A 144,179-nucleotide genomic window follows, 5' to 3' on the forward strand; every position below is an offset into this window, starting at 1 on the left:
AAATGGAAGCCATCGATACTACATGAAGGAATCACTATTATTTTGACGGGTAAGTTGAAATCAAAACTAGATTGTTTAGAAAGAAAAATATCTAAAACTGCTGGTTTGGAAAAGACACTGTATGTGTGGGTAAACTGTCGGGTGATTTTAAGGCGTAATTTGGATGTAGAGAAAGGTTTAATTAATGGTGCAATGGGCAAAGTGGTGGATTTTGTGAATTATCAGAAAAAAGAAGGAATTGAATTTTTAAAAATTAAATTTGATCAGATTGATGAAGTTAAAGAAATTGGTCGTAGTTCAGTTCGTTTTTTGCTTGTTAAAGATTTATATGTCCGTAGGAAACAATTTCCATTTTCTTTGGCAAATGCAGTGACTATTCATAAATCTCAAGGATTAAGTGTAGACAGTGCATTGGTGAACATTGGATCTACTGTATTTAAAGAGGGTATGGCATATGTTGCTTTGTCGCGAGTCAGAACATTATCTGGTTTGTTTTTGATTGATTTTGATGAGAAAAAGGTTACTGCAGATGCAAACTGTGTAAAAGAGTATAATAGGTTAAGAAGGGTGTATGCTCCAAATTTAGGTCAATATCCTGTATTTGAAAAGCTTATGGTTGGTCGAAAAAGAAGGTTAGAGAATATCTGTTCTGAAGGAAACAAGAAAAGAAAAGAAGAAGATAATGTTATGATTGCAGGTAAAAAGAAATTGGACACTGTTGAAGAGATTGTTGGTTATCAGTTTGAAAATAGTTCTGGTGTCAACTGCTATGCTAATGTAGTGGTTAATGTTGTTTTTTATCTGGAACGTTTGCAAGCACAAATTATGCAGAGTCGGCAAAAAAGATTTTGTTCTCTGTTGCATTCTGTTTATGAAAAATTGACAGCAGATAGAAGTAAAATACAATCTGTAACAGCTGTTCGTAATCTTTTGGATGTGTGTTCTAGTTCTACGCAATTTACACAAAATATCCAACAAGATGCTCAGGAATTTTTAATGTATATGCTTACAATTTTTGAAAATGAAGGTGTAGAAATAGAAAATATTTTGTATACATGTAGCACCAATGTAGACACTGAGAGATTTCTGTATTTAACATTACCAGACTGTAAATCAGTGTCTTTCAATAAATTAGTGAAAGGTGCAATTCAAAACATGGAGTCTAGCCAATGTAAATCAGAAATGTTATCCACATTATTTTTAAGAAAATATGGAGAATACATAATTTTAATAATGCCACGTTGTACAGCTGACGGAAGAAAATTGGATACTTTAATAAAACAATTTGTAGCAGCACAACTATCAATATCAGGGAGGACGTTTGTAGCAATTGCAATAATTTTCCATGATGGTCACATCTGGACATTACACTACCTATCTAAAATGTGACAAAGGCTGGACACTTTGTAATGATGCCCAGTTGGTTTTCAAACAACGTTTGCCTAGGGAATTACAAAATTCCTACCTAATATTTTTAAAGCCAAAGTTTAAGGAAGATAATTCACTCTCTGAGGAATTTATTATCATAATTTAATAGGACTACCATTGGACAATTTACATAAAGAAGTGCTAAAATACCATTTGGCCTCAAGGAAAGGTATTTTTTTGAATAATGGACTTTTTGGTGGTCATTTGTTCGGTGATTATTTTAATGCGGCAACATATACAGTTTTTATAAATTAAAGCTATAAAATTTTGTAATCTGTAAGCGTTTCATATATGTATGATTTGTATTTTCTGGTATTTTACTGAGAATAGTATGTTGTTTTTTTTTTAACAATCTTTCCGATTGTATTTTTTTTGCCCGCTGTTAAGTGATGAGTACTATTGAAATCACTATTTCTAGTGAAATTCAATATATTCTGAGAACAGCAAAATAGGCAAATAAATTACTTTGTGGACATTATGGTGCCGATTCCGATCCTGGAAAAACCGGGTACGAATCGTCGGACGGAGCGTTTTCTCCGTCCGACTCGTACCCGGGAAAAATACCTTACAAACATGCAAGTACGATTCGTACAGAAACACCATTTCCGTACGAATCGTAAAAAACACCGACCGGCTAATATATACCCACAATTCCGATCCGGGACATCGCGTACGCGACATTCGCACGGAGTCAGGCAGCGTCTTACGGACCAGCAAGTACGATTCGTACCCACAGCACTTCACACGGCAATATTTTTACGGGACCCAAAAACTGCCGGAAAAGCTAAGTGCGCCACGATGCACGGCGAAAAGGGGGCCCGGTACGCACCATACCCCCATCCCTACACGTCCGCACCGTACCCCCAGCCCCCCCATGTCCGCACTGTACCCCCAGCCCCCCCATGTCCGCACCGTACCCAGCACCCATACCTGTATGCACCGTACCCCCACCCCCGTATGTACGGTGCATACCCCCACCCCGTGTAGGTCCGGTGCATACCCCCACCCCCATATGTATGGTGCGTACCCCCACCCCCGTATGTGCGGTGCGTACCTCCACCCCCGTATGTACGGTGCGTGCCCCTTCCCCATGTAGGTATGGTGCATACCCCCACCCCGTATGTACAGTGCGTACCCCCAGCGCGTAGCGCTGGGGGTACGCACCGTACATACGGGGGTGGGGGTGGGGTACGCACCATACCTACATGGGGTGGGGGTACGCACCATACCTACATGGGGTGGGGGTACGCACCGTACATATGGGGTGGGGGTATGCACCATACCTACACAGGGTGGGGGTACGCACCGTACATACGGGGGTGGGGGTACGGTGCGTACAGGTATGGGTGCTGGGGTACAGCGCGTACATGGGTGGGCAGGGGGTACAGTGCGGACATGGGGGTCTGGGGGTATGGTGCGGACATGGGGGGGCTGGGGGTACGGCGCGTATATGGGGGGGCTGGGGTACGGCGCGTACATGGGGGGTTGGGGGTACGGCGCGTACTTGGGGGGGTGGGCTGGGGGGGTGTTCGGCGCGTATGCGGGCACATGTTTGGACGTCTCCATGGTTGGTATGGGAGGTCGCTCCATACGGTGTTTTTTCCATACGGTTGTGCATTCGGACGGACGGGACGGATCGTACTTGCGCGCTCGGACTTCAGTTTCCCGATTCGTACGTGAAACTGTCCGGGGACGTGTCGGACACTTTTTCCGACCCGAGGACGTGTCGGGGAATTTTCCCAATGTGATTCGTATGGATTTTTTAATATACGAATCGTACTTGCCAGTTTGTACGGGACTTGTACGATTCGTACGGAAAAAAATTCGGATACGATTCGTACGGGGAATATTTCTAACGGATCCGAATCGGCACCTATGTTGTGTTGTAAAAAATTTATTATTATATGTTATAATTTTTTTTTTCTTTTCTTTCACAGATCCAAAATTTAAAATAAGCAATTTTTAACAATTTATATTAGATTGAAAAGCAGCAAAAAATGAATACCATTTTTTATTCGTATTACTGTAAAGGTAAGTTTAACTAAGTCTGAATATGCAGAATGAAGAGGCCTGCAAGTAGCTACAAAGTTGAAACACGTTTCTAAGAACACTCTGTTTATGTATTTTTGAAATCTGACCATAATCAGATATCATGTGACCTGCAAAAAAAGAGATTTGAGGGGTTCATAATATTTCACCTTTGCAGCTATTGAAGCACTGTAATCATTTCAATCATTCTTCTTTGAACATCTTTATATACAAAACTCTGTGCTTACTTTTAACATTTACTAGGAATTTTAAAAACGGAAATATGACAGTTTGTGTAAAATAGTTATTGTTTCTGTTTCATATTTAGAAAGAGAGGAAAAAGCACTCTGTGCACTTTTTATACTCCATGTAAATACAACCTCATCATGCAGACCACTTTGCGTTGATAGGGTGTTCTATAAGTGTTGTTGTGCATAATTGCACTAAATCCTCATAGAACAAGACATATGTCTAGATTTATCATAAATCATAAATCTCGATATGTGTGTGAATGCTGTACCATTCTAAAATTGGTGTAGGAAGGCACAACAAGGAGAATTGTTTTCATTTATCCACATTTTTATTTCTTCAATGCATGCTGAAATGTTCAGCATACATTGAAGGAGAAAAATGCATTTTCTCATTGTTTTTGCGCAGGAAGGTGTGACTTCCTGCAGAAAAACAAACAGCACATGACACAGATATCCTTGCACTATGGTGCAAGGGTGCCTGTGTCACTACGTGGCTGCAGTTTAAGCAGCCGTGCAGAGAGAAGCATAGACTTGCAACATATTTATGTACATATGTTGCATCCCTGTGCTTCGGAAGTACTACAGCACACTGCAGTTAAATAGGTTACAGTGTGATGCTGCAGCACTTCCTCATAGTTCTGCACTTATACATTCACCATACGCAACTAATGCATTCATTCAGTCAATTACGTATGACACATACATTCATCTAAACTTTCACACACTAACAAAGAAATTTAGCTCTTTTTTTAAACCAGGAAAGTTAGTTCTTACAAGAACTGTTTTTTTTCTTCTTTCTTCTTTTATTTTTTTTTTTGGTTTTTCTAACAATTTTGTGATTTTTTTGTTTTTTCTGAAAAAAAACAAAAACAAATCAGGAGAAACCAAATAATGAACTTCAGGGAACAATTAAAAAAAACAAAAAAAAACCTAGCAAATATGACTTTCTTGGCGGCGGCAGATCAGATCGATCGACTGCTCGCCATAGCACAAAGTCTTATGGCACTTAGTGCAGAGCACTTTTAAAAATTGAAATTGAGGACGGATGTCCAAGGTTTGGTCTGATGGATGCACTCTTGATGTGCTCGGCTGCGATGAGGTGGATGGCGCAGGAGCAGGAGCGTTTCTCATCCGTCGGCACTCTTCTTTTGCAAGATTGTTTGGATTAAGGGTCCTCATGTGCTTCATCATACTTGCCGTGCTGCAAGAGTATTTCTTGTTAGGATCCCCTCTCGATAGGACTCTTTTGCAAATCTTGCATGTGACCAAGGTGGCATTGGTTTTATTCTGCCCCTCGGGAAAAGTAAAAAATGTCCATCCTCAGAAGTATGAGGTGATGCAGGTGATGCCTGCTGCCCTGAAGCCATTTTTGGTTGAAAAAAGTTAGAGCTAAGTGTAAACTTAGTCTAAAAAATCTTCTTCTCTCCAAAGAGGTTGTTCTCCAAAGAAGCTCAAAGAAGAATGATTGAAATTGGTGGGGTACTTTCAGTAGTTAGAACAGGAAGTGTAATGAACCAATCAAATCTCTTTTTTTGCAGGTCACATGGGATCCGCGCACCGTGCGCTTACGCAGCACGCACCCAGCGCGCATCCCCGAAATTGATTTTAAAAGGCATATAGGCTAGATGTATATATATATTACTTTTAAGAGTAGTTTAGAGTTTCTCTTCAATTAATGTTCACATGAAATACATATATATTTTTTTTTAAATGTTAAATACTTTGCAGGATCCGCGCACCTACCGCGTCATAGATGCAGATGACGCGTCGCGGAAGCGCATAAACTTCGTGTTACGTACATCAAACGTGTTGCGTATAGGCTGGGAGTCGTGTACCGGTCGCATTGGGATTGCGCACTAACCACGTACCCGACGCATACCATGCACGGACGCTACCGCGTAGGAATCGGGAACGGTGCGCTTAGGGTGCGCGGATCCAAAAACATTGAAAAAAATATATAAAATAAAGTTTTGCACATATAGTTCAAAAAATATTTTGAAAAATATAAAAAAATATGTTTGAAAAACCCATTAAGTTCAAATAATATTTAATTTTTAAAAGAATTAATTGAAAAAATAAGTTTAAAAAATGGTGACAAAAAAGTATTTAAAAAAACATGTAATTAATGAAATTGACACACTGAATTTGAAAAATATACAAATCCAATCAAAATCATTAAACATGATATCTTCAGAGATAAGTTATAGATAGGAATTAGCATTTACAAAACCTTTGAAATTCACTTAAAAAACCATAGATTTCATGCAAGTTATAGTTAGGAATTGGCATTTAAAAAACCTTTGAAATTCACTGAAAAAAACAAAGGTTTCAGGGGCATTATAGTTAGGAATTGGCATTTAAAAAACCTTAGAAATTCACTGAAAAAACCATAGGTTTCAGGGGTGTTATAGTTAGCCCGACATTTCCCTCGTACAAAACCCTAGAAATTCCCCTGTTATAGTTAGTTCAGCTAACTATAACTCGCGCCCCCGCAATGCACTGCTGATGACGTCACATATTACATCACTCATGACATGGTCAGTGACATCACCGATTACATCATTGATGACATCTCAAATGACATCACTGATGACATCACTGATGACATCATCCATGAGATAAATTACTGCATCTTCTCACACCCTGATTTAACCGTTGATACACCAACTCAAAATTTCACGTCCATTCTCAAAACCATAGATACTCCAATACCAATAACTACATACCCACTCATTAACTCTTAGGTCTACATACACCTCCACTCACTCACCTGTACAGTCACTCATACTTACAGTCACTCCGTACAAGACTATCATATGCATTTATACACCTACAAAGACACTCACACACCACCAATCATCCATAGAGGCACTCTCATACCTAGTCAGTCATGCAAATAATTAATCACACTCCCATTTACTCACCTATGCAGTTATACATACTCAAGTTCACTCACTCATAAAAATAGTACCACATTCTTACGCTCTTATACAATCATTGATACAAGCACACACTCATCCATACAGATACTCTCACAAACACACACTCTCACATATACCCACTTATATACTCTTACACACATATATACTGCCTTTTACATATGTAGTTAGTCACAAATGTGCCACTGAGATATACATTCAATCCCTAACACACCCATACATACACTCACTCAACCATACAGTTCATCACAGATGCACTCTTAAAACTATGGACCCAAAGAATCAACCACTCATACATCTATGCACAGAGTCACACACAGCCTACGCACACAAACACTCAGGCACCCATACAGATACTCAGACAACCAATCAATAACCCATATGGACACTCATATAGCTATTCACAAAACCATGCAGTCACTTACACACCAACAGACAGAAACATACAGACATTCACACAGTTTAGTCACTAGTCTGCAGTAAGATACATTTAATGACTCACTTATAGAGTCAGTTACGTACCTTGAAAAACATCCATTCACACACTTGTACAGCCACTCAATCTTCCACAGGCCTTTCACTATAAATATATAAAACATATTTAAACTTTACAGAAACACACAGTCACTGGATGATGTCATCAGTGATGTCATCAGTGATGTCATTTGAGATGTCATCAGTGATGTCACTGACCATGTCATGAGTGATTTAATATGTGACGTCATCAGCAGTGCATTGTGGGGGCGCGAGTTATAGTTAGCTGAACTAACTATAACAGGGGAATTTCTAGGGTTTTGTACGAGGGAAATGTCCAGCTAACTATAACACCCCTGAAACCTATGGTTTTTTCAGTCAATTTCTAAGGTTTTTTAAATGCCAATTCCTAACTATAACACCCCTGAAACCTTTGGTTTTTTTTAGTGAATATATATATATATATATATATATATATATATATATATATATATATATATATACTCCTTTTCTTTATTCTCCAAAGAAAAACAGAACGGACACCACTTCCTCTGTGCCTCAGTATTTTATTTGTGCATTGGCCGCCATGACGCGTTTCGGGCTTCAACGAGCCCTTGATCACATGACATGCCGAGTGGTGTCTCCCATTTTTAAAGTGACATAGTGCTTCAAAATTTAGGGTCCAGTCTTTTTAGTTAGGCTAGCGTCCTGTGATAATAAACACAACATGTTAGGGTAACCCTGTATCTATTTTATCCTTCACACTCACTGCACTACCTAGCCCACACATCTGCACTCACCCTTCAGCTTCATCATCAAAAGATCACTGCTTAAGAGCCCCTTTGCGGGTGCCCATCGGGCATTGCAGCGCCGGCCCGATGAAGAGCACGCCCAATGATGAAGCATGACATCCTTCAGGGTGTGTGAGGGCATCATTGAAGACATCTCAGATCACTTTACAGATGACATCATCCAGTGATTGTGAGTGTTTTCTAAAAGTTTCTAAGTGTTAGACATATATACTAAGGTACTGTAAAGGTTAAATTAGTATACTTTGTGCACTACTGAGTGATACTATTTCAAACATATATTATGTGAGTAGCTTTGTGACTGTGCATATATGTGAGTGAGTGGCTGTCTAAGTGACTGTATAGGTGTGTGAGTAGGTGTGTGAGTGACTGTATGGGTGAATAAGTGGGTTTGTGAGTACCTGTGTAGGTGAATAACTGTGTGTGTGTGAGTAACTGTATGGGTGTGGGAGAAGCTGTGTGACTAGTTGCATTGATGAGTGAGTAGGTGTGAGTGGCTCTGTGGGTCTCAGAGTAGATATGTGATTGGCTGTATGGGTGACCAAGTGGCCTTCTGAGTGCCTGTATGGTTGTGTGACTGTGTGTGTGTAAGTGTCTGCATGGGTGACTGAGTGGCTTTTGAGTGGGTGTTTGGTTCAGTGAGTTGGTGTGTGAGGAGGTTTATCGGAGAGTGATTGCCTGTGTGAATGGCTGTTTAGATGAGTGCGCAGATGAGTGAGTGCTTATATTGATGCATGAATTGGGATTTAACTAGTTGTGTGGGGGTGTGATTGAGTGTATGAGTGAGTAGTTGTATGAGTGAGTAAGTGGCTGTGCTGAGAGACTGTATGGGTGAGTGAGTGGGTATATGAGTAGCTGTATGGGTGAGTGTAGAGCTTTTTAAGTGGCTCTATGTTTAAGTGAGTGGTTGTGTGAGTAATTGTATGGGTCTGTGAATGGGTATGTGAGTGGTTGTGTGGGTGTATACATAGGTGTATCAGAGATTGTATAGTGGTGTGAGTGGGTGTGTGAGTACTTCCTTGGATGATGTCATCAGTGATATCATTTAACATGTCATCAGTGATGTCATGAGTAATGACACTGACCATGTTATTAGTAATATAATATGTGAGGTCATAAGCAGTACATTGCGGGAGCATAATTTATAGTTAGTTGGGGTAACTGTAACTGTTGAATTTCACTGGTTTGTATGAGTGAAATATGAGCTTAACTATAATGTCCCTGCAACCTTTGTTTTTTTAGGTAATTTCTGAATTTAAAACAATTCTAAATCCTAACTATAATGTCCCTGTGACTTTTGTTTTGAGTGAATGTCTATGTTTTAAACATTTTATTCTGTAAGTGTAGCCTGCAACGTTTGAGAGTGAATGTGCAAGTAAGTACATGCGTGTCTCAATGAATGTGAGAGTGAGTGCATGAATATTTCAATGGGTGATTGAGTGGGTGTGTGAGAGTGTGTGTGTGGGTTTAAGAGTGGCTGCATAAGCGAATGGGTAAATGAGTGGGTGCATGAGTGTCTGAGTGGGTCCATGAGTGAGTGAATGAGTTTCTTAGTGGTCTGCAGATTAGTACATGTATCTCTGAGTGGGTCTGTGAACGGGTGTGAAAGTCTGAGTGGGTTTGTGAGTGGGTGTGTTACTCTCTGAGTGGGTCTGCAAGTGCATGCATAAGTCTCTAAGTTCGGTCTGTGAGTAGGTGCATGAGTATCTGAATAGATCTGTGAGTGGGAGCAGGTGTCTCTGAGTGGGTGTTTGAGTCTCTGACTAGGTCTGTGGTTGGGAGCATGAGTGTCTGAGTCAGTTTGTGAGTGGCTGACTGAGTTTCTACGTTGGGTTTGTGAGTGTCTGCGTGGGTCTGTGAATGGGTGCATAAGTTTGTGAGCACATCTGTGAGTAGGTACATTAGTCTCTTAATGGATGTATTAGTGGGTATATGAGTGTCTGAGTTGGTTTGTGAAGCAAAATGTTGTTAAATAAAAAAAATGAAAAAGAAGAAAAAATTAGGAATTGCTCACCCGTCATGCAGGGTACACAACTCTCGCATAGTTCTATGGTAGCAATACACATATTTTAACACTTATAAGGTTTACTTTTTGGTTAGAGGTTTAGCAACATGGTAAAGATAGTAGTGCAATAACAAATCAAAAACTGTTTTATGGTCTTTTTAATAGATTTTGGAGAGCCACTATGCTGTCACGCACCAATGTGGCATGTATTTACGGAGTTGCACTGGGGACGTAATTCTGCTGTTTTTTTTTACAAGAGTAAAAGATACATATAGCCACTTTTGTGCTTTACTCTGAGGAAAGAGGTTCACTAATAGTATAAGAAAAATAGTATTGTTTGAAAGAAAATGTATTATAAATTCCATTTTAATACATTTTACTGAGTCACCACCTAGGCGTGATGGAACAGGCTATCGAGCATTCCATATGACATAGAAACAAAGGGATTTGATAGGTTAAACACCTTTCTATCATGAATACAGAAAGGTCCCACCCCTTTTCTCTATGTTTTCAGAGTGGCTGTGTTTTTTCACAGTTTTTTTCAGGCAGTCACCATTTTGAATTTTCATTGCGGTTTTTTGTGTGAAATCCTTGCTTTTCATGATGGCATTGAGGAAGAAGAACAGCATCTGCAGGAGGAAGAGAAAGAGCCACTGAAGAATAAGAAAGAGAGTATTGTATGGGAGTTGTTTGACATACCAGAGGGGCCGAAAAAGTTAATGCTCAGAAGGTTACCTGCACAATATGCCAGAAAGTCCTGTCACGTGGGAGTAACAAGAAGTATTCATGCGGTACATCTAGCAAGTACAATCACTTTAGGACAATTCATGGCACTTTTTTGAAGCAGGAACATCTGCTGCTGAAGGACGTCTTTCAGATGTTCCAACCACTTTTCCTGACATTGCAAAGTTGGCATCTTCTGTTCCAAATGCAGCACCATCCTTATTGTGGGAGAACAAGTTATGGCTACACTTCTCCAAACTAATAATTAACATAATTGTTATTTATTTTTAGTTGAAACACAGTTTCTGTTTTTTCGTCTTTGTCATTCTGTAGTTTTTGGGAAAAAACTAAAATAATTAAAAATCAAAAATGTTTTAAAAAATGGTCCCTACCTATTCCAGTTTCATAAAGAAAATGTATATGTTAAATGTATGTTTTTAAGAGTGTGAATCTATAGTTATCTCTATTAGTATGTTAGTGAATGTTTAAAAAAGTATATGGTTGTTTAAGTCATTCAATATGTGAATGAGTGCATGTACGAGAGGCTATATGATTGAGTGAGTACAATTCTAATGATTGCATACATGAATGACTGGATGTGTGAAGACTATATGGGTGAGTGAGTAGGTGTGTGAGCAGCTGCATCAGTGAATGAGTGTGGTCATGGGTGACCGTTTACGTTGCTATATGGAGAACTGATTGGGTATTTGAGTGAGTTCATGGATGAGTGGGAGAGTGTAGGATTGACTGTATTGGAAAGTGTGTGGGGGTTGAGTGACTGTATGGGTGAGATAGTGGGTGTGAGAGTAGCAGTATCAATGAGTTAGTGGGTGTGTGAGTGAGGATATGAGTGAGTGAGAGATTGTATGAGTGTCTATATGAGTGAGTGCGAGGGTAGATACCTGGGTGTATTCGTGAATGAGTAGGTGTGTTAGTGTATGTGTACAAAAGAGAGTATGACTGGCTGTATGGGTGAGTGAGTGACTGCGTAACTGGCTACATGTGTGAGTGTGAGTATGCATGAGTGCCTGTTTTGGTGAGTGTATGGGTGTTGAGAGCTGTATGTGTGAGTGAGTAGGTATTTGAGTAGCTGTATGGGCTAATAAGTGGGTAGGTGCATGTCTATACAGATGTGTGAAAGGGTATATAACTGCCTGTATGGTTGAGAGAGTGACTGCAAAACTGGCTATATGTGTGATTGGGAGTGTGCATGGGTGGCTGTATGGGTGAGTGTGTGGATGTTGAGTGGCTGTATGGGTAAGTGAGTGGCTGTGAGTGGCTGTATAAATGAGTTAGTGGATGTCTGAGTGAGTGTAAAAGTGAGAGGTTGTTTGAGTAGCCATATAGGTGAGTAAGAGGGTGGATGAATGGCTGTATGGGTGATTTAGTGGGTGTGTAAGTGTGTGTATGGATATATGAAAGGGTGTATAACTGCCTGTATAGATGAATGAGTGACTGTTTAACTATCTATGTGTGTGTGTCAGACTGTGCATGAGTGGCAGTATGGATGAGTGCATAGATGTTGAGTGTCTGTATAGATCTGTATATGGCTCTTTGAGTGTCTATGAATGTGTGAATGGTTGTGTGCGTGAGTCTATGAGTGAGTGAGAGGTTGTACAAGTAGCTATATTGAGAGGGTGCAGCATCATGCAGCAAATTATAGAGTCAGCATTATGGAGTCTTTGGAACAGCTCTGGATCGGGTGAACTTTTGGGGACTTTGAAGTGCCAACTCTGTGGGATGTGGTCATTGTACAGAGCCCATATCCGCATTTGCCTGATTAATTCAATGGCATTTAAGTGTTCCATTTGATGCTGACTCTATAATTCGCTGCATGATGTCTGAAAAGTCCTGAATTTTGTATGGATGTAGATACTCCTACACCTGCTCTATGCGATTTGTTTGACTTTGCATCAATATCTTCAAGAAGTAGGTTAGACAATTCTTTAATCAGCTTAGCTCCATCATTTCTTGCATATCATGCTCATTGGATCTATTATATTCCATTTAGACCATCCGAATTTTGAGTCTTCCATATTGGGGATTCCATATGTTTGGGTTACTTACAGTTGGATCAACCTTATGAATAGATGTTTTTAATGAATTAACTTGGATGCTCCTATAATTGTGGTTCTATCCTGATGATGACCATTTAATTATACTATGGTCGAAACGCCGTTGATGCATACATGTGGCCCAAATTAAAGAGGACACATTTTTGCTTTGTGTTGTGTTTTATCTTGTTCTGAACTTCCCATTGTGTATAATTATTCTCTTAGCCACTTTGTGATTACACTTTGTGTTGTTCAATTTTTGTTTGTGTACAATGTTGAGCACCAATATTTTTGTATGTCTTTAAATCTAATTATGTATCTATTAATACATTTTTGATTAATTGAATTTAAACATGTGCTTTATGTAATTTGCTTTTCGTATTGTACAAATGTATATTCATTTTTCCTTTTTTGATTCTTTCCTTTTGAATAGTATAACTGTTCTTCTTTGATGTATGTTTTGTATATAAGTGTTAGACTTGAACCCTTGTTAGGATTCTACCAGATAACTTCTGGCATTCTCGTTTATTGTCATGTTCAACAGGTAGCATAAGTAGTTGATCTAAAGTAATTCCTTTATTGGTATGTGCTGCTAATCCAGTTGGTGCTGTTACTACACAGGATACATTTTATTCTGTAGTTCACTGTAGATAAGCAGTGAAAACTTTATTTAAAAAACTTTTTCCTGTGCCTGCTTGATGACTGATGTATAGCAGGATAGCCATTCTTTCTTCTCATGGAGGAATCCATGCTCTATTTTCTCTCTTACTTTCATATTGATCTCATTCTGTTCGGTGTTTAGTTGTCCTCCTAACTGTTCAAAATCAATATTTTCAAGTCTAATTTGTTGTCCAAGAGGATCTTGACTAAATGGTCCCAGCACTTTGGCTGCTTTGCAAACTTTCCCTAAATATATCAGTTGTGATTGTTTCTACTGGTTCAATCTCATAATTTAACATTTTTAAATAGATTGGAAAGACTCAACACTGAATACTGTCTTTTATAATGTTGAAAGAATCATTATAGAAATCTTAGTTTCCAAGTAATAATGATTCAGCTCATCAAGGCTTGAATTGTTGCAGAAGTGCTCAATAGAAAAACTCTCTCTTGTCTAAAGTTTGGCAACTGTGTTTTTATTGTTAAATTTCCTTTTGCATGTCTCACCAAACATCGGTCACATCCAACTACTGCATGCATTTCTTCTTCTATGTCTTCTGTTATATTCCTTTTATATCTGTAGTGTTGAAAAATTTCATTGATGCACATACTTTCTAGATGTGGACTCCTTCTTGGATATTTGTTTTGACAAAATCAGTACTTTCTGGGTTAAACTATGCTAAGTGCTGGATTTCTGCGAATGACTTCAACACTCTGCTTTGCATGCTAGCTAGGCCTAGGCCTAGGCTTACCCAAGCAATTCCCCCTTGACTTTGAGAACAAACTGGCTGATGTCAACCTATCCGAGCACTCACAGAATCCTATCTCTGTATGGGAATGCATCTTCAAGCTGTAGCTGTACAATTTCTTATTAAGACTCTTTTCTGCAGAAATATCCTCCCACATCTCCTTCATCTCTGACTTTTCTGATTTTGTAATATATGATATGAAATAATGAGCAATAGCAATTAAGTTATCTGCATCAAACTGTATATCCATGTTTGCACTCCACATTTTTAGAATGAATGGATTATGATCATTAATATACTTTGAAGCTTCTGTTCTTCTTAGGTTGTATGAATTGTTTGGAGATTACCACCTTAGTACATGTCTTACTGCTGACAAAACACTATTTACTCTTCCTTGTAAAATAACAGGACATGGGAATCAAAAACAACATCTTGTACAACATGTAGCTTTTCTTCTGTTTTTGACATCAGTACTTCCCACATCTATGATTTTGAAAGTGCAGAGCTTATTGGTTCAAGCTGTTTTCACCACCATCTTTTAGGATGGCACATATAACATACTGTTCGATGAAAGACAAGGAAGACTCATCACTATTTGTCACAAAATTAGGTTCATCTTTTTATCCATAACAACATGTGAATATTAGGAGCTCCTTTTGCTTGGTACTCTATTCACCAGAAGAAATCAGTTACTTTGCCTAGAGGAGGATTTATTTTGTTGCAGATGAAAGAAACCATAGCTTGAAATCTGTGGTTAAAATATCTGCAAACATTATCGGGATCCAAGGTGCAAATTTCTTTGGCTATCATCACTGCGATGCCTTTAATGTTAGAGTTTGCTTCTCTAAAAAATTCAAGCAGGTTATCCCAGGCATACGGAGCACAGCTGAGTGTCTAAACCAAGTATATACACCTAGACTTCTCTACATACATTTAAGTTCTCCATGTCGGTGATACCAATACTTGTTGGTGCTATATTGTACGCCATCAAATTAATTAAACTGCATTCTGAATTTCCTCCTTCATATGAACTTTGTCAATAATTCTCTTGCAGAGAGATTTTGTGGATGAGCTCCTGTCTTTAGTATCTGGTTAACAGAAAGTTCAGACAAGTCACTCTCAAACACAAGATGAAATATGTAGGTGATACATTGCTGAAATCGTGAATCCTCTAAGTATAATCTGGTTGACCAGTATTCAACTGCTGTTATCTGTACAGGGTGGTCATCAAAATGGCCACCTTCTCTGATGGGAAAGAGTTGTGGAAAAAAGTGAGCTTCTAAACTTTTCTCCCACACACTCATTGGTGCCCCTTTTGCTTGCTTCATTGAAACCGTTCAATAGCATCACCGATCACTTCTTTAGAATGCAGAGCATGGGTGTTGTAGTATTCATAAATCTCTTCTGATCTGGATCAATCCACTTTTTCAATCTGTCCAGTTGATGATAATGTTTCATCCTCTACATTTGTCACATCTTGAACAACATCAATTGTTTTATAAAAAACATTATTTTGTAGCAGGCATAATGTTGCTTTTCCAACTTTACTAATATCCACTAACTCTTGCCATTTTTTAAATTTTTTCGTGGGTAAACCATTTGCTAGAATGACAAGTGCTTTATGATCCTCTCTGTGTAAACCAACAGTTTCAATATTCTGTTAAAAATCGAAAAGTAAGTAGACAACTCTTCCTTTAAGACCTTTCTGAAGGTCAGTTGTTAGCAGCTCCCTAGTCTTAGACTCCATATGAACTATAGCCTGGAATGGGTTTACACATTGTATGAGAATGGACTCACAAAAATGTAAGACTCATAATTCTTTTGGAATAGATACTAATTCTAATTTATTATGGGCTGCTTTAGCTGGCATTTTGTTTTCCTCTAACTTATCGTAGCAGTAATTACATATAACTTACCGAATGGACAAGTCAAAGCATTCCTCTACAAGTAAATAAACAGCAAATTCTTGCCACTTATCTCTATTCTCCTGTTCAGTTTTTCGGAATACAGCTACACTGTGAGTTTGGCTTTTGTAGTGAGTACATTGACAACAACTACAAACACAGTTTGGTTTTTCAGAAGAAACTGTGTTAAACCTTGCAGCCATTTGTGTAAAGTTATCACTACTAATACTTGTGTCATGTTCTTGTATGCCTGCACATCATTTTCCCTAAACTTTTTTTCAGGATCAAAGAAACTAAACTGAACATTGTCAAACTTTTTCTACGTCTGCTACTGTACCCTGCAAAAGAGCTGTATTCATTTCTCCTAAACATAGTGCATGAGTTTTCATATAGTAAAGTCTCTTAACTAAATTACGCATTTTTGAATGGTGAATAGCTAACATTCTAAAATGATGAAAGGTGCCTCGGAACACTTTCCTTGATAGACATGCTGGTGAATGTCTCTGTAATTTACTGAACATTTTACTTTCCATGGATCTAATCCTTTCAAAATTGCAATTTTCTGTTTGGTACTTCTATCTGGAATTTGACGTAAACATTTTGTAATATGTCAATTGATTCTTGCCGAACACTACAAATACTGCTACTGCTCAACTTGAATACAGGGGCCTGTCTACGCCTTCCCTGTACTTATTCAGATATCACTTCTTCCATATTCCTGGGAATCTTCTCTTCTTTTGGAATAGTAGTACCTTTCTTCACCTCATAACGTCGACTAATTGTTTCAACTGCATGCACTGATATGTTCACTTGGAATTAGCTTTCTGAATTTAAGAAAGGCTCCATACTGTAAGTATGTTTCCATTTACCACTGAGGATTGAACAAAAGTTACGTCTATTAACACACCTTTTTTCTTGGCTTTTTCTCTTCACAGAGAGCACTGTTTTATCTAGTTTTCCCATTCTGTTTACTATTAAGATGGCTTATGCTTCAAGTCTAATGCTTTATATACTACACTGTCTATGTGTTGTTTTCCTTATACGCTGCTGAACTTCTCTTATACTGCTTTATGTTTCTTACCAAATTTTGTATTTCCCTACTTCTAAACTTTCTTCTTCTTATCTCTTTGTACTGTTTCTGCCTTGCTCTTGGATGAGTTGTTTCTTACAATGAATTCCAATTTGAACACGAGTTACTGCTTTTAGTTTCTGAGTTGTTGGTAAAATTTTGTTTTTGTTGATATCATTTTCCACATATTTCAGTTTTCTAACTACTGTTTTAATAAACTGCTTAGGTCTCTTACCAGCACATTTTTTTCTGCAGAACATTCTGTCCGTTATGTTCTTTTTGTTCTGATTTTATTCCAAATAGTACTGTTTTTTGTGCTTTGCTCCTATTTTCCTATTTGTCCCTTAAGTTCTTCTCTTTGAACTCAAGTAGATATCGGAAAACAAAATAGAGTAAAAATGTTAAGTTCTATAACTTAAACATCTAAAATTGTACATATATGAATATTTTTTTTATTTTATACCATTCTAGATCTATAAAACTTAATAACTGTACTCACGTTCAAAGTAGATGTGTTACTTCTAGGTACACAGCACTGTGTCATATGAACTAGCTACAGAATCCCTTACTAGTCACTTAAATGTACTTGATAGAAAATCTTAGGTGTACAAGGAGATTTAAATGTCAAGTATGTCTAGAGGTAAAACTGTACACACAAGTATATTACTATATGACTACCTCTGTTAGTGACTCTATGAGCCTCTAAAATTTTATTTAAGGGGCTGCATCAATTGGTTACTGCCTATGTTACACAGTATTGGGGTGTATAATATTTATGAAATTGCCTCCATTAGGCCTAATTATATAAGATCAGTGTATATAAGTGAGGGAATGTTGAGGTGCCTCTGTGAATGTGACTGGGTATGTGACTAGCTGTATCTTTTTTAGATAGGTATGTGAGTTTTAGTGTGACTGTGATACTTGATGTATAACTGGACATATGGGTCTACAAGTGCACATGTGAGTCACTGAAGACTGAAAGTATACCTGTAATGTTTTAAGTAAACACCTTCCTGCCCATGGCTTTTGTACATCCTACCTTAGGAGTGATGTTTAAGACTTGTGAACATGTTTTAAATGTCAAGTATGGTAGCAGGTATGACATGTGTAGTATTAAGAAGATTTACAGTTCGGTAAAGAAGTTTTACATATGTAGTTGGTGTGACATTAAAACTGCACACAGATGCTATGCACTAGCTATGATTAAAGGGCCACTTCTCTTGATCGGTAACTTGGTACTAGTATTTACTATTTGATTATTTACTGTGCGTGCAACCACCTCCATTAGTGCTAGATACATAATAGCTATGTCTGTGTGTGTGGGTGACGTTTTAGATGCTTCTGACACTGACTGAGGTGGCTCTATCCTTTTGTATGTCGTTATGTGAGATTCAAATCAGGGTAAAAGACTGGATGTATAACTGAACATATGGCCCTGTAAGTGCTCATGTAGCTCACCAAACTTCTAACTACATGTGTTAGCTGTTAAGCACATAGGAATGTGCCCCATGGCCTAGCTACAGCCGACCTTAGGGGTGAGTTATATGTGATAGATGAGCATTGTAAGACTTGGCAAGGGGTTTTAAATGGCAAGTCAGCCTAGCAGTACAACTGCATGCACAGGCTGAAGTGTAGCAGGCCTGAGCCATGTTTAAAGGACTACTTCTCTGGATGGGTGAATTAGTAGTGCCAATTCTTTAGTAGATATCTGAATCGGTGTCTCAGTCCCTATGTGGGGCTGTGTTCCCATTAGTAAGTACATTTGTTGGTATCTCACTGGTTCTCTTTGTAACTCTGTTAGTCTGTAAATGTGTAGGTAAGGTACAGCATGGTCTGCCCCCTGGGTATCTTATTTACTACTGGGATATTTAACTATGTGTTTAACCTCTTTCATTAGGGCTAATTGCATAGGAGTTGTGTCCGTGTGTGACTGAATGTCTAAACGCCTCTGACACTGTCCGAGGGGTGTATTGGTGGCTCTATCCTTTTGTATGCAGTTATATGAAATTTGAATCAGGGTGGCAGACTGGATGTATAACTAAGCATATTGGCCTGTAAGTACACCTGTAGCTCACTGAAACTTGTAACTATATGTGTTAGCTTTAAAGCACATAAGAGCGAGTACTATGGCCTAGCTACAGCCTACCTTAGGGATGAGTTCTATATGGTATACAAGCATGTTAAGGCTTGGAAAGGGTTTTAAATGCTAATTCGACCTGGCAGTAAGATGCATGGACAAGCTCAAGTGTACCGGGCCTGATACATATTTGAGAGACTACTTCTCTGGTAGTGTCAGTTCTTTAGTAGATATCTGAATGAGGGTCTCAGTCGCTATGTGGGGGCGTGTTCCCATTTTTAAATAAGTTTATTGGCATATCACTGGTTCTATTTGTAACTCTACGGGTCTCTAAATGTGTTTGTAAGGGATGGCATGTGTTGCCTCTTGGATGTCATAGTTAATATTGGGTTTTTTAACTGTTTGTGCAACCGCCTCCATTAGTGCTAGATACATGAGCGTGAGTGAATGTTTAGATGCTTCTGAGACTGCCTGAGGGGGTGTATTAGTGTTTGTCTCATTTTCTATGTAGTTATCTGTGAATCAAATCAGGGTGGCAGACTGGTGGTAAAAAAGAGCATATGGGCTTGTAGATGTGCATGTAGCTCATTGAGACTTTTAACTATGGGACATATTTACAAGCCCCTATTGCCACAGGAATATCACTTTTAGTGATGTTCCTGTGGTGATATGGGCTTTGCTTTATTTACAAGCCAGCGTCAAGCCACTTACTGTGGATTACACTGCCTTGTAAATAAGACCCCATTTCATGCTATACTTAGTGTGAAATCGGCAGGCAATGGGTGTTGTGATGGGTGTTTAACCACACCTATTGATTTTGACACTGTCTCATATTTACAAGGGCAGCGTAAATATGAGGCAACGCCAAAATTAAAACAAGGGAAAACATGGTATTAAACAAGCGCAACAAGGAGAAATGTTTAATTTCTCCTAGTATTTTCTGTTTCTATGTGTGCTGCATTGTGCAGCACACATAGAAATAGCAAAAGGCCATTGTCTGTTTATGTGCAGGAATGTGTCCCTTCCTGCACATAAACAATCAATTAAAATTATCAGGTTTGTAATTTCTATTTTTGCTGCATTTAGCAGCACACATAGAAGTTACAAAATGCCATTGAAAGATTGTTTATGTGCAGGAAGGGACACCTTCCTGCAGATAAATAATCTTCCCCTACAACACAGGCATCCTTGCCCCATGGTGCAAGGGTGTCTGCATTGCTGCTAGGCAGCAGGGAAATGCAGTGCTGAACCATATACTTGTAAATATGGTTCAGCTCTGTGTTCCTAAAGTGACGGAGCGTGTCGTTAGCCTTCTTGTCTTAAAGAATATACTTCGCCACTTTACTAGTAAATATGCCCCTACATGTGTTAGCTTTTCTGCATATAGCAGCGTGTCCTGTGGCCTACCAACATACTTAGGGTGAGTTATATCTGGTTAATGGGCAAGTTAAGGCTTGGCGAGGGGCTTTAAATGCCAGATCAGCCTAGCAGTACAATTGCATGCACATTCTCAAGTATAGCAGGCCAGAGACATCTGATTCTCTGGATGGGTGACTTAGTAGTGACATTTCTTTAGTAGTTATCTGAATGAGTGTCTCAGTTCCTATGTATGGGTGTATTTCCACATGTAAATAAGTTTGTTGAAACATCACTGGCTCTAGAGACGGCATTAATTGCCTCCTGGGTGTCTTAGTTACTACTGGTTTTTTTAACTGTGTGTTCAACCACTTCTATTAGAACTGGATACATAGGAGTTGTATCTGTGTGTGTGACTGAATGTTTAGTTGCTTCTGAGAGGGTATATTAGTGGTTTTATCCTTTTGTATGTAGGTATGCGAGATTCGAATCAAAGTGGTAGACGTGTAACTTAGCAGATGGGCCTGTAAGTGCGCATGTTGCTCACTTAAACGTATAACTACATTTGTTAGCTTTTAAACACAAAGGAAAGTGCATTATGGTCTAGCTGCATTCTACCTTAGGGATAAGTTCTATCTGGTAGATGAACAGGTGAAGACTTGGCAAGGCGTTTTAAATGCAAGTCGGCCCGGCAATAAATCTGCATGCACAAGTGTACCAGGCCTGAGACATGCTTAAAGGACTCCCTTTCTGGATGGGTAGTCCCAGTTCTTTAGTAGATTTCTAAACGAGTATCACGGTCCCTATGTGGAGGTGTATTTTCATATGTACATAGGTTTGTTGGCATATCACTTGCTCTCTTTGTAGCTCTATGAGAGCTGTTTCTGTGTATGTGAGTGAATGCTTAGATTTTTAGATTTGTTTAGATCTTCTAACATGGTCTGAGGGGTGTATTAGTGGCTTTATCTATTTGTATGTAGTTATGTGAGATTCAAATCAGGGTGGCAAATTGGATGTATAACTGAGCATATGGGCCTGTAAGTGCGCATATAGATCACTGAAACTTGTAACTGCATGTGTTCACTTATTTTTTTGATAAATGTATTATTATTGTTTTCAGTACTTTTACAGCAAGTCACATTGCAGTCAGTTCAGAACCCCTGAGGGGTAAAAACATTGTATGATATGTCAGAAACTCCCACAGAGGATATGTATCCCACAGTGGTGGAGAATACACATTAGTTGTTAAAATACCCCTCACACACCAAAAGGGCCCTTGGTGTCATGCTTCATCTTAGGGGTCTTCCCGCCCCTCTACGGGACGGGGCGTGCTACGACCTAAGTTTGCGTGGGAGCACTGATATTAATGAGACAACTATGTGTGATGCGAGGGTGTGAGAGGAAGGATCAGGAGTGAATGGAAAAGTGAATTAAAAAATACCTGGCTCTGTGGTCTAGAGAAATTTATTATACCGTTTGAGCTGGTATTAGTAAAAAGGTGAAGGGGAGGAGGAATGGATGCCTCAATGAGCTGTGCCTTCTAAGTGTGTCAACATGTTTCGAAGCTTCCCCATGCTTCTTCTTCAGGACCTTAAGGATCCCTTCCTAAAACTCACTGTGATGTGTAAAAAAGGAAAAAATGTACCAGGAAGTATGTAACCTCCTAGGGTAGGTAATGCCTAAATAGGTCTTGTATGGACCATTAACTTGCCGTAAAGAGAATAAATAACCTCATGAGCTCGTGGACCGAGTAGTAGAAGTGCCAATTAGGCTATGACTCCCAGGAACAATGTCCAGCCACGATATCCGCCCCGGTTCCTGGGAGTTATATCCTAATTGGCACTTCTACCACTGGGTCCACGAGCTCATGAGGTTATTTATTCTCTTTACAGCAAGTTAATGGTCCATACAAGACCTATTTAGGCATTACCTACCCTAGGAGGTTACTTACTTCCTGGTACATTTTTTCCTTTTTTACACATCACAGTGAGTTTTAGGAAGGGATCCTTAAGGTCCTGAAGAAGAAGCATGGGGAAGCTTCGAAACATGTCGACACACTTAGGAGGCACAGCTCATTGAGGCATCCATTCCTCCTCCCCTTCACCTTTTTACTAATACCAGCTCAAACGGTATAATAAATTTCTCTAGACCACAGAGCCAGGTATTTTTTCATTCACTTTTCCATTCTCTCCTGACCCTTCCTCTCACACCCTTGCATCACACATAGTTGTCTCATTAATATCAGTGCTCCCACGCAAACGTAGGTCGTAGCACGCCCCGTCCCGTAGAGGGGCGGGAAGACCCCTATGATGAAGCATGACACCAAGGGCCCTTTTGGTGTGTGAGGGGTATTTTAACAACTAATGTGTATTCTCCACCACTGTGGGATACATGTCCTCTGTGGGAGTTTCTGACATATCATACCTATCTGTGGGTGGATCACCATGTTTATGAACTTATGACTGGGAGGAAGTATCCACCTCCACCACTCCTGTGAGTGGTACCTCTCTACTCCCCACTTTGTTCCTTTTCGTAAAAACATTGTAGGCATGACAATGACATTATAAATAGCCCCATACAATGATGTAAACACATTTTTCCTGGGAGCATTGTCAAAATATATCTGCATCCCACCTTCCAACCCCTTGTTCTATATTTTGGCATGCTTAGCTGGGGAACCCCGTGCTTCGTAGCCCAGCTTCTCTTGTTAAGCACACCAGCAGTCCACCCCACCTCCTGCAGATTACCAGTGTCGGGGGCCTGGAGTATTTCCATTAGGATGGAATGTCCCGCTTGGCCACCAGCAAGGCTGTTCCCAATAACAGCCAGTCTGCCTGGTTTCCACCAACTCCATCCAGCATCCCCAGCAGTACCACCAATGGAGAGAGTCGAGCTCTAGTCCCACAACCCTGGAAAACTTGGCAGTTACTCTCCTCCAGTATCTCTGTTTGAGAACCCAGGACCATGTCAAGTAAAAAAAAATCAGTGCGTGCTTGGGAGAAACTAAAGCATGAGGGATGGGTAGCAAGTTCTCTTGGTAGAGTCTGTCTGGGGACAGATGAGCACAGTGCAAATAGTAATTCTGCACCAAGCGCAGGCATGACGACATAGTCAGCATCCTAGGGGCCAGCAATGCATCGCTCCAGTCTGCTTCTTCCAGTGGCCGGAGCCACCATCCCAGCGTGCACTGAGTGTCGCTAAAGTGTCTGGAGCAATAATGATTAGTGTGTGGAATATCTGGGATACTCCTCTTCCAGTGATCTCATCATGGCAATGGCTACAAATGGGCTAAATTATGGGATCTGCATATCTAGGGGCACAAGCACCCGAAGTGCATGCCGTAACTGTAGATACTTGTGGAATTATGATCCGGAGAGAGAGTAAGTTTGCTGAAGGTCTTGAAAAGAGGTTGTTTGGGGGCCCTTCCAGACATCCCCCAAAAATGTGATGCTGATGGCACCCCAGCGGGAGAACTCCTCCAGAGACGCTGTATTTTTCAACCATGTGCCTTGCCATAATGGAGTTTGTAGTGTGAGCTTGGACCACCAACCCGTTTGGGGGCTGCCCTCCAACCTCCAAGTACCAACTGGGCTATCTATGGGAAGCCTAGAGGGAACCGTGTCTACATATAGCATTGCAAGGATTCGAGGGGAGTCCATTCCACTCAGCTCTAGTTTGTAGGCCGGAACTAACCAGTCTCCCACATCCACTCACTGACCACTAATAAGTGTGATACCAGGTAACAGAGGTAGAGATTGGATGCCCCTAAGCCACTGTCATGGGGGGCAGGTTGACACGTCTGAAATGCCAGCCTTGGTTGTGTATTAGGCCATAGAAATGCTATTGTCACTGAATAAATCTCGCGAAACCAGCGGCGAGGAATCAAATGGGGAAAATTAATAAGAGATAGAGGAAACATGATAATATCATCATTTTATACAACGCTTTCCTCCCTATAACATTCGATGGGAGCATCTGCCACCTCTAAAGATCTTCCTTACTCATGAAAACAAGCGGGTCAATGTTTAGGGACTACATTAATTGGGGAATCAGAGCCACCATGATGCCCAGGCACTTACAGTTGAGGCGGCGGATAGGAATGTTCACCTGCCAGTCCACACAATCATGTGAGGGTGCCAGTGGGACCAGCACCGATTTGGCTGGATTAATGGTTAATCCTGAGGTTTCCACAAAGAGATGCAGGCCCTGGAGAAATGGAGGGCCACTGGAAGCCGGGCCAGCCAAGTAAAGTAAAACAACGTCCACGTATAGGGCAATGCTATCCTCGTGTCTTTAGCACCACTCCCATGCCCAAATCTGTGCATTGCATCGAATGAGTCTCGCCAGAGGTTCAATTGCTAGTGCAAAGAGGAGGGGGCAGGGGGGCAACCCTGCTGGGTTCATTGCTGTATGGGAACTCCTCAGAGACCACTCTTGCAGTGGGATTGGAATAAAGGATCTCTACCAGAGTACAGAATCAGGGTCCAAAACCCGCTCTTTCGAGCACCTTTTCCCAATACCCCCAGTCAACAGTATCAAAAGCTTTTCGCATTCAAATAGGAGCAGAGCCAGGGCACATAAAAGGAGGTGGCAGTATGCAAGTGCCACCTGAAGATGCCAGAGACAGTGCATCACACTCCTCCTGGGGATAAAGCCACATCGATCAGGATGAATAAAGCACCAAAGGACCTTTTGAAGGTGTGCCTCAAGAACTGCGGTAAAGATATTCACTTCCCCCTTGATAAGAGAGATGGGGTGGTAGTCAGTGCAGGACACCGAAGGAGGGTGAGATTTGGGTATGACTACAATCATGGCCAGGTCTAGCTCCTTGGGAAAGGAACCGATCTCCATTGCCTCATTGTCCAGTAGGCGAGGAGCAAGGACATCCTGATGTTTGCCGTAAAATTCAGTAGGGTACCCATCTGGACCAAGTGTTTTGCCCGCAGACATCAAGAATATTGCATCACCCACCTCTGCCAGTGTGATAAGCTCATCCAAAAGCTCGGCATTCAGCCTGTGAAATGCAAGGCAGCCTCACTTAGTCAAGGAGAGGCACCCCCGTTTCGCCTGTCGAGCATGGGGTAGCTGCATAAAAGGATCAATACTAGTCCACAAATGGTTGGACAATGTTAGGGGAAGCATGATGGTTGCAGCCCACACCATCAACGTGTTCCAACAGAATGCTAACCAGTAGAGTATTTTTGCGTTTTTGTCTCCCCATCCGTAGACCCAGGCAGTGGCCGCACGTCAAAGGTGTTTTGCTGCTTCTGGAGATAGGAGTCTAATCTCTTCACAAATCAGCTCCAGTTGTTTACTGGTGTCATCAGCAGGACCTCTTGCAAGCTGCTCCTCCAGGCAAAGCTCCTCGATCTCCAGTCAGGCCACTTCAAGATGGAGCTTTCGCTCGGCTTGTCTAAATATATTCTTGGCTTGACCTTAAACAGTGTCTTTGCATACCTCCCAAAGGATACCTAGCGATCGCACTGACCCAGCGCTGAGCTGAAAATATTGTCTATTTTCCTTACCTACCACTTGGGCATATGTCTTATCCTGGAGATTCCAGGCATTAAGCCGCCACATTGGGTGGCAGTGGAAAGCAGGGTCTCCGATCTGAAGAAGTAATGGTGCACAGTTGGAAATCCCATGATTGAGTATCTGGATGTGTGAAATTAGGAGCGTATCTGGAGCAGGCATAAAAATCATATCAAAACAAGCATGCATATTTTGTCCTGCTGACGTTTGCGTATAGTGTTATTGTCAGAGGTCCCAGACCCTCCATACATTGCACAGACCCAGAGTATTTGCTCATTTGTGCAATGACAGGGCTCAGGTATTTCGGTGCTCCAAAATTGTGCCCTTGGAATCCGTTGAAGGATCAAGGACTGCGTTAAAGTCCTCATCTACGACAATCAGGCACGGTTGGAGCGCAGCCACCATGTTGAGGAGAAAGGTTAGCAAGGAATTCAGTGCCACTGTCGCAGCATAGACGCATACAATTCAGTGAATGGCTCTCTAAAGAACCTGTAAGAGCAAGATTTCGACCCTGAGGGTCAGAATGGATTCAGGACACCATCATGGGAACGGAGTGTCTTAGAAGGATGGCCACACCTTGAGATCCCCTGGTAAACCCAGCATGATACTCCCTGTCATATCCCGACCACAGGATTTTTTTCCACAGGAGATGGGTCTCTTTAAGACCATTGATGTTCCTCGACATAATACTATACAAGGTCATGGTAGGGGCTTAGGTGACAATATGAGTGCAAGCCGGGAGCCTACAGGTCACATGCACAGGCCGCATGCACCACAGCATACATAGCGTTGCAGGTGTGCAAAGGATTTTTGTCCAGTTGGGCACTGAGTCGCCGAGACCCCAACTGCAGAGAAAGTGATCTAGTCTCAGCTGCACATTGTCACGGACATGAGCGGGTATGAGTTTGATTTTGACGGCGGGCCTCCTACCATCCATTGGGCAGTGAATGGCTGGGGGATGAGTGTGAGGATAGCCATTGGTCATTTAGCACTTTTTCTTCTGCGAGCCAGTCCCAGGCACATTCAGGTGTTTTGAAAAAGTCGCATGTACCATCATGCAGAATGATGAGGCATGTTGGGAATAAGAGCATATAGTACAAATTAAGTTCCCCGAGTTGCTATTTAACAGCCTCAAATGATCGACGTTTTGCTTGGACTTCCCGCGTATTATCTGGAAAGAGCAAAAATTTAGAATTCTAGTAATGGAGGTCTTTGTGGGCCCTAGCCTCCCTCAGGATACTTTCTCTATCCTTAAAGTTGAGCAATCACACGGTTATGGGGCTTCTCTGTGCACCCAGCTTTAGGTGTTACCGATCTGTGTGCCCATTCTATGACAAAACAGGATGAAAGTGTTTCCTTGGGCTTCTAGGATTGAAGTCAATCCTCCAGGAATTTAGCTGGGTCAGGCCCCTCGATGTCTTCATGGAATCCGACGAAGCGCAGATTGTTGCATCTAGATCAGATCTCTGCATCTTCAACGCGATGATGAAGCTCCCCTGTGCGGGTAGGGAGATGGGCCACTTTAGCTTTAAGGTTGGTGACTTTATCTTCCACAGCGGATATGCGCTCCTCAGCTTCTGTAATATGGCCGTTGACATTGCGTAGATCTTGGTGAAGGAGTGCCACATCCATTCGGACCTTTCCAATCTTGCTCTCAACAACAGCCTGCAAGGTGTTAATGGCATGTAGAATCTTGTCTAGCCCCCCTTCAATTGTAGTGCATTTGTCTGCTGCTTCTCCCCCGACTGAGGGTACATGGGGTTGTATACTGATCAATATGTGGCTGAGAGGGGAGCAGTTTCGCTGGCTTGTCTTTCCCCATTTATCACAGGGAGTATAGCTTTTATCAAGGCTGGCACTCCCATGGCTTCCCAGTGATGGTGGGTCTGACAGCCCTCCAGCCATCTATTGCAGGCAAATAGGGGGTGACAGCAGATTTTATTCTCTGCAGCCGAAGAGGCTCACAGTCACCAGGTCACCACACCGCAGGTCCATGAGCAGGTAAATTATGCGGAGCCTGATCAATGAGCCCAAGATACCCCTAAGCAGGAAGATAGCATCGCCGTGTGAGAGTGACTAGCCCCAACTGATGGCCTCCCCAAGTAAAAGAGAGGAAAGAGTGCCTTAACATCTAGTGGGATTGCAGATCATCAGGGCCACAGCACCAAATGACCCTTGGTCAGCTTGCCCAATTGAGGGTCTTGAAACGTATAAATGGGGGGAGGTAGGGAGTCCACTTGCCAACCTTCAGGAATTGCCTTGCCTCAGATGGTTTGGGGCCCTGCTGGGTGAGGGGCACTACTGGAGAAGCCCACCACAGTCCTCAGCAGTGCAGTGGCATCAGGAACTACATCTTTTTGTTTGCAAGCTGAGAGGGAAGCAGTTATATTTGCCCACCAGTAGAATCTTGGACAGAGGGTGGCTCACAGTCTCTTTCAGTGCTGGGACTTTAGCCCAAGTACCATGCTCAGTGGGACATATGGGCGTGAAAACATTCAAGTCTGTGTGTGCATCACAGCATGAGAGGAACAGGAGGCCACAAACAGGGCCGGACCGACCTATTCTGCTTCCCCACGTGGGAGCCAGAATCTGTGAGCTGCGTCGCAGAGGGTGCCTTGGTGAGCAGCAGCGGTCTGTCATTCACTGCAGGATGAGGTGGGAGGAGGGTTCAATGGGTGACGCCTGTCCTCCTGCTGGTAGCGGTAGCCCGTAAGGTGCGGCCTGCACCTTGACCTTGGGCCTGCACGTGCTCCTTTCCAAGGCCGCAGCACTCACCTGCAGCAGTCGGGCGGCAGATCCGCGTTTCAGGCACCTTCCACAGGAGAGGTGGTTTTTGCCCTCACTTCGCCCCTCTCAGTCACTTCCTCCGCCGCTCACTCTCTGCTGGTCTACGGCTAGCCGAACCTTCACTGCCAGGTGGGGCCCGCCATCGTGAGAGCAGCCACCCTCCTTCAGCCCACTAAACGGCGTCACTGCACAAATCGCCCCACTGATGGTCCCCAAGCAGATGGCAGCCGTTAGAGTAGGTCGTCGCAGACCCTTGTCGGCCCGGATGGTGCCAGGGATCGCTGTTGATGGAGGTAGATGATGGAGGGGTCCGGAGCACTCTTAGATTGCGACCGCCATCTTGACACCCCAGGCCATGCCCCATATGAGTTCACTTTTAAGCGCAAAGGAGCATGTGGTATGGCCTAGCTGCAACCTACTTTGTGGATGGGTTCTATGTGGTAGATCAGCAGGTAAATGCTTGGCAAAGGGTTTCAAATGCCAAGTCGGCACAGGAGTAAAACTGCATACACAAGTTCAAGTATATCAGGCCTGAGATAGCTTAAAGGACTACTTCTCTGGATGGATGACTTGGTAGTGTCAGTTTTTTAGTAGATATCTGAATGAGTGTCTCAGTCCCTATGTAGGGGTGTGTTTCCATATGTAAGTAAGATTGTCATCATATCACTGGCACTCTTTGTGACTCTATGGGTCTCTAAATGTGTATGTAGGTGATGGTAAGGATTGCCTCCTGGGTGTGTTGGTTTCAATTGGGTTATTTAAAAGTCTGTGCAACCACCTCAATTAGTGCCTCATACATTCGAGTTCTATCTGGGTGTGTGATTGAATATTTGAATGCTTCTTAGACTGTCTGAGGGGATGCATCAGTGTCTCTATCCTTTTGTATGTAGTTATGTGAGATTCGAATCAGGGTGGAAGACTGGACATATAACTGAGCATATGGGCCTGTAAGTACACATGTAGCTCAATTAAACTTCTAACTACATGTGCTAGCTTTTATGGACATAGGATTGTGCACTATGACCTAGCTACAGCCTACTTACAAATTAGTTCTAAGTGACAGATGAGCCGGTTGAGGCTTGGCAGTTGGTTTTAAATGCCAAGCCAGCCTAGCAGTACCACTTTATGCACAAGATCTAGTGTAGCAGGTCTGAGACATTTTTAAAGGACTACTTCTCTGGATGAATGACGTGGTAGTGTCAGCTCTTTAGTCCATCTCTGAATGAATGTCTCAGTCCCTATGTGGGGGTGTGTTTCCATAAATAAGTAAGTTTGTTGGGAAATCATTTGCTCTCTTTGTCACTCTACATTCTCTAAATGTGCATGTAAGGAATGGCATGGATCGCCTAATGGGTGTCTTTGCTTCCATTGGGTTATTATCTGTGTGTGTATCCTCCTTCATTAGCGCTAGATACATATGTGTGAGTGAATGCTTACATGCTTCTGACACTGTCTGAGGGGGTGATTTAGTGGCTTAATTGTTTTGTATGTAGGTATGTAGGATTTGAATCAGGGGGTCAGACTGGACGTATAACTGAGCATATGGGTCTGTAAGAGCGCATGTGGCTCACTGAGACTTCTAACTATAATTTTTGCTTTTTTGCACATAGGAGTGCGCCCTAAGGCCTAGCTTCAATCTATCTAAGGGGTGAGTTATATGTGGTAAATGAAATGCTAAGTAGGCCTAGCAGTGCAACTGCATGCAGAGGCTCAACTGTAGCAGGCCTGAGACATGTTTAAACGACTACTTCTCTGGGTGGGTGACTTGGCAGTGTCAGTTCTTTTGTAGATATCTGAGTGAGTGTCTTAGTCTCTATGTGGGGACGTGTTTCCATATGTAAGAAAGTTCATTGGTAAAGCACTGGCTCTCTTTTTTACTTTTAGGTTTCAGAACGTGCATTTAAGGTACGTGCATTTAAGGGACGGCACAGATTGCCTCCTGGGTGCCTTAGTTGATATTCTGTTATTTAACTGTGTGAGCAACTGCCTTCATTAATGCTAGATACGTGAGTGAGTGAATGTTTAGATGCTTCTGATACTGTCTGAGAGGGTGTATTAGTGGCTCTATTCTTCAGCATGTAGTTATGTGAGATTCGAATCAGGGTGGCAGACTGGACGTATAACTGAGCATATGGGATAGTAAGTGTGCATGTAGCTCACTGAGACTTCTAACTACATGTGTTAGCCTTTAAGCATGTAGGAGCGTGCTCTATGGCCTAGCTGCACCCTACTTTAGGGATTGAGTTCTTAAGGCTAAGGCTTGGGAAGGGGTTTTAAATGCTAAATTGGCCTAGTAGTAAAACTGCATGCACATGCTCAATTGTACCAGGCCGGACACATGTTTAAACGTCTACCTCTGTGTATAGGTGACTTGATAGTATCACTTCTTTAATAGATATGTGAATGAGAAATTATCTCAGTGAGCGAATATATAGATAAGTGGATGTGACATTTCAACATAGTACTGTAAAATGCAGTCAGTAGTTCTAGGGTAGAATGCCTTACACATGTTTAAATTATTTTTTCTCTGTGTTTTATAATCAGAAATAGATTATTTCTGCTAGTGTATAATTCACAACTCTTACCATAGCTATTGCATTGAACTACAACCTTACAAATACATTAAAATATAGTGGATAAGGTAACAATTCTATGTGTAAGAGATACAAATATTCACTTAACCTCTGACAAAGTTTTTAATCACCTAATTCCAACTACATGACTCAGTACATAACTGTATTTGCTAGTGACTGTTTCATTATCCAAAACGATACCAAAGGGGATGATGGATGGAGCGTTTGAGCAAATCAAACACTCACCCCCAGTCAACTGATCTGGGTTTAATCCATCATCATTCTTTAGCTCACTCCAACACCCCAGTTCAGACATGGCCATATGCAAATCAGTCTGACCCTGTACCTCATGGGAACAGTTCAGCCCGAACTGCCAAGCCATGTCTTCCCTGGACCGGAAACAAGCATCCTGGGACCGGTTTCGGGTTCATAACCCTCTTCAGCCAGGCTATCTTGAATCCAGTGGCAAAGTGAGCAAGGGCCCCACGTCTGGGCATACCCTGCCAACTTAGGGCGAACAAAGCGATACCAAAGGGGATGAGTGATGGAGCGTTTGAGCAAATCAAACACTCACCCCCAGTCAACTGATCTGGGTTCAATCCATCATCATTCTTTAGCTCACTCCACCACCCCAGTTCAGACAAGGCCATATGCAAATCAGTCTGACCCTGTGCTTCATGGGAACAGTCCAGCCCGAACTGCCAAGCCATGTCTTCCCTGGACCGGAAACAAGCATCCTGGGACCGGTTTCGGGTTCATAACCCTCTTCAGCCAGGCTATCTTGAATCCAGTGGCAAATTGAGCAAGGGACTCATGTCTGGGCATACACTGCCAACTTAGGGCGAACAAAGGATACCAAAGGGGATGATGGATGGAGCGTTTGAGCAAATCAAACACTCACCCCCAGTCAACTGATCTGGGTTTAATCCATCATCATTCTTTAGCTCACTCCACCACCCCAGTTCAGACATGGCCATATGCAAATCAGTCTGACCCTGTGCCTCATGGGAACAGTCCAGCCCGAACTGCCAAGCCATGTCTTCCCTGGACCGGAAACAAGCATCCTGGGACCGCATTTGGGTTCATAACCCTCTTCAGCCAGGCTATCTTGAATCCAGTGGCAAAGTGAGCAAGGAACCCACGTCTGGGCATACCCTGCTAACTTAGGGCGAACAAAGCGATACCAAAGGGGATGATGGATGGAGCGTTTGAGCAAATCAAACACTCACCCCCAGTCAACTGATCTGGGTTTTATCCATCATCATTCTTTAGCTCACTCCACCACCCCAGTTCAGACATGGCCATATGCAAATCAGTCTGACGCTGTGCCTCATAGGAACAGTCCAGCCCGAACTGCCAAGCCAAGTCTTCCCTGGACCGGAAACAAGCATCCTGGGACTGGTTTTGGGTTCATAACTCTCTTCAGCCAGGCTATCTTGAATCCAGTGGCAAAGTGAGCAAGGGACCCATGTCTGGGCATACACTGCCAACTTAGGGCGAACAAAGCGATACCAAAGGGGATGATGGATGGAGCGTTTGAGCAAATCAAACACTCACCCCCAGTCAACTGATCTGGGTTTAATCCATCATCATTCTTTAGCTCACTCCACCACCCCAGTTCAGACATGGCCATATGCAAATCAGTCTGACCCTGTGCCTCATGGGAACAGTCCAGCCCGAACTGCCAAGCCATGTCTTCCCTGGACCGGAAACAAGCATCCTGGGACCGGTTTCAGGTTCATAACCCTCTTCAGCCAGGCTATCTTGAATCCAGTGGCAAAGTGAGCAAGGGACCCACGTCTGGGCATACCCTGCCAACTGAGGGGCGAACAAAGCGATACCAAAGGGGATGATGGATGGAGCGTTTGAGCAAATCAAACACTCACCCCCAGTCAACTGATCTGGGTTTTATCCATCATCATTCTTTAGCTCACTCCACCACCCCAGTTCAGACATGGCCATATGCAAATCAGTCTGAGGCTGTGCCTCATAGGAACAGTCCAACCCGAACTGCCAAGCCATGTCTTCCCTGGACCAGAAACAAGCATCCTGGGACTGGTTTTGGGTTCATAACTCTCTTCAGCCAGGCTATCTTGAATCCAGTCGCAAAGTGAGCAAGGGACCCACGTCTGGGCATACCCTGCCAACTTAGGGCGAACAAAGCGATACCAAAGGGGATGATGGATGGAGCGTTTGAGCAAATCAAACACTCACCCCCAGTCAACTGATCTGGGTTCAATCCATCATCATTCTTTAGCTCACTCCACCACCCCAGTTCAGACATGGCCATATGCAAATCAGTCTGACGCTGTGCCTTATGGGAAGCATGCTGTTTGCAAGTGCACTTAGCACGGCACTTAGCACGGCCCACTGGGGGCCATGAATAAATTATTGTGTGCATAAAAGGAAGTCTGTGTGGCGCCATGTTTTGAAGAAATTAGCCCCTGATGAAAAGGCAGAAAAGCCTTGAAACACGTAGGGCATTGTTAATAATTATCGTGATGCCGAGGCTCTAGGTGAACTGATCGAGTGCCTCCTGGGAAGCTTGGAACTTTGGAGAACAATATGATTACAAGTCATTCCTGCCATGCAGGAGAGCACCATCTTGGGATTTGGAGAGGCTGAGGCTCGGAATTACCGAAAGCAGTAACAGCACAGTGAGCCTTTTCTACTAAAAGAAAATTGCTCGACATACGCGTTTCCTACTAAGGGCAATAGTAATCTTCCAATTTCTGGTGCCTGGAACCCACTGTGTGTAATAATTTTTCCTTAAAGGACCACATGTCCCAGCATGCTGTTTGCAAGTGTACTTAGCACGGCCCACTGGGGGCCATGAATAAATTATTGTGTGCATAAAAGGAAGTCCGTGTGGCACCATGTTTTGAAGAAATTAGCCCCTGATGAAAAGGCAGAAAGGCCTTGAAACGCGTAGGGCATTGTTAATAATTATCGTGATGCCGAGGCTCTAGGTGAACTGATCGAGTGCCTCCTGGGAAGCTTGGAACTTTGGAGAACAATATGATTACAAGTCATTCCTGCCATGCAGGAGAGCACCATCTTGGGATTTGGAGAGGCTGAGGCTCGGAATTACCGAAAGCAGTAACAGCACAGTGAGCCTTTTCTACTAAAAGAAAATTGCTCGACATACACGTTCCTACTAAGGACAATAGTAATCTTCCAATTTCTGGCGCCTGGAACCCACTGTGCGTAATAATCTTTCCTTAAAGGACCACATGTCCCAGCATGTTGTTTGCAAGTGCACTTAGCACGGCCCACTGGGGGCCATGAATAAATTATTGTGTGCATAAAAGGAAGTCCGTGTGTCGCCATGTTTTGCAGAAATTAGCCCCTGATGAAAAGGCAGAAAAGCCTTGAAACGCGTAGGGCATTGTTAATAATTATCATGATGCCGAGGCACTGGGTGAACTGATCGAGTGCCTCCCGGGAAGCTTGGGACTTTGGAGAACAATATATATATATATATATATATACACACACATATATACACATTAATAATATCCCTATTAATAACATACATGTAAATTCACTTTGCTGATCATCAAATGTAACCACACTTTCACTTCAAATTTCTTCTCACGTTTAAGATAAATACAACTCTCTGTAACAAAGAACAGTATTGGCAAATTTTCCCTCACTTCTTCCAGTAATACTGACCTAGTTAGCAAATCAAAAAAAAACTTTTCCTACATTTTTTCCTTTTCTTACAGCAGTTATCATTGTTAATTTTTTAACCCTTTATTAGTCCCCTTATAAGAAGCTTAATCTAGTGGTGTCTGTGAGTGGATTGCTACCCCGTCACGGCACCCAGCGCGCCCCCCTCCATGTGTAACTTTCTGATGGGGTCACAACTCCATACGGGCGTAGGTTAAAGTATTTACTATGATAGTGCTATGTTTATTTTACTACATTTCAGATGCAATGACAGTAATAAATTAGGAAATTCATATTTCGCAATATTTGCTATTTCTCAACTACTATGCGTCACAGACTCAAAGTAAAGCTTATTTGAAACCCCTCCCCCACACTGCTTTACATCACTTGCCATAGCAACCTTCTTGGAAACACTCTAATGTACCAATAAGTCAAAAGTTCACATACTTTCGAACCCGATCATACGAGCTTCAAGTTCAACTACTGCAGGTGTGGTTGACTGCTTGAAAATGTAAGCATAAACACAATAGTGCAAATTGTGTAAGTTTATCCACAGCCAATCACAGATCAAGTTACTTTACTCAATAAATCAATAAATCACTACCTATTTTTTGGTATCACATTATTTATACCACCCAATCAAATATGTCCTTTTATGAAACAAAGTCCAGTCCTCCATTTTCACTGTCTTTTATTCTACCAACTGGCACATTCATCTGCTGTCTTCACCTGTGTGCTGCCGCTCCTTCCTTCAAAATGGTTGGAGTGTGGATTGTTGTTCACAGCTATGTCTTCTGGGCCAGAGAGTCTGCTTTAAAGAGTGGCATTGAGAGGAACTTGGGTTTGCCGAATGTGGACATTAAATGGATTGGCCAATCATGATTGTGCACTGCGGTGGCAATGACCTAGGCACACTGACTGGGGTAGGTTTAGAAATAGCAATAAAGGAGACCGTTGGCATATTAATGGCACTTTTCCCTCGCACTGCCTTAAAATACACTAACATTTGACAAAGACAGAAATGGAACTGGTCAGACAAATTCTGTCCACAAACAGACAAAGCCTAGAAATATGTTAATAAAACTTTGTTTGAATTTCTTAGAGACCGCAGCATGATTCTCGGAGTCCAGAAAGGTTTGTGAGGTTTCCTTATAAAGTCTTGTCAACTCTCTTGCCACACTATATCAATTATAGCACACACCTTCTTCATGCGTTACCTATATCCTTGGATTTAACCTAAGTCATAGTCTATATATGTATTCCAATAAATAAAACACTTATGACATGATAAAAGATATTATTACCCAGAACACAGAGCATGGTAGAATGGCGAGCTATAGTTTATATACTGTACAGAAGTGTGCGAGTAATAATAATTGAAAGATGGTGCGTAAGTATAAATGTGAATGAAAAGTATGACTCTTAGTAATAAGAAAGCAGTGCATAAATGATAATTTCAACAGATAAGTCTAAGATATGAATTTGTTATGGTTTTGAAGTGCAAGGTGTGTGGTCTCCCTCTTTGAGCCTTATTAGGCCCTGGGGACCCCATCCCAAGGGCCTTTTTTTAGCAAACGGGAGAAGGGCCACGTTGCCCCCTCATTGAGCCTTAATAGGCCTTGGTGACTTCTTCCCTCAGAGCCACTACTAAAAACAAGCATTGGCATAGCCAATAGGTCTCGCTTTTGGGACCTTCTAAGTATTTAGTTATGCATCACAATATCCTTGGTGCAACCACATCAACTGTTGCGTGGCTAAACACTTATAATGTCGTAGTTAAGGCAAGCGTGGGTCGACTTGTGGGGAAACGGCACATGTGGCTGCGCTAGAATTTTTGAGGCCGTTTCCAAGACTGAGCACATGATTGAAATACCATGGACGCTTCACTATCTGCTGCTATGGAGAAGCAATCAAATCTGGGACTTTTTAGCCCATTTCTCTGAAAAAATGAATGCTGCATTTTAACATCTACACAATTTGTTTTCAAAATTTCCTTGGGGAATACCCCTTAATCCACCCTAACTCACCCTACATAACCTAAAATGTTGGCCTCTCTTGAGTGCGCCGTCATTACCTTTGAAACATAAGACTTAATAATAAATTGCTTCAGAATGTGAGCTTCAAAATGCACAACTTGGACGCATCTGAAGAACACTTCGTGGGGCAGACCCCACCAAAGACTCAGAAATCAGGGCAGGGAGGAGATCTCTCTCCACTGGCTTACTGAAAAGGACATAAGCCACATTTCTTATACAGTTTAGCCGCCACCACCAGTTAACTTTTGGCTTAACCTGAGACGGTGCAGTAGGCCTGGCGCCATAGACTCTAATGCCAACTGGGCACCATAGACTCTAGTGCCAGCAAAGAGTTAGTACCTCCTCCCACACCCCCAAGCTATTCGGAAAGAATTATACTACAATAATAGGAATTCGGTGGGCCTGGGCCCCTCAGGTCTCTGGGTCTTGGTGCCATTGCACCTGCTGCACAATTTATAGCTGTTCCTCTGATCTGACAGCCTCGTGCCTAACACAGATAGCAGCTAAAAATCTGCTTATAACCCAGACTTTAGTAAACGAGGCATGCACTGAGTTCAAAGTAGCTGCTGGGGGCTTGATGGCCAGACCTCTCTGGCAATGCGGATGGATGGGTGAATGGATGGATGGGAAGAGGAGAGAAGGGTGGATTGAACGGGTAGGAGAGGTGAGGAGGGATGCGCTGAGCATAGAAATGTGCGAGGGCAAATAAAAGAGAAAAGATGAATGAAACACACGATTAAGCAGCCTTGTCACGAAGCCATTTTGGAGTAAGTAAAGTATTACTCCTGCAGTGTTACGTCACGTACTCCTACATGTTTCTGTGAACCGGCCATCAAGTGACAGGTAGGAGAATCAGAAGATAAGGGTGATGAAGAAGAGCAATAAAATGAGCCGCCCGCTAGAGGGGGAGTTAGGAATAGAACCGAAACAAGGGGAGTGATGGATCGGGCGGGGATTGAATGAATAGGGTGTGAAAATAAAGAAGAGGAGGGGGCGGGGCAGAAAGTGACAGTAAAACATCGAAAGCCGAGGTGGGCCTACTAATCCCGGCCTTCTCCCTGCAGATAATCCTAACAGATTACCGGTGGACCACGAAATTAGCTGTAATAATTCGGATCATTTCTGCTGGTCAAGAGCAGCCAGCTCAAAAGACTGTGCCTGGGAAGGGGCTGCTCTGAGGAGGTGTTTAGGCAGAGTGCACGTGGAGGCATCTGGAGGGAGCCTACCCGCAGAGCAGGTGGGAGGGAGGGCAGGGTTTCACACTGTCTCTAACCTCGGCTGAACGTAGGATCCTTGATCAGGGTGACGTCTATGACAAGGGAGAAGCAGCAGTGAATGGTGTATTCGCTCAGGTGTTGCTACCAGGGCCTGTGCTCTCAGTGACGTCACAAGCGTGCTCTGGGCCCTATGTAAGGAGAACAAAAATGCCCCTCCCTTCCCAGGCCAGTATTAACAAGCGATGGGAGAATAGAGGCAGGAAGGAGATATGGAGGTGAAAGTCGTAAATTTGGTGTAGACAGAGAACGGGAAGCAGAAAGAAGAAAACATGAGCTGGAGGTAAGATAGAAAGAGGGAGTAAGAAACGGGAGCCGGGTATAAGGGGAATTGAGGATGGATGAAAGAAAAGGAGAGTGACTATTAGCAAGTAGAAGACAAGCCCTGCAACCGCGAAAGTGATCGCGACTAAACTTCAAAGAGGCCGTGCGGCCACGAAAGTGAAAGTAATCACGGTCAAACGCGGCGCGCGCGCCCGCGCACATGCACTGTGGCTCTAGGCTGGCCTGGTAGCACTTTTTGGAGCCCTCTCAATAAGTCTTGCCAGACCAGCGCATGCGCTGGGTCAGGCGAGACCTAAACAAAGGGAAGGGGTCCCCTGCACAGCCGCCCTTCCTGAACCTTGTTAGACCCTGGGGACCTCACCTCCCAGGGCCACTACTACAATTAATGGGGAGGGGCTACCTGCGTCCCCTTCCAGAGCTCTGTTAAGCACTGGAGACCCAATCCCCATTACATTAAGGGAGGGGCACATGGCCCCCCTCTCCAAGCCCAAATGGGCCTAGTGACCTCATACCCTGGCTCCACATTTCTATTATAGGGGAGAAGGGCACATGGCACCCTTCCCTGAGCCTTAAGAGGCCCCAGGCACCCCATCCGGGGGCTATATTTTAATTATTGGGGACACATGGACCTCCTTCCTGAGCCATAGGAGGCCCCGGAAACATCATATCCTGGGTCCAAATACCTTACTACTTAGGGAGAGGAGAATATGGCCCCCTCCCCAAGCCCAAATGAACCCCACCCCCTGCGGCCATACTTTAAACAAAGGGAAGGGGATGCTAGGCTCCCCTCCCTGAGCTGTAAAAAGCCCCAGGTACACCAGACAATTATCATAACTAAGCAGAAGGGGGACGCACGCTCCCCTCCCTGAACCCCTTGGGCCAAATGTCAAAAAATAGAAAAAAGGGCTGCGCAACCCCTTGTCGGATCCTTAATGGGCCTTAAAGATCCCTTTCCCCCAGGATGACTTCTTAAACTTATCAGGCCCCAGGGACTCCAACCTGTGCTGCCGAAAGCAATAAAAAAAAGGGAGGGGGCTGCACAGCTCCCCTTGCTCCTCTTGCTGTGCCTTATCAGGCCCTGAGGAACTCCATTTTCCCAGGCTGAATTGCATAAAAAAGGGGAGGGTCACTTAGCCCCCCTCCTTGAGGCTTATCTGGAACCAGGGACCAAATCCCCAGGGCTTTCTCTTATTTTAAAGAGCAGGGGGCTACACAGGCCATCTCTCTGAGACTTGTTAGATCCTGGGGACTCCATTTCCTTAATTAATTTTTGGTGGGTGCTACAGTGGTCACCAAGGGCACTGAACAACACCACATGGGGGCCACAAGAAAACTCCAGGGCCACCTCGGCCCCTGCCAGCTCCCCACATGTTACAAAAGTTAGCATTGCTCCTGCCTGGAGGGAGAGGCTGTTTTATGCATACTCCCTCCGGGCAGGAGTAATATGTATTTTGGTTTCCCTGCCCATAGGTGTGTGAGCAGGGAAACAGCATACAAGTCTACTCCTAGCCGGTGGGAGCATGTTCAAATCTCCTGCCGGCAGGGTGCAGACTTAACATGATTGTTCCTGTGTGGCAGGAAACCTAAAAATGCTCTCGCCATAAAGGAGCAAGCAGTATGGGCAGTGAATCTACTGTGTCCCTGGGTGGGCTCTTTGAGGACTTCAGAGGCTGGGGGGGGTTAGTGGCCTATCCCCCTTACTTTATAAAAATCAGCCCCAGTGCATGGGGTCCCTGGGTCCGTAAATTGCCTAGGGAGAATGGGTATGCCTACTCTCCCTTTTTATCATTTTTTTCCAACAGATGTGATGAGTACCAGGAAAATGTTTCTCATGTTGCTGACAGCCAATAAGAGTGCTTGCTTCCGCAAGAGTCTGACTCACTTGAGAACGAATTGGCCCAAGGGAAAAAAGACTACTTCAGTCAATCAGAATTATCTATTTTTTAAAACTGGGTTTGAAGGGCTCTCGTGAAAGTCCTTTGAACCCAATCGTCCACATGTACCAATATTTTTTCACCTCAATTTCTTGAAAACCACTGAATAGATTTACACCAAATCACAAAAAACACAATCTTTAGACCAAGATCTAGCATCCTGCCATATATAGTGCAATTCTGTTGCTTTTTGGGACCTCCCCTTTTACTCGCCTATGATTGATGGATTAGACCGAAACATTTTCACACAAACTAGGCAAAAAAAGTACTTTTTGGGACGGTTTTGTGAAGATTTGTGAAACAGTGCCAAAGTTATAAGGCAAACAAAACAAGCCTTTCCTATGAAGACACTGACCTAACACATATATATATTAACTGAACAAACCATAGGTTTCAGGAACGTTATAGTTAGTTAGACATTTCACTCGTACAAAACCATTGAAATTCCGGCGTTATAGTTAGTTCAGCTAATAATAACTCACGCCCCTGCAATGCACTGCCGATGACGTCACATATTACATCATTCATGACTCTCACTGATGACATCACTGATGACATCTCAAATGACATCTCTGATGACATCACTGATGACATCATCTAGTGACTGTGTGTTTCTGTAAAGTTACATTTTGTTTTATATAAATGGCAAGCTGTATTGTGGAATGAGTGGGTGTATAAGTGTCTGTATGGAGGATTTAGTAGTTACGTGACTGACTGTATAAGTGAGTGATTAAATGTGTCTTACTGAATGCATGGGTTAGTGACTAAACTGTGTGAAAGTCTGTATCAGTCTGTCTGTTGTTATGTAAGCTGCTGCATGGGTTGGTGAGTAGCTGCATGAGTGTCTATACGAGTTATTGATTGTTTGCCTGAGTATTTGTATGGCTGCCTGAGTGTGTGTGTGGGTGGGAGGTGTGTGACTCTGTGCATAGATGTGTGAGTGATTGATTCACAGGGTCTATGAGTTCAAGAGTGCATTTGGAAACAGCTGTATGGGTGGGTGAGTGTGTGTGTGGGTGTGTTGGTGAGTGAATGGATGTCTCAGTGGTACATGTGCAAGTAACTACCTATGTAAAAGGCAGTATATGTGAGTGATGGTGTATATAAATAACTATATGTGAGAGTCAGTAATTGTGAGAGTGGCTGCATGGATGAGTGTGTATTTGTATAAGTGATTCTATAAGAGAGTAATTATGTGTTAGTATCTGTCTGAATATGTGAGGTTGTGTCTGTATAACTGTATAGGTGAGTAAATGGAAGTATGATTGATTCTTTGCATGACTGACTAAGTGTGTGAGTAACTCTGGATATCTGGCAGTGTTTGAGTGTCTGTATAGGTGTATGAGTGCATATGATAGTGTTGTATTGATGAGTGACTGCATGTATGAGTGACTGTATGGGTGAACGAGTGGATGTGTGTATAGACCTAGGAATCAGTCAGTGTGTATTTAGTAACTGATATTGATGTGTCTATTTTTCGAAAATGGTTGTATTTTAGAGCTGGGTTTATAAAAGGTTGTATTCAGGTGTGAGGAAGTGCATCAGATTTTCACGTGGATGATGTAATCAGTGATGTAACAGTGATGTAATTTGAGATGTCATCAGTGATGTCACTGACCATGTCATGAATGATGTAATATGTGACATCATCAGCAGTGCATTGCGGGGGCGTGAGTTATAGTTAGCTGAACTAACTGTAACGCCGGAATTTCTTTGGTTTTGTACGAGTGAAATGTCCAACTAACTATAACGTTCTTATCAGTTAATTTCTATGGTTTTTTAAATGCTAATTTCTATCTATAAAGTGCCTGAAACCTATGTTTTTTTCAGTGAATATCTATGGTTTTTTAAATGCTAATTTCTAACTATAACGTGCCTGAAACCTATGGTTTTTCCAGTGAATTTCAAAGGTTTTTTAAATGAAAATTTGTAAGTCTAATGTACCCGAATCCTTTGTTTTTTTATTATATATATATATATATATATATATATATATATATATATATATATATATTCACTGAAAAAACCATAGGTTTCACACACGTTATAGTTAGGAATCAGCATTTAAAAAACCTTGCAAATTCACTGAAAAAACCATAGGTTTCACACATGTTATAGTTAGCAGGACATTTCACTCGTGAAAACCAATGAAATTCCCCCGTTATAGTTAGTGCAGGCAACTATAACTCACGCGACCGCAATCCTCTGCTGATGATGTCAAATATTACATCACTGTATTTAGACACTTATTTACCCATGTCTTCTTCCATTAATTTTCAGCTATACATATGTTACACATTTTTTTTTCTTCAGAAAGACACATATGTCATCAGTGATGTAATATTTGACATCATCAGCAGAGGATTGCGGTCGCGTGAGTTATAGTTGCCTGCACTAACTATAACGGGGGAATTTCATTGGTTTTTCACGAGTGAAATGTCCTGCTAACTATAACATGTGTGAAACCTATGGTTTTTTCAGTGAATTTGCAAGGTTTTTTAAATGCTAATTCCTAACTATAACGTGTGTGAAACCTATGGTTTTTTCAGTGAATTTCAAAGGTTTTTTAAATGCAATTTTTTTTTTGAGATTTTTGGTAAAAAATAATATCCAACCTATGTATAAAATAATATATGTACTATATCCTGCATTATGGAATGGTTAATTTTTTAAAAATTAATGTTTACATACAGTTGTACATCACAGTTATTATCTTCTACAACTCTTGAAACTTGTATTTTTTTTTTATGCATTTGCTACGCGCTCCGTACGTCATAAGTACGGTGCGCTTACGTGATACGATGTGCGTACGGTAAGCTGACGCTACGCGCTCCGTACGTCATAAGTACAGTGCGCTTACGTGATACGTACGTGACGTATGCGTAAACGCATGCGCGTTGCGCGGAAGCAACGTCACGGTTACGCAGGGGCGTGTAATGCGCATGCGCGAGTGCGTCTTACGTACGCGCTCCGTAAGCGCTCCGTAAGCGTCACGTTTGCGCATGCGTACTTGTTTACGAGCGCGTACCGTAAGCTTACGGAGCGCGCACGGTAGGTCATGTGATCCACAAAGAACACTTTTCATTGGTTGAAACTACTTTCAGTTCCAGAAACTTCCCACACCACACCCATTCCCCTCATTACTGCTTGAGATCCCCTAGGAGAAGGAGCTGAATTGACATTGAGATACAATGGCAGAGCAGCAGACCTCTTCTGAGAGTGAGCCTAGCAGCACCATCATCAGACAGAGAAGGAGGAAACAAAAGGATTCTTTTGTGTGGGAGTATTTTACTTTTCCAGAGGGGCAGAAAAAGGTCAATGCTCCATTGGTCACTTGCACACTTTGTGACCGTGTTTTATCTAGAGGAGATCCAAGGAAGAATTATTCCTTTGGAAATCACTCTATGATGAGACACCTTAGGGATAAACATCCCAGGACCTTTGCTCGACATACTGAAGAAAACTCTTCAGTAAGTCACCGGAGCCCAACCTCAGAAGCTCAGCCGAGTACATCATCGGCAGCTCAGCTGAGCCCTTCCTCTGAGGTGGGAGCATCACCTTCTTCTGCTCCTCTGGACATTAACCCTCGATTTCGGAGGGTTTCAATGAGGTGTACAACGTGTTGTGGTCTTATTGTTTTTGGGGAGACCAGTGTTTCCCTTATTAACAATAAGATAGACCAGCACGTTGGTAGACGCTCATAATATTCCCATTCTTTCTTTCCTCTATCCCTGTATTAACCCAACGGCTCTTTTAAGAGCCAACCTTACCTCACAATTTTTTTGATTTTTTTTTAAGCTTTCCTTTTTGAAATTTTTTTTTTGCCGTACGCGTACGGTACGCGTAATAGTTATGCGAAGTTCGCGGAATTTTTCTCGCAGAATTTTTCCGTTTATGCCGTGAGCGTACGCTACGCGCATTCGGTGATTTTTCGAAAAAAAATTTAAATTAATTTTTGCCCTTGGGGGTCCTTCTGGGACCCCCTGACAAAGGCTAGGGGGTCAGGAACTGTCCACCCTGCCCCCTTTTCACGTTCTCCACCTTTGTTTTTCACCCCCTCAGACTGCGAGAGACAAAATGGCGGCCGACACTTCCTGGTTTCGACCGATTCGAATGTTTACTGAGATCTAACAACCAATCAGAATCGCGCTCGTGCACGGCGGCGTGCACGTACGGTAAGCTTACGGGACGCGCTCGGAGCGCGCCTATATATATATATATATTGATTTAAATGCTATTTTCTCAGGAAATACTGAACAGATTTACACAAGACCTTCAAAAGGCACATCCCTGACCTAAGGGCTACCTCTCTGCCAAATTTCAAGTAATTCTGTTCAGCCGTTCGGGCTGTAGCTCGGACTAAAGGTCCTGTGGAAAAATGCATGGGGAAAACGCGTTTTGGGACCCCCCCTTTTTCTCAGCCCCCGCTTGACAAATCCCCCCGAGACTTTCAGGGAAGGAGCGGAACGGAGCGCCCCACCTATTTTGAGAATTTCGCGAGGATTCGTCAATCGGCGCCAACGTTATTCCAAATAGAATGTTGCGGATTTCCTATGGAAACACGGTCCTAACTATAACTATCTACTGGCGACCGCCAGTAGATAATATATATATATATATATATATATATATATATATATATATATATATAAAAAAAATAATTTTTAGTTAGGAAAACTATATTCATTCTTTTACAAAAAAAAATATTATACAAAAGTCGCGCACCCTACACGCTGGCTGCAAGCATTCTGGTAGCCATTTTGAAAAGTCGCGCTGGGGTCGCGACTTTGGCGTAATTTGTAAAGTATAAAGTATCTTTAAATTAATTATAAATAAAAGTTTTCCTTTAAGTGTTTGTCTAAGTGTATTAATAAAAGTATTTTTTGAAGTATTATTTTCAATATAATTTTGACTAAAAATTATTCAATTAATATTGGATTCAGAGGTTAGGAGGGATGGCCATTGTGCTCGATCTGTTTTGCAAGATTTTTTGGTCTAGTAAGGTGGACACCCTCCTCCGGGTGATGTACGGCTTGTGGATTCTATTCAAAAGGTGAGGAATCAGCAGGCAGAAGTATCCATCAGAAGAGCAAGTTACTTACCTTCAGTAACGATTTTTCTGGTGGATACAGTATCTGCATGTGGATTCCTCACTGTCCCACCCGCCTCCCCGTTTTCCACCTGTTTCTACCAAAAAAATGCTTTCATTGTTTGGCATGAATGTTTTTAATATGTCTTAATCATGCTTATGTTAATCATGCTTATGTTTTAATAGTGAGAAATGCTTGATCTGTTGCTATTCTTTATGCCTTTATTGGTTATGCATTTGTATATATATATATATTCACTGAAAAAACCATAGGTTTCAGGGGCGATATAGTTAGCTGGACTTTTCACTCGCACAAAACCATAGAAATTCCCCCGTTATAGTTAGTTCAGCTAACTATAACTCGCGCGCCCGCAATGCACTGCTGATGACGTCACATATTACATCACTCATGACATGGTCAGTGACATCACTCATGACATCACTGATGACATCTCAAATGACATCACTGATGACATCATCCATGTGTGTTTTTCTGAAAATTATATATGTTTTATATATGTATATCTCAAGGTCGATGGAAGAATAAATGGGTATATAAATGTCTAAATGGAAGATTTGTTTTTGAAAAATTGATTGTATTACTGACTGATTAAGTGTATCTTAGTGAGTAATGTTTAAATATGTAAGTATCTGTATCAGTCTCTCACTTTGTGTATAAGTGGCTGCATGGGTTGGTGAGTAGCTACATGAGTGTCTATATAGGTTATTAGTTGATTTGTTGATTTTTTGAGTATCAGTATGAGTGTCTGATGTCTGTATGGTTCAGTGGGGGGTATTACGTAGTGCATAGGTGCATGAATGAGTGACTCACTGTTTGTATGTGTTGAAGACAGCATGTGTGCCGGACTGTATGGGTGGATGAGTGTGTGCATGGGTGTGTTAGTGAGTGAATGACTGTCTCAATAGTGTCTCTATGAGTAAATACATATGTTTTAAACTAGTATATGTGACTATTGGTGTATATAAGTGAGTATATGTGAGAGTGAGAGATTGAAAGAGTTCCTGTATGAATAAGTATGTGTTTCTATAAGTGATTGTTTAAAAGACTAAGTATGTGTAAGTTTCTGTAGAAGTAAGTGTGGTGGTGTGTGTATAACTGAATATGCAGGTAAACAGATGTTTGATTCTTTATTAGCATGAGTGACTACGTGTGTGAGTAACTTTATGGATGAGTGGCGTTGTGTAACAGAATGTATAGGTGTATGAATACATATGATGAGTGAGTGCATGTATGAGTGACTGTATAGGACTGTTGGTGAATGAGTGGATGTGTATGTGGATCTTACAATTACTGAATAGGTTGTTGTAACTGGTATTGGTATGTCCATTGTTTTGAAAATTTTAATTTCTATTTTTGAATGTGTGTATGAAAGGTTATATTAGGGGAAGAGGAGGTCTGCCACTCTATCACAAGGATGATGTCATGAGTGATGTCATGAGTGATGTCACTGACCATGTCATGAGTGATGTAATATGTGACGTCATCAGCAGTGCATTGCGGGCGCACGAGTTATAGTTAGCTGAACACTATAACGGGGGAATTTCTATGGTTTTGTGCGAGTGAAAAGTCCAGCTAACTATATCGCCCCTGAAACCTATGGTTTTTTCAGTGAATTTCTAAGGTTTTTTAAATGCTAATTCCTAGCTATAACGTGCCTGAAACCTATGGTTTTTTCAGTGAATTTCAAAGGTTTTTTAAATGCTAATTTCTAACTATGCCTACAGAGATAGGACATGTGAAGAAAGAAGGAAAAACGCACAGAAAGAAAAAAAAGAAATGCAGAAAGAAGCAACAGAAGTCCTCAAAGACGAAGAAAAGTGCAGGAAGAAATATAACGTCCAGAAAGAACAAACAGAAGAGCAGAAAGAAGCCTTGTTGCAAAATCATCCTGTACCCTCAACTTTTTCAGATGGATACTGGTGGTAACTGAGTCTGCCTAAGCAGTCCTAGAGCCAGTGCTATATTAAAAGACACTCAGAATACAGTGAAAACACCTACATACACTAGGGCACACTATGCGTTGGGGTCCCCCCTGTGATTAGCATGACCTCCTCTGTAAGCCCCTAGTATATAATAGGGCAGGGGATTAAAACTACCTCTTAAAACGCACCACAGGGCGTGTTTGAACACGTCACCTCATGCCCCGTCCCCTCCCTTCCCCACTGTGTAAACACACCCTGTAGCCATTTTAAGTTGGGAGATTAAGTCCCCTTGAATCCTGAGGGTCCCTAGGGTCCAACTAGACCACTAGGTACCTCCAGTAAGGCCCACAGAGCTGCGTTGCAGAGAGGTGTAAAAAGTAGCACGGCCTGCACCACCTCTCTGCAACGCAGAGCAGTGGTGCTTACTGGAAGCACCTGGTGGGCTAGTTGGACCCCAGGGTCCCTCAGGATTGAAAGGGAATTATTTCCCCAACTTAAAAACGCGCCACAGGGCGTGTTTGCACACGTCACCTCAGGCCCCGTCCCCTCCCTTCACCACTGTGTAAACGCGCCCTGTGGCCGTTCTGAGTTGAGAGATTAAGTCTCCTTGAATCCTAAGGGTCCCTATGGTCAAACTAGCCCACTAGGTACCTCCAGTAAGCGCCACAGAGCTGCGTTGCATGGAGGTGTAAAAAGTGGCGTGGCCTCAGAACACCTGTCTGCAACGCAGCTCCCTGGCGCATACTGGAGATACCTGTTGGGCTAGTTGGCCCTCAGGGACCCTCAGTATTGAAGGGGAATTAATTCCTCAACTTACAACTGGCCAGGGGGCGCGTTTGCAGAGTGCTGCAAGGAGGGGGCATGGCCTCCGGCGCGATGTCAGTCTTTTATTTATTTATTTTTAAGAAGGAGGGCTGTGTGGCCCCCTTTCTTTTTCTAATTTATTAGCCCTGGGGACCCAATCCCCCAGGGCCTGCACCCTAATTTTTTTTGTTGAAAAAAATTTATTTGGCCCTCCCAAGGCCTTAATCGGCCCCGGGGACCCCAACCCCCGGGTCATGGCCTTTTTTATTTATTTATTTTTTTATTCTTTAGGAGGGGGGCTGTGTTGCTGGACAAACCGTATGTACCTATCACCATGGCGATTTGCCTGATAGTCATTAAAAGGCGACTATGCATACAATGAATCCACGTAGAATGTATTCACACCGCTAGTGAAGCTCTGACATGTCTGACACCCTACCGTGCCTAATCCCGGCACCCCCGCTGGTGGGTACTCTCCAAGTAGACACCCTTGTAGTTTATTTATACAAACATGAGTAGCTATTGACGGGCACATTTAATACACATGCACACCAAGCCATTCAAAGGGGATTCGACAAAAATTCGACCAAACTATGCAAGAAACCCCCTCACGGTTAATAAAACACACATCCACCGCCGGATGTGTAATACTTTTTATTTTACTCTCTGGAAAGGAGACAAACTTCACTTGAGAGTCACAGCGTGCTCCTGGCTGAGCCCAATGCTGTGTTACACCCACCATTGCCTGCCGAGTGCCACACACCTCTGTGTTGTATTCCACCATCTAGTGCTTATGCTATGACACTCTCTAGCCCATGTGCACTGTAACACCACCCCGTGAATATGTCATGCCACACTTGCCTTCGCACGGGTTATATTGCCCCATCTAACGTGCCTTCCTCGATGCCTATGTTATAAAGCACAGCGCTATGCCATACTTATTACAATCTGGGATCCATATCTTTGTCACAGTGCATATGCAATTTTACACTACCCAGCACATATTTTATATTACAACTTTAGAGACTACTTAGGTTACACAACACTGCCCTGTGCATATTACAAGGCGCATATCACATAGCAAGCGCTAGTGCCTGTGCTATCTCGCGCTCTCCAATGAATCTGTCATTGCGCATAATGTATTGCATATTATATTTCACGCCCCGGTTCATCTTATATCACACTTTTTGGTGCATAGTTTATACCATATACTATATCTAGTTTTCATTTTCAATCGTGCTCTCAGGACTATGTTCTATATAACACTGCGTCCACCTACCCTTTTCACGGGCATTACATTTTGCGATGGGGGGTGGAAGGTCAGGGGATGTTTCTGCCAAGTGAGCCCGGAGGCACAGTCCCAAACGTCGTCTTCTTTCTGAATAAAAGTGAGATTATGCTGCATACTTATTCATATTTTAAGTAGTTCGCACAGACCCACATTTTAAAAACAATAAAGTTCCTAATACCCACCTTCTATGAACAGTTAGCTTGCTGCCCCATCCACCTCCTCCCTATCCTCTGTTGTCTGAATCCATGGACTAGCCTCCTCCCTCCTGCCATGCAAGGTCTGATGTGCTGCCACTGCCCTCCATTTAGCATGATGTACCAGTCCACTCCTCCTGCCCTCCATTGCCCAATTCTATGGGCAATAATTGACCTCCTGCTTAGCCTCTGTGCTTAGCTTGCTGCCCATATTCTCCTCCCCCCTGCCCTCCGATGTCTTTGTGCATGCCCCTGCTCCATCCTTTTTGACCACCATGTTCCATGGACCTGCCACTCCTATCTACTCTGAGTGTTCTGTTGAGCTGCCACTCCCCTCCCACCTGCCTAGTATTGTCAGATGACTGTAACCTGTCCCTGCCACCTCCACCCTGCCTGTCCACATGCCATGCCCCTATCCCCTTCCTCCTGTCCTTCATGGTGCATTTTACTGCCACACCCTTCTACCCTCCCTGGTCTGTTGTGCTGCAACTGCTCCTCCTGCCTGCCCCGCGCGGTCTGTTGTGAGGCCCCTTCCCCTGAACTCTCTTGTCTGGTCCCAGGTCCTGACCCTCCCTTCTATCCTCCATGGTCCTTTGTGCATGCCCCTGCACCCTCCTTCTTGCCCATCATAGCCATTGTGCTGCCACTAACCCTCCCGCTTGCCATGCATGGTCTTCTGTGCTGCCATGGCCCCTCCCACCTTCCCTGTGTGGTCAGCTAGCTGCTCCTGACCCCCTCCCACCTTCCCTCCATGGTCTCTGTGTATGCCATCAGTCTCACTGTTGCTCTCCATGGTGTGTCTTGTTTCTAGTGCCCATCCTGCCTGACCTCCATGGTCATCATGCTGCTCCTGCCCTGCCCCCTTGCCCCCAGCCCTCTGTTTCCATGTGCAGACCCCTATTCCCTCCTTCCTGGCTTGTCGGTTCCATTGTAATGCCCCTGATCCGTCCCTCCTGCCCTTTATGGTCTGTTATGCTGCAGCTTTCTCTCCTGTCTGTCCATTATGGTCAGCTAGCTACCATTGCCTCTTTTCCCTCTGTTGTCTGTTGTCCATGTGCATGGTCCTGTCCGCTCCCTATTGCTTTCTATGGATTGTTGTGCTGCACTCCCGTCCCGCATGCCCTGTGTGGTGTATTGTGCTGCCGCAAACCCTGATGCCTGCCCTGTAGGCTCAGTTTGGTGAACCTCTCAATGTCCCTCCTGTCCTCTGTTATCCGAGTCCATGTCCCTACCCCAATTCCTCCTGCCTACCATGATCCAATGTACCATACTTGCGAACATTTTGAACTTGGTAAGAGGGAGATTTTGAAATAAAACTGGGGTATTGATTTTCCCCTTTGAGTTACATTGAAAAAGAGAAGATTGTAGACAGGAACCAGATCAAGTAAAGCCCATTTGAGCTTAAAAATATTGGACGTTTCCTGGCTGAAACGGGTCTGTTGGTATGTATGGTTGTATGACCACTGCCTCTTCCTTCTGCCCACAATGGTCTATTACATCACCACAGCCTCTCTTGCCAGTCCTGTATTGTTGGTTCGTAGCCCCTGCCCCCCTTTCCACTGCCCTCCATAGTCTGTTGTGCTGCCACTGCCCTTCCTGCCTGCCTAGTGTGGTCAAATTGTTGCCTCTGCACTCTCCTACCTGCCTTCAATTTTCAGAGTCCGTGCCCCTGGCCTCTGCCTCTCAACAGTATCCCAATGAACAACTAGATTGCTAACATTCTATATTTATTACAAAAGTGTGGAACGCCTGACGTCATCTTGATGTAATCAAAACTGTAATGCCTAGAGCATTTCCTTTAGAAATTACATATATGAGATGGTCTTATTTTCATCCAAATGATGGTTAGTGCTCTAAAAAACTAAAATGAGGACATATTTTCTGAGTTTTCAAATAGCGACAAAGAACTTTTAAATTATTTGTAATCTTAGTTTTTTTATCCAGTTGACCACTTGATTAAATGTTGCATCCAAGGGGAGAGGGTGTGGTGTTACTTCCAGAGCTGCAGACTTTGCAACTGGGGAACCAGGTTGGAGTTTCTGCTTCAGCACAACATTCTGTGATTCTGGTCAAATCACTTAATCTCCCCATGTCTACAACCAAAATAAATTTGATCTTGTGTGATGTAACCAATGCTCATGTAAAGCAATCCAATACCTGACAAGTCTGCACTATATAAAACTGCAAATACACAAAAAATAAGTGTTTTGCACACTTCTGTCATTGGGCTGTATTTGGGCTACATCTGGGTGATATTTGGGCTACATTTGGGCTACATTTGGGCTCTTTTGTCTCTGGTGGCCATTTTAGGAGATTCATTTGTTATGAAGTTTCCTAATTTCCTCATTTACTGCAGTCTCCTCAGTAGGAAATGCTTTCAGTTTTTTACTTTGATTCCGTCAAGAAGGTATTCAGATATGTCACACATTTGCCATAAATTCTGAATGTTAGCACTCTAGTTGCTCATTAGATCACTGTAGTAAAGCTACTGCTCACCACGGAAGTCTGCTGCTAGTATTAGAAGTGCATGTTTCAGTCTGCATATCAGATTTTTTTAATGAAATAGAAGAGGATTTGAGAAGTCACTCAAAATATGCCCTAATTTTCCTTTCTTCAGCACTAATCATAATTTCTATGGCAAAATGAACCCCCTCATTGTGTTCCTTTTTAAATTAAATGTTTTAAATGTTACCAGTTTATTCCAATCAAGATGGCTTCAGGTATGCCATACTTTTGTCATAAGTAAGACAGTAAGCGCTCTAGTTGATCTTAAGAACACTCTGGGACGTTCTGTCATTGGGCTACATTTGGGCTACATCTGGGTGATATTTGGGCTACATTTGGGCTCTTTTGTCTCTGGTGGCCATCTTGTGAGATTTATTTGTTAGGAAGTTTCCTAATTTCCTCATTTACTGCAGTCTCCTCAGTAGGAAATACTTTCAGTTTTTTACTTTGATTCCATCAAGAAGGCATTCAGATGTGTCACACATTTTCCATAAATTCTGAATGTTAGCACTCTAGTTGCTCATTAGATCACTGTAGTAAAGCTACTGCTCACCAGGCAAATCTGCTGCTGGTATTGAAAGTGCATGTTTCAGTCTGCTTGTCGGAATTTTTTTATGAAATAAAAGAGGATTTCAGAAGTCAAAATGTGTTTTTCTTTCTGCAGCACTATTCATAATTTATATGGCAAAATAAACCCCCTCATTTTGTTCCTTTGTAAATTAAATGTTTTAAGTGTTACCACTTTATTCCAATCAAGATGGCTTCAGGTGTGCCATACTTTTGTCATAAGTAAGACTGTTAGCGCTCTAGTTGTTCTTTAGAACACTCTGGGAAGCTGCAGTAGAACACAAAGGAATCAACTGACAGTCTCTGCCCTTGTTGGATGTACATGTTTTACTGAGAATGTCAGACTTCATTCTCACATGACTGAGAAAGATAATGTGAATTTACAGAAAATATGCTCTCAGTTTAGCTTATAGATCACCTTCCAAACCTCTGTGGGAAAAGCATGATAAAATAGTTTTCTCTCAAACATGATTCATGATATCACAGCAGAAGGCTTTTTCACATGGTAAAATCACCTTAGAACACACCACAATTCCTAAAATGAGTATGGTACCATCAACAAATGATTTATAATGTAACTAAAGTCTTAAAACCTTCTATTAACTGCAATGCTTTTTAATGAGGTGCTATCATGTATATTGGTCCCAAGATGGCTGCCAACACTTCTTGGATGAAGTGCTGACAGCCAATCAGATCTCAGGATGAGATGTGTGGTTAGGCTCCGCCCAGATATATATATGGTTTTACTTTTGATTTTCTCAGGAACTACTGAACAGATTGACTCCATATATGCAAAAGGCACATCCCTGAGCTGAGGACTACCTCTTTGCCAAATTTCAAGTAATTCTGTTCAGCCGTTCGGGCTGTACCTTGGACTAAAGGTCCCTATGGAAAATTGCATGGGGAAAACGCGTTTTGGGACCCCCCTTTTTTCTCAGCCCCCGCTTGACGAATCTCCCCGAGACTTTCAGAGTAGGAGCAGAGCGGAGCGCCCCACCTATTTTGAAAATTTCGCGAGGATTCGTCAACCGGCGCCAAAGTTATTCCAAATAGAATGTTGCGGATTTCCTATGGAAACACGGTCCTAACTATAACTATCTACTGGCGACCGCCAGTAGATAATATATATATATATATATATATATATATTTAGTATACTACGTACACATGTGAAAATGTGTCGGTGCACCTGTTTATCTCGATGGAACAGAAAAAATTGGTGGAACTGACGTCAGCACGCCTACGAGGTCCTCTTATGGCTCCTATGACGTCATACGGTGTCGCGAGCAAAGCCGTGCTATTATGACATCGTCGTCGACGTAGGAGAGCTAGGAAAGAATTTCCACGAATGCTGATGCAGGGGATATCCAGCTAAGTGTTCAGGCTAGTCCTTTGGGAGCAACTGTTTATGTTGCCACTCCAGAAACCGAAACCAGTGATCCGAGGGCAGAGGCCCTGCAGATGGCAAACGAGGTGGGGAGCCCTGTCGTGTGCACCGGCGGGGCAGTGAAGTGACAAGCACCACTACCTACAGAAAAGGTAACGAGGGCACTGAATAACACAGGATCTTCTCTTTGTATCTGGCAGGAACAACAAGGTTAAAATGCTCTAGTTCCAAAATGTAGAATTAGTGCTACAACGGTCTTTGAAAGGACCTGTGATGGATGCCGCTTCTGCCTTCAATACACTAGAAGCGGCACATGGGTCACGCGGTACGGTCATACTGCGGTGGGACGCACACTCGTTGACCTCTCATGGCACTGCTCCACACTTCGGGGACAACGCTTTCCATTAGCTGTGTTTTCTGATGACGTGTTGCGCCGGCCCCATCCAACAGCAGAACCCCTTTAGATCCAAACAGACTCTTCCACTCTCTCACCGGAAGTGAAACCCGCCCACGTGGACACTTTCACTATACAACGGCCGGGAATGCACTTTTCGGTAAAAAAAACACATTTCTTCCTCCTAATGTATCAAATAAACGACTCACTGAAGAACAGGGGCCAGCTTCGATTGGTAAACAGCCGTTGCAATGACTTTTTTACAACGCATGCATTACCAGGCAAGCGTTGTACACTGCGAAGTCATTACTACGCATTTTTTTAGAACACACGGTCATTTACCACGCATGCCTTTACAACAAATTTTGTTGTAAAGGTATGTATGGTAAATGACCATGAGTTCTAAAAATATGTAGATGATCCACGTAGTTGTAAGGAAACAGAGGCTGTTCCGTTTCCTCACAACAACGTGCACTGCCTCTCAGAGACGACATAAAGCAGGAACCACGAGAAGAGAGGAACCACGAGGAGTGAGAGGTAAGTGGGATTGGGCATGGGGTGGTGGTTACGTTTCTAGGGTTTAGGGTAATGCAGTGGTGTTTGGGTAGTGTAGGAGGTTGTGCTGGTGGTGGTGTTTTAGGGTGTAGAGTAGTGCAGTGATGTTTTTTGTAGTGTAGGGGGTCATGCTTGGGATAGATTTAGGGTTTAGGGTAGTGCAGTGGTATTTTTGTAGTGTAGGGGGTCGTGCTGGGGGTAGTGTTTAAGGGTTTAGGGCAGTGCAGTGGCGTTTGTGTAGTATAGGGGGTCGTGCTGGGGTAGTGATTTAGGGTTTAGGGTAGTGCAGTGGTGTTTGGGTAGTGTAGGGGGTCATGCTGGGGGAGTGTTTTAGGGGTTAGGGTAGTGCAGTGGTATTGGTGTAGTGTAGGGGGTCGTGCTGGGGGTCGTGTTTTAGGGTTTATGGTAGTGCAGTGGTGTTCGGGTAGTGTAGGGAGTCATGCTGAGGGTAGATTTAGGGTTTAGGGTAGTGGAGTGGTGTTTGGGTAGTGTAGGGAGTCGTGCTGGGGTAGATTTAGGGTGTAGGGTAGTGCAGTGGTGTGTGGGTAGTGTAGGGGGTCGTGCTGGAGGTAGTGTTTTAGAGTTTAGGTTAGTGCAATGGTGTTTGGGTAGTGTAGGGGCCATGCTGGGGGTAGTGGTTTAGGGTTTAGGGTGGTGCAGTGGTGTTTGGGTAGTATAGGGGTACTGCTGGGGGTAGTGTTTTAGGGTTTAGGGTAGTGCAGTGGTGTTTGGGTAGTGTAGGGTGTACTGCTGGGGGTAGTGTTTTAGGGTTTAGGGTAGCGCAGTGGTGTGTACGTAGTGTAGGGGGTTGTGCTGGGGGTAGTAGTTTAGGGTTTAGGGTAGTGCACTGGTGTTTGTGTAGTGTAGGGGTAGTGTTTTAGGGTTTAGGGTAGTGCAGTGGTGTTTGTGTAGTGTAGGGGGTCGTGCTGGGGTAGTGTTTTAGGGTTTAGGGTAGTGCAGCGATGTTTGTGTAGTGTAGGGGGTAGTGTTTTAGGGTTTAGGGTAGTGCAGTGGTCTTTGGGTAGTATAGGGGGTCGTGCACGGGGTAGTGTTTTAGGGTTTATGGTAGTGCAGTGGTGTTTGGGTAGTGTAGGGGGTCATGCTGGGGGTATTGTTTTAGGGTTTAGGGTAGTGCAGTGGTCTTTGGGTAGTTTAGGGGGTCGTGCGGGGTTGTGTTTTAGGGTTTAGGGTAGAGCAGTCGTGTTCGGGCAGTGTAGGGGTCGTGGTGGGGGTGGTGTTTTAGGGTTTAGGGCAGTGCAGTTGTGTTCGGGCAGTGTAGAGGTCGTGCATGTGGTGGTGTTTTAGGGTTTAGGGCAGTGCAGTGGTGTTCGGGCAGAGCTGAGGGTCTTGCTGGGGGTGGTGTTTCAAGGTTTAGGGCAGTGGTGTTCAGGCAGTGTAGGGGGTCTTGCTGGGGTGGTGTTTAGTGGTTTAGGGCAGTGCAGTGGTGTTCGGGTAGTATAGGGGGTCGTGATGGGGGTGGTGGTTTAGGGTTTAGGTTAGTGCAGTGGTGTTCGGGTAGTGTAGGGGGTCGTGCTGGGGCTGGTGTTTCAGGGTTTAGGGCAGCGGAGTGGTGTTCGGGTAGTGTAGAGGGTTGTGCTGGGGTTGGTGATTCAGGGTTTAGGGCAGTGCAGTGGTGTTCGAGTAGTGTAGGGGTTCGTGCTGGGGCTGGTGTTTCAGGGTTTAGGGCAGTGCAGTGGTGTTCGGGCAGTGTAGGGGGTCGTGCAGGGGGTGGTGTTTCAGGGTTTAGGGCAGTGCAGTGGTGTTCGCGCAGTGTTGGGGGTCTTGCTGGGGGTTGTGTTTCAGGGTTTAGTGCATTGGTGTTCGGGCAGTGTAGGGGGTCCTGCTAGAGGTGGTGTATCAGGGTTTAGGGCAGTGCAGTGATGTTCGGGCAGTGAAGGGGGTCTTGCTGGGGGTGGTGTTTCAGGGTTTAGGGCAGTGGTGTTCGGACAGTGTAGGGGGTCTTGCTGGGGATGGTGTTTCAGGGTTTAGGGCAGTGCAGTGGTGTTCGGGCAGTGTAGGGGGTCTTGCTGGGGGTGGTGTTTCAGGGTTTAGGGCAGTGCAGTGGTGTTCAGGCAGTGTAGGGTGTCTTGCTGGGGGTGGTGTTTCAGCGTTTAGGGCAGTGCAGTGGTGTTCGGGCACTGTAGGGGGTCTTGTGGGGGGTGTTTCAGGGTTTAGGGCAGTGCAGTTGTGTTGGGGCAGTGTAGGGGGTCATGCTGGGGTGGTGTTTCAGGGTTTAGGGCAGTGCAGTGGTGTTCGGGCAGTGTCGGGGGTTATGCTGGGGCTGGTGTTTCAGGGTTTAGGGCAGTGCAGTGGTGTTCAGGCAGTGTAGGGGGTTGTGCTGGGGCTGGTGTGTCAGGGTTCAGGGCAGTGCAGTGGTGTTCAGGGAGTATAGGGGTCGTGCTGGAGCTGGTGTTTCACAGTTTAGGGCAGTGCAGTGGTGTTCGGGAAGTGTAGGGGGTCGTGCTGGGGCTGGTGTTTCAGGGTTTAGGGCAGTGCAGTGGTGTTCGGGAAGTGTAGAGTGTTGTGCTGGGGCTGGTGTTTCAGGGTTTAGGGCAGTGCAGTGGTGTTCAGGGAGTGTAGGGGGTCATGCTGGGGCTAGTGTGTCAGGGTTTAGGGAAGTGCAGTGGTGTTCAGGGAGTATAGGGGTCGTGCTGGTGTTTCAGGGTTTAGGGCAGGGCAGTGGTGTTCGGGAAGAGTAGGGGGTCGTGCTGTGGCTGGTGTTTCAGGGTTTAGGGCAGTGCAGTGGTGTTTGGGTAGTATAGGGGGTCGTGCTTGGGCTGGTGTTTCAGTGTTTAGGGCAGTGTAGTGGTGTTCGGGGAGTGTAGGTGGTCCTGCTGGGGCTGGTGTTTCAGGTTTTAGGGCAGTGCAGTGGTGTTCGGGCAGTGTAGGGGGTTGTGCTAGGGCTGGCGTGTCAGGGTTTAGGGCAGTGCAGCGGTGTTCGGGCAGTGTAGGGGGTCGTGCTGGGGCTGGTGTTTCAGGGTTTAAGGCAGTTCAGTGGTGTTCAGGCAGTGTAGGGGGCCGTGCTGGGGCTGGTGTTTCAGGGTTTAGGGCAGTGCAGTGGTGTTCGGGCAGTGTAGGGGGTCTTGCTGGGGCTGGTGTTTCAGGGTTAGGGCAGTGCAGTGGTGTTCGAGCAGTGTAGGGTGTCTTGGTGGGGGTGGGGGTTTCAGGGTTTAGGGCAGTGCAGTGGTGTTCGGGCAATGTAGGGGGTCATGTGGGGGGTGTTTCAGTGTTTAAGGCAGTGCAGTTGTGTTGGGGCAGTGTAGGGGATCATGCTGGGGTGGTGTTTCAGGGTTTAGGGCAGTGCAGTGGTGTTCGAGAAGTGTAGAGTGTTGTGCTGGGGCTGGTGTTTCAGGGTTTAGGGCAGTGCAGTGGTGTTCAGGGAGTGTAGGGGGTCATGCTGGGGCTAGTGTGTCAGGGTTTAGGGAAGTGCAGTGGTGTTCAGGGAGTATAGGTGTCGTGCTGGTGTTTCAGGGTTTAGGGCAGGGCAGTGGTGTTCGGGAAGAGTAGGGGGTCGTGCTGGGGCTGGTGTTTCAGGGTTTAGGGCAGTGCAGAGGTGTTTGGGTAGTATAGGGGGTCGTGCTTGGGCTGGTGTTTCAGTGTTTAGGGCAGTGCAGTGGTGTTCGGGGAGTGTAGGGGGTCCTGCTGGGGCTGGTGTTTCAGGTTTTAGGACAGTGCAGTGGTGTTCGGGCAGTGTAGTGGGTTGTGCTGGGGCTGGCGTGTCAGGGTTTAGGGCAGTGCAGCGGTGTTCGGGCAGTGTAGGGGGTCGTGCTGGGGCTGGTGTTTCAGGGTTTAAGGCAGTTCAGTGGTGTTCAGGCAGTGTAGGGGGCCGTGCTGGGGCTGGTGTTTGAGGGTTCAGGGCAGTGCAGTGGTGTTCAGGCACTGTAGGGGGTCGTTCTGGGGCTGGTGTTTCAGGCTTTAGGGCAGTGCAGTGGTTTTCGGGCAGTGTAGGGGGTCGTGCTGGGGTGGTGTTTCAGGCTTTAGGGTAGTGCAGTGGTGTTCGGGCAGTGTAGGGGGTCGTGCTTGGAGTGGTGTTTCAGGCTTTAGGGCAGTGCTGTGGTGTTCGGGTAGTGTAGGGGTCGTGCTGGGGCTGGCGTTTTAGGGTTTTAGGGTTTTAGGGTTTAGGGCAGTGCAGTGGTGTTCGGGTAGTATAGGGGGTCCTGCTGGGGCTGGTGTTTAAGGGTTTAGGGCAGTGCAGTGGTGTTCGGGCAGTGTAGGGGTTCCTGCTGGTGCTGATGTTTCAGGCAAACGCCTTCTTCCCTGACAACTGGAAGCACGCCAAGATCAACCCCCTTCTGAAGAAACCCTCAGCGGACCCCACCGACCTAATAAACTACAGATTCATCTCCCTGCTCCCGTTCCCATCGAAAGTCATCGAGATAGCCATCTTCGTCGAAGAGTACAACATCCTCGACCCCGCCCAATCCGGCTTCAGAAAAAAACACAGCACAGAAACCGCCCTCCTCGCCACTACAGACAACATCCGTTCCCTCCTGGACAGAGGAGAGACAGTAGCCCTCATCCTTCTCAACCTCTCAGCGGCCTTGGACACAGTCTCTCACAGCACGTAGACTTCAGGACACAGGGATCCGGGGCAAGGCCCTGGACTGGATCCGCTATTTCCTCTCTGGCAGAATGCAGTGGGTCAGACTCTCTCCTTTCCCCTCGGACCCTACACCAACCACCTGCGGAGTCCCCAGGGATCCTCACTCAGCCCCACGCTGTTCAACTTCTACATGGTTTGCTCGCCCCCATCATCAGAACACACGGACTCAACATTGTCTCATACGCACATGACACCCAACTCATCCTCTCCCTATCCAATTAACCCAACGCAGCCAAGCACAACTTTCAAGAAGACATGGAAGCAGTCACCAAATGGAAGAAAAGCAGTTGCATACAACTTAACACTGACTAAACAGAAGTACTCATCATGGGCCCACACCCCGACGCCTGGAACAACACCTGGTGGCCCCCACCCTCGGAAACCAGCCCACCCCCACGGACCATGCACGCAACCTCAGAATCATCATGGACTCCAAACTCAAAATGGACCATCAGATCAACTCTGTCGCATCCTCCTGCTTCCACACCCTCCGCCTCCTACGTAAGACTTTCAAATGGATACCCCTCGAGCACAGAAAGACCATCACTCACGGCCTCGTCAACAGCAGACTTGACTACTGCAATGCACTCTACACCGGAATAAACAGAAAACTCACCCGCAAGCGACCAAACATCCAGAACACCGCCGCAAGACTGATCCACAACCTGCCAAGACACTGCCACATCTCCCAGCACCTGCGCACACTCCATTGGCTCCCCATTGTGGCTAGAATCACCTTCAAGATTCTTACCCATGTGCACAAATCCCTCCACAACACCAGACCTGCATACCCGAACAGCCGACTCGAATTCCACATACCCCAAAGGACCCTAAGATCAACCCCGCTCTCCTATGCCGTGGTCCCCCACACCAGGAAGCCCAGATCGGGAGGCCACTCTTTCTCCTCCCTCGTGGCCAGAGCCTGGAACACCCTACGCCTCAGACAGACAACATCACTCCCCATCTTCACGAAAAACCTCAAAACAAGGCTCTTCGACACACCTCCTACTTGATGGACTGGAACCTGTACCTCCCCTCCTCCCCAGTGCCTTGAGACCCTCACGGGTTAGTAGTCGCGCTCAAAAAAACCATGATTGATTGATTGATTGAGATGTCATCGGTGACGGAGAGTAGTGCAGTCTCCGTGCTGTGATTGCTTCTGAATCCAGATTGGGAGGTGTTGATGCCTTCTCTAGGACCTTTTCTGGGAAGAGGAACAGGGAGATGGGTTTGAAGTTCAATTAGGTCTGTCACGTCAGCAGATGGTTTATATAGCATAGGGTTGATTTCAGCATGTTTCCAGTCGTCGGGTAAAGGTTATGGTCATGATGGAGCACTTGATGGTGCAGTAGAGCTCCGGGATGATCGCTGCTCTATGGAAGATGCGCTGCGGGAAAAGGACCAAGAGGGCTCTGGAGTGTATGCTCTTCATGGTCCTGAGAGTGTCGTCTGTGGTGAGCAGGGTCCAGTTGAGCAGGATCTGTTGCGTTGCGGCATGGTCGGGTACAGTGGTGTCAGGCTTGGTGGAAGGTTCCTGGGTGTCAAAACTATCATAGATCTGCCTGATTGTTTGGTGGAAGAATGCACCAAGCTTGTCACAGAGGTCTTGGGATGGTGTGCGCCTGTGGTCTCACTGTTGGGCCGGGCAAACACCTTAACAGTGGTGAAGAGTTCTTTACTGATGTGTGCTTTGGTGTTTATTTTGTCTTTGGGGCAGTTTTCTTTGTGGTTTAGAGGAGGAGGTGGTGCTTTTGAGAAGGAGGTGGTGTGCGGTGATTGCGGCTTTGAAGGTTGTGTGGGTTTCTGGGGTTTTGTTGTTCCTCCATTTCTTATCTAATTGTCTGCAGGTACGTCTGGACCCGTGGAGGGCAGGAGTGAACCAGCTGGCTTTTTTGGAGTGTTGCTTGCTGTATGATTTCTTGAGGAGTTTCAGAGTATCGGAACAGGTGGAGATCCATCAGTGGAGGTTGTGTGCTGCGGTAAATCATCAGCGGTTGTCCGCAATGTGGCAGTGCTGAGGGAGGTTGTGAGCTGGTTCCCCTGTGACCTTGTTCCAGCATTGGCCAGGGTGGCGGTGAGGGCATTGATGTACAAAGGGTTTGGTGGAGGTGAGGTGCACACAGTGGTGGCCAGTCCAGAGGGGTTTGGTGAAGATTTCTATGTTCTGACTTAGTCTCTTTTTTTGGAAGTCAAAAATCTCCAGTGGGATGAAGTCAGAGGCTATAGCCAAAGAAAGTTCCAGTGGCTTTAATACCCCTTTTGCAAAGCACCGCTGAGCAGGATTTACTGCTTTGGAGAACAACATAGCAGAAAAAGCCGCAAAGCCAATCCAACCGGCTATGCACCTCAGGCAGATAGACGAGCTGGCAGGTCCCTGTCTCCTCTCAGTTCACAGAACAGTTTTTTGCCCACATTTTTTAAGTCCTCAGTTTTAGATTCAAGCCATCTGGGCACTTGTAGCACCACAACCAAGGGTTCAGGACTATTAGCACACTACTTTGGAATTCAGCACTCACCCAGGCTGAGTCAAGGTGTGAGTTCAAGATGTGTAGAGCCTTTTGTTTCCCTGTGGCTCTCAACAGGAGGCCAGCAAACTAACCCTTGGAATCAGTCTGGTAGTCCTCGGTTCAAGTAAAGATTCAGGGTTCACACAGCAGGGCTGGCCTCTGAGGGTTCAAGGCTGGCCCAGGGCAGCATAGCAGTCCTTACAGGTACAGTAAAGCAGTCTTGTAGAGTGCACAGCACGTCGGAGCAGCAGGGAGGCCTCTAAGAGTCCTTCTGCAGGTCCAGAAAATGAACTGATTGGGTCAGAGGGCCCTATTTTTTATACCTGGTGCCTTTCCTTTAGAAGGTGGGAGAAGCTTCTAGAAAGACTCTGTGTAGTGCACTGAATTTACTGAAGCCTGTGCCTGGACTTCAAGCTGACTGTAGTGACAATGTGGAAGTGAAAAGTCCTTGTGTGACGGCAGAGCAAAGCCTATTCAGTTGCAAGTGGGGCTGTGTTCAGCTTTGCCCCACCTAGATGACAACAAATGACCCATTCAGATCTGTGTGGAAGGAATTCACTAAGTTTAGCTGTCAGTTACACCCAGTCATATGACCTAAGAGAGGCTGTTGGTAGAAAAGAGCTAAGGGCAGGAAAATGCCAACTTTCTAAAAGTTGCATTTTCAAAATTGTAGATAAAAATCTGACTTTACCATTTAAACTGATTTTTCATTACAATTTCATGGATACCAAACATGAGCTGGCAAATACGGTGGGACTCAAAGTAGTGAAAAATGAATTTAGGAGTTTTACACTACTAGGGCATGTAAAACTTACAGGTACATGTTCATCCTTTTAATTACAATGCTCCCTGTCTTATGGGCTAATTAGTGCCTTCCTTAGGGGTGACCTATATGTAATAAAAGCATAGTTTTGGGCTTGGGAAGGGAATTATATTGCCAAGTCAAACTGACAGTTTAAAACTGCACTCAGGATGCAATGAGTGGCCTGCAGCATGTTTTATGGTGCCATTTAAGTGGATGCAGAATAAGTGGTGCAGACCCACAAGTCACATTGAATTTATAGGCCTTGGATATATGGTATACCACTCTAAAAGAGACTTATAAGTGAATTAAATATGCCAATAGGGTGTAAACCAATCAAGCAACGTTTAGGGGAGTGAGCACAAGCACATTAGTACTGGTTAGCAGTGGTAAAGTGCACAGAGTCCTAAGGCCAACTAAACTAATTTCAGCAAAAAAATTGAGTGTCAGGCTGACCACACTGGGGACATTGAGGAAGGAACCATACTGTGGCTAGTAGTGATTGATGAGCACTTACCAGCCCAATCCTGTCTTTCCCCTTAGCCTGTTGACGATGATCATAGACAGACAGTCAGGTCCGTCTCTCCTTCCGGATCATTGTAAGGAGAAGACCACATGGTGAGATCACCTCATATTAAATCCATGCCCCTTTAAGAGCAGGGGCATGGAAGTGTTTGAGAGAGTCCCAGAAGAGAAACTGTGCCGAAAGGTTGAGAAGGAATTCATACTTCCAGAAGCAAAGAAAATCGACCCAGAACCTATTGATTTTTGCTGAGAGAAATCAAGAGGACTTCAATGACATTGAAACAATTGGACAGCTGAAGAATCGTTCTATGGGTGAACTGGAATAATCCCAAGGTCAACCCAGAAGACGCAGAGGACGCAATAGAGTTGCCACCACATCTCTGGGATCGGGACGGGAAAGAGCAGAGAAGACCCCAGCACAATGCACTGCCCAACCACATTTCAGGAGAAAAGTGGTTCAGCCAGGTACGTGGTCGCATAATGGGAAAGAAGGAGACGGGAGGCTCATACCGGTATATGGAGGGGACACCTGTTGTATGGGATCAGTTTTACCCTCCTTAACGAGGACACACTCGTAAGTTCACTGCATGCTCATGGACACTCTGAGACAAACAACAAACTCAGATATTAGTGCTGGTAACTAGATTACCTATGTTACTAATTTGTTTCTTTAAACACAGTGGTGTTGGTCTTTGCTACTGGGTACTCCTTCACAAACTCCTCCCTGGTTCCTGACTATGTACGAAACAGGGGATGTGTAAGGGCTTACCCCTGGATTTCTTCTTTTATTTGAGGGAGTTCCTGTCAGATTGCTGGAGTTTCTCGGAGCTAGAAGAGAGAAGAGAAACAAGTGAACATTAAGAATATATCTTTTTCTTTGAAATAAAAATAAATAAGACAGCCTTACCTGTCTTCTGAGTCTATGTTCTGCCAAGTCTTACATGGAGGCAAGGAGGCAAAAGGTTTGGGGTAAGACCACTCAAGCTACAGTGGCAAAACTTCTAGGAAATATTTTAATAATTACATATCTATGAAGACAATTTTAGCTCCCTATTGCCAGGATAATGCAACTATAAAAAGGTTACAGGTTACTTCCAATCGTAATGGTACAGCTTTAAATTAAGAGAGGTTCTAAGTTCTAGTTAGTAATCATTGTCAATTTGCATCTGCCTTATTTTACTGTGCGCGCATATGAGAAGAGTACCTGTCCTAGGATTGATTTAGTACTGTTTTTAAGTCTCCCCCATGCTGTCTTGAAAAAGATTATTACCTATAGTTTTTTTTTGTGTTCCTATATCATGGATGTGTCTACCAATTGTCCAAACTTACCTACACTACATCTGTCTCTTCATTGGGAAAAAACACCACTGCAGTCCCCCAGAAGAGACATGGCTCACCGGACTTGTTTCAATTTAGGTCAAGTATTAGGCACCATCACCTTTAAAAATCATTTCAGTCGAGTAATATAGGCAATATCTAAAATGTTTGTCCATGTTTTATTTGTGTTATTTTAATCATCCAGTTATTATGGCACTTCAGTGATGTCAATTATTTTGATGTCCTCAAGGTTCAGGCCATGCACTATCTGTTCTTGGAAAGATTTAGGGTCAAAGGTCATATGATGTTACTACCTGTGATGTCATTGTGCTCAAAGTGTGTTTAGTATCATTTTCACTACCCCTAGCATCTTGGTGAATCAACATCCATGAGCAAAAATGGTTATTTGTAATAGTGATGTCTGAAGATTACTTTCAATAGAAAGCTATTTTTTTAGTGGCTGATAGAATTCGAATCAAGCTGTGCAAACACAGAACAATTATGTCCTGATTTGGCAGATTAGTCTCCAGGGTTATTTTTATTACAGAAACAATCAAAAATTAAGTACGGAGAGAGAACTTCAGACATAAAAAGATAGGCATATCCTACCTCCATCCTAACTGTTGGGTCGCCGCAGTCATAATCTGACTATTAACTCCCTGTTAATAGTAAAGCAGCTATAAAGCAGCTATAAACTTACACAAAAGTGTAAGTTTACTTTTGTGGCTCAGGCCCATAGTGTTTTTTCCCATCCCTCTTTTGGAGTTCCTAGCACACAGAAACTAGCTTTAATCCATGTTCTTTTGGCATCCTTCAAAGAGAACCAGTCTTGCACTTCATTCGGTACAGGTAACACATTCATATTTATGCATACAATAGACCATAGTTAACCACAAGTATTCTATCTGTCCTTTATATGCATGTTTGGGACTGCCACTGTTTGGTAGATTATATATTCCTCTCAAGGCTGGAATAGAAAATGTACTTAAAGTCAACGCTAGAAGACAAACAACAGCAATTGTTTGCCTCACAAAAGCACCACCTTAGATACTCACTATTTTTAAAGATTTTTGTGAGGGGTAGCAGACTGAGCATTCCAAGACTAGGGACAATCTCATTGTTTGAGACTATTGTCAAGTGTAACTCAGGCACTTCGAAGGATGCCTTTCATTGACATTAAGCCCCCTTTTCTATTTAAACCACTGATCCCATGAGTACATGAATATTAACTAATTATTTTATGTGCAGCTACTACATACAAAAAAGCTGTAAACCTGGACTTTCTCATTGTGAAACAAGGATTACTTGATACCGATATTCTATTCTCAGTGGATTGGTCTGATCCTGCTCATTTCATTTCACTGAATAGTCGTCATAAAGACAACCGAAAGTCCCAAGCTGTGGGAAAGGTGTGGAGAATATTGTCTCTCTGTCATTAGCCTTGGAGTAAGTTACACCTGCAAACCATTTTATGAGAGCAGGAGATCAGTGGCCAACAGCCTAGAGATATAAGTCAATGCTGGGGAATTGTAGACATTATTATTATAAAACTGAAAATACTGAATAATAAATAATCTGCACAAGAAACAGAACATGGAGGAAAACTGTCAAACAATTGATGAGGTAGGCATTAATATTTCTCCCCTAAATATCCGGTGCAACTGCAAGGTAACATGCACAAATATAAAGACATATTTTTTATTCAAATCTACTCGTATGAAAAGGTTGACTAGATGAACTAATAACCACCAAAAATGTTATTCAGCATTGTAAAGCAATCAACTCTACCCCACAATATGTATCTCAAATGCCTCTGACAAATGATGCAAGGATGTCCTTTCCTTCTTAGTAAGAAGGTAATAAGAGCTAGAGCTCACGCTCATATCGGAATGCTGAAAAAGTGACATTACCACACTGTCACCCTTCCACACTAGAAACCTGAGAATAATCTTGTGCATTCTCTAGCATCAAACCATTTCCACCAAGTAACTGCTCACCAGATGCAAGCTAGAGAGAAAGAAGGCCCATAACTATTAGAAGAAGGTGTAGATGGATAAGATACACCATGAGAAGAAATCATGACTCCATCACAAGAACAGATCCTCACTGAACCCCCAGAAGACAAACTAAAGGTTGTTATGCCAAAGAATACCTAGAGGTGAACTGTGGAAACAGAACCGAGAACATTGAACCACAACTGGGAGCCCATACAGAAACCCATGCATGACAAACAGAAGTAGAGTTCCTTCTTTGTAGCTCTACTTGCCAGGTGGCATAACGAGGAGTAGCAGTAGTCTTACTCAGACTCCTCAGAGATTCTGGGACAAAAGCAACATGTTCCAGACATTGTAGGATTTGTCTTTAGAGAAGTAACTCCTTAGAAACAAAACAATGTTGTTGCCAAGACTAAACATTTCTCCCATTTTTAAGAACAAATTCACACTTTGGGTTCCTTGTCGTGTGAACCTGTTTGACATGTCTAGCAAAGAATAGCCCCAGAATGCTTAAAATAGGCCAGGTCTTTCTTTTACTAAAAATTAAATGGCATGGGCTATATTTAGGTGATATGAGTAACTTCTGCTAGATCTCTAATTTACCATTCCTGGCACAATAGTCTAGTGTCATGATTTCCAAAGGTTTTGTTTTAGGATTGCATTACTCATTTAATGCAAACCTGATGAAAAACCTTTTTGGGGATTTACAAACCAATGCAAATTGGTATTTGCATTGGTTTGTTGGGAAAAAGAACACAAATCAGAGCTACACGCTGCTTTGCAAAATTTAGTATCAAGGGGCATTACATGGTGGTAAATGGGTGTTCCCATGCAAACACCTATGCTTTTTAAGCAAATTCCTATATACTGACATTAGTTGACATGGTTTTGCACACAAAAATAATGCTTCTGGAAAGCAGGTGTTAAAATGAGAGATTTTTTCATATCTCTTTTCTTTTCTGACTTTGTATGTGTGCTGCACCATACAAAGTAGGAAACATTTCAAAACGTATGTGGTCATTGCATTTTCATGCACACACTCTTGCACTTTGGGGCAAAGGTGTGTGTATGTTGCCCAGAAGCAAAATTTCTCACCAGCGCTATGGTGGGGGGAGGAAAGTGCCATTTCTCTGTAGAGGCTTTGCTCTCCTGCTCTCTAAATGTTGCTCAATGCAGTGCTGTATTTCCGGGTACTGCACGACATTGTGTATCACTTCTGTAAATCCGGAACAAAGAGTGCTCTATCTAGACCAAACCCAAATGGTTTATAGATTTAAAAAAAAACTCTTAGATAATCTCCAATCGAACTTAGGGTAGGTATTGGCACATTAGCATGTAGTTCAGACAGAATGGTGACTAACTCACACCAGCACTGTTTAATAAATGGGAGCACATACCCTAATGGTTATTTTATTTGGCAGGATAAGAAGGTAAACATATGTATTTCAAATGTCCAGGATATGTCAGCTGTTAGAGCAGCTAGCTCTACAATACCACTACCACCCCCCTGTATCTTACAGTGGTGTAGTAGTTTCTGGCAACCATTGAACATGACAACCCTGGTTACGCAGGGATAGTGGAAAACAGTACAGAACTTTTCGCTCATTCACTCGTGCTTACTTTTTCTCAGAAATTATACAGGATGGTGATTGGGATGTTTCAAGTATTTATTGGTCCAGTGTCAGTCTTGTGTAAAAAATATTTGCTGCGACAGTCAGGAGACAGAAGCATACGAAAGAAATCGCGAGTACTAATATAGTAAACAGTAGATACATTTCTACCATAGTTCTATGAAGATGAAAATACACAGTTCAGATAAAACAGCAGCATTTGCATACCCCTCTTATGGTCGCCCTAAGTAATTCGCCTAGGTGTACCTAACCTACATGTAGCATGCATATGTGTATGTAGCCAAGAATCACCTATGGAAGACCCAACCCCCTCACCTGATGGTAGTGAATGAAGGACCCTGTCTCTGCTTCGAGGATGACATCCCGCAAAGGATGGCAGACTGTTGCTTGTCGAAGATTCAGTGTGCAGGACCCGGCGTTATCTCGGTAGGATTTCTCCTCTAATTTGCAGGGGGAATAAGGGTCTTATATACTAGAGTGATCACCCAACGGTTCCTTCTAGAATTGATATGTTTTGAAAAGAATCATATATGTTTTGAAAACAATCATAAATGTTTTTCCAAACAATGCAATCATGCACAGCGGGCTGTTGGCCAAGGATGAAAATAAGGATGACCTTTATACAGAATAATCATACAGAGCCTGAGGACATATTTATGTATGTCAGGTACAATGATTATGATAGAATACTAAGAACCTGGCGTCAAAGAGACAGGAGCAAGCTGCTAGGTTAAAGGTCTCCTGTTTAGAAGCGTTATTATCATGTGGATGGGACAATGTAAGTAAAAAGGGGCATATATGACAAGACTAGCCTAAAGGACATGACAATGTTGGTCAGTTTTTTAAGAGAGACTCTCCTGCAAGAAGGTATACAAGACCAAGGTGGTGGGCAGTGGTTGACAACTGACATCATGACAGATTTCTTATGTGAGATGTCTGTAACCTATTCAAAAAATGTGTTGGGCTGTCCTAGTGTTAATTAAATTGGTAAAACAAAATTGTAAAGAATTGCTTGGAGCTTACCATGGTCTGCCTCAAACAGCCCCCACAAAATAATGTGCCTATACAGCACCACTTCCAACACTGTGGCTCTCATTTGTTGCTTCACTTCTCTTAACTTAAATGCAGGTGTGAGGATTCTAACATGGATTATTGATAGGTGTTGGAAGTGTTGGAGGACAGATCTAATTGGAGAAAGATATCCTCATGAACGGGTGATGGAAAAATCAGGGAAGGTGCAAAAACAGATCTGATTAGTTGCATCATATAAATAATATGAAATAACATATTTGGGCATAGCTTACATTAGAGCACCTTACATAAGTGAAAATATGAGCTGTAAATTCATGAAGCCCATGAGAAATGTAAATGTGAAATAGAATGTTATGAAGTTGGAAAGTGGTCAAACCGGAAGCACTGGTAGGGTGTTTAATGTGTCTAAACATCAGTAAGCACAGGATGCATCTTCACACCACATGTCCTCTTTGAGAAATGAATAAGGAGATCAATAAAGATATCTCCTAAATGTGCAAATATGCTCTGCCTACTTAAAATAAATCAATGTTTAGTCTATCTTTCTTCCATTATTTCTATTACACCTTTCCATGACCCATTCCATCCATTACCAGAGGATATGTTATAAAGTAAAGCATTGCATTAGAAAACTATAGATCAACCAACTTTCCTTTTTATTCTTCATGGTATTTACAATTACCTGCTACTCATTCCGTATTTTATATCCCTTTACCTCCTGTATATGCCCAGTCTTTTCCCCTTATTAGAATACTGTGAAAGTTGAACTGTGGCAGTTTGGAGGCAAGCAGGTAATCACAATGGAGAAGGTAATTGATTTGTTAATTGTGACCATGGAATGAAATTGCATTCAAAAAAGCATATTTTCTGGAAGATGTCACAACATTAAGAAACCACAGAACAAATAGTCTTGCTAGTCAAGTATAAACAATTGAGGTGCATCTGGCATGCTAAAGATGAGAATTAGATCATATGTGACATTTACGAATAACCCAGTTTAGGTTACACTACTGACACTCTGCTCACTGAAAACATCTCTTTAAAGATGTGATCACAAGACAGCCCTTTAAAGGAATACAAGGACACACTTTTTGTATCACCTAGGCAGTTTCTTGAATACAAAACTATAAGAAAACCAGCACAATTTAATACATGCAATCATTTTCTTTTAAGCGTCTGTATATCACAGACACCTTTAAATAGCATGATATTTTTCAGTTAGGTCTTCAATCATATTGTTGTGTAAACTGATTCTTTGGCTCAGTCCTCAAAGGTTTGTTTTCAAAAACATTTACTGACTCTGTAGGACAGTTCCTGTAAGAAGTTGGCCTGGTATATTCTGTCCACTAGTCAAAGTTGGCATCTTTCACCAGTCCAAACAACCCCTTATTGGTTATAGGTTAAAGACAACCTTTATTGAAAACTATCCTAGTGGTAGCTATGGAGAGCAGCCTTTAGGCTAAGTCTTGAAGGAATGTAAAGCAGCTCGTTTTACCAGTCTATAATCTCTTGAATGGCTAAATGAAAGACAATCACACCAGGTATATATATAAAATATATGTATTTATTTCTAAACACACCCTCCTAGTCTCTTTATGAGGCTAGAGGTCAAAACACATTAGTTACACTTCAAAATGTGACAGTAATACGCACAAATACACGTCAGGCCGAGCCAAACCATATACTAAAATAGTGGTATAAGAACCACAACTGAACTAGACACAAGGCCTAGAGCCTGTAAAATCGCTGGGACCCTAAGGAACCACCCAAGGTAGTGACACAGGAGACCCACGGGGGCTGTGTGCAGTGTGAGAACACAGCCACGAGCTCCCGTTAGCTTCTATGGGGAAAGTCGCAGTTAGATTTTTCAAGCTTAGGGACACTCAGAATTGAACTAGGACCAAACCCTTTGGGACTTAGGAAGTTCTAGGGCCAACACCCACGGGAGCACCGGAGTACTCGTATTACCTCACCTTGGGAAGCCGGGTGCATAGGTGTCAAATGGTGTTGGGTCGCGCCGTCGATTTCAATGGGAGCTGGCAAAGAAGTGCTGCTGCCGGGAAGATGAGAAGTGTCCGAAGAGATCCAAGCCTATCTCAAAGATGAGAAGAACCTGAAAGCAGAGGGGACAGATTCTGGGTCACTTGCCAGTGACCAGGAAGGCGATAGGCAGAGGCCCACCGATGTTGGGTGTTTCTGGTGAAGAAGGTGAAGCTTGACTCTTCAGCCACGAGGACCAGGAGGCATCGAGGACAACCAGGAGCTGGATTCGAGCTGTCCCACGAAGGATGTCGCGTGCTGCAGAGTCGGTGCCTGGATTGGACACAACAAGCCTTGTCAACAGCAACCCATGCAGAAACGAGAAAGATGCTTCGGTGCAGACCAGCAAGGTTTGAGGGACTCACCACTTGGTTGGGAGTCAGGGCAAGTCTGGAGCAACAAGGGAAGCCCAAGTAAAAGCAAAGTTACCCCCTCAGGGACCCACCAGTCGATGGACCAGGGATCGCAAAGGGACCTTGAGAGGAAACACAAAATGGCAGCCCACGGGTCACTCGGGGTGACTAGGACAACAATCTTTAGTGGATATGCTGCTCGAAGTGGGGGCTACGAGTAACCCCAAGCACGACTTCTAGAGATGTCAAGATGTCAATGCCCTTGCAAAAGTACCCGGTGACCAGGAGTTCTGGTTCCATGCTACTCACGAGGGCTGCGGGTCTCAGCTTTGCTGTGGACTCGGGTCGGCCTCTGAGATGTCTGGAAATCCTCTTCCTGGGCTGCAAATGCTTCGGAAATGCAGACCGGCAAATTGCTTTGTCGGTTCCTGCCAAGCAGGGGAGTCACTCCTTGACCCCAAGGGGGATTTCTTCAGTCCTCTAGTCTTGAGTAGAGCGTCAAAGTTCCAGGATTCAGCTTCAGAGTTTCATCCAGGGATATCTAAAGTTCTGGTTCCAGAGGTTCCTTACTTATACCTAAGGAAGGGGTTGGACTAGCTCTGGGGACCCACCTATGGGAGGGTTTGGAAAGAGGGGTGGCTACACCCATTTCCAGTTTCATGCGAGAGCAGGTGCTGGAAGCCCCTGAGCCGGTTTGAGCTGAACTATGCACAGAGACACCAAATGTGCCCCCAGTGCAGGACTTCAAAGCACTCAGAGAGTGCTCCCACCCAGCCCCAATACACATCAGCCTGTCTGGGAGGTGGTTACACCTCCCTGTGACAGGAAACCTATTGTCCAGGCCTCCCCTGCAGGATTTTCGGTCAGCAGCAGGAGGCCAGACTTGTGTCTATGGCTGCAACATCCATTTTGTGATGCCAGGGCTCTATTAGATTTCTACCTGGTATACCAGTACTGCCATGTCTCTCCCTCTAGAAGGGTGGGATCATATCCTCACATCAAGAACTGATGTGGGGGTATGATTCCAAAGTGTTTGACACCAAACACGACATGTTTCCGTACAGCCAGTCCAAAGTTAGCATTGACCGTTTAAGATATAATGCACTTAAGAGTATATGGTCAGGCTGCATCACTGACAACCCCGGAGAAGAGATTCTGAAGGCTGCAGAGGGGCTAAGCTCATGCCTGGGCACCCTCTCACATATAACCAAGCACCCTGCCTTCAGGATTGATAAAGCCTGCCATAGGGGTGACTGATAGGTTTGTATGTGCAGTGATCGGTGAGGTATAGTGAACCTATACCTCAGTAAGGGGTGCATGCACCACCTTACCCAGGCTGCAGAAGCAGACCTGTGGTGTCATTTTGGGTGGCTTTCCAGGGGTGGCATAATACATGCTTCAGCCTCTGGTAGGTCTCTGGATACCATATTCTAGGGACTCACAAGGGTACCTCAGGATCCAATCTGTGGTGTACCTAAAGTACATGCGATCAGTTTAGAGAGGAAGCAGCTAGGCTGGGGCCCTGAATAGCAGAGTCCCAGCAAGACTAAAGTAAGAAAAACAGTGAAACAACAGCAAAAAGTGGGGGTAATCATGTGAAGCAGATCCTACTCTCCTACACAACCCCCCCCAACCCACGGACATTAAACTAACCTTGACCAGTTGAGTCTTCATGTTCTAAGTGGAAATGTCTGGCGAGTCCATCTGCATTGGAATGGTTACTGCCAAGTCTATGTTCCACTGTATAGTCCATCCCCTGTAGGGAAATAGACCACCTGAGCAGTTTGGGATTTTCACCCTTCATCTGTTTTAGCCATAAGAGTGGCTTATGGTCTGTCTGAACAATGAAGTGAGTACCAAACAAGTATGGCCTCAACTTCTTCAGAGCCCAAACCACAGCAAAGGCCTTCCTCTCAATGGCTGACCAACGTTTCTATCTGGGAGTGAACCTTCTGCTTATGAAAGCTACTGGTTGATCCTGACCTTCATCATTCAACTGTGGCAGTACAGCCCTGAAGAACCAGAACCTTATGGGCCTGGCGGCGCAGGGTACGCCTTAATCTCCTGGGTTCTCCTGCTTTAACTAACAGAGACACGGGACACTCTGTCAAGCGTAAAAGATCAGATTTATTAGCTTCAGCCAGTACAGTTGTCCTAGAAGTACACACGGTATGTTCTCAGGAGACTGCCACTTCCCTCCGTGGCACACAATCTTTTATAGTACATAGGTGACATATACATTAACCAAGAACACACCTAAAACATACAATGAAGAACCAATAAGAATAGTTCGAAAATAAGACAGAGCCAATAGAAAGAGTTGGAAAACAAAGTATCGAGTAACCCGAAGAAGCCTCTCCTCCAACTGTTTTTGCCACCCCTCCCCACAGGTTAAGGTATTAACATATTTGTAACTGACTTGCAGGTGGCGAGATACGTTTGTGTGTTTTTGGAGGACAGTTGTGACATGAAAGAATACGAGCAGAGGACAGCGAAGGCCAAGAGACAAGATAAAGTCAGAAGAGAATAGTGTGAACCAACAGATAGTTGAGACAGGGATTAGGAAAACAAGACGGGGATTAGTGTACTCGGCCAGTCCCTGACACCAGCTTTGTAAACAGAGGCGGAAGGCTATTTTGACACGATATTGCAGAAAAAGCAGAAAAGACTTCGTTTGCCGTGCTGCCTGAGTGTGGGCAACACAAAATGGCGGCGGATCACAAAATAGCGGGTCGATACGATCGCAATTGAAAATCGAATTTCCTCAGACCCTCCTTTTGCCAGACCTCAGGCAAGATACAGAGACTCACGTTAATCTGAGTCAATGTCGATGGCCATGAGGTAATCGAGCTGTTGCTGTACCATCATTTTAATATTCTCTGTTCTTTGTGTCTTAAGTTTAGGGATGCATACAGTAGCACAAAGGTCGCAGATGGCAGGACCACAGTGCATGCAAAGGCAACAAGAGAAAATGATAGCTAAAACTATTCCAAGGAATGTCAATACTTTCCAACCCCATTTAGACAGTAGTCCCCAAAACCATTCCAATAATGACCAATCTCCTTCATCCTGGTGAATCGAATCAGAGATTACATGTAACTTAGAAATAGCTTGGTATACTGTCGGAGCGTCATCAGGTATGAAAATACAGCAACTTGATCCGATCAATTTACATACTCCATGACGGTCCGCAAGAACAAAGTCTAAGGCAACACTGTTCTGTAAGGTCATAAGACGATCCACCTGTAGTTCTGCTGTGATATTACTCAAAGCTCCTACAGTGATGTCTATAGTGATTTGTACGACACGAACCAGTTGTTTTATATTTCTGCTGTTGGCCATAGGACCCTTAAAAAGGAAGAAATCCTTTGAGGAAATCTCCTCCCTCTTGTCCTGCTGTGTCTTTGGAATCAATAATCCCTCTGCCATATCTGTTGTTATGATGGTTTGCAGAAGCGGTTTATGTAGGAGGAAGAAGGAAGGCTATATAACAGGTACCAGAAAAACCAGTCGGCAACCACGTGTAAGCCCTATCATGACAGATAAAATAAGTGCCTTGAGATGGTACTAACGGTGGTGAATTGAGAGATGAGTGGATGTATGTGTGAGAACAAAAGCTCTTTCTTTGTTCGGTGTCAGCAGACTGGCCATTTATTTGTAAACAGAAATTGCCTTGGTGAGGTATAGTCCAAATTAGTGGAGACTTTCCCTGTTTAACCTTATCACTAAGGCTAGTGATGTAATGGGTGACGTTCCAGTTGGTATACGCTTTTCTTTCATCAACGGAAATTCTACTATTTTCCATGATTTTAGCCATAGCTACCATTCCCTTTATCAACGAACTATGGCTAAAATCTGAACCACCAAGCGGAACCTTCATAGGAGAACGGAAGAACTAGATACGGCATCCCTTTTTCTGTGGTATGTGGCATAAGTCCACACACCCAACAGTCGGTTGTATTAATCACTAATTGGTGTTGATGAATAACTGGACAAATGAATTATTGTAATATTCGGTTCTTCTAATGAGTTCATGTTGAGGAAGTGTATGAAATAGATGTGGAGAGATAGTAGAAGACAAAGAGATAGAAGGAGAGACAACTTTTCGCTGCAGAGCATGAATAATCCAACCTATACACGCCAATAGAATACACAATGATATAATAACACATAAAGTAACACCACAATGACTGTACATTAATCTACAAGATTCTTTTCTTATTTTATCCTTTTTCTCTCTTTTTCCTAATGTAGTTTCCATCTTCTAAGTGGATGCTCACGGCAATCTTCCTCAATCACTTGGTCACGATTGTCTGCCGTCCTATGACACTGCAAGTCCTGCAGGCCTATTGCCACTACTCAGGTCACAACCAAGACTCCTACCGTGACCCTGCAACCGGGATAGAAACTACATAGAAGAAAGAATTTCAAATTTTTGTCTTTTGTCTAGGTCTCAAATTGTAATTGTCTCTATTCGATACAGTCTGGTCTTGAAACAATGTTTTTGGATCTGTGGTATTTAAGCGACGATGTGGTGGGATCGCTTCCTGGAGAATGTTGTCGTCCTCTTTCTCCGACAATGTTCCATTCAGGCGTGCATCACTAAAAGGTATAAATCGTGGAACCTTTTCGCATTCAGAGTCACTTATACCCTTACGGACCCATTGATCAAAGGGCAAAGGCAAAGGCACTTTCTTGCAATGCACGCCATGAATCCAATTCTTCTTTCCTTCAACTTTTACTGCTGTACGAGTAACTAAGAGCAGTTGTCGAGGCTCCCTCCAACGAGGCTCCAAATTCTTCATCCTTTGGAAATTCTTCACACACACCCAGTCACCTGGTTGGATGGAATGACCTGGGTCTGTGGAAGCCTCTGGCAAAGCACTCTGAACCTGTTGATGGAGAACACGCAATTTAGTCGTAAGGTCGTGCAAATAATCAATCAACATTGGGTATGGCAAATCTGAATACTTTTTAGGGCGAGGGACTCCCCATATATTAACTGGGCGTCCAAAAACCACCTCGTAAGGGCTAAGTCCCAAACGAGAGTGTACTGCTGTTATGATGGATAGAAGAGCCAATGGTAGAGCATCGGGCCAATTAAGTCCTGTACTGGCTTGTACTTTTGCAAGCTTAAGCTTTAGAGTACCATTGTAGCACTCTACTAGACCCGCTGATTGTGGATGGTTTGCCGCATGGAACTTCTGTTTTATACCAAGACCTGCCCAAACTTTTTGCATGACTTGGCCCACAAATTCGCTACCATTGTCACTCCAGACAATGCTCGGCAAACCAAACCTAGGGAAAAATTCCTTTAGAAGTACTTTGGCAGTTGATAAAGCAGTATTGTCTTTCAGGGGGTAAGCCTCTATCCATCTAGAAAAGGCACATACCACCACCAGAACATATTTGAGGTTGTTGCATCGTTCCATGTGAATGTAATCGATTTGCAACACTTCAAATGGATAGGTCGGAGGAGCAAAGTGACCTGCTGGAGTTGGGGTTCCCTTTCTGTACATCAGACAGACAATACAATGTTTTACTACATTGTCTGCAAACTTTGGGATTCCTTCGTTCTGCCACACTGGAGCTAGAAGTTTGCATATTCCCTTTGAACTTAGGTGAGCTGGACCATGCGCCATAGTAACCACAGGTAGTACATAGGCATCTAGTAACAGCCAACGTTGGTGCTCGGACAATTCCACCCAACATCCCATCTCATCTAACATTCCTGTACTTTCTTTCCACCTACTCAACTCTTTCTCTGTAGCCCCTTCTTGAATCGATTTTACAAATTCTACTGTGTTTTCATACATTCCTCTCTCTCTAACCCAATTCGCAGGACCCGCAACATACATGCGACTTGTAGCATCTCTGGCTGTCTTTTTCGCTACTTTATCCGCAAATGCATTTCCTCGACCAATATCATCTGTAATCTTCTTGTGCGCACTACACTTCACAATCAATATCTGAGTAGGCAAAGCAAGTGCCTCAAGAAGGTCAGTCACCAACTGACCATGCTGTATCTTAGTGCCATGTGAGGTAAGGAATCCCCTTTCTTTCCATAGACGCCCAAAATTAAACGCCACACCAAACGCGTACTGGCTATCGGTGTACACGTTCACTCTTTTCCCTTTGGATAATACACAAGCTCTAGTCAAGGCTATCAGTTCTGCTGCTTGAGCTGAATTATATCTGATGCGTGCTGTTTCTACAATCGTATGCAAGGTAGTAATAGCATAGGCTGAAACTGTCTCTCCATTAGGAAGCTTGAAACAAGAACCATCCACCCATAGTGTTCCATCTGGATTCGCTAATGGCATATCTTTTAAGCCAATTCTTCCTTTTGTCTCTTCCTCAGTACGGAGAAAACAGTCATGTTGTTCTGGAACATCTTTCTCTTCTGGAAGAGGCAACAAAGTAGCTGGATTTAAAGTGTTACATCGTTTGATGTGCACATGACTAGCCAAGAGCGTTAGCTCATATCCAGACAAACGAGCACTCATAAGATGCTGCGTTTTCGTCCTGTTTAGCAAGGTATCCACTGCATGTGGTACCATAACAATAAGAGTGTTATCTAGCACCACTCCAGCAGACTGTCAAATAGAAATTACTGCTGCTGCTGTCGCTTTAAGACAACTAGGCAATGCTGTAGCTACTGGATCTAACGTAGCCGAAAAATAAGCACATGGCCGCTGTTTATCTCCAAAACGCTGCGTTAAAACTGATAACGCACAACCCTCTCTCTCATGGACATAGAGTGTGAAGGGCTTACTGTAATCAGGAGTACCTAACACAGGAGCAGAGCATAGAGCAGTACGTAAGTCAGAAAAACTCTTCTGACATTCGTCAGTCCACGGAAGGGGCTGAGGTGTATCTTTCAAAGTGAGTGTCAACAGAGGTTTGGCCAATAAAGAAAAGTTCGGAATCCACTGTCTACAATAAGAAGTAATGCCCAGAAAGGCACGTACCTCTCTTTGTGTGGATGGCACAGACATTTAAGCAATCGCCTGAATACGTTCTGGGGTTAATCGTCGTCCCTCCTTTGACAAGAGATGACCCAAGTAGGTAACTTCTCGGCGAACATATTGTAGCTTAGAAGGTGGAACCTTATGATTCAGATCAAACAAATGACGTAACAATGCAACAGTCACATTCTTGCAAATATCCTCTGAATCAGCAGCGATTAATAAGTCGTCCATGTATTGAATAAGAGTAGCACCAGACGGTAAAGAAAAAGCATCAAGATGACATTTTAGAGCTTGACTGTAAATAGAGGGACTTTCACAATAACCCTGAGGTGCGCGCTTGAACCGGAAGCTTCGACCTCCAAGAGAGAAGCCAAAAATATCCCTACTCTCTTCTGCTATGTGAATACTAAAGAAAGCATTTTTTAGATCGATAACAGAAAACCAAGTCGCTGTGGAAGGTATCATTGTCAACAGAGCAGTGATATCTGGGACAACAAGAAACTGCGGTACAACAATTTTGTTTACCTCCCGAAGATCAATTACAAAACGATATACAGGAGGCTGAGAAGGATCAGTGCGTTTAAGAATAGCATATGTTTCCTCTTGTTTCCTCAACCACATCCTTCTGAATCAAATCATGAACAATTTCCAAAAGCGCTCTTTCACCTTCAGTGGAAATTCTATATTGAGAAACACGTGGCATTTCAGCATTGGGCTTGAGAGTAACAACATAAGGTGGGATCTCAAGACAACCAACATCGTTCGGACCCGTAGCCCAAAGCGTTGAAGGAAGAGAGAGCAATTCAGGTGGAAATTGATCTTTAGACAAATACATTGGAGAAGTCATTTTCTGTCCTAAAGTAAGATGTACACCAGAAGGAGAACAATATATCATGGCATGCATTCTTTTCAATAGGTCTAAGCCCAACAGATTCTCACCGCAACCTTTTGTTAAGAGAAGCAGAGCTTCCAGATCATAAGGGCCAATTGAAATAGGCAAAGGGCAAGAGACTGGATTACGAACTGGGGCGCCAGAAAATCCTACTGATACATTCGTTAAGCCAGACAAAGGTGCCCCAGGGAGTTTAGAATGAATGATAGAACTTCTCATCGCACCAGTATCTAGAAGAAATGGCTCTGAAACACCCATTGTAGTGACATTAACATAAGGTCCATTCTGATCTACTGGAATCGACACAACTCCCTCACTTTGTCCATGGCTGTCCTAGTTAACATGAAGACTTTCATTCTCGCCTTCAATATAATGGTCTTCATTGTAATACTGTGTGGACCGAGCATTTTGTTGATCAAAGTAGTTCTCGGAATTTGGAGGAGGAAGGGAAAGTTCTTGGGTCAACACACCTCGACCTCTACCTCTATTTGCTGACTGGAGGCCACCACGACCTCGTGGAGCAGATAGTGTTCCATTGCGCTGCAATAAAACCGGACAACTATTCTTAAAATGACCTTCCTCTCTACAATAGGCACATTGATTAGGACCTAACGAAGGTCTCGGAATATACGGCTCAGGCTTTTGATACATTCTCTGAAACTGCGGAGGCTGTTGAAACTGGAGCTGAGCATAACGAGGAGGATAAGCCTGTTGCAAAAGAACCTTAGTTTTCAATTCTTTCGTCTTTTTCTCTTGCTTTTCTTTTTCTTCTTTATCTCTGTTTTCATAATATTGCGCAGTAGCCAATATCTGGGCAGAAGAAGAAACAGCCCATGAACTCTCGGAGTCTTTCAACTTGTGTGACAGCTCGGGAAGCAAATTAAATACGAATTTATCCACAAATGATCGCTGTCCACCCTCTGTAGTCATATCTTGACCACTGTGATCAATAAATGTCTCCTCGAAACGAGTTAAGAAATCGGAGACACTGTCATCTTTCTTTTGTTTGCATGCGGCTAGTTTATCCCAATTAACTCTCAAGGCAGGCATCATCGTTTTCATTAATGTAATAATCCTACCAGGAGGTTCTGAAACCAAAGCATCAGGCTTTGCACCACCCACTTGAGCTGCATCCCCGGCAATTATAGCATTCCAATCACAACCTAATTCTTGGGCGTGATCCTCTCTACGAATCTTAGCCCATAACGCTTGCGGGACTACATTTCCCATCAACATATCAATATCGGCTAGATTCATGATACAAGCATCAATGGTTTGTAACAATTCTTTATAATAACCAGCAGGGTTTTTACGTGGATCTGGTAGAGAGTGTTTAAGTGCTAAAACTTCAGATCTCTTCCAGGGGACATGTACCCATATACGCTGGAAGTGAGCAGAAACGGCTGCATTAGCACCTACTGCTGCAACTGCTTCCTTCCACACTGGAGGAACCTCTCTCATAGGATAATTCTTCAATGTCAACCTAATCGAAGGATCGGAGTCAAGAAGAGTCTGAGAGGACAACAAGGATCTAAAGGTAACAAGTGACCTTCCAGCGTTCTAAACCTTAGAACCCACAATAAGTCCTTTATCGAAGTCAGCCTGAACATCTAACAGAACCTGTGGAACTGAACTCAAATTCATATCTTCCCATTCTTTAACTAGAGTATCGCACATAACATTAAAAACATATCTCTGCGTAGGCGCATTCCATTGTGAAAATGTGGACATAATATCAGGCAAATTATATTGGGGACCCTTCTCGATCCTTTTGCGAGCAAGTGAGTCCAACTTTTCTCGTTCTTCGGAAGCTGGGAACTGACTACGAGACTGTCTTCGAACAAAAGCCGGAGATACATTTAAAGCTTCAAAGAAAGGAGATAAAATACCAGAGACAGTATCTGTGAGTCGCTTACGCACAGACGGAGAATTGGACATAAGGATAGGGGACAAGGTATTAGGCGAATTAACAGAAGGGGAACCAGTAATTACCGGAGGAGCAGAAGGCAAAGGAGATGAAGGCAAAGCTGGTGGAGGCAATACTTGAAGGGGCAAATGTGGAAGAGCCGGAACAGGCGGGGGTACAACTGGTGGCTGAACAGGCTGTAACAACGGGGGTGCATGAGCACCTTGTGCATAAGGCGGAGGCAATCTCAATAAGTGAGACATCAAGGGATCTTCTTCTAAATCTTTTCTTTTATCAGGAGGGAAAGCAGGCAACACCGGATAGCATTTATCTATCGCCATATGATGCTGTCTCTCTGAAATTTCCATCGCATTATTAACTTCATCATCTTTAAATTGCTGGGCAGCCTGTATAATCGTCATACCCTGTGCTTTCCTATCTCGTTTTGCTTGCTTAATTTCTCTCTGTTTGGCTTCCTTACGCCAAAGGCGGAAAGAGTCAAACATTGCCGGCCGGGCTTTTCTTTTGAATAGAGTTGCTTCCAAATTATCTAGTACATCAGGCTCGAAACTACCATTTTCTGGCCATTTTAAAACACCATCTTTCTTCGTGTATCGGGTCCATGCCTCGTTAAAGGCAATGGGGCCAACACCATGTTTAGAATAGAGCTCACAAGTGGGAGTTCCAACCGAAGGAATCGGACAAGAGTCCTCAAGCCGGGAATCCCTATTACAACCAAAGCAACAAAGTTTTCCAAACTTAGTCAGACCAGGCATCTCGTGATTTCACTGGACTGTTCACAAACATCAAGGGGGTAAAATCTATTTACACAGCACAAATGCACTTACCCCTCGGCTTCGGCTATTGCAATACCCGAATCTAAGAACCTAAGGACCAAAGGAACAAAGAAACAAAGAACAAAAATTGTGGGCGCGACCCACCAAACCAAATACTTAACTAAGGATGTCTTCTTACACCAACAGAGGCCCGTCTATCGTCTCGCCTTACCATACATCATCAAAGGAAGGGCCAAGGCAGGGCGGCAGTCAGGGCAACAGTTGTCAGTAGCCGTCAGGAAGGAGTAACCACGCTGCAAAAGACCTTTGGACCACTTCGACATACAGGGGTCGCTTGACGTGGTTCGCGATTCCTCCAGAATTTTCTTGCGGGGCTCCTCACGACCTTCAGGCAGAACCACTACCACTGAAGCCGCCCCACGTTTGGCGCCAGTTGAAGAACCAGAACCTTATGGGCGTGGCGGCGCAGGGAACGGCTTAATCTCCTGGGTTCTCCTGCTTTAACTAACAGAGACACGGGACACTCTGTCAAGCATAAAAGATCAGATTTATTAGCTGCAGCCAGTACAGTTGTCCTAGAAGTACACACGGTATGTTCTCAGGAGACTGCCACTTCAGTCCGTGGCGCACAATCTTTTATATTACCTAGGTGACATATACATTAACCAAGAACACACCTAAAACATACAATGAAGAACCAATAAGAATAGTTCGAAAATAAGACAGAGCCAATAGAAAGAGTTGGAAAACAAAGTATCGAGTAACCCGAAGAAGCCTCTCCTCCAACTGTTTTTGCCACCCCTCCCCACAGGTTAAGGTATTAACGTATTTGTAACTGACTTGCAGGTGGCGAGATACGTTTGTGTGTTTTTGGAGGACAGTTGTGAAATGAAAGAATACGAGCAGAGGACAGCGAAGGCCAAGAGACAAGATAAAGTCAGAAGAGAATAGTGTGAACCAACAGATAGTTGAGAAAGGGATTAGGAAAACTAGACGGGGATTAGTGTACTTGGCCAGTCCCTGACACCAGCTTTGTAAACAGAGGCGGAAGGCTATTTTGACACGATATTGCAGAAAAAGCAGAAAAGACTTCGTTTGCCGTGCTGCCTGAGTGAGGGCAACACGAAATGGCGGCGGATCACAAAATGGCGGGTCGATACGATCGCAATTGAAAATCGAATTTCCTCAGCCCCTACCCCCAACTCAGATGCATCTGTTTGGACAATGAACTTTTTGGAGTAGTCAGGACTTTGACGAATGGGAGCAGTGCACATGTCCTGCTTCAGGTCATCAAATACCTTTTGACAGCTAGCTGTCCACTGAACCTTTTTGGGCATTTTCTTAGAGGTTAAGTCATTTAGGGGTGTCACTATTGATCCATCCCCCTTGTCAAATCTTCTATAGTACTCAGTCAGGCCTATGAAGGCTCTCATCTGAGTCTGGGTAGTTGGAGCAACCCAGTCCATTATGGCCTGGATTTTGCTCTGCAATGGTTGAACCTGGCCTCCACCTACATGGTGGCCCAGGTACACAACCTGACTCTGCCCTATCTGACACTTAGTAGCCTTGATAGTTAGGCCTGCTTTTTGCAGGGCCTCCAAAACATTCCTCAGGTGGACCAGGTGATCCTCCCAGGTAGAGCTAAAGACAGCAATATCATCTAGATATGCTGCACTATTGTCTTCCAGGCCTGTAAGGACTTGTTTCACCAACCTTTGGAAAGTGGCAGGAGCATTCTTCAAACCAAAGGGCATTACCACAAATTGATAGTGCCCACTAGGGGTAGAAAATGCTGTCTTTGGCTTTGCATCATCAGCTAGTCTGATCTGCCAGTAGCCAGCTGTCAGGTCAAATGTGCTTAGAAACTTGGCTGAGGCCAAAGTATCTATTAGCTCATCTGCCCTGGGGATAGGATGGACATCAGTCCTAGTGACTGCATTGAGACCCCTGTAGGCCACACAAAACCTCATCTCTCTCTTGCCATCTTTGGTGTGAGGTTTAGGTACCAGGACTACTGGACTAGCCCAAGGGTTATCTGAGGGTTCAATGGCTCCCAAATCCAACATCTTTTGGACTTCTGTCCTTATATAGTCCCTGACAAGATCAGGTTGCCTGTAGATCCTGTTTTTCACAGGCAGACTGTCCCCAGTGTCCACTTCATGAGTGCACCAGGTGGTCTGACTTGGAGTCAGAGAAAACATATGCCTGTACTGACTAAGAAGCTTTCTGCAGTCAGTTTGCTGCTGGGCTGTGAGGCTCCCTGTCAAGGCTACACCTACTGACCCATCATCAGGGTTCTGAGAAAGCAGGTCAGGGAATGGGTCACTCTCTTCCTCCTGTCCTTCATCAGTAGCCTTGAGCAAGCCCATGTCTGCCCTGTCAACATATGGTTTAAGTCTGTTGACATGAAGTACCCCGTGGGGACTCCTAGGGTTTCCAAGGTCTACCAAGTAGGTGACCTCCCCTTTCTGTTCAACAACTGTATGGGGGTCACTCCATTTGTCCTGGAAGGCTGCTGGGGGCACAGGCTCCAACACGCACACTTTCTGTCCTGGCTGGTAAACAGTCAGTACAGCCTTTTGATAGTGCCAGGCTTTTTGTAATTCCTGGCTAGCCTCAAGGTTTGTAGTAGCCTTTTTCATGTACTCAGCCATCCTGGAGCGGAGACCAAGTACATAGTCCACTATGTCCTGTTTAGGGGGTTTGAGAGGTAACTCCCATCCCTCCTTCACCAGGCACAAGGGACACCTAACAGGATGGCCAAACAAAAGTTCAAAAGGGCTGTAACCAACCCCCTTTTGTGGCACCTCCCTGTAGGCAAACAAGCAGTAGGGCAAAAGGATGTCCCATCTGCGCCTAAGCTTTTCTGGGAGACCTTTGATCATACCCTTTAAGGTTTTGTTAAACCTTTCAACTAAACCATTGCATTGTGGGTGATAGGGTGTGGTGAATTTGTAATTCACTCCACACTCCTTCCACATTGCAGTTAAGTAACTTGACAAAAAGTTTTCATACTACCTCCTTAGGAAAGCCTACTCTTGAGAATACACCCAAGTGAGCTCTTGCCACCACAGGTGATGTAGTGGTCCTGAGGGGAATGGCTTCTGGGTACCTGGTGGCATGGTCCACCACCACCAGTATATACCTGTGCCCAGATTCTGTATGAGGATCCATGGGACCAGCAATGTAAATCCCCACCCTCTCAAAGGGAACACCCACCACAGGGAGTGCTATCAGGGGGGCCTTTGTGGTTCCACCTGCCTTGCCACTGGCTTGGCAGGTCACACAGGAGCGACAAAACTCCTTAGTGTCTTCAGACATGTGGGGCCAGTGAAAGTGAGGGACAATTCTGTCCCAAGCCCAGGTGTCCTGCTAGGGGAATATCATGGGCTAGTGTCAATAGGAAGCCCCTACATTTCAGAGTTATAACCAACCTCCTGGATGCACCAGGCTTGGGGTCTCTACTCTCTGAGTAAAGGAGTCCATCATCCCAATAAACTTTATGGGTGCCACTAGCATTCCCAGCAGCCTCATCAGCAGCTTGCTTTCTGAGGGGTTCAAGAGAGGGGCTGGTTTTCTGCTCCTGGCTCAGATCAGACCTGGAAGGGCCCCCTGTCCCTAAGAACTCAACCTGGTCAGGTTCAAGCTCCTTTGGGACAGTTCCTTCTTCAGGTTGAAGATCATCTCCCTGAGGAGACTGATCTGCATTCTGAGTCAGATGGGAAGGCACTGCCTTAACCCTTCTACTCCTCTTTTGGGGCACCTGGTCCATTCTTCCAGAATCCAGGGCCTGTCCAGTGTTAGTCATTTTGGCCTGTGACCTAGTCACAGCAAAGACATGAGCAGGGATCCCTAACATTTCTGCATGTGTCCTGAGCTCCACTCCAGCCCAAGTGGAAGTTTCTAGATCATTGCCAAGCAAGCACTGTACTGATAGGTCGGCACTTACCACAACCTTCTCAAGGCCAGTTACCCCTCCCCAGGAGAAGCTAACAACTGCCAGAGAATGATCTGTTCTGACATTGCTAGCATTGGTCACTTGGTACATTTCACAAAGTATAATCTGCCCAGGATCCACAAGATCTTTTGTCACCATTGTGGCACTTGCTCCTGTGTCCCTGAATACCAAAGACTCTTTTCTTTTTATTAAAGGCTGTTGTCTGTATTGGCCCAGATTTCTGGGACTCACAAAGGGGGACATATCCATGCCCGCATCACAGACTAGAGCAGTCTGAGTTGGAACTCTGACTAGGCCAGAGTCCATCTCAGAAATCCAGGTTCAACCCTACTACACCCTTATTCTTAACATTACCACCACCAATTGTAGCTGTACTAGGGGGAACAATTGCCTTAGGGGCAATGGTGGCTGGAGTAGATTCTTTGGACTTGGTGCAGTCACTGGTCCAGTGAGTTTTCTGCTTGCAGATTTTGCACCATGGTTTCTTTTGGCCTTTTCCCTTGTTAGACTGTGAATTCCCACCTGAAGAAGATTTTTGGGGCCCCTGTGAAGACTTCTGGTCTTCACCTTTCTCCCCACCCTTGTCAGAGTTATTAGGATCTTGCTTCTTGGGTTCACCACCTTGGTTCTGTACCTTCTGCCTCACCCAGGTTCTGACCCACTTGTCTGCCTTCTTTCCCAATTCTTGGGGAGAGGTCAGATCTGAGTCCACCAGGTACTGGTGCAACAGCTGATTTTGACTGTTATTATGGATCTGCTCCCTCATAATTAAATTGTACAATCCTTGAAAGTCATGCACTTTGCTGCCAAGTAACCAGTCCTCCAGAGCCTTAGTAGCACAATCAACAAAATCTACCCAGTCTTGATTCTGTGCCTTTTGGGTATCCCTGAACTTTAACCTGCATTGCTCAGTGGTTAGGCCAAACCCTTCAATTAAGGCACTCTTCAGACTGTTGTAATCATCTGCCTCTTCCTCTCTAACAGTGAGGAGTGTATCTCTACCTTTGTCTGCAAAGGAGAGCCATAAGATTGCTGCCCACTGCTCCTGGGGGACCCTTTGAACTTTACAGGCCCTTTCCATTGCAGTTATCCATTTGTTGATGCCATCCCCACTCTGGTAGGGAGGGACAATCTTATTCAGGTTTCTATGGCCATGAGACTTCTCCCTATCTCTAGGGATGTTGCTGCCACCATGGGACTGTAGTCCCATCTTTTTTCTAGCTCTGTAGAGCTCTAGGGCCTCCCTGTCTAGGGCTACCTGCTGCTTTCTTATTTCAAGCTGTGCTTCCTCATACTTCAGCAGTCTCTCCTTATTCTCCTGAGAGATTTCCATCCTATGAGTGGAAATAGAGGTCCCTATAGATGAGTTAGAATGGCTAGACTCCACTGAGGGAGATCTTGACCTTCTAGGCCCACCACCAACCCTTCCAGGAGGGACAAAGAGGGGGCCATTGTGGCCCTCCCCCTCATCTTCCAGGGGGGCTGGATTTTCCAGGTCCAGATCATTGTCATCTGCCTGGTCAGTATTAGAGGTCAGGTCAAGGGGAAATTCACCCCTAGGCCCTTCCCCAGGTGCTGCACCACCCACTCTGCCTACCCCTTCAGACCTTATAGGTCTTCTGAGATCATCCAGCCTGAGTACCTCTATGAGATGCTGGGTGGTTGGACTTTAGCCTGTCTTCAGTTTCCTAGCTGTGCATAATGCTCTCACTTTCATGAATGGGAGGTTATCATACTTGGAAACTAGAAGCCCACTGGCTTCTGACAGGGACCCACTGGTTCCTGGCCTTGAAGACATTACTAGTGAGGTGTGGTGTATTGCACTACCTACTGTAGTGTGGCCTACTAAACTCTCTAGAGATGTACAAAGGGTGTGCTAAGCCCTTAACACACAACTCTAAGTTCAGTAGAATTTACTGTATTCTAAAGCTTGTATTATATGCACCTAGGGTACCTTTAGTGGTTTTCAGTTAGTCACTTAATTGAGATTATCTGGTAAAACAATAGCAAGTTGGAATCCCACACGCTTCACACCAATGTGAGAAGTCGGCCTGGTATATGCTATCCCCTTGCACCAGTCCAAACAACCCCTTATTGGTTATAGGTTAAAGACAACCTTTATTGAAAGCTATCCTAGTGGTAGCTATGTAGAGCAGCCTTTAGGCTAAGTCTTGAAGGAATGTAAAGTAGCTTGTTTTACCAGTCTATAATCTCTTGAATGGCTAAATGAAAGACAATCACATCTATAAAATATATGTATTTATTTCTAAACACACCCTCCGAGTCTCTTTATGAGGCTAGAGGTCAAAACACATAAGTTACACTTCAAAATGTGACAGTAATAAGCACAAATACACGTCAGGCCCTAGGGGCGAGCCAAACCATATACTAAAATAGTGGTATAAGAACCACGACTGAACTAGACACAAGGCCTAGAGCCTGTAGAATCGCTGGGACCCCAAGGAACCACCCAAGGCAGTGACACAGGGGACCCACGGGGGCCGTGTGCAGTGTGAGAACACAGCCACGAGCTCCTGTTAGCTTCAATGGGGAATGTCGCGGTTAGATTTTTAAAGATTAGGGACACTTAGAATCGAACTAGGACCAAACCCTTTGGGACTTAGGAAGTTCTAGGGCCAACACCCACAAGAGCACCGGAGTACTCCTGTTACCTCACCCAGGGAAGCCGGGTGCATAGATGTCAAATGGCGTCGGGTCGCATAGTCAATTTCAGTGGGAGCTGGCAAAGAAGTGCTGCTACTGGGAAGATGAGAAGTGTCCGAAGAGATCCAAGCCTGGATCGAAGATGAGAAGAACCTGAAAGCAGAGAGGACAGAGTCTGGGTCACTTGCCAGCGACCAGGAAGGCGATAGGCGGATGCCCACCGATGTCGGGTGTTTCAGGTGAAGAAGGTGAAGCTTGACTCTTCAGCCACGAGGACCAGGAGTCGTCGAGGATGACCAGAAGCTGGATTCAAGCTGTCCCACGAAGGATGTCGAGTGCTGCAGCATCAGTGCCCGGATTGGACACAACAAGCATTGGCAACAGCAACCCACACAGAAATTAGAAAAATGCTTCGCTGCAGACCAGCAAGATCTGAGGGACTCACTACTTGGTTGGGAGTCAGGGCACGTCTGGTGCAACCAGGGAAGCCCAAGGAAAAGCAAAGTTACCACCTCACAGACCCACAAGTTGACGGACCAGGGATCGCGAAGGGACCTCGAGAGGAAACACAAAATAGCGGCCCACGGGTCACTCGGGGAGACCAGGATGACAATCTTCAGTGGATCTGCTGCTCGAGGTGGGTCCTACAAGTAACCCCAAGCACGACTTCAAGAGACGTCGAGAGACTCAGCTCATGCCTGGGCACCCTCTCACATATAACCAAGCACCCTGCCTACAGGATTGAGAAGGCCTGCGATAGGGGTGACTGATAGGTTTGTGTGTGCAGCGATAGGTGAAGTATAGTGAACCTATACCTCAGTAAGAGGTGCATGCACCACCTTACCCAGGTTGCAGTAGCAGACCTGTGGTGTCATTTTGGGTGGCTTTCCAGGGGTGGCATAATACATGCTTCAGCCCCTGGGAGGCCTCTGGGGTACCTATGCCCTGGGTACATAATATATCATATACTAGGGATTCACAAGGGTACCTCAGGATCCAATCTGTGGTGTACCTAAAGTACATGCACTCAATTTAGAGAGGAAGCAGCTAGGCTGGGGTCCTGAATAGCAGGGTCCCAGCCAGACTAAAGTCGAAAAACTGTGAAACACCAGCAAAAAGTGGGGGTAAACATGTGAAGCAGATCCTACTCTCTTACAGCTCCTAACACCATGTTTGCATTGCATTTACGATAAGGCTTTCCATAGTGTTAGGAAGAGGCCGGCATCGGAAAAACTGATGCTGATGTGAGCGCCGAGTTGGTAAAAAATGCACACTTACATAAAATTTGATGTTTGGCCAATTAGCGGACAAAAAACCAGACACTAGCCATTCTAGCGTCACTTTTGTGTGCCTAGCGGGAAACACAAATAAAAAAACTCTCCTAAGTGAAAGCAAGGAGTGAGCACAGGTCAGGACAACTACCCCCATCAACCCCACTACCAGCCAGGATGTTAAGCCAGAGTCACAGGGGAATACAAGCGGAAGGGCAAGTTCAGTGAGAAACAATGTATTCCTCTGCTTTCTGTCAGCACCAGAGCACAAACAGGAGGCATCTGCAGAAGCAAGCACTCTTGCACCATGGTGCAGGGGTACCTGCATTGATGCCAGCCAGCTGAATGTGCAAAAGCATAGAGGAAAGAACAGGGATGCTTTGTATCTTCATCATCACAGCGCAAAGCTGCACTTCCCTAATCACACAGCTTGGTGCAGGAAGGTGGTTTGTGGTTCTGCGCTGCACCAAAAATGTATGAAATATGCCCCTCTGTCTCACCTGGGCCTATGCATATTAATATAGCCTGCAAATCCATGTCAAAGAATTGGTATCTCAGAGAAGAAACATCATATCTGAGGGGTGGGAGATATGTGGGCCATAAGTAGTACCTACACATAGGGATATTTTAAGAGTCTCGTACATAGTTGCCTAGATTAAACTACATTGTACTCAGCTGTCCTGGCATGCAGGCTCAGACCACACAGGTGTAAGCTGCCATGATTGGGACCACATAAACTCCTTTCATCTACAAAATATGACTGGGGGTCGGGGGTGAATGCAAATGATGTACACTAAAGGACTATGGGCCATATTTACAGTAAATTGCCACACCACGTTGATGCAAACAAATCAGCTGCACTGAGCAGCATCATTGCAAAAATGCAAGGACGGGCTGTAATCACAGGGATATGTGCCACCCCTGTGCTGATGCTAAAAGTAGAGCTGTGTGCCAATGCAGATACCCTTGCACCATTGTCCAAGGGTGTCAGTGTTGGCGTTCAGCCCTTTTTTAAAGAGCTAGTGCAATGGCAAACACATGGGGTGTGACAAATTTTTGTCATTCTGGTGCATCCCTTTGTTTTTTAAATGATGTGGGGTGGCACTGCTGAATTTCTTGCACCACTGTGTTGTTCCATTTCTTTTTTAATATGCCCCTTGGTAGATACATGTCAAAATTCATAACACAACTACCATCAGGGGTGCTGCCTGACATATCATTATAACAGACTACAATGTCAGTTCATTGAATATGGGCATGCATGATGAAGGTGTCATAGGCACATGAAAATCAAAGTATGATCAGGGTGCCATCACTGTGTGGCAGTAAGTTGGCTGTCAGGACCAAAATTGCAACAACCGGAGAAGGCACGTCCATGTTCAAGTGCATGGATCTGATTAAATGATGTATGACACCCCGCAGATAACCAACTCGGCTCCTGATGAATTTGGTCGAACATTAGTGAATATAATCTGGCTAGTATGACAAGGCCCATCCACTCAGAGTAGGCACAAAGCAGTAATGAGAACAATGCTGAGATCCACTCATCTGAAAAAGAAATTCAGTGCCCTTTGCAATCCATACCCTGTGTAACACGTGTCGTATGCATCAATGAGGAACTGAGGGGCATAGTCACAATTGGTTAGCGCCACCTGAACATCACGTTTTCCTATGTTCAGGTGGCACAATGTCCTTCACCATATTTACAAATTCGATTAATGCCACTTTGCGTGGCTTAACGCCACTTTATAAATATGGTACACTTTTACTCAGTTTTTGGCATCAAAGGGGTGTGCCACCGCAACACACATTGCTTTTTGAGGCTGTCCCAGATTTACAAGTATCTGGAAATCTGAGGCAGTGCCGAAAAACATACTTAGACCACGCAAAAGCAGGAGTTCGTTTGGCACACCAAGGGGAATGATTTTTATTTCTCCTTGTTTGTGCTTTTCTGCAGCACACGTAGAAAGAGCAAAATTCTATTATTGCTTATTTATGAGCAGGAAGGGACACCTTCCGGCATATAAACAACTATCCCTGCAATGCAAGCACACTTGCACTATGGTGCAAGGGTGTCTGTGTTGGTGCTAGGCGACTATTTTTTGCACCAGGGCAAGCAAAACTAAGAGGTGCGCCATATTCTTTTGAATAAGCCACATAACAGCGTTTTTTAAATCGTTCAGTGTGGCACTGCAAAATTTGCTGATGCGCTCCACCATTTCATCGTGCTTATGCCCCTGAAGTGAAATTTATTGTACCTTGATTGTCAACTGGATTACTCGTGTCAGCATCTAAGAGAGATCAGCAATAGCAATTCTCCATCTCATTGCAGAGGATGAACCCTCATCTCCTGACCAGCAGCCTGTCCCAAACTTCAGAGATAATGGGGATGATGACAACATTAATACCATTAACCAAGAAGCCTTTCAAAAAGTTCTGGACTCCATCGGGGCACCATCTCTGGACACTTGGTGGGTTAACAGTGTTGTGGGGTCTCCACATTCCGGCTTATCAGCCAACTGGCACCACCTGCCACACCACCCAGACCCCTGGACTCCAAGGACCCAGAGATTACCTTCCAATGCACTGCGGTAGGAGACCAGACAGAGTTGGTAGAGCAGGTGCTGGCGAGGATAGAGACAGTGGTGACCACCCTAGAGGGGTGTCTCACTCCCCCTAGAAGACTAGAAAAACAACAGTTCACGTGGACAATGCAATAATAAATAATATTTTTGTAGCCAGAATGGCAGACATGAACATTGACATAGAACGCCAAGAGCAAACCTTAATTCAGACAATAATAAATACAACCAACCACTTATTTTGTGAGAAAAATAATGACTGTATTGTAAATCATGTAAACTGTGCTCAGTGCTCCCAGTGAAGAAAGAACCAACAAAACATGTGAAAAACATTTTTTTTTATAAATTGAAGTTTTCTTAACCATAACAACAGCCATAAATTATTACATGATACATTTCACATGCCTACTTTCAATCAGGTAGGCTACAAAAATGGTTCTCTCTGAAATTTAGTTGACAGCGTTTAGATCCCTGAAACAATGTTTGGTCTCATCAGGGCAAAAGATACGAGGGACACCTAATGGAGTGATGAGTTAAAAGGGAGTTTATTCTCAAATAGGACCAAGCTGGGTACCTACTGAGGGAAGAAAGTTTGTGCAAAATTGGAATCAGAAAAATGTGCCAAAACAGGAAGATTCCTGCAATGCTAACCACATGGATATGTGTGAGCCAGGAGATGGGATTGCCTGGATCAAATGTCAGTGATAGGTACGTCTCAGGATTTTATGAGTAGAGTGAAACACACTGATCTGTGCATCTGGTCTGCATGCAGGCAACCAAAGCCACCCTTGCATAGAGGAAATTCAGGAATTCCATATGAGCAGGGTTGCCCTTGTCTTCTGGATATAAATCACTTCCCATAGAGGCACCTACTCTCTGCTCCATGGCCTCCAGCAGTCCCTGGTTGACATTGCTGCTGTCATAAGGCAGAGGCATGAACAAATCCCCTGCCAAGGTGGCACCAGTGGCGTGGCCAACCAGCCGACGGCAATAGGAACCATCTTGGAGTCCATGGAGTAAAAGCAGGAACCTCACTTTGCTGCAATGGCTGGCTACCACTGCAACATTGCTGCGGTATTGCAAAACCAGCAAATACTCCATGCTGCTGTGCTGCCTCATGTGTTGGCACAGTTGAATACTTCTGCAGGCACAGAATCCAAATCTTCTGCCCCTGATGTGTGTGTGCCTCCCTTGGCTGCTGCACTTACAACACTACCCTCACAGCAGACACTGCACATATCGGAGGAGGAAGAAGTGGATGGCACCTCTTCCCAAAGAAAATGTGTTGGTAGCAGTCTTCTGTGCCACATATCCAGTTTTACCTTTGCCCTGTGCTTATGAACATGCCATGGAATATCTGCTGCCACTGTCCTCATTTTGAATTCCCCTTGTTCACCATGACCATTTGCGGACTATCTATTTGGCCTATCCTCCCTAATGCCATTATGGTTATCCTCATTCAATCACTCTTTTGCTCCACATGTACTATGACATTTTCCCAACATGGACTCTGGACATCCACTGACTCTAAACATCCTTTGGGGTTGTTGTCCAATGAATGTTATCTGTGAGCCGCTTCAACATTTGCACATGTAAATATATGCACTTAGAACTTCCTGTGTGTTTTCTGTCTGTACGAGTCAGGACCAGGTTGACCATTGCCCATTCTGTGAGTCAAATACACCAACTACTTGCCGTAGGGACAGGTTTTTGTGGAGACAGTGGCAATGATATTAAGTTAAAGTGTAACATAATTGGTGAACACAATTTGTATGTTGACTAGCTAGTGCTTACTCAACTGTGCTTGCATGAAGCACAACTGGTATCATGCAGTCAATACTAATGGTGAATTAAGTCACCACACAAGTCCTGGGCACACGCATGGTTACTAGAAAACATACAACATTGGGCTGACAAACTATGAGTAGGTACTGGGCGGCAATCAGTGTATGAGTGCAAAAACTTACTTATTGGGCAAATGCTTTTGATCGCAACAATCCTCCAAAGCATGTTGCATGACGTACCCACACAGAGTTATTGCATGTGAACATGTAATTTACACTGTATACATTTCCTATCATAGTTGCCAAGTCCACTGCTCAATAATGTCTGATAGGTAGATTTTGTAAAGGCATAGCCAACCAGACAGATCCCTGTCCATAGATAAGACACCTACACACACATTTTGCCAAACACTGCTAGCAAAGACATGTGAATCTACATAACATTAACTGAGCACACATGCAAACTGCCATGCAGTAAATCATGATGTAGAACTGTATGTAGCAAATAATACAATTTAAAAGCTAAAAAATATATACCTACCTATCCTATACTAACTAGCTAATCTAAGCTAAACTACACTATCTTATCCTACCTACTATCTAAGACTATCTTAACTAAATCTACTTACTCTCCACATTTAGCACATGATACACATCAGTCCCCCACACCTCTTAAGACATGTCTTCACACAAGGACAACATAAACTACACCTAAACATCAACGAACTACACATTGAATCCTAAACAATCATATTTTTTGTATTTTTCAAAATGTTTAGATTTTTTAGTTTCTTATAATACATATGAAACACATCAACCTCCACCACTAAAAATCAAAAAGTATCCTTACCGACTAAAAATCTAACCCACCCCTATAAAACTCCTAAAAACACTATCCCTACACTAACATAAACTAAGCTGTAAAAACATTAGATACAATATTAGAACTATATACAGGGGGTAGGGCAAAAAAGGCTCCCTGTGGCTATGATTGCTTGGGTCTTCCCACTGACTGTTTGATCTTGTTTAGGAGAGTCAATGCTTGGTCCTTTTTGTTTTCTAAAACTGCTACATGCAACTTCAAATCTGAAATATCCTCCCTCATGTTCACTTCAAAAGAGCTAGACCCTCCTGTGGTCTGATGTGTGGGTCCAGGTAGAGTAACCTGCTGTTCGAGGTACTGGTTACTGATGTCTTGGCTGCATGCTTGTTGGAATGTCCATTCCTGACAGAGTTCCCTTTTTCAAGTATAGGTGGTCTGATTGGAAAGCTTTGCCACTTGTCCTGAGCTTAGTCCTTCTTGTACCTTCTTTTTATGGCCCTGTGTGCCTTTGCAGCATGTCTGAGGTTGTGGTAGCGGTCCTCTCTTTTGTTGTGCTGCCTCAGCTGTTCTGGGGTCATGTTGTCTGTTGATGCAATACGGATAACTGTCTGTCAAAGGGTTGTTAGGAACCAGTGGCAACTTCATAAAACATCATTATAATACCCAACAGCTAAGGTAGCAGTCCCTACAGCCTAAATTCCTCTTTCATCTTAAACTGACCATACATATGCCTATTATCTATCATATCAGATTTACTAAGCCCTATTTACAAAGGCTGGCCAATTGTTGCACAGTCAATTGCAACACCATGGCACATCTTAGTATGACCATCAGTACTTAGTATCCTTGGGTCAATGCTGTTTGTTACCCATGGAATAGTACACATGTCACCTTCATTGTAGATTAGTGCGCCCTCTGCATCCTGCAATGGCCATAATGCCATAGTCATTTGCCACTGTAAAATGTTCAATGTCTGCAAAGTTCATGTATTGTCTCACAACGTAGTGTAACTGACATCAGCATCAGTTTTGCATTTCATTGCATATCATTACTGAGCACTGTTGCTACCGGATACGCCGTAGAAATAAAAAAGGCGCTAGCAGTGGAATAGTGATGCTAAAGGGCTCTAGCGCCACTTTGTAGATATTGTGCAAAAAAAATTACACAGCGTTAAAAAAGTGACGCTGCACCAGTGTTAGCTCCTTGTCAATATGCTCCTTAGTTCAATGCACAAAAGATTACATTTGTAACCCAGCAGAACTCTATCCAAAACATAGTTAATTGGTGGCAATGCTTTTAAGTTACTAACAGTTCCTAAACATTGATCCAGGGACACCGTGGTATTCGGAAACAAATCTTCTTCATGTTCATTTCAACATGTGCATCCCGTTGCTCAACACATCTAAAAAAACAACACGGAATATGATTAAAGCATCGCAAATGCATATTACGAACAATGGAAGTAAAATGCACATTTCTAACATAGATCAAATTTAATCTAAACACCTACTTCTATGAGCTGCGCTAAGAGAGCATAGAAAGTAGAGCAACTTGCTTACCTCGTTTATAGTAGTCAGGGAGTCTGTGTTCCCTGTGAAGGTCAAACATGTGCTCAGCATCAGCATCAGCATCAATTGCTCCCAGGCTCGGTATCAGCTTTCAATAGCAAGCCTGATATGGTGACATTTTAGTAAATGTAACATTTTGGCATAATCTAAATGAGAGTCGATAAGGGCCATTAAGAGCCTGAATGATGTTGGAGCGGAAATGTTCAGGAACAAACTTGAACACTTGCTTCAAGAAGTTGAAATGGGAGAATGGAGCAGAAGCAATTGTTAATATTTGTGATTTTAGGTAAATTTACTCTTCAAAATAGACATAGAGAATTGTAGTAAATCAGAAAGGAGTACAATGAGGTTCTAAAGGAGCTGGCAACAATGTCAGACTCTAGATCAAGGAACAAAGCTAGACCCCAGACCAAGGGGAGCATTCTCATCCCTACCACCTCCATGAAATCCAGGACTTGGGAAATGTTCAGACTGGTTCAGTTTAAGCCCAAAGTGGTTTCTTACATCAATGGATAATCCACCTTATTTACTAGGTGTTGTCACCAAGAGATGTAATGGGGCCTTTACTTTCAGGTAAGATTAATGAAAGACATACTTTAAATGTATTTTGGGTGGCTGCTTGCATGTGAGAGTGTGTTTTGTGAGAGTTTATATGTGAAACTGTATGTTGATTCTATGTATGAAGATTCATGTGTCAGTGAAAGTGAGAATCAGTGACAGGTAATGAGTGGGAATGAGAATGAGGGAGTGAAATTAAGATTTGCAGCAAGTGAAAAAGAGTGGATGAGTGAGAATAAATGATAATGAGAGTAAGGAAGTATTAGTCGGTTTAAGTAGGAATGACTGACAATGAGTAACTCTGAGGAATGAATGCAAGTGAGTGTGAGGTAAAAAGTATGAGTGAGTCAGAGTTGGAATGAGTAAGAATGTATGAGAAGGAATAGGAAGGAGATTAGGAGAGTGTGTGAGAATGCATGATTGCAATTGAGAGAAAATGAATGGATGATTAGAGTGAGTGTGAGCAAGTAAATGTGAATGAAAATGTGGTGTTATGCTTGCAATCTGCAATTAACCTTGGCATATGAAAAGTAATTCTTAGCTTATAGCAGCATCTATGGCAAACTACTAGTCCTGTCATACTGGAGGCAATTCTTAGCATGACAGGTACTTGTGAAACAATTCAATCACCGGTGTACATGCGTTATTCTTCTCATATTGGGAACACATGGTAAAATATTGGCACATGGAGCATGCATGGAAAACTGTTGGCACTGGCATACTTGAGGATATATTTTATCATAAGGGTCACCTCTGGTAAAATAGTGGGTCTAACATATTGGAGGCAATTCTTGGCATAAGGGAGGCACACAGTATCATATGAGAAGAGGCACCCATGACGAAATGCTGGCCCTGGCAAAATAGAAGTTATTTTGGACATATAGATACCCATAGCACGTGGTTTTAAAAATAGGTCAAACTCTGGGGGATTATAAGATTTTATTGGCTTGGTACACCAAGAAAGGATTTGAATATTTGATAAGTGCCAAGAAAGACTGTGTACCTTTTTAGCACAATTATGTGAATACTGTGTTTATTACACTATGTGATCCCATTAAAAATATATATATATATTCTTGGGGATATCAATCCCAAAGTCCCTAAGAAGTGACTTGGCTGATGTATTTCACTTGCTTGCTACCACCACTTTTAAAGATCAGTTTAGCAGCCTGATATATGGGATATCTAAAACAGACGTTTGCCTGTGTTGTGCTGTTATATTAATCATGCAGTTATAAAGGAACTTCAGTGACGTCAATTATTGTAATACCAGTAGGTTTAAAGTCACATGACATCACTTCCTGTGATGATTTGGGGGCAAAGGTCATATGATATCTCTACCTGGAATACCAGTAAGCTCAAATGTACTTGATCTCACTCCCTCTTCTAGCATCTTGGTGAATTGACGACTATGAGCAGAGCTGGTTTACTTGTAATAGGGACATTTTGAGATGACATTTCCTGGAAAGCTATATTTTTAAAGGGTGTCTATACAATGAATGAAGCAGTACAAACACTAAGCAAATAGGGTTTGATTCTGCAGATTGATCCTTCCTAACATACGTAAAAAATAACCCATCCGCCTTATGACAGAAAGGATACCCCTCATGTTTGTGGTGGAGTAAACCATCCACTGAACTCTAAATCAAGCCCATAGTCTGATATATTTTATTGGGTCTTTACCAGCAATATTCAGTAAGACTATCATATATTTAGTGAAATACTATCATTACTGCTCAGCAAACCACTGCTACCAATGCTGATAAACACTACTACCAAGGGGAGCATTCTCATCCCTACCACCTCCATGAAATCCAGGACTTGGGAAATGTTCAGACTGGTTCAGTTTAAGCCCAAAGTGGTTTCTTACATCAATGGATAATCCACCTTATTTCCTAGGTGTTGTCACCAAGAGATGTAATGGGGCCTTTACTTTCAGGTAAGATTAATGAAAGACATACTTTAAATGTATTTTGGGTGGCTGCTTGCATGTGAGAGTGTGTTTTGTGAGAGTTTATATGTGAAGCTGTATGTTGATTCTATGTATGAAGATTCATGTGTCAGTGAAAGTGAGAATCAGTGACAGGTAATGAGTGGGAATGAGAATGAGGGAGTGAAATTAAGATTTGCAGCAAGTGAAAAAGAGTGGATGAGTGAGAATAAATGATAATGAGAGTAAGGAAGTATTAGTCGGTTTAAGTAGGAATGACTGACAATGAGTAACTCTGAGGAATGAATGCAAGTGAGTGTGAGGTAAAAAGTATGAGTGAGTCAGAGTAGTAATGAGTAAGAATGTATGAGAAGGAATAGGAAGGAGATTAGGAGAGTGTGTGAGAATGCATGATTGCAATTGAGAGAAAATGAATGGATGATTAGAGTGAGTGTGAGCAAGTAAATGTGAATGAAAATGTGGTGTTATGCTTGCAATCTGCAATTAACCTTGGCATATGAAAAGTAATTCTTAGCTTATAGCAGCATCTATGGCAAACTACTAGTCCTGTCATACTGGAGGCAATTCTTAGCATGACAGGTACTTGTGAAAAAATTCAATCACCGGTGTACATGCGTTATTCTTCTCATATTGGGAACACATGGTAAAATATTGGCACATGGAGCATGCATGGAAAACTGTTGGCACTGGCATACTTGAGGATATATTTTATCATAAGGGTCACCTCTGGTAAAATAGTGGGTCTAACATATTGAAGGCAATTCTTGGCATAAGGGAGGCACACAGTATCATATGAGAAGAGGCACCCATGACGAAATGCTGGCCCTGGCAAAATAGAAGTTATTTTGGACATATAGATACCCATAGCACGTGGTTTTAAAAATAGGTCAAACTCTGGGGGATTATAAGATTTCATTGGCTTGGTACACCAAGAAAGGATTTGAATATTTGATAAGTGCCAAGAAAGACTGTGTACCTTTTTAGCACAATTATGTGAATACTGTGTTTATTACACTATGTGATCCCATTAAAAATATATATATATATTCTTGGGGATATCAATCCCAAAGTCCCTAAGAAGTGACTTGGCTGATGTATTTCACTTGCTTGCTACCACCACTTTTAAAGATCAGTTTAGCAGCCTGATATATGGGATATCTAAAACAGACGTTTGCCTGTGTTGTGCTGTTATATTAATCATGCAGTTATAAAGGAACTTCAGTGACGTCAATTATTGTAATACCAGTAGGTTTAAAGTCACATGACATCACTTCCTGTGATGATTTGGGGGCAAAGGTCATATGATATCTCTACCTGGAATACCAGTAAGCTCAAATGTACTTGATCTCACTCCCTCTTCTAGCATCTTGGTGAATTGACGACTATGAGCAGAGCTGGTTTACTTGTAATAGGGACATTTTGAGATGACATTTCCTGGAAAGCTATATTTTTAAAGGGTGTCTATACAATGAATGAAGCAGTACAAACACTAAGCAAATAGGGTTTGATTCTGCAGATTGATCCTTCCTAACATACGTAAAAAATAACCCATCCGCCTTATGACAGAAAGGATACCCCTCATGTTTGTGGTGGAGTAAACCATCCACTGAACTCTAAATCAAGCCCATAGTCTGATATATTTTATTGGGTCTTTACCAGCAATATTCAGTAAGACTATCATATATTTAGTGAAATACTATCATTACTGCTCAGCAAACCACTGCTACCAATGCTGATAAACACTACTTTACTCATAAAGGGGCAGAACAAATACTTAAAAAGATGTTTATTTTAATGGGAGACTATATTCAGCCAGGCAACTACAGAACAGGTCGAACACTGGTTTCAGTAATAAAACAGTTGTCATATGTGGCAAATTAATCTTTACTACTGATATTGACTTGATCCTCATGTGATGTATATTCTTTGTACTTCTTAAGCTTTCAGTATAACATAAAATCCACAAATGATTTCATTGAGCAATGCTATGTTTTCGCTCTCTTTCTCCCACCTTTCCCCAGTGTTCACAATACATATTGAGAACATATAAGAAAAAACAAAAAGGTAAACAGGAACAACCATATTTAGAATTTCAGTCTTAAAACAAAGTCAAGGGTTGTGTTTTCAAGTCTTCTTTTGAAGGCCCTTGTACACAGCCGCTAGCTCCAGACAGTCTCTGTTTTACTTCTAGCGGAAGCAGTCTTGTGCAAGATCCGGTATTTACGCACAGACCATAATTAATTCTTGTCTCTCCTTCATATGCATGCCTAGGAACAGGCACTGTTTGACAGATTGTTTTTTCTTCACATGGGTGGAACAGAAAATGCACCTAAAAGTCACCATAGTTAAAGACAGTTCCGGTGTTTCCGTTTTATATTGCACATATTAACAATACCTGGGTTTGCAAGTGCCTACTCAATAAACTCCTTCTTTTGTGTGCAGCCACAATGCACACAAATGCCTCAAACATTGGCCTCCTAGTTAAAAAAAAAGGATTATTTGAGACCTGTACAACAGTCCCAGTGAATTTGTCTAGTCATTTCCTCAATCCCTTCTCATTCTACTTCCCTAAATTAGTAGCCACAGATTAAAACTAATAAGCACAAGCTGCGGGAGGGAGAGGTCTGGAGAATATTGTCTGTTTGTCATTAGCCTGGGAGTACCTTACAGCTGGCAATCAATGCCATTAGAGCTTGAGATGAGTGGGCCAACAACACAGGTAGATATCTCCATGCTCAGAATAATAGGTATTATAGCCTCAAATGCATACTCCAGATCCCAATATCTGTGCAGGAAACTGAAATAGGAGGAAAGCTCTAAAAATCACTGAAAGAGTGAGGCATAAATATCTCTCCTCTAAAATATCTGGTTAAGAGAATTCACTCCTGAGGACTAACACAATGTTATTGCTAAGATCAAACATTTCTTCCATTTTTCAGAGCACTTTAATACCTTGCTTCCGCAGGAGATCAGCTGCCACACCGTACTGTCTCAACCTAAATACCAGGTTTAGCAAAGGATACTTCTTACAATTGGAATGGTCTCACCTTTCCTAAAACAAAGGGCATGGGGTACATCTAAGCGATATGAGCTATTTCCCACCAGTAATTTTTAATTTCTAGCACTGAAGTCATAGAATGCTCTGTCAAGACCGGGCATGAATGTTTTTTTTATAGGACAGCAACCTCTTTAAGATTAAGGTTGGTATCAGCACATCAGCATGTAGTTCAGACAGAATGGTGCCTTACATTAAACTCACATCAGACACTGTTTAATAAATGGGAGCACATACCCTAATGGCTATTTTATTTGACAGGCTAAAAAGGTAAAAATATGCATTTCAAGTCTGCTGTTTTGTTTTGACAAAGTCAAGAAGAGTTGGGTTGAGGGAATTAAATAGCATCACCACTAGGCTGGTGATCGTATTTTAAGAGGCTCTTTTGCATGAAGTTATACAAGACCAAGGTGATGGATAGTGTCTGCCAAGTGACATCTGGCATCATTGCATATTTCTCATGCAATCATATTTTAAAAGTGCTTTGCGCCACCCTAGTGTTAGTTAAAATATTACGAAAATGGTAAAAGTGTTAGTTAAAATAATGCAGAAATAGTAATATTGTCCGCATCTTGCCATTGTGTACCCAGGGAGAAGCCCCCCAGGAAATGGTGTGATACAGCACTACTTCCAACACTGTGGCTGTAATTTGTCACTTCACTTCTCTTAAATGCAGGCCTGAGGGCTCTAACATGCCCCTCTCATTGGTAGGGGGTGGAGGAGAGATCTAAGAGAAGAATATCCTCATGAGCGGGGTGTGGAATCAGCAGAAAAGTTAAAAAACAGATTTGATTAGTTGTATGATGTAAATAATATGACATCAAATCTCTGGGTGTAGTTCAAATTAGAGTATTTTACCTAAATGGAAATATTAGTTCTAAATTCATGAAGCCCATAAGAATTGTAGATGTGAAACCGAATGTCCTGTAGTTGGAAAGTGCTCAGACCTGAAGCATTGGTAGGGTGTGTAATGTGTCTAATTCTCATTCAGCACAGGATGCATCTACATTCCCCCCCCCCATGTCCTCTCTGAGAATTGAATAAGGAGGTCAATAAAGATATCTCCTAATTGTACAAATCTACAATGCCAACTTAAAATAAATCACAGCTTTGTGAAACATTATTTTATTATTTCTAACACACCTACCCATGGCCCATTCCATCCATTACCAGAGGAGATGTAATAAAGTGATATATTCCATTAGAATTCAATACATTGATCTCCATTCTTTTTAATTCTTCATGGTATTTTCCTTTACTTGGTACTCATTCCTCATGTCATGTCCCTTTGCCTCCTTTATATATCCAGTTGTTTTCCCTTATTAGATTACTTCTGGATTGTGGCAGCATGGAGGCAAGAAGGTAATATGGTTTGGAGAAGTTGTCTCACTGTTTATAATCAATGTCCTCCCATCTATTTTCTTGATGACAACATTTATTTCAATTTCCTTCAAATATAGCACAGTTTTAGAAATACTTGTGATCACAAAGGAGAAGTTAATCATGTCCATGGTACGCAACTAGGTTCACATTAGCTTATTTTCTGGAAGGTGTCAAAAATTAAGAACCACAGAATAAATAAACTAGCTCTTCAAGACAAAACAATTGATGTAAGCAATGCACACATGAGCTTGGCACAAATCTAGCATTATATGTGACGTGACATTTCTGAAAGCCCCAGTTTAGTTTGCACTCCTTAATCTCTGCTCACATAAAGCATCACTGCAACAATGTGTTAACAAGACAGCCCTTCCAAGGACGATAAGGACACAACTTTATATATTTGTGACTTAGGCTGTATTTCGAATCTTGAACTATAAGAAAACCTGCAATATTGAATACATGCAATGTTGTGATTATAGGTTCATGTGTTAGCATCACAATCTTTCCAATAGCATGACATTATTTGCATTTTAATCATTTTTGCCTTCACGCATAAGTACAGACAGAGGAAAAGAGGGGTGAGCGAGGCAGGGAGAAAGATGACATAGTGAATGTTAAGTTAGATTAAAAAAATAGATATAGATATGTAGTTAGAACGTGATGTAGAGAAAGGGAGAGTCAGAGGTAAAAGTAGGCACGGTGAGGGAATGAGGATCTGTATTCATTCTGCAAGAGCACAGCATTTAATAAACTCAGTAACCAATCAATTAATCCAAATACGATTTCCGTGCCACAGGTCAATAGATCTTTAACATAAGTGAGAGTGAACAGGAGCTGTAAATAAATCAGATATTTATTTGAGTATAAAAATGTTTAATCTTTACTGGACATTAAAATGCATCTAATGAGTATTAATCATTGTTATTAATAATCACAAATAATAGCAGAAATATTCCATTCAGCATGTTCCATAAAGGGAAAGTCCCTATTCTAAGTTGGTCAGGAGGAATTAAGAGAAAAGTGTCATAAAGAGCCATCAAGAGTTCCAAAATAAAGAAGTTAAATCATGAAACTTCAGCATCAAATATTATTAAAGCAGAACTTCTCATACAGAAAGATTCATAAAACTCAGTAGAATCTTAGAGCAGTGTAGAATCTGGCAGGTAAATGGAAAGGGCCTCTCTGTCTCTGATGGTTTCTAACCACTCCAAATCATTCACAGATAAATATTCATGTTCAGCTGAGTCTTTTCTCTTTCTTTTCCAATTCTACCTCCCTTTCAGCCTTACATATTCTTTGATATTTTCACTTAATTCCAGACCTCTCTTCTTTTGTCTGTTTCTTTCTCAGTTTTTTCATCTCTCTAAAATATGTTGATAGCTTCGTATATTCCTAATGAGGTCAGGAAACAAATAACAACAATTAATACAGGTACTGATATTGCTCAGAGGATTACATGTCCAGCAGTTGTGATCCTTTGGGCAATTGCAGAAATTCCTTTTGTAAAACTTTTTAAAACACTAGTCACTTCCAATGGTTCTCTATCAAGCTTCAAGTGAGAAATATTCCTTGCATATTCTGTGATTTTTCTACTTTCATCCGGAGGAATGTATGTGCAGCTCTGCTGTAATTCTAATATCTTGCAGACTCTGCATGTCTCTGCAAGCAAAATGTTTTAAATTATATCGATTTTGTAAAGCTATTGGTCTAAAAGTTAATGAGATATCCAGAAACTACAATTCTTCACATTGCTGCAGTTCTTCACTCCTTACTTTCTCTCCTTGCTGCTGTGCCTCCCTAGATGTTGCTCCTTGTACTTGCACAACATGCACAACATGCACAACTTGTGGTACAGTCACCAGTGTTTTTGGTTCTGGATCATATCAAACTATTTCTTTAAATGGATCTTTTGTTCTCTGGGGATGGGAGGCATGCACCCAGTTTGGGGTCTGTAATGGGCACAAGAGCATTTCCAGGTTCAGGAGGCAACCTAATGGAGTGACCCATCAACACTTTATGCAGCGCTAACCATGTCTTTCTCTCAGGTGTACTTCGAAGGCTCATCAACGCAAAAGGTAAAGCATCCGGCAATTTCAATGAAGTGCATGCACAGACTTTTGACAACTGGGACTTTATGGTTCCATTTAGTTGCTCTACTATACCAGATGCCTCTACAATGCAGTTGCTGCTCCACTTGTTATGCTGCAAACAACATATTTAGGATCTCATTGTTAAAATGAGTCCCTTGATCTGGCTCCAGAGAAACCGACATTCTGTACCAGGGTGCTAACTCCCTCAACAGTAATTTGGCTACAGTGAGACTGTCATTTTTTCATGTTGGATATGCCTCTACTTATCTAGAGAAAATGAAAACTCTAACCAAAATGTATCTCAGCCCATTACAAATTGGCATCTCAATGAAGTCCATCTGTCTCCTGTTGAAGGTACCACCTGAGCTTCCTACATGACTCAGTCTAACTGATGTTTTTTTCCCTATATTCATCTGTTGGCATGTTACACAATGGTGACACAATAATTTTGCAAGTATAAATATCCTAAACCTGGGGTTAAACCAGTTTTGTTTTAACAACCTAACAATATTTTGCCTTTCTAAATGTGTGAGACCATGGAAGTGTTGTGTCATGGGAGATAGTAAACTGTCTGGCAACACTGGTCTCTCAACTGCTAAAATCCAAATGTCATTTGCATTTTTTTCACATCCTGCTTTAATCCAACCATGCTGTTCTGCCTCTGAAACATTTGAATTCTTCCCATGTATTAGCTAATGACTAGGCCAGGGCAGAGTTTGCTGGGTTTTAGTTTGCGGAGCTCCACAAAATGCCACAAAAAATCTTCCTCGCTCCACATAGTTCTGCCTGTAGCGGAGTCTGTTAAGTGGCGCTGCTCACACTGATTTTAAGTATTGAGAGTTTGTCCTGTGCTGTAAAATCAGCTCAAATGACACTATACATCACGCCAGAGGGTGCTGCTGCTTTCTGTCACTCAGGTAAATTATTTACTTGAGCAGCAGCTTCCTCAACGCGATTGGCAGATTTCTCAATGAGAGCTGTCGCCATCTGCAGCGACCGCCCACAATGAGAAATACTTGCCGGCAAGAGCTCTAGCACATGACTTTTTATTGTAAGCCCTCGCCAACTTACCGTTGGTGAGCCGCTCAAGAGAAAAAAACTCTGCTCTGCAGCACTTCACAGAGTTTTTGGAACTCCGCACGGAGCGCAGAGTGGGCATAACTCTGCAAAATCCGCCTGCAGAGCCGAATTCTTTGTGCACCTCTACTACTGACATCAACATCGAAAAGACAGTTTCCTCTTCGAATTCATCTGTGAATGTTCCATTAAATGTACAGGCCACAATTGTGCAATAACGTGTTACCTCATTGGCATACCTGTTTCAGACGATACCATAACTATTGTCACTTCTGTGAGCTGCACATTAAACCCCAGAAACTTCAGGTGGGAGGTGCAACGCTTCTAGCAGTCTCCTCACTGTTCGCCATTTCTAATTGGTGATCTAGATAATGTAATGGTTTGAAGTGTTAGCAGCCAATCAGATCTCAGGACGAGATCAGGAGGGGTCATGGATCCTTTAAACAAAAAGGTTTGCTTTCTGGACCAGCAGCTTCCTTACTGCCAAATTTGGTGCAATTTCATTGAGCAGTTCGGGCTGTAGTTCATATCTAAAATCTCTATGTGAATTAACATTGGGAAAACGCATTTTGGGACCCCCTTTTCCTGGGCCTCTGCTTGATAGATCACCACGAAACTTTGATGATAGCAGCTGGAGAGAGCGTCATACTAGTTTTGAAAATATCTCGAGGATTCATTGAATGATGCGAAAGTTATTGGCAAATGAAAAGATGCTCTTCCTATGGTTACTATAAGTCTATGGATACTATAAGTTATCGTTCCTATGGATTCGATAAGTTATATATATGTACATTACCTAATGGACAACAAAATTGCAATATATGTAGACATAAAAGTGTGATATCGATATTCAGTCACTTGGCAGCAAAGAATAATATTTTACTGGGGTGCAAGAAAAATTGTACTCTAGTTCGATGTGCAGTCATGCATTTCAACATTGTACAAGTACCACACTAGTGTAGTGCAAGAATTTTTGGTGTGCAATCATGCATTTAAATTGTGTAACCAAAACAATTAGAGCCAATGCAAGTTTGCAAATCCCCTTGCCACACGTCTTCTTTTTATGGACTGTTTAAGTATTTTTTCTTTGTTCATCACCTTGTATTGGTGTTTATGGGACATCAAGCACAGCATTGTAAACTGAGGCCATGACGAAGACCGGTCTGGATTGAAACGTGTTGCCATTAAACTTTATTAAAACTGACACCCTGCGTGCGGGCTGCTTAATCTTGTGCGCTTACGAGATTTATCTTTGAAATTGTGAGCAGGACTTGCACCTGTTCCCCTGCACCTTACCCGTATGATGGACGTGGCAGGGCTATTGTGGGAACTTTTGTGAAAGATAGATATCTGTGTGTTTGTGTGTGTGTGTGTGTGTGTGTGTGTATATGTGTATATGTGTATATATAAATGTATATATATATCAATAGTGCACTCTCCACGCATCCACCTTGCTTTTGCTTTCCGGCGGGAACAAAGGAGAAACGGCCCTTCACGGCTCAGGCAGGAAGATTTTTATTTCAGTAAACTCTCCCTCTGCGACGCGTTTCGAGCACTGAGTGCCCTTGATCACACAAAGAACTTAGCGTCCACCATTGTTTTTAACTATTGCATCGTGAATCACATGACCATCACCAACGGACATAGTAGAAATACTTCCCTTAATACAACATTGATTGTAGCGAGGTTGATGTTACATTCATTTGGTGAATCAATTAATTTGTTATGATCACTTGTTGACATTTCTAAACTGCATAAATGCAATTTTGTGAAGCATATCTTAGCAGGTTATATAAATATATATAAATACTTTTAAAAATATATATATGAAATATTTTATATAAATAATTATTATAAAACCATTTCAAATAACATCAAAGGGCATTGCCGCTTGTAAACATAATGAATAAATATGTAAACAAACTACTGTGCAAAATATAGCAAGATGTGCAAACATTTGCAAATTTAAATTTCCCCTATCCCTGCTTTTGTGCACCAATATGCTTCCTTATTTTACATAACTTTATTTCTGCATAAATGCTTAACAGATTCGACCTCGTTAATCAGCTTATTGTAACAAATTTGAGTTTCTAAATAAAGTCCGATTTTGCTTCTTCTAGCTACTATCTAAACAGTGAGTTAACTTTTTTTATTTTCTTTAATATATTTTTATGTGTGATCAAAATTTAATTTGTACACACCCCTCACTGTTTATTGCTATATCCCCTTAATGTGCAAAAACAATTTTATAGATCATATGAAATACAAAAAATATATATATTTTTTAAAAGAGTGAAAACATTATTATTATAGAGGGGAAGGATGATGCAGTGCTTGACTTGTAAAATGCTAAAAAGAGAAACAAATAAATAAATGAATAAGTGAAATGTATACCTATCTAGATCTATGACTTTTCGAAGAACTGGGTACTCATCTAGTAAGCTTAATCAATTAGAACTTGATGCATCAAGGTTATCTATTCCTAGACATGTTATTACACCAATATCTCATTTATGTATCATTTATAAGTAGTTATACATGTCTTCAGTGGTATTCAACCCATTTGGACTTTTGCTGTCCAGTTCTAAAATCATGCGCGTTTCTAGTTTTCTTAAAAGTTTCTCTCTATTGCCTCCCCTACGCAGGGGGCTTACTGCATTAATGACATAGTATGAGAGACAACTCAACTCATTGTTGTGAGCAGATTTAAAATGTCTGGCGACTGGATATGCACTGTCATTGTTCACGATTGCTCTGAGGTGCTTAAAATTCTGACGTGCACCAGCAGCTTAGTGCTACCCACATAGCGCAAGTTACAAGTGCACGTCAAAACATACACAGCATACTCAGTCTTACATCCAGAACTACCTTCAATCATGACAGGGATATCGGAAAAAGGAGTTTTGTAATGGGTTGTATTGACGCCAAATTTGCAGGCGCGACATGATGAGCATTTATGAACACCTGCATTGGGTTTGAGCCATGTTTTGGCCATGTTGAGTTCCGGACTTATTTTTACTAGTTCAGTTCTCATAGATCTAGATTTCCTATATGTGATGGTAGGTAACTCAGGTAATCTACTGCCGAGAACCCCATCAGTGAGTATAATGGGCCAGTTCTTCTTAATGATTGACTTTACTCTCCTCTCTTGTTTACTAAATGTAGTAATGATGCGTGGACTCTCTTCTTCACTAATAACAGTTAGCTCTTTGGGGGCTAGTAAAGATTCTCTGGGTCTATCCTCTGTTTTTTTCAAAGCTCTTGAGAGTGTAGAATCACTATATCCTCTCTCTTTTAGTCTCACTATCATGTCTTTAGAACATTTCTCATATTCCTGTTGGGAGCTACAGATACGTTTGAGTCTTAGTAGCTCACCAAACGGGATGCTCTCAATCAAGTGTTTGGGATGTTTACTACTAGCGTGAAGTATACTATTCCCAGCTGTAGTTTTTCTAAACAATGTAGTTTCTAGTATACAGTTGTTAATTGATACTTGTACATCCAAGAAGTCCACTTTATCTCTACTAATGTTGGATGTAAAATTAAGATTACTAGAGTTGTTGTTTAGCGTGTCGACAAACTCTTGTGCACTTGCCTCATCACCATCCCATACACAAAAAACATCATCAATAAATCTCAGCCAGTGATGGACATGGTATATACTAAGTATATTCCTCAGGACTTGTTCTTCCCACCAGCCAACATGCAAGCATGCGTAGCTGGGGGAGAAACAAGATCCCATAGCCACGTCCCTTTCTTGTTTCTAGGTATCTTTGTTAAACATAAAGAAATTGTTATTAAGGCACCAGGCAGTCAGTTCACATAACATTTTGTTGTGACTATAATATTCACACGGTCTTTTGCTCAAAAAATGACTGACAGCTTTTAGTCCTGCTGCATGTTCGATGCTGGTGTATAGTGATTCAATATCTAATGTTAAAAGACACCAGCCATCTTCCCATTGAATTGTATTTATCTTGTTTAAAAAGTCTCCAGTGTCTTTCACATAGCTGGGTAGACTTTTAACAAAGTCCTGTAAATAAAAATCAATGTACTGAGAGATATGTTCACTAACACTGTTGATTGCAGATATTATTGGTCTTCCGGGTGTTGGGGTGATCATTTTATGGATTTTAGGTATTAGATACAAGATAGGAATCACTGGGTGCTCAATATGGAGATAGTCAAATGCAGCTGACGAAATCAAACCTTGTCTCTTATATTGGCTCAGTAATTTTTTAATCGTTTCTTTTGCCCTCTTGTACTCAGTTCCATTGGATTTGTGGTAACATTGTACATCATTCAGTTGTCTCATTGCCTCTGTGATATAGTCTTTTTTGGGCCATAGAACAATGTTTCCACCCTTATCGGACTTGTTAATGATCACCTCTTGGTTATTGCCCAACTTCTTCATCAATTTTACATACTGTGTTAGATTGTAGTTTTTCTTACGATGACGTTGTTTATTGACTGTTCGATTCAATTTTTTCAAATCTTCAATTACGCATTCGTGAAAAATGTCTATTGCGTCTTTAGGCATGATGGGAATAAACGTACTCTTTGATTTAAAGGGACTCTCACCTGCTCCTTTTTGGGATATATTAATTCTCTGCAGTCGATCCTGTGTACTATTTTCAACCATATCATCTGATTGTGGTAGGTTAGAGGATGAAGCCCCTAATTCATGAAGAGTTAAGAAAAGTTTGGCATCTGATGCTGGAACGACTGGGCATAAGGTATTGCTGTTTTGATTTTCCATTTCCTTATTGTTATTGACGTTTCCCGTTTTGATGGTAAAAAACTTTTTAAGTTTGAGTTTCCGAATGAAACAAAAAATGTCAACCCTGGTACTGGCATAATTAAATGAACTTTCAGGGCAAAAATTGAGACCAAGAGCCAGAAGTTGTTTCTCTGCTGCTGTTAATGTAATGTCAGACAGATTAGTAATAGTTAAATCGATTACCGCTTCTTTCTGTACCACTGCTGTTTTTTCTTTTGTTGTGGTTTTGTGCTTCTTTCTCCTTTCTCTTCGTCTTGTGTTCCTCCTTTTTCTGTTTGATTGTGGCGATTTCTCGGACAGAGCGTTTGTCTCCGGTCTCCCACTAAAAAATCAATTTCTTCCCCCAGGTTCAATACCATCTTGGAATTACTTCCCTCATGGCTACTGAAATCCGAGCTAACCACACTCGAAGTTGATGCTGTGTCACCTTCAGTTTCCGATACCACTTCAGTGTGGTCTTGTTGTCGCTCTGATGGATTCGTAGAATTCTTATTATTGAATTTCATTTTTTTAGCGTTGTCGAATTTCCGAGAGAAAGTGTATATTTGTCCTACTTCATAATCTGCCTGATCGCGGGCAAACTTGTGCGCTTTGCGGGTTTTAATTCGGTCTTCATATTTACGTAGTCGTTCACTGATTTCTTTGCGCAATTTAATTATAAGTTCCTTTTGGTCTGTGTTCTTATCTAACTCTTCCTTGATTTTGGTAATGTTTTCTAGGAGAGTTTGGTGATCTATGACTGCATATTTTATTAGGATTTTAACCAGATTCATAGATGCCACCAGATTGCTTTCCCCCTACTCTAACAACATGGCGGGATTTGGTTCCTCGAAACTTGGCGCCAAAAGGATTCTCAGTCCCCGAGGAACTCGTCCCACCTCTTCATATTTAGTAAGGGATTTATGCTCCCACCATTTGGGTTTTTCACTTTTCATTTTTTTCTCCAGAATTCTCAATAATTGTTTGACATCTTGATCATTTATATTTTGACTGCCCTCCGTATTTCTCATGTTGGTGTTAATTCTGGGCAGATTGCCAAAAAGTTCTTCAGCTGCTGCTTCCCGCTCATTCACTAAGCTGGCTGACATTATCTTTGAGAGTGGAGGATATTAATGTACATTGGAGTCGGCGTCCGCCGTTCTCCGCTACTCACTGCTTTAGAGCCGTAACCTCCTCACCTACGCGCAGACATTCATTTTGTTCACTCACCGCCGGACTGCGTTGTTACCGGGTCCTCCGACCTAGATAGCTTCGTAATCCCTTTCGGCTTCCATGAAGAATCGCGCTGCTGTAGGGGGCCACCACTTGTTACTCCTCCCCGGAATCCTCTTTACTTTTGATTGTAGGTAGCGGCCAGCTTGTGATGAGGGGGTACCGTTGTCGGAGACAATCCACTTCCGTAGTAACTATCAATAGTGCACTCTCCACGCATCCACCTTGCTTTTGCTTTCCGGCGGGAACAAAGGAGAAACGGACCCTCACGGCTCAGGCAGGAAGATTTTTATTTCAGTAAACTCTCCGTCTGCGACGCGTTTTGAGCACTGAGTGCCCTTGATCACACAAAGAACTTAGCGTCCACCATTGTTTTTAACTATTGCATCGCGAATCACATGACCATCACCAACAGACATAGTAGAAATACTTCCCTTAATACAACATTGATTGTAGCGAGGTTGATGTTACATTCATTTGGTGAATCAATTAATTTGTTATGATCACTTGTTGACATTTCTAAACTGCATAAATGCAATTTTGTGAAGCATATCTTAGCAGGTTATATAAATATATATAAATACTTTAAAAAATATATGTATAAAACATTTTATATAAATAATTATTATAAAACCATTTCAAATAACATCAAAGGGCATTGCCGCTTGTAAACATAATCAATAAATATGTAAACAAACTACTGTGCAAAATATAGCAAGATGTGCAAACTTTTGCAAATTTAAATTGCCCCTATCCCTGCTTTTGTGCACCAATATGCTTCCTTATTTTACATAACTTTATTTCTGCATAAATGCTTAACAGATTCGACCTCGTTAATCAGCTTATTGTAACAAATTCGAGTTTCTAAATAAAGTCCGATTTTGCTTCTTCTAGCTACTATCAAAACAGTGAGTTAACTTTTTTTATTTTCTTTAATATATATATATATATATATATATATAGTTTTTTTTTTTTTTTTTACTGGGGTGCAAGAAAAATTGTACTCTAGTTCGATGTGCAGTCATGCATTTCAACATTGTACAAGTACCACACTAGTGTAGTGCAAGAATTTTTGGTGTGCAATCATGCATTTAAATTGTGTAACCAAAACAATTAGAGCCAATGCAAGTTTGCAAAATCCCCTTGCCACACGTCTTCTTTTTATGGACTGTTTAAGTATTTTTTCTTTGTTCATCACCTTGTATTGGTGTTTATGGGAGATCAAGCACAGCATTGTAAACTGAGGCCGTGACGAAGACCGGTCTGGGTTGAAACGTGTTGCCATTAAACTTTATTAAAACTGACACCCTGCGTGCGGGCTGCTTAATCCTGTGCGCTTACGAGATTTATCTTTGAAATTTTGAGCAGGACTTGCAGCTGTTCCCCTGCACCTTACCCGTATGATGGACGTGGCAGGGCTATTGTGGGAACTTTTGTGAAAGATAGATATCTGTGTGTGTGTGTGTGTGTGTGTATGTGTATATGTGTATAGATATATATGTATATTACCTACTGGCGGTCGCCAGTAGGTAGTTATAGTTAGGACCGTGTTTCCATAGGAAATCTGCAACATTCTATTTGGAATAACTTTGGCGCCGGTTGACGAATCCTCGTGAAATTTTCAAAATAGGTGGGGCGCGCCGCGCCGCTCCTTCCCTGAAAGTCTCGGGGGGATTCGTCAAGCAGGGGCTGAGAAAAAGGGGGGTCCCAAAACGCGTTTTCCCCAGCTGCAGCCCGAATGGCTGAACAGAATTACTTGAAATTTGGCAAAGAGGTAGTCCTCAGGTCAGTGATGTGCCTTTTGTAGGTCTGGTGTAAATGTGTTCAGTATTTGCTGAGAAAATAGCATTTGAAACAATATATATATCTATAGGCGCGCTCCGAGCGCTTACCGTACGCGCACGGTGCCATGCGCGAGCTCAATTCTGATTGGTGGTTAAATGACTGTAAACATTCGAATCGGTCGAAATCAGGAAGTGTTGGCCTCCATTTTGTGTGTCTCACACTGAAAAAAAAGGAGGAGAATGTGGAAAGGGGGCAACGAAGAGAGTTGCAGACCCCCTACCGTTTGCCAGCGGGTCCAAGAAGGCCATAAAAGAATGAAAAATACATTTAAATGTTTTTTTAAAAAATCGCGGGGTACGCGTACGGTAAGCTTACCGTACGCGTACGGTAGAAAATAACAAAAAAAGAAGAAAAAAACAAATTTTAGTGATAAGATATTAGGGGGCTCTAAAAAGAGCCGTTGTGTTAATTAAGTGTTTTTTGGTACCTACAAGTAAGTACCGATGCAGAGTCTAAAGTTTAAGAGGAAGACTCTGTTCCCTTCATTATTGAAATGTACACCGTCTCCTCTATAAATGTCTTGCATGTTGTAACGCAAGTTGTTGTGGTATATAGAACCCATACCATAGTCTCTGAGGAAAGCAGAAACTGATTTATTGACGTGCTTCCTTGCTTTGTCAATCTGCGGACAAAATTGGTAGGACCAGTTCCACTTTTGCCTTTGGCATATGTTAGAATATACAAAGGCAGAATGAGGAAAAAGAGACATCAATTGCAAAAAGGTGTCCTTAATAAGCATTTCCAGACCTACACCAGTTAAAGTGCCTAGGTCATTTCCACCACAGTGCACAATAATAAGGTTAGGGTGTGGGAGATGTAGAAAGGTTTTCACCAAAGGCATTAATTGATGCCACTTTAACCCTCTCTGACCAATCCATTTAATATCTACATTTGGCAAACCAAGGTCTCTCACCATACCTCTTTTTTCTGCAAATGTTTCACTCCAGAAGACATAGCTGTGACCTACAATCCACACTGTGAACATCTTTCAAGGAGATCTGGATGCACTCTGAAGGTGTCTTTCAGTAGAATGGCAAAATGAAATGAAAGACAGTTTGGAAATGGAGGCATACATATTTTTTTAAAATAAAAAGAACTCATTGGCTGTTTCACATCATTCTACACTAAAAGCTAGGCTGTATGTGTAAATTTATAGAAGCATGTTTTGTATTGGTTCAGAAAATTGTGTTCCCATAGTTTGGATTTGCTGTTAGCTTGTAAAGGTGAAGCACTCTTGCTCTTTCGAAATGAAACATTGTGTGGTGAACTTCTGACCTGACTCCTCACAGCAGTGTTCCATGAGCTGTTGCTATGGTAGCAGGCAGAAGTCAAGTTGGGGGAAGGGTACTTTTGGGAAAGGGTTGAAGTTTTCAACCAACAGAAATGTGTGATTTCATTTGAAAAGAAGTGGGAAGCACTGAGATTTGTAATTAACATGTATATGTGTGAAAAAAGAGAGGGAAACATTGCCATTAATTGGTTCTGCTCAGAGGAGAGAGGTGTACAGCTCTGATATTCTGAGTCTGATAGTCTGCAGTTTGAGTGCCACATTTCTTTCTCAACTAAATAATTTAAAAGGTGAGTTATGAGTTTGAGAGGGGATGTATGTGGTGATTTTTGCATGAGTCTGTGAGCAAAGAGGAATTTCTGTCAGAGAGGTATTTTGTGTCTCTCTGGTTCTTTTGGGAAGTAACCATGCATATGTCTCTTGCAACTGAAAATACACAGTCTGCATAAGCAGACTGTTAGCACACACCCAGCAGTTTATCATGTAGAATCATGCTTAGTATTCACAAGTGAGTGGTGTTTCAGGTAGCAGTGAGTAACGCTAATACATTTAACATCACTAAGGCTGATTTCTTTTGCTGGAGTGTAGTCAGTCACCAAGGTCACACATGTACATGGTTTCAAAAAGCTGTTTGCACATGTGCTCTTTTCTGTTTCAGAAAACTGTAATGAAAATGTATGCGACTGTTAGAGTAATTAACGCTTGGAGGAAAAAAACAGTACTAAGTGTGCTTTGAAATTGGCATGCAAATTTCGTTTTCTGCCTAAAAACACAGAAAACTGTAGTAAGTGTGCTTTGAAAATGGCAAGCAAATTTCATTTTACGCGTAAAATCACAGCATGAGGCTGTGAGCATAGTGGAATTGCTGTCACAGAGGTATTTGGAGTCTCTCTGGTTCTTTTGGGAAGTAACCATGCGTATGTCTCTGGCTACTGAAAATACACAGTCTGCATAAGCAGACTGTTAGCACACACCCAGCAGTTTATCCTGTAGAATCAGGCTGAGTATTCACAAGAGACTGGTGTTTCATGGAAGCAGTGAGTCACGCTAATACATTCAACATCACAAAGGCTGATTTCTTTTGCTGGAGTGTAGTCAGTCACCAAGGTCACACATGTTCATGGTCAGAAAAAGCTGTTTGGACATGTGCTGTTTTCTGTGTCTGAAAACTGTAATGAAAATGTATGCGACTGTTAGAGAAATTAACGCTTGCAGGAAAAAAACAGTACTAAGTGTGCTTTGAAATTGGCAAGCAAATTTCGTTTTCTGCCTAAAAACACAGAAAACTGTAGTAAGTGTGCTTTGAAAATGGCAAGCAAATTTCATTTTATGCATAAAATCACAGCATGAGGCTGTGAGCATAGTGGAATTGCTGTCACAGAGGTATTTGGAGTCTCTCTGGTTCTTTTGGCAAGTAACCATGCGTATGTCTCTTGCTACTGAAAATACACAGTCTGCATAAGCAGACTGTTAGCACACACCCAGCAGTTTATCCTGTAGAATCTGGCTGATTATTCACAAGAGACTGGTGTTTCATGGAAGCAGTGAGTCACGCTAATACATTCAACATCACTAAGGCTGATTTCTTTTGCTGGAGTGTAGTCAGTCACCAAGGTCACACATGTACATGGTTTCAAAAAGCTGTTTGCACATGTGCTCTTTTCTGTTTCAGAAAACTGTAATGAAAATGTATGCGACTGTTAGAGTAATTAACGCTTGGAGGAAAAAAACAGTACTAAGTGTGCTTTGAAATTGGCATGCAAATTTCGTTTTCTGCCTAAAAACACAGAAAACTGTAGTAAGTGTGCTTTGAAAATGGCAAGCAAATTTCATTTTACGCGTAAAATCACAGCATGAGGCTGTGAGCACAGAGGAATTGCTGTCACAGAGGTATTTGGAGTCTCTCTGGTTCTTTTGGGAAGTAACCATGCGTATGTCTCTGGCTACTGAAAATACACAGTCTGCATAAGCAGACTGTTAGCACACACCCAGCAGTTTATCCTGTAGAATCAGGCTGAGTATTCACAAGAGACTGGTGTTTCATGGAAGCAGTGAGTCACGCTAATACATTCAACATCACTAAGGCTGATTTATTTTGCTGGAGTGTAGTCAGTCACCAAGGTCACACATGTTCATGGTCTCAAAAAGCTGTTTGCACATGTGCTCTTTTCTGTTTCAGAAAACTGTAATGAAAATGTATCAGACTGTTATAGTAATTAACGCTTGGAGGAAAAAAACAGTACTAAGTGTGCTTTGAAATTGGCAAGCAAATTTCGTTTTCTGACAAAAACACAGAAAACTGTAGTAAGTGTGCTTTGAAAATGGCAAGCAAATTTCATTTTACGCATAAAATCACAGCATGAGGCTGTGAGCATAGTGGAATTGCTGTCACAGAGGTATTTGGAGTCTCTCTGGTTCTTTTGGGAAGTAACCATGCGTATGTCTCTGGCTACTGAAAATACACAGTCTGCATAAGCAGACTGTTAGCACACACCCAGCAGTTTATCCTGTAGAATCTGGCTGAGTATTCACAAGAGACTGGTGTTTCATGGAAGCAGTGAGTCACGCTAATACATTCAACATCACAAAGGCTGATTTCCTTTGCTGGAGTGTAGTCAGTCACCAAGGTCACACATGTTCATGGTCAGAAAAAGCTGTTTGGACATGTGCTGTTTTCTGTGTCTGAAAACTGTAATGAAAATGTATGCGACTGTTAGAGTAATTAACGCTTGCAGGAAAAAAACAGTACTAAGTGTGCTTTGAAATTGGCAAGCAAATTTCGTTTTCTGCCTAAAAACACAGAAAACTGTAGTAAGTGTGCTTTGAAAATGGCAAGCAAATTTAATTTTATGCATAAAATCACAGCATGAGGCTGTGAGCATAGTGGAATTGCTGTCACAGAGGTATTTGGAGTCTCTCTGGTTCTTTTGGCAAGTAACCATGCGTATGTCTCTTGCTACTGAAAATACACAGGCTGCATAAGCAGACTGTTAGCACACACCCAGCAGTTTATCCTGTAGAATCTGGCTGAGTATTCACAAGAGACTGGTGTTTCATGGAAGCAGTGAGTCACGCTAATACATTCAACATCACTAAGGCTGATTTATTTTGCTGGAGTGTAGTCAGTCACCAAGGTCACACATGTACATGGTGTCAAAAAGCTGTTTGCACATGTGCTCTTTTCTGTTTCAGAAAACTGTAATGAAAATGTATCAGACTGTTAGAGTAATTAACGCTTGGAGGAAAAAAACAGTACTAAGTGTGCTTTGAAATTGGCATGCAAATTTCGTTTTCTGCCTAAAAACACAGAAAACTGTAGTAAGTGTGCTTTGAAAATGGCAAGCAAATTTCATTTTACGCGTAAAATCACAGCATGAGGCTGTGAGCATAGTGGAATTGCTGTCACAGAGGTATTTGGAGTCTCTCTGGTTCTTTTGGGAAGTAACCATGCGTATGTCTCTTGCTACTGAAAATACACAGTCTGCATAAGCAGACTGTTAGCACACACCCAGCAGTTTATCCTGTAGAATCTGGCTGAGTATTCACAAGAGACTGGTGTTTCATGGAAGCAGTGAGTCACGCTAATACATTCAACATCACTAAGGCTGATTTCTTTTGCTGGAGTGTAGTCAGTCACCAAGGTCACACATGTTCATGGTCAGAAAAAGCTGTTTGGACATGTGCTGTTTTCTGTGTCTGAAAACTGTAATGAAAATGTATGAGACTGTTAGAGTAATTAACGCTTGCAGGAAAAAATCAGTAGTAACTGTGCTTTGAAATTGGCAAGTAAATTTCATTTTCTGCGTAAAGTCACAGCATGAGTCTTTTATGGCATTTTTGGACCCCCTGACAAATGCTAATGCATTCAACATCACCAAGGTTTATTATCTTTGCAGGAGTGCCGTCAGTATGCCAGGTTACACATGTATATGCTCGGAAAAAGCAGATTGCACATGTGCGGTTTTTTGCCTCTGTAAACTATAAAGAAAATGTGTCAGGTTTTCTTCAAGAGAGGGGAGAAAGGCCCCTATCCCTTACTCGCCAGGTATTAAGCGTTGGTCGAGAGAAAGAAAATGTGTCAGACTGTTAGAGTAATTAATAATTGCAACAAAAAAAAAAAAGTGTGCTTTTGAATTGCAAAAGAAATATCGTGTTCTGTCTAGAATTTCACCAAGAGTCTGTGTGCAAACAGGAATTGATCTTAAAGATTACATTCATGTTGGTTTTCTTGTGTTTTTCACTTGTAGGAAAGGGATAGATAGTGTTATTTGAAAATAAATGATCATAACAAAAATAGTAATATATTTAAATTACAAAAAAGGTATTTTTTTTTAGTTTCTTTCAGGTATTGCTGCAGAGCAGTGAAGAAAATAAAAGATGCCTATAAAATCAAGTCAAAGAAAACAACAGAAAAAAAAGGTTTATTTGAAGACAACTGGAGGACCCAAGTTAGTTGAAGATGCTCATGTTGGGAAAAAGAAAAAGTCTTCTGGTAAGCAGAGAAAGGAATTTTTAAAAAATATATTCAAAAAAAGGAAAAATTTTAAAAATGCCCCCATTGGAAAAACTGTTTCAAGTATAAAACAACAGGAGAATAGTGAAAATTTACAAAATGCTAATGTACAAGCAGAAGCTAAAATAATTAACTTGAAAAGAAAATCAGCATTTAAAGAGATCCGTAGGAAAATGTTTCAGAGAAGAGTGATGTCCAATTTGCTAAAAGATGTGAAAAAATATAAGAAAAGATCAAAATTTTTAAAGAGAAAAAAAGATATTGAAGCCATTGTAGAAAAGGCTTTAAATTTAAAAAGGAAGCTATTCATTTACATTTTGAACAGGATGCGTACATTAGAAAAAATTGTTAATGTAATGAAGTCACAAAGCAAAAAGAAAAGAGTAGTAAAAAGAAATAAATTTTGTAAAGTGTTTTTAGGAGAATGGATGCATAGTTCAAGTACTGAACCATTTTTTAATGAAGAGAGTTATCTTCAAAGTAATAGTTTGCTGCATGCAGTTGACACCAGTGGTCGAGCATATGAAGTTAAGGATGGTTGTATAATGGAAAAGGAGAAAATGGTTCCAAGAAATGAGGAAGAAGTGATTGCAGATGAGGCTATGGGGAGACGTCCTAAAGCTCCAGTGTATACTTGGAAATGTAGTAGTATTTGTACTTTGCGACAGGAATCTATTGATAAATTACGTGAGTTTTTAAGAGAATATAGTAAAAAGAGTGTAAAACAGAAGATTAAGGTGCTTCAAGGACTAGATCCATGCAGAGTGAGAGAGAATACTGGTTTGCAAGGTCACTCTCTGGCTTGTTTATCTAGGAAAGTTTGTCAAAGTGTTTTTCACCATTTTAGGATGCTGGCAGTTCATCATACTGAAATTAGGAAATTTGTAAGAAGAATGTATTTTGCTAAAAGTCCAGCACTAAAGTTAAATGAGTTGAATAAGGCTCTGTTTCGTGGATCTGTATCAGATGTTGAGAAGGTTACTGATGAGATTCAGTTTTGTTACTTTGGGCCAGAACAAGAAAGTGCAGGGAATGACACAGTAATTGAGGAAAATGTGGAAGAGAATGTAGAACCCTCCGTAAGTAAGAAATTTGAAGATCAAATTACAAAATTTGCTATCATCTCTAATGAAAGACCAAATATTACTTGTATTTGTTGCCGGAGAAGACATTACAAAATCCAAACAAGGAATGTTGATCTCTACAAAAAAAGTGAAGAAGAAGATAATTATAAGTGGAAGGATTTTGCAACATATATATTTCTTGAAAATTGTTTTGATTTGGGTGAAGATCATCGTATTTGTAAATACTGTTACAACAAGTTGGAAGAAAATAAAATGCCAGCTAGAGCTGTACATAATAATTTAGAATTGGTTGAAGTTCCTGCTGAACTTTCTGATTTAAATACGTATGAGTCTATACTCATTCAATGTGTTCATCCGTTCCAGACCATAGTACGTATGGAGCCAAAAACAGGCAAATTACCTCCTTCAGATTTACAGAGAGGTTTAAAAGGAAGAGTTGTCTATTTGCCGTTGAATTTGAAAATAAATATGGAAACTATTGACACAGAAAATTTGGAAACTGAACCATTAGTTATTCTGGTTAATGGTGTACCTACAAAGAATAAGAAAATTTTGCAGGAATTGGTAGATGTTCGGAAAGTACAAAGAGCAAATTTATATTTGAAAAGGAATAATAAATGGTATGAAGCCATTTATATGGATGAAGATGAAGAAGAATTAGTAGGAGACACAGACACACCAACTGGGCAAATTGAAAAAGTTGACAAGTCAAAAGAAGAAGAAATTTATGAACATTTCAGCATACATCCTCTTCATTCAAAAGAAGTAATGGCAAACACCATTGATCTATTTCAAATGAAAAAAGCACAAGGAACTCCTGTGAGTGTATGGGAGGAGAGTTTGGAAGCTTGATGTTTTCCCCAGCTGTTTCCTACAGGAGAAGGTAGACGATATGATGAACGTCCAGTTCAGATTCCTGCTTCTGAGTATCGGACTACAAGATTATATGCAGAAGATCCCAGATTTCGTCAAAGTATTCCTTATTTGTTCCATCTGTTATTTGAAAGTGACTTGTCTGCACTATCTTATGCAGTAAACCACATTTTAAAAAGTGGAACACATCTACATAATGTGTCTGCTAAGGATTTTATGAACAAAGTGCAGCAGCGAGATGATCATTTGGAATCACAATTGATCAATCTGATGGCTTGTCAGCGTGGGACGAATGAATATTGGTACAGACGCCATGGAGAATTGAAATGTATGTTACGGAATTTAGGAACTCCAACATGGTTCCTAACCCTAAGCTGCGCCGAATACGCTTGGGATGATTTACTGGATTTTCTACGAGAGGCAAATTCAACCATAAAAAACATTGAATACAAGACAGCAGGAGAACTGTGCTCATTGGATCCGGTTAATGTTTGCAGATATTTCAATCATAGATTTGAGGCTATGATGTCCTTTATCTGCAACAAAAAAAATCCACCACTTGGAGAAGTTTTGGATTTCTTTTGGAGAAAAGAGTACCAAGCAAGAGGTGCTCCTCACATTCATATGCTGTTGTGGATCAAGGATGCTCCAAAATTTGGAACAGATGCTGATGAAGCAGTGTTATCTTTCATTGAACAATATGCAACATGTGCTATACCTAAAAGCACAGAGGAGAAAAAGTTAAAACAGCAAGTTTTACGTTTCCAAAGTCATCGGTGTGGAAAATACTGTCGACGAAAGTACAAGACCAAAGATAAATTCTACACAAAATGTCGCTTTGGATTTCCTAGACCTGTTCTTTCAAAAGGAAGAGTCAACAGTTTTATGTCAGCTGTGCGACATACTATTACAAGAAAATCTCCCAAAAATAGTACAACCTGAGAAGAAAAGAAGAGTCAAAATATATAAATGACTACAACCCAGTCATTTTATCCATGTGGAATGCAAACATGGATATTCAGTATGTGGCAGACAATTCTATTGCTGTTGCTCGGTATGTCACATCGTACATTACTAAATCTGAGAAAACGGAATTGAAGGAAATGTGGGAAGAGATTTCTCACGAGAAGAGTGTCAGTAAGAAGCTGTACAGTTTCAGTTTGAAGATGTTAACGCATCGAGAAATTGGATCCTACGAATGTTCAGATAGGTTATCATCTGCAAGTCTTTACTCGAAATCCAGAAGAATAATTTGGGTCAGTTTAGGCCTTGCAGGAATGCGAAATCGGGTACTGAAATCTGTTGGAGAAATTGAATATTTGGCCGAAAACGACCCAGAAAGTACAGATATTTTGAAAACAAATATGTTGGACACATATTACCCAAAAAGAAGTCATCATCTTGAGAACATGTGTCTCTATGAAGTGCTGCAGAACTACATTTTTTCACGGAAAGCCACAGAAGACATCAACAATGGAAAATATAAAGTCATTGGTGAGGAAGGATGTTTAGTGAAGCAAAAAAAAGGAAGTTTGATTAATCACAGGAAGCTGAGTTGTGACACTACTGACAAAAAGGAATTTTACTACTTGGCACTTTTACAGTTGTTTAAACCATGGCGTTCAGAGGACGAACTACTTGGAGAATTTCAAAGCTATGAGGATTCGTTTAATGCATGTAAAGATACCATTGAATGCAGTATTTTCAGGAATTATGTCCAAATGTTAAACGAAGAAATTGAACAGGAAGCTACAATTGCAGCTGAAGTAGCTAGAGATAGTTCTCAAGACAGCCAAAGTTCTGGAACGCTCAGTCAAGATCCCCTAGGACAACCAATCGTAGAAAATGAAGCTGCAAAAGCCATGACTGAAGTGGAAACGGCTATGAATCAAGCAAAGGAAGATTTAATAGAATTACCAGATTTGGAAAAACAACTGAATGAAGAACAACGACAAATTTATGAAGAAGTCAGAAAAAAAATTGATCACGGATTACTACATGAAAATAAAGAGTGCACATGCACAGCATTTGAACCAATTAGGTTATATGTGAGTGGACAAGCTGGAACTGGGAAAAGTTTCTTAATTAAAGTCATCGGAAGCTACCTACAGCAAAAAACTGATTCAACTTTGTCTTGTGTTGTTACTGCTCCAACTGGATTAGCAGCATATAATATTAAAGGAATTACTCTCCATCGCTTGCTAATGTTACCAGTGGAGCATGAGAACAAAATAGAATATCACAAGCTAACTGGCGAAGCATGTTTCGAAGTTTCAAGAGTGTTGAAGAAGATGCAAGTTCTCATTATTGATGAGGTAAGCATGGTATCAAACTTAATGCTTGCCTTTGTGCATTTAAGAATGCAGCAAATTCTAAAAAGAGACTATGACGTGCTATTTGGAGGAAAACATGTTATAGTTTTTGGGGATCTACTGCAGCTCACTCCAGTTAAAGGACAACCAGTGTTTAATACTGTGACACATGAGGACACGAAGAAGTCATTAGGAAGCATTGGTAATGCGAATATTTGGTCATTCTTTGAGTACAAAGAACTCACTACCAATATGAGACAAGCAAACGATGAAGAATATGGAAGTATTCTAAAAGATATCAGAATTGGACTACTCACAGAACATGCCAGAAAAGCTTTACAGAGTCGATTGCTACATAATTTATTTCCAAGTGAAGAAATAGTTGCAGAGAAAATATACAAGAACATTGCAGAAAAAAATACTGTAATCTGCTTAATGCCAACACTACGTGAATGTTCAATATTCAATGAGGAACTTTTGAAATTGGAAAAGGAAGAGATTAAGAAAATGGAAGCAGTGGACAAAATCCAACATGAAAGAATTACAATTACATTAACAGGCGAACTGAAAAATAAACTGGATTCTCTAGAGAAGAACATTTCGAAAACAGCTGGATTCGAATTTTTTTTATATCTTTGCATGAACTGTCGAGTATTTTTAAGGAGAAATTTGGATGTAGAAAAAGGATTAGTAAATGGAGCTATGGGTAAAGTTGTGGGTTTTGTTAACTACCAGAAAAAAGAAGGCATTGAGTATTTAAAAATAAAATTTGATCAGATTGAAGAGGTAATAAACATTTGTCGTTCTTCAGTCTGTTTTTTGCTTGTGAAAGACTTATATGTACGTAGGAAGCAGTTTCCATTTTCTCTAGCATATGCTGTAACTATTCACAAGTGTCAAGGATTAACTGTTGATAGTGCATTTGTAAACATTGGATCTACTGTGTTCAAAGAAGGTATGGCATATGTTGCTTTGTCACGAGTGAAAACATTATCTGGTTTATTCATGATAGAATTTGATGACTCAAAAGTTAGTGCAGACGCAAATTGTGTAAAGGAGTATAATAGATTAAGAAGAACCTATGCTCCTCATTTAGGTCAGTATCCTGTGTTGGAGAAACGTGTTGTTTATCGGAAAAGGAGATTTGAGAATATGTGTAATGAGGATGTAGAGAAAAGAAAACAAAAAGAGAGTCATGTGATTGCAAGCAAAAAGAAAAAGGACAATGTTGAACAGGTTGTTGGTTTCCATTTTGAAAATAGCTCTGGTGTCAACTGCTATGCTAATGTAGTGCTAAATGTTGTTTTTTATCTTGAAAGTTTGCTTGAGCAGATAACAGAAAATCATGAAAAAAGATTCTGTTCTGTGCTAAGTCTTCTTTATGAGAAGCTGAGTGTTGATAAAGCAAAAATAGAAAGTACAAATGAAATTAGAAATCTAATAGATGTTTGTTCAGGACGAACACAGTTTTCACAAAATATCCAGCAAGATGCACAGGAATTCTTCATGTACATTCTTTTGGTACTTGAAGATGAAGGGGTAGAAATAGAAAATATGTTTGGTCTGTCTTATAAATGGGAACATAGTTGTGAAAACTGTTTCTACACATGCAGCTCTAATGTTGATTCAGAAAGGTTTATCTATTTAACATTGCCAGAGACTAAATCAGTGACTTTTAGTAAATTAGGTAAAGATGCCAATCACAACATGGAATGTTCTAAATGTAAATCAGACATGTTTTCAACGTTATTTTTAAAGAAATATGGACAGTATGTAATTTTAATGATGCAACGTTGTAGAGCTGATGGAACAAAATTGGACACTTTAATAAAGAAATTTACAGGACAGCTATTATCAATTTCTGGAAAAACTTTTGTCACAGTTGCAATAATTTTCCATGATGGGCCTATTGTAACTTCTGGTCATTACACAGTTTTTCTTAAATGTGAAAAAGGCTGGACACTGTGTAATGATTCTCAGTTGGTTTTCAAGCAACATTTGCCTTTTGATTTAGCAAATTCCTATTTAATTTTTCTGCAACCAAAATTTTAGACAGAAATTGCAACATCTGTACAAAACATTATTTACATTTAATTGGATTACCATCGGAAATGTAATCAAATATTATTATAAAAATTACCATTTGGCCGTACGGAAAGGTAATAATTTGCATTGTGGACTTCTTTGACAAAAATTATTTTGGTGAATATGCTTATGCAACAGAATTTTCGGACAATATTTACTGAAATTAGTGATTGTTTTTACGTGAGGATTATATTACGGGATGTTTTAATGAGAAGAGATTATGGGCTTTTTTTAAACAATCTTTGTGATTGTTATTTTTTTTTGCCCACTGTTAAGTGATGAATGCAATTGCTTTTACGATTTACAGTAAAATGCAATATATTCTGAAAACAGCAAAAAAAGGGCAAAAATATGTTTAATGAAAAATGAAAATATGTGCACTGTATTCTAAAAAGTATTGTTACATATTAATACATTTTTCTTTTTTTACAGATTGAGAAAGGAAAAATATAAAAATAAACTTATTTTCACAAAGTAAAATAAATCACTTATTTTTCTTTTAGTTATTTTCTTTGTCAGGTAAGTGTGAAATTTCAGGAATTATCACAGATTTACTTTAATGCTCACTTTTTTCACTACTCTTGTCTATGTTTTTTTCATTTCTGTAGTAGTCCCTCATGGACCTTGTAGGGTGATTACATTTTTTGGGTTTTTAAAAAAAAAAAAAAAAGAAATGCGTGTACCGTACGTACGCGCACGGTAAAAAAAACAAAAAAAAAAAGTCAATTAAAATTTTTTAAAAAAAGTTAAGAAGTAAGGTTGGCTCTTAAAAGAACCGTTGTGTTCATAAAGGGAAAGAGGAAAGAAAGAATGGGAATACTAACAAGGACCACAGATGTGCTGGTCTATCCTATTGTTTATGAGGGAAACACTGGTCTCCGCATGAACAATTAGGCCATGACATCTTGTGCACCTCATTGTAACCCTCCCAAAACGAGGGTTTATATCCAGAGGACCAGAAAAGGGTGATGCTCCCACCGCAGAGGAATTGCTCGGCTGAGCTGCCGAAGTAGTACTCGGCTGAGCATCTGCAGGTGTGCTTGGGTGACTTACTGGAGATGTTTCTCCAGTATGTCTAGCATAAGTCCTGGGATGTTTATCCTTAATGTGTCTAACCATAGAGTGATTTCCAAAGGAATACTTCTTCCTAGGATTCCCTCTAGACACGCTCACAAAGTGAGCAGGTGACTAAAGGAGCATTTACCTTTTTCTGCCCCTCTGGATAGGTGAAATATTCCCATACAAAAGAAGTCTTTTGTTTCCTCCTTCTCTCTCTGATGATGCTGCTACCTGGCTCACTCTCAGAAGAGGACTGCTGTTCTGCCATCGTATCACAAAGACAATTCAGCTCCTTCTCCTAAGGGATCACAAGCAGAAATGAGGGGAATGGGTGTGGTGTAGGAGAGCTCTAGAACTGAAAGTACTTTAAACCAATCAAAATTGCTGTTTCTTGATCACATGACCAACCGTGCGCGTACGTTACGCTTACGGAGCGCTTACGGTAAAAGTACGCATGCGCGTATAAAAGACACGCGCATGCTCCAACACTTCCGCCTTACGTGCGCGTGTAACGTATGCGCTTACGCGTCGCGTACGCAGTACGGACGTCTACGTAAATTGCGTAACTAAAAAATTTAAAAAAAAAAAAGATTCACTATGTTATACTACTATATCTTACCTGTTTGGTTAAAAAAAAAGGTGAAAAATTTTATATTGCAGAATTTTTAAAATTTTACCATAGTGTTTAAAGAGAATATAAAGTAAAAAAAAAAGAAGTAAAAAACCTTGCAAAAAGAAAAAAAATAGTAATTTCACACACGTTAAATATAAGAATTAGCATTTAAAAAACCATACAAATTCACTGAAAAAACCATGGGTTTCACACACGTTATAGTTAGGAATTTTCATTTTAAAAACCTTGCAAATTCACTGAAAAAACCATAGGTTTCACAGACGTTATAGTTAGCTGGACATTTCACTCGTAAAAAACCAATGAAATTCCCCCGTTATAGTTAGTTAAGCTAACTATAACTCGCGCACCCGCAATCCACTGCTGATGACGTCACATATAACATCACTCATGACATGGTCACTGACATCACTCATGACATCACTGATGACATCTCAAATGACATCACTCATGACATCATCCTTGTGATAGAGTGGCAGACCTCCTCTCACCCTAATATAACCTTTGATACACACATTCAAAAATAGAGACTAAAATTTTCAAAACAATGGACCTACCAATATCAGTTACAACAATCTATTCAGTAATTTTAAGATCCACATACACATCCACTCATTCACCAACAGTCCTATACAGTCACTCATACATGTACTTACTCATATGTGCTCATACACCTGTACATCCTGTTACACAATGCCACTCATCCATAGAGTTACTCACACACATAGTCACTCATGCTAATAAAGAATCAAACATCCATTTACTTGCATATACAGCTATACACACCACCACACTTACTTCTACGGAAACTTACACATACTTAGTCTTTTAAACAATCACTTATAGAAACACATACTTATTCATACAGGAACTCTTTCAATCTCTCACTCTCACATATACTCACTTATATACACCAATAGCCACATATACTAATTTAAAACATATGTAGCTACTCATAAAGACACTATTGAGACAGTCTATCACTCACTAACACACCCATACACACACTCATCCACCCATACAGTCCTGCACACATGCGGTCTTCAACACATACAAACAGTCAGTCACTCATTCATGCACCTATGCACTACGTAATACCCCCCACCGAACCATGCAGACACTCAGACTGATACTCAAAAAACCAACTAATAACCAATATGGACACTCATGAAGCTACTCACCAACCCATGCAGCCACTTATACACAAAGTGAGAGACTGATACAGATATTTACATATTTAAACATTACTCACTAAGCCATGTGTTCACTATGATACACTTAATCAGTCAGTTACACAATCAATTTTTAAAAAACAAATCATCCAGTTAGACACTTATATACCCATTTATTCTTCCATCGACCTTGACATATACACATATAAAACATATTTAATTTTCAGAAAAACACACATTCACTGGATGATGTCATCAGTGATGTCATCAGTGATGTCATTTGAGATGTCATCAGTGATGTCATGAGTGATGTCAGTGACCATGTCATGAGTGATGTTATATGTGACGTCATCAGCAGTGGATTGCGGGTGTGCGAGTTATAGTTAGCTTAACTAACTATAACGGGGGAATTTCATTGGTTTTTTACGAGTGAAATGTCCAGCTAACTATAACGTCTGTGAAACCTATGGTTTTTTCAGTGAATATATATATATATATATATATATATATATATGTATGTGTATATATATATATATATATTCCCTTAAAAAACCATAGGTTTCACACATGTTATAGTTAGGTGGATATTTCACTCGTAAAAAACCAATGAAATTCCCCCGTTATAGTTAGTTCAGATAACTATAACTCGCGCGCCCGCAATCCACGGCTCATGACGTCACATATTACATCACTCATGACATGGTCAGTGGCATCACTCATGACATCACTGATGACATCATCCTTGTGATGGAGTGGCGGTCGCGCGAGTTATAGCTATCTGAACTAACTATAACGGGGGAATTTCATTGGTTTTTTACGAGTGAAATATCCACCTAACTATAACATGTGTGAAACCTATGGTTTTTTAAGTGAATTTGCAAGGTTTTTTAAATGCTAATTCCTAACTATAACGTGTGTGAAACCTATGGTTTTTTCAGTGACTTTGTACGTTTTTTTAAATGCTAATTTATTTATGTATTATTATTTTTTTATATATTTATTTTACAATAAACTACGTATTAAAAATTATTATTTTTTTTTTTCACCGTGCGCGCACGGTGCGCGCACCCCCGCATTTAAAAAAAAAAAAAAAAAAATTCTGCCTTCGGGGTCCTTCAGGGACCCCCTGACAAAGGCTAGGGGGTCAGGAACTCTCTACCCTGCCCCCTTTTCACGTTCGCCTCCTTCCTTTTTCACTCTCGCACTGAAAACAAACAAAATGGCGGCCGACACTTCTTGATTTCGACCGATTCAAACGTTGACTAACATGTAACCACCAATCAGCATTACGCTCGCGCACATTAGGGTGCTCGCACGGTGCGCGCACCCTGCGCGCGTATAGATATTGATATGCTTTTAAATGCTATTTTCTCAGGAAATACTGAACAGATTTACACCAGACCTGCAAAAGGCACTTCCTTGACCTTATGGCTACCTCTCTGCCAAATTTCAAGTAATTCTGTTCAGCCGTTCGGGCTGTAGCTGTGTCTAAAGGTCCTATGGAAAAATGCATGGGGAAAACGTGTTTTGGGACCCCCCTTTTTTCTCGGCCCCCGCTTGACGAATCACCCCGAGACTTTCAGGGTAGGAGCTGAACGGAGTGCCCCATTAGTTTTGAAAATTTCGCGAGGATTCGTCAACCGGCGCCAAAGTTATTCAAAATAGAATTTTGAGATTTCCTATGGAAACTAGGTTGTAACTATAACTATCTACTGGCGACCGCCAGTAGATAATAATATATACATATATATATATTCCACCAAATAGTCCTTAGCAGGGGCGCACACTCCAGCTGGTGCACACGGCGAGAACAGGACCAGTTCTGACAAAAATATTTCCATCAATTTGAAAAAATACGTGGCACTCGCCTTGGATCTTTAAACTCTTTATTCAAACCATCTCTCTCCTCCTACGCGTTTCGACCATTGCGATCTTGATCACGGCAGTAAACATAGTCCCTTTTTCCTTTTTACTATTTAAACTCGGTCTCCACTCCACCCATTAAGAGGCATTGTGGGACTCATAGTTTTCATTTAAAATTCAATTGTACATTCATTGAAAATTTCACAAATGATGGATTAAGGTGATTCCATTTATAGCCCCAGTAGTTGCTAAGACAACATTATGGCTGTTGATGGCAATTAGCTATGTCTTGTCGCATATTTCAATATATATTCTGCTCATGCTAACGATTAACGCATAAGTGCTAACATTCAGTATTATATTCGTAATATTCAGACAAACAGATCTTCCATCACACCTACTATATTAGAGTATAATGGGAAACCATTTTTATATGTTATATTGCGGCAAGTCTCGACTTAGTGTCATAATCAATTATATTAGGCTGAGTGCCCATTTGTCATCACAGTCTCTTTGGGCATCAATGCACTACTCTTAGGCACATCATGGACATCAGCACCCCACTATCAACAAGAATTACAATACTACTGCTACTCAAGTAACTCAATTCCACGGTACTATACTGATCTTTCGGGTTTCAAGCCACATTTACTTTCACAAAATTATTACAGCTACATAGGTGCCACATTCTTGCAGCTCATAGTGACCCACTGTGGCTTCTATCCACAAGTTCTTTGTTCAATCTCACATAGATGAATGTACATCTCTTCATCCCCATTGAGTCCCTGTGGGATCTTAGTTTTAAATCTGATTATGAATTTCGATTCAAGGCGCCTCAGCTTCAGTGTTCTATTTCCACCTCTCTCATGTGGTAGTATACTGACCAGACCTGAATAATGTATGTCCATCCAGGTTTTGCCATTGTGTGTATGCATATGTTTGGCAATTGCATACGTCAGGTCACGATTTTGTATTGCCCTTATATGCTTCAATATTCGCTTCTTAAGTGGGCATATGGTGCTCCCTATGTAACTCTTGCCACAAAAACATTCGATCAAATATACCACATATGTAGAGCCACACGCAATTGACTCGTTGATGTCAAACACTTTCCCTCGTGGGTCCTTGATTGACTTCAGATTTTTTCCAATCTTGCAGCTAGTACACTTCCCAAATCCTTTTTGTCGACTCAATTCAAAATGGTTTGAATATTGAGTTTAAAGATCCAAGGAGAGTGCAACTTATTTTTTCAAATTGATGGAAATATATATATATATGTGGTTATTTGTGTATTTTACAGATTTATAAAGCTCATGGCTACCCTAGAGATTCCCAGTGCTTAAGAGACATAGGCAGAACACCAGGGGGAGAAGACTGCAGGTAGATATTCCTGACGGCAGAGTCAAGCCTTGAGCATTTTTCTGAATCAATCTCATTGTCTTGGCACCTTAAACTCTTGGTAGCGCATTACATTATTTAGGAACGAGGTATGAGAATGACCTTCCACCCCACCTTGATTTGAAAATTCTGGGGACTTACAGAAGCTGTCTTATGGCGGACCTTAAGTCCTAGAGGGCCGGTAGGGAGTCATAAGATTCCAGATCATGGGAGGACCTTTGAGGTTTATCACTCTATGGGCCAAAAACAGCTTTTTGAAATGTATTGTCTCCTTATTAGGAAGCCAATGTAATGAAACCATGGCCTCTATAAAAGAGAAAAATGTGGGGATCTTAAGTAAAGTCCTTGCTGAGTGAATTACCGTAGTTGAACTGAGACAAAACCAAGAATTGGACTACAGTTCTTCTCAATACACTCGGTATGAGATCTAAGATTTAGGTAGTGTTCCGAGCGTACATAAACAATTAGCCACAGGCTTTTTTGCCTGTTTATCCATGGAGAAAGAGTCATTCAAAAACATTCTGAGACTTGTTATGGAGGAGGAAGGGGTAGGAAGATTGCCCAAACACTCTGGCCAGTCAATCGCTGGTTGGGGGACCAGTCTATTCCCAGGAAACATTGTCTCTATTTTCTTCGCATTCAATTTGAGGAAAAATGTTTCCATCCATTTAGACACTTTTTCCAGGCAGGGAGTTAGCTGATGATTCAATAACCTCTTCCCATGGGAGAGGTATATAACCAATTGAGCATCATCAGCGTAGGAGACTAGAGATAGATTGGGTGAACTTTCAATTACTTGTTTGACAGAAGAAATTGTGACTGTGATATGCTGCTTATTTTCAGAGCAAGATTAGAACAACACTCCTAATGAATTGATAACTTGCACAAGTGCTGAGAGAAACATTGAATTACATGTAGTGACCAGTGAGTGTATGGACATTTTGTATCTTTTGGGAGGTGCCCCCTCCTGCACATAAACAGTAATAAATGGCTATTTGTAACTTCTTTGTGTGCTGCTTTGTGCAGCGCACATAGAAGTTGCACCCCGTCATTTTTAAAATGATTGTTTCAGTGCAGGAAGGGACACCTTCCTGCACATAAACAACCACACATGGAATATCATATTGCTGCACAATGCAGCACACACAGAAACAGCAAAAACAAGGAGAAATAAAGCATTTCTCCTCGTTTCACCATGTTAAGACCAGGTTTTCCCTAGTCTTAATTTTGGCACTGCCCCATATTTACGCCACCCTTGTAAATATGGCGTAGCATCAAAATCAATGGGTGTTACGGCAGAACGTCCACTACAACACCCATTGCCGATCCCTTTCACGCTAAGTATAGCGTGATAGGGTGACTTATTTACAAGGCGGCATTAAGCCACGTTAAGTAGCTAAACACCGCCTTGTAAATAAGATGAAGCCCCTATCGCCACAGAAACGTCGATAAAAGTGAAGTACCTGTGGCAATAGGGACTTGTAAATATGCCTCTAAATTTACCTAGCAGGTCATCTTCAGCATTTTACATGGGCACTGAAAACCAGAACATTACGGTCTTAACAGAATACATTGTGTAACCTTAAGCTTTTGTAAATTTTAATGACACTACATATGTGAATGTGCATATGTTTCTTAATTTTCTTTCTTTTATTAGTCCTGGATTCTTGATTTTGTTTACACTGCTGAATTTATGTGTAACCTTTATGCCTATAATTGTGTGAGTATATATTACTACTGCCTAAGTGCATGTTATATTATATTCTCTGTATCTATGTTACATAGAGTATAAAGAGGCAACCAAAATGGTGTTTCACAGATTGAAAAAGGCAGTTTTTCAGCCAAAATGAGTCTCTCTGTGTTGCTGGGTCATGAAGGTCCTGACTCATTAAATGGATCTATTTCTCCAGTCCTTGCATGCATATTTATAAGCCCCTATCGTCACAGGAATGTCTCACTTTTATAAGCTCTTTAGTTGCAAATATGCCCCCAAGTGCGATGGTAGGAAGTTTGGATATATATCCTATTCTGCTATACCAAAAATAAACCTGCTGAACTAACCAAGTGGGCTTGTGTGGATCTTTTTTTCTGGATTTGCATTTCCTTGGAGATATATATATATTACGTGCTGGCGATCGCCAGTAGTAGTTATAGTTAGAACCTATTTTCCATAGGAAAAGCATTTATTGTTTTCCCAATAACTTTGGCGTGTGGGGTGCTCCGGTCAGCTCCTGCCTTGAAAGTTTTCGGGGTGATTCTCCAAGCGGGGCCGAGCTAAAAGGGGGGTCCCATAAAATGTTTTCTCCATGTTATTTACCATAGGAAAGTTTAGACACGGCTACAGCCCGAACTGCGGAACGGAATTATACCAAATTTTGCTAAAAGGTAGCATCCGTTCAGTAGTTTTTGAGATTTTAAAGGAAAAAAATATTTATATATCTGGGTAGGACCTAACTACACAAGCACAAGCTTGGTTCTAATTGGCTGCCAACACTTCAATCCAGGAAGTGTTGGAAGCCATCTTGGTGCAATGCTTTTTAGGTCTCTTCTAGCGACACAGCACATGCGCTGTTCACTACACAAACACCACTGAACTACCCTAAACCCTAAAACACTACCCCCTACACTGCCAGAACACCACTGCACTGCCCTGAACCCAAAAACACCACCCCCTGCACTACCCCCTACACCACCCGAACACCACTGCACTGCCCTGAACCCTAAGACACCACCCCCTGCACGACCACCTACACTGCCCAAACACCACTGCACTGCCCTGAACCCTAAAATACCACCCCCTGCACGAACCCTTCACTGTCTGAACACCATTGCACTGCCCTGAACCCTGAAACACCACCCCCTGCACTATACCCTACACTACCCGAACACCACTGCACTGCCCTGAACCCTAAGACACCACCCCCTGCACGACCCCCTACACTGCCCAAACACCACTGCACTGCCCTGAACCCTAAAATACCACCCCCTGCACGAACCCTTCACTGTCTGAACACCACTGCACTGTCCTGAACCCTATAACTCCACCACCTGCACGAACCCCTACACTGACTGAACAACACTGCACTGCCCTGAACCCTAATACACCACCCCCTGCACGACCCCCTACACTGCCCGAACACCACTGCACTGCCCTGAACCCTAAAACACCACCCCATGCATGACCCCATACACTGCACGAACACCACTGCACTGCCCTGAACCTTAAAACACCACCCCCTGCACGACCCCCTACAATGCCCGAAAACCACTGCACTGCCCTGAACCCTATAACTCCACCACCTGCACAAACCCCTACACTGACTGAACAACACTGCACTGCCCTGAACCCTAAAACACCACCCCCAGCATGACCCCCTACACTGCCCATACACCACTGCACTGCCCTGAACCCTAAAACACCACCCCATGCATGACCCCATACACTGCACGAACACCACTGCACTGCCCTGAACCTTAAAACACCACCCCCTGCACGACCCCCTACAATGCCCGAAAACCACTGCACTGCCCTGAACCCTAAAACACCACCCCCTGCACAATCCCCTACACTGCCAGAACATCACTGCACTGCCCTGAACCCTAAAACACCACCCCCTGCACGACCCCGTGAACCACCCGAACACCACTGCAATGCCCTGAACCCTAAGACATCACCCCTTGCACGACCCCCTACACTGCCCAAACACCACTGCACTGCCCTGAACCCTAAAATACCACCCCCCTGCACGAACCCTACACTGCCTGAAAACCACTGCACTGTCCTGAACCCTATAACTCCACCCTCTGCACGACCCCCTACACTGACTGAACAACACTGCACTGCCCTGAACCCTAAATCACCACCCCCTGCACGACCCCCTACGCTGCCCGAACACCACTGCACTGCCCTGAACCCTAAAACACCACTCCCTGCATGACCCACTACACTGCCCATACACCACTGCACTGCCCTGAACCCTAAAACACCACCCTATGCACGACTGCGTACACTGCACGAACACCACTGCACTGCCCTGAACCTTAAAACACCACCCCCTGCATGACCCCCTACAATGCCTGAAAACCACTGCACTGCCCTGAACCCTAAAACATCACCCCCAGCATGACCCCCTACACTGCCCGAACACCACTGCACTGCCCTGAACCCTAAAACATCACCCCCAGCATGACCCCCTACACTGCCCGAACACCACTGCACTGCTCTAAAACGTACATCACCCCTGCACGACACCCAACACTGCCCCAACACCATTGCACTGCTCTAAACCCCCAAAAAACCACCCCCTGTACAACCCCCTACACTGCCCAAACACCACTGCACTGCCCTAAACCCTAAAATACCACCCCCAGCACGACCCCCTCCACTGCCCGAACACCACTGTACTGCCATAAACACTGAAACACCACCCCCAGCACGACCCCCTAAACTACCCGAACACCACTGCACTACCCTAAACCCTAAAACACAACCCCCTACACTACAAAAACACCACTGCACTACCCTAAAATCTAAAAATCTACCCCCAACACGACTCCCTACACTACATTAGCACCACTGCACTACCCTAAACCCTAAAACACTCCCCCTACACCACATAAACACCACTGCACTACCCTAAACACTAAAACACTACCCCCAGCATGACCCCTATACTACCCTAACACCACTGCACTACCCTAAACCCTAAAACACTACCCCCAGCAATAGCCCTACACTACCCAAACACCACTGCACTACCCTAAACCTTAAAACACGACCCCTACACTACACAAACACCGCTGCACTGCCCTATACCCTAAAACACTATCCCAGCATGACCCCCTACACTACACAAACACAACTGCACTGCCCTAAACCCTAAAACACTACCCCTACAGAACACAAACACCACTGCACTACCCTAAACCATCAAACAGTACCCCAGCACGACCCCCTACACTACCCAAACACCACTGCACTACCCTAAACTCTAAAACACGACCCCCTACACTACACAAACACTGCTGCACTCCCCTAAACCCTAAAACACTACCCCCAGCATGACTCCCTCCACTACCCAAACACCACTGCACTACCCTAATCCCTAAATCTACCCCCAGCATGACCCCCTACACTAACCAAACACCACTGCACTACCCTAAACCCTAAATCTACCCTCAGCACGACCCCCTAATTTACCCAAACACTACTGCACTACCCTAAACCCTAAAACACTACCCCTAAACTACACAAACACCGCTGCACTACCCTAAACTCTAAAACACGACCCCAGCATGGCCCCCTACACTACACAAACACAACTGCACTGCCCTAAACCCTAAAACACTACCTCTACAGAACACAAACACCACTGCACTACCCTAAACCATCAAACAGTACCCCAGCACGACCCCCTACACTACCCAAACACCACTGCACTACCCTAAACTCTAAAACACGACCCCCTACACTACCCAAACACTGCTGCACTGCCCTAAACCCTAAAACACTACCCCCAGCATGACTCCCTCCACTACCCAAACACCACTGCACTACCCTAATCCCTAAATCTACACCCAGCATGACCCCCTACACTAACCAAACACCACTGCACTACCCTAAACCCTAAATCTACCCTCAGCACGACCCCCTAATTTACCCAAACACTACTGCACTACCTTAAACCCTAAAACACTACCCCCAGCATGACCCCCTACACTACCCAAACACCAACGCACTACCCTAAACCCTAAAGTACTACCCCCAGAAGTACCCCTCACACTACCCAAACACCGCTGCACTACCCTAAACCCTAACACACTACCCCCGGCAGTACCCCCTACACTACCCAAACACCACTGCACTACCATAAACCCTAAAACACTACCCAAAGCACAACCCCCTTCACTACCCAAACACCACTGCACTACCCTAAACACTAAAACACTACCCCCCGCATGAGTCCCTGCACTACCCAAACACCACTGCACTACCCTAAACCCTAAAACACTTCCCCAGCATGACCCCCTACACTACCCAAACACTACTGCACTACCCTAAACCCTAAAACACTCCCCCAGCACGACTCCCTACACTACCCAAAGACCACTGCACTACCCTAAACCCTAAAACACTCCCCCAGCACGACTCCCTACACTACCCAAACACCACTGCACTAACCTAAACCCTAAATCTACCCCCAGCCCAACCCCCTACACTAACAAAACACCACTGCACTACCCTAAACCCTAAATCTACCCTCAGCACGACCCCGTACACTACGCAAACACTACTGCACTACGCTAGACCACTACCCCTGCACGACTCCCTGCACTACCCAAACACCCTTGCAATACCCTAATCCCTAAAACACTACCCCCAGGACGACCCCTTATACTACCCAAATACCACTGCACTACCATAAACCCTAAAACACTACCCCCAGCACGACCCCCTACACTTCCCATAGACCACTGCACTACCATAAACCCTAAAACATTACCCCCAGCACAAACCGCTACACTACCCAAACACCACTGCACTATCCTAAACCCTAAACCACTACCCCCAGCAGGACCCCCTACACTACCCAAACACCGCTGCACTACCCTAAACCCTAAAACTCTATCCCCAGCACGACCCCCTACTCTACCCAAACACCACTGCACTGCCCTAAACCCTAAAATACTACCCCCTACACTACACAAATACCACTGCACTACCATAAACCCTAAAAAACGACCCCAAGCACAACCCCCTTCACTACCCAAACACCACTGCACTACCCTAAACCCTAAAACACTCCCCTCAGCATGAATCCCTACACTACCCAAACACCTCTGCACTAACCTAAACCCTAAATCTACCTCCAGCACGACCCCCTACACTAACAAAACACCACTGCACTACCCTAAACCCTAAATCTACCCTCAGCACGACCCCCTACACTACGCAAACACTACTGCACTATGCTAAACCACTACCCCCCGCACAAATCCCTGCACTACCCAAACACCATTGCAGTACCCTAATCCCTAAAACACTACCCCCAGGACGACCCCTTATACTACCCAAATACCACTGCACTACCATAAATCTTAAAACACTACCACCAGCAGGACCCCCTACACTACCCAAACACCGCTGCACTACCCTAAACCCTAAACCACTACCCCCAGCACGACCCCCTACTCTACCCAAACACCACTGCACTAAACCCTAAAAGACTACCCCCTACACTACACAAACACCACTGCACTACCATAAACCCTAAAAAACGACCCCAAGCACAACCCCCTTCACTACCCAAACACCACTGCACTACCCTAAACCCTAAAACACTCCCCTCAGCATGACTCCCTACATTACCCAAACACCACTGCACTACCCTAAACCCTAAATCTACCCCAGCACGACCCCCTACACTAACAAAATACCACTGCACTACCCTAAACCCTAAATCTACCCTCAGCACGACCCCCTACACTACCCAAACACTACTGCACTACCCTAAACCCTAAAACACTACCCCTGCACTACCCAAACACCATTGCAGTACCCTAAACCCTAAAACACTACTGCCAGCACGACCCCCTACACTACCCAAATACCACTGCACTACCATAAACCCTAAAACACTACCCCCAGCATGACCCCCTACACTGCCCATAGACCACTGCACTACCATAAACCCTAAAACACTACCCCCAGCACAAACCTGCTTCATCTCGTCTCTGAGGGGCGGTGCAAGTCGTTGTGAGGAAACGGAGCAGCCTCTGTTTCCTTACGACGTGGATCTTCTAAATGTTTTTACAACTCATGGTCATTTACCATACATACCTTTACAACAAAATTCGTTGTAAAGGCATGCGTGGTAAATGACCATGGGTTCTAAAAAAATGTGTAGTAATGACTTCACGATGTACAACGCATGTGTGGTAATGCATGCTTTGTAATGCTATTGCGAAGTAAAAAAGTCATTGTAACTGCTGTTTACCAATGGAAGCTGGTCCCTGTTCTTCAGTGAGTCATTTATTTGATAAATTAGGAGGAAGGAACGTGTTTTTTTTTTACCGAAAAGTACATTCCCGGCTGTTGAATTGTGAAAGTGTCCATGTGGCCTGGTTTCACTTCCGGTGAGAGAGTGGGAGAGTCTATTTGGATCTAAAGGGTTTCTGCTGTTGGACGGAGCCTGCACGACACGTCATCAGAAAACACAGCTAATGGAAAGCGTTGTCCTTGAAGTGTGGAGCTGTGCCATGAGAGGTCAACGAGTGTGCGTCCCACCGCAGTATGACTGTACCGCGTGACCCATGTTCTGCCTCCAGTGTACGGAAGGCAGAAGTGGCATCCATCGCAGGTCCTCTTGAAAACCGTTGTAGCACTAATTCTACATTTTGGAACTAGGGGATTTTAACCTTGTTGTTCCTGCCAGATACAAAGAGAAGATCCTGTGTTATTCAGTGCCCTTGTTACCTTTTCTTTGGGTAGTGGTGCTTGTCACTTCACTGCCCCGCCGGTACACACGACTGGGCTCCCCACCTTGTGGGCCATCTGCAGGGCCTCTGCCCTCAGATCACTGGTTTCGGTTTCTGGAGTGTCAACATAAACAGTTGCTCCCAAAGGACCAGCCTGAATACTTAGGTGACTATCCCCTGCGCCAGCATTCTGCGGAAAATCTTTCCTAGCTCTCCCACGTTGACGACACTGTCATAATAGCACATCTCCACTCGGGACACCGTATGACGTCATAGGAGCCATAAGAGGTCGTCGTCGGCGAGCTGACGTCAGTTCCACCTATTTTTTCCGTGCCACCGAGGTAAATAGGTGGACCGACACGTTTTCACATGTATACTAAATAGATACAAATGCATAACCAATAAAGGCATAAAGAAATAACAACAGATCAAGCATTTCTCACTACTAAAACATAAGCATGATTAAGACATTATTAAAAACATTCCTTTCAAACAGTAAAAGCATCTTTTTGGTAGGGAGACAACGGGGAGGGGGGTGGGACAGTGAAGAATCCACAGGCAGATACTGTATCCACCAGAAAAAGCGTTACCAAAGGTAAATCACCACCCCCTGCACGACCCCCTACGCTGCCCGAACACCACTGCACTGCCCTGAACCCTAAAACACCACTCCCTGCATGACCCACTACACTGCCCATACACCACTGCACTGCCCTGAACCCTAAAACACCACCCTATGCACGACTGCGTACACTGCACGAACACCACTGCACTGCCCTGAACCTTAAAACACCACCCCCTGCATGACCCCCTACAATGCCTGAAAACCACTGCACTGCCCTGAACCCTAAAACATCACCCCCAGCATGACCCCCTACACTGCCCGAACACCACTGCACTGCTCTAAAACGTACATCACCCCTGCACGACACCCAACACTGCCCCAACACCATTGCACTGCTCTAAACCCCCAAAAAACCACCCCCTGTACAACCCCCTACACTGCCCAAACACCACTGCACTGCCCTAAACCCTAAAATACCACCCCCAGCACGACCCCCTCCACTGCCCGAACACCACTGTACTGCCATAAACACTGAAACACCACCCCCAGCACGACCCCCTAAACTACCCGAACACCACTGCACTACCCTAAACCCTAAAACACAACCCCCTACACTACAAAAACACCACTGCACTACCCTAAAATCTAAAAATCTACCCCCAACACGACTCCCTACACTACATTAGCACCACTGCACTACCCTAAACCCTAAAACACTCCCCCTACACCACATAAACACCACTGCACTACCCTAAACACTAAAACACTACCCCCAGCATGACCCCTATACTACCCTAACACCACTGCACTACCCTAAACCCTAAAACACTACCCCCAGCAGTAGCCCTACACTACCCAAACACCACTGCACTACCCTAAACCTTAAAACACGACCCCTACACTACACAAACACCGCTGCACTGCCCTATACCCTAAAACACTACCCCAGCATGACCCCCTACACTACACAAACACAACTGCACTGCCCTAAACCCTAAAACACTACCCCTACAGAACACAAACACCACTGCACTACCCTAAACCATCAAACAGTACCCCAGCACGACCCCCTACACTACCCAAACACCACTGCACTACCCTAAACTCTAAAACACGACCCCCTACACTACACAAACACTGCTGCACTGCCCTAAACCCTAAAACACTACCCCCAGCATGACTCCCTCCACTACCCAAACACCACTGCACTACCCTAATCCCTAAATCTACCCCCAGCATGACCCCTACACTAACCAAACACCACTGCACTACCCTAAACCCTAAATCTACCCTCAGCACGACCCCCTAATTTACCCAAACACTACTGCACTACCCTAAACCCTAAAACACTACCCCTAAACTACACAAACACCGCTGCACTACCCTAAACTCTAAAACACGACCCCAGCATGACCCCCTACACTACACAAACACAACTGCACTGCCCTAAACCCTAAAACACTACCTCTACAGAACACAAACACCACTGCACTACCCTAAACCATCAAACAGTACCCCAGCACGACCCCCTACACTACCC

This window comes from Triturus cristatus, chromosome 8, assembly GCF_964204655.1.
Source record: "Triturus cristatus chromosome 8, aTriCri1.1, whole genome shotgun sequence".
NCBI lineage: Eukaryota > Metazoa > Chordata > Amphibia > Caudata > Salamandridae > Triturus > Triturus cristatus.